This window comes from Podarcis filfolensis, assembly GCF_964270895.1.
Source record: "Podarcis filfolensis genome assembly, chromosome: 9".
Classification (NCBI taxonomy): domain Eukaryota; kingdom Metazoa; phylum Chordata; class Lepidosauria; order Squamata; family Lacertidae; genus Podarcis; species Podarcis filfolensis.
Window position 1 is genome coordinate 44,355,328 of NC_139610.1, and position 144,179 is coordinate 44,499,506.

A 144,179-nucleotide genomic window follows, 5' to 3' on the forward strand; every position below is an offset into this window, starting at 1 on the left:
AAGTCTGGTGGCTCAACTGGATTCATGGATCATTAACTACTGAAGAATATATATATATATATATATATATATATATATATATATATATATCCCTGTATATCAGACTGGGAACAACAAGAGAAGTTATTCTTGTAGTGAAAACATAATGCTGCAAGGATGCTCTTTGGGTGTGCAAAATAGCCTCTCAAAACATTTGTCTAGTTTGCTAGATGAAGGTCCTTGCTTGACAGCTATGTGATATTTGGAGTCTACAAGCAACTGAAATCTGTGTTTGCAGGGTAACATGTACAATGTACTGAACCCCACTGAAGCAAGTGATGAGAAGGAAATATTGTTCCAGTCTAAATGCGGGCAGTGAAAGAAAGGCAGAACAACAGTGTGCATGCTGTCGCTTTTGGGAACTGATGGCGTTTTAAAGAAACATAGTGTCCCTGCTAAGCTTTTCACATTTGCAAATAGACAATGAGGGAAAGTTTGACTGAGTTTGCATTTCAAGGTGAACGCACCTAATTCACAGTTTCTGAAACAAGACAACAATGAAAACACAGCTCAAATTCAAAATTCACAATTCTCTAAATTTTGCAGTGCAGTTTTCCAGACAGGTAATGTGTACAAAAATCCACATATTAGGGCATTATTGTTGTTTTTATTGTTGTTAAAATTTATATAGTACCTTCATCCAAGTATCATAGGAAAGTCTACAATATAAAAACACAAAATACATAAAAAAGTTAAAAAAAAATGCTCTCCACACAAACACATTTTAAAAGGCCATTGATTGTTTAATTAGCCTAAGGCCTAGGAGAAGAGGAACGTTTTTGCCTGGCACCTAAAGATATGTAATGACGGCTCCAAGCAAGGCACATGAAGAAGAGCCTCAGATAATGATCACAGGGGCTTTATCAGTTAATATGGGGAGAAGCAGTCCTTGAGATATTGCATAAAGTGTGCATATAAATGCATATATTGTTGAAAAATGACATACAAAATGAATTGTAATAGGGAATATTGTTCTATAAAAATGTGCATATTAGGCAAAAATTCTTAAAAACTAATAATAATAATAATAATAATAATTCATAACTTGCCCATCTGGCTGGATTTCCCCAGGCACCCTGGGCGGCTTCCAACAAAATATTAAAATACAATAGTCTGTTAAACATTAAAAGCTTCCCTAAACAGGGCTGCCTTCAGATGTCTTCTAAAATTAGCTGGTAGCTGTTCTTCTCTTTGACACCTGATGGGAGGGTGTTGCACAGGGCAGGTGCCACTACTGAGAAGGCCCTCTGCCTGGTTCCCTGTAACTTGGCTTCTCACAGCGAGGGAACCACCAGAGGGCCCTCGGCGCTAGACCTCAGTGTCCGGGCAGAGCGTTGGGGGTGGAGACGCTATAGAATCATAGAACTGTAGAGTTGAAAGGGACCTGGAGGGTCACCTAGTGCCCCCCCCCATAATGCAGAAATCCTGCCCACAGCTGTCTCTGCGTAGGCTTGAACCACCAACCTTCTGGTTAAAAGCCAGACACACCGAGCTATTGCGCCACCTGTAGGAGTTCACACAAAACTGCTGATGAATTTTCATGAGGACTTTTTTAAAACAAAACAATACATGCAGACTGATGCAGAAATATGGAGAACTGAATTTAAGACTGGAAAAATAAGGAACGGAGAGTACTGGCAATTAACAGATTCTGCCATCCATACAAATATATATTATTATTATTTTTAACTCAGAAATCTCTAGCAGTATGTAACTCATACGCAAAATAGCCTGGGGAAATAATGCTTCTGTCTTTCTACACACCCTCCAATATGCCTGGGAAGACATCTTTTCACTGTTACTGTGCTATATAAAAAATTCTTAGCTAACAGAGCTGTTTCTGGGACATAGATGCCAGACAGTAGGCAACCTGGGCTGCACCTGGCCAGAGGCTAAATCCTCTGTTGACATAAGTCAGCCATATTGCAGACAAAAATTGCCCATCGTTTGCTTGACCTGAAGGCAAAAAGTTGACTTCAGACTCAGTGGAGAGATGCCTAATATCCTCCCCAGAGAGACTTACCTGGCACCTACTTCATTAATGCTTTTGGATACTTTTCTATTTACTCAGGCTTTTATAGTGCTTATCATGCTGTGGTTTAACAACATTTTAACACTGTGGTTTTATGTTTTAGCTCTCTATTTTAATTGTTGTAACACTCCTGCTTTTGTTTTAAATTTATTTGTTTGGTATTACAATTCTGTTTTTCCTTCATTTACATGGTATTTTATCTAGTTGTGGTTTTCCCATTGTTATCAGACAGCTTATGAACTGAATTAATTCATTATTCTAGGGTAGCTTATAAATGGAATAATTTTTCAAATCATTGTAGTGTCCCAATAAAAGTTTTCTTGGCATCAGGCATCATCCTCTGCAGGGAGCTCAGCATCCCCCTTCCCTTGGAGCATGATGGTAGAAGGGTTGTGCCATGTAAACTTAAAAGGTGAACTATAATCCATCAATATGTTGGAAGAGAGCTTCCATTAAGGATGCCAACCAGGCATACCTTAGGGAACATACAAAAGGACTCTGTGATAAAGCACAGATGGTTCAAAATCTAGCCCAATAGTAGCTGCAGGAGCTGACAAGCCTTGAAAAACCTCAATAAAAGGAGGAAAAGAGAATTGGCAAAGCTTCACAATAGACTAAAGCATAAAGCATACTGAAAATAACCTCAGGCATCAGTTACCTCATTTATTTACCAAATGCAGAGAGGGGTAAATTGTAATATAAATGGCTAAAATCAGAATCATTTTGCAGCAAACCTCTGAAGATGCTGATAGTTTCAGATTTGTTTTATCCTTTATATTCTTTTAAACAAATGTATCTAGGAAACTTCCAACAAATGAGTTTGAAGAGACTTAATGCAAAGTAAATAGTCATTAAGATATTGCTGAAATGCTAGGGAAGTGAAATAAGAGACAAAGTACCCGAAAGATTGGGAAGGACTAGAGCATGATAGATCAGAAAGGTAAGATAGACAGAATGAGAGAAGTCAGAGGAAGAGTGTTTGTTCTTAGGGATGGAAATGGGGATTCCAAAGAGGACACATTCAATCAGCACCTGCCAGACAGGTGTGGATAGGACAGGGGTCCATTTCTGAATCAACACTGTGCCCGGGTTCCATCATAATGTGGCCAAGTATGCTAGAGTCTATTTCACATAGTATTTATAATGTGACAGAGAGCACTCCTCCTTTTACCATCAGCTAGTGTGTGATCTTTTGCTTGCTATACAGGTTCAGTTCCCCTGGAGTAAGAGGGACGGATGACATCCAATAGCTCTCAAGAAAATTGCAGGTGGGACAAATATGGCATCATGCAAAAGCACATCATCTGGTTTTCTTAGCACTTTGGTGCATATTATTTTTAATGGATTCTAATGTACTTATTTAGCACCTTAAGATGTGTTGAGAGGATATACACATATCTGCAAAGTGTCTTTTGAAACTGATCAGGCCAGAGCTGCTTTGCAACTTGGTTTTGTCAGTTTCATCATTCCACTGACTTATAACATTTTCTCAGGAGAGTGGCAGCACGTAAGAATTAGAAACATGGCGTTAGCAGTCTCGCCAAACACCAAAAAGTCTCTTCATCTCCTCCGTATTTTTCGCTCTATAGGACGCACTTTTTCCCCTCCAAAAATGAAGGGGAAATGTGTGTGCATCCTATGGAGCGAATGCAGGCTTTTGCTGAAGCCTGGAGAGCGAGAGGGGTCGGTGCGCACCGACCCCTCTGGCTCTCCAGGCTTCAGGAAGCTATCCACAAGCCTTCGGAACGCGGTGGGAGTGCCCACCGGGCTCTGAAGGCTTGCGGATAGCAGCCTGCAGCCCAAAGCCCAGGGAGCGCAGCGCTGCGCACCCCGGGCTTTGGGCAGATATCCTCAAGCCTTCAGAGCCCAGCGGGAGTTCCCGCTGAGCTTCCAAGGCTTGCGGACAGTAGCAAGCTTCGGGACCATTCTGGGGGCTGGGGTCGGGGGAAGCCTGAGCTTCCCCCAACCCCAGCCCCGCAGCTAAAAAGGAAGCCAAGACAGCGAGCGGGATCCAAAGCCACACGCAGCCTCTCTTGGCTGGAGAGGTTGTGCGTGGCTAAAGAGGAAGCCAAGACAGCCAGCAGAAAATTTTTCTTTATTTCCCCCCCAAAAAAACTAGGTGCGCCCTATAGAGCAAAAAATATGGTAGGTTTCAAACTACTAATACCGCATCAAGGCTATACCATGGCAGTTTTCAGTAGGAAACTGTTCCAGGAAAAAAGTACTCAGTTGTACCACACAGCTAAGTATCAGTTTAAGGTCATTTGTCTTTTGCAAAAGGCAACAATGTTCATTCTAAAATTTTAGGACTGTATAAAAATATCTGATGTATAAGAAAAAATGTAGGGGCTAGAAACTTGATTTCTTAGGTTTCTAAACTCTGCTTCCCAAAACAAATTCCATACTTGCAAAGCACCATCACTGATGGCTCCTCGTTATATTGCATTTTACATGTATGTGATGGTTGTTTTAGTTGCCATGGCAATAAGTATTCAGAAATGTTATGTAAATAAAACTTTCTGAAATGGAACAGCTTGGTTTACAGCCATTGTTTATTAAAACATATGTATGCTATTTTTTCACTTGGAATAACGAGTCTTGAAATCTACACTCCATGACAGAAACCTTGGGTTATATCCAACAAAGATCTACCCAGAGTAAGCCCATTTAAATCAATGAAGCTAAGATAGTCATAGGCATTAATTTTGATGGATCTACTTTGAGTATGACTAACATCAGATACAACCCCTTGTTGTACAACCCCATCCCCTTTAATGAGCTAATGCAATGCAGAACTTTATACTGATCTGAAAGGCTCGTATTTAGAGAGTTCTTTGGGCATTAGCCAATTGACCCCAACATATAAACTACTAGGTGACCAAATCTAAATGCTGGGTTTCCATTTGGTTTGATGTATAATGTATTTCTGTGCTGCTTTTCATTCAAATTAATCTCCAAGGGGCTTACAAACAATAAATAACAATAACATAACATCAAAAATACAGCATAAATCATATAAAATAATTAACAAATAATCTAATTTATAAAACATTATTAACAAAGCAGCAAATAGGATCCTCTTCAAGTAGGGTCCAGCTTGCGCTTGGGACCTTGAGGCCCCCATGGCACCCGGAGGCAGGGCTTAGCCCGGCGTTGCTGGGGCGGTCTCTCGATCACCCCAGTTCCAGCACCCAATCAGGTTGTTTCACAAGTTGGGGGAGGGGGAGGGTTTATAAACGGCAGCACAACGTGTCAGAGCCACTTGCTTCACGCTGCCGAACACCTGCCCACCTGCCCATTTGGGTTTATGTGCTTTGGCCTTGCTTGGGACTTTGGTTGGTTGCCTGTTTTGTGGCAGGGGCCTGGTAGGAATTTTGTCCACTTGGCAGATTGGCACTGGCCATTTGGTTTTCGCCTACCTCCCAGCAATCATCACCACTTTGTAAGGTTTGGCGGTTAGGCATTGACTTAGTTGTGGTTGGGGGGGTGGCCATCACCTGCTCCTCCTTAAAAAAGGGCATTCCATTAAAGGAATCTGGGGTTTTTGAATCTCGTCCGAAGTCCACTTGAGGGGCTAGGGCCATGCCAGGACCCCGGGAACCCCAGGATGAGCTACAGCCAATTTGCATCAATATAGCTCTCTCATTTGGTTTACCCTTCCTGCGGGGTGGGCAGGGGTCAGTTTTAGTTTGTCAATGCCTAAGCCAATACCACTCACATTGTGTAATCAATAAAGTTGTGTCCTAAAATTTGCCCATTAATTTTAAACTGAAATTTGAGTCTGTGTGAATTTATTTTGGGGGAGTTACTTGAGGTCCTCGAAGCGCAAATAAAAATACAGTGGTACCTCGGGTTACATATGCTTCAGGTTACATATGTGTGATGGGATGATGAGCTGCTTGTGCGTGAAATCCCTAGTCCCTCAGAGTTTGGCTATGTACGCAAACCTCTGTCTGTAACGGAGCTCCTAAGCATGGCTCCGTCAGTCGCTGGTAGAATCCGACAGTGGCCGTTTACGGAATTTCTTCCAGCATAAAAGCTCCTTAACGGAAACCCGCCTTCTGGACTCTCGGCGTGACAGTTTCCGGCGAGGGGTGGGTGTCCCTATAGGAGGTCCTGAAACCTCCCCACTGTTTTAGCTGGAAGTGTCTCTGAGCCATCCCCCCGACTCACTTTCCCTTGGAGCTCCTTCCCTCCCCCTGCTGGTTCCCTCCTCAGCTGATAAGTCTCTCTCAACCTCTGGGAGTCCCTTCACCTCCTGTCCTCCCGATGGCAGTTCCCTGACAATATGCTTCAGGTTACAGACTCCGCTAACCCAGAAATAGTACCTCAGGTTAAGAACTTTGCTTCAGGATGAGAACAGAAATCATGCTCCAGCGACATGGCAGCAGCAGGAGGCCCCATTAGCTAAAGTGGTGCTTCAGGTTAAGAACAGTGTCAGGTTAAGAACGGATAAAACTATAAAACAATATTAACAACGTTAACAAAATAGCAAGTGATAAACAATAAGATAAGCACTGTTGAGTTCACACACCCACATTCCACGCCCCCATGACTCATAATCTTTCACTCTGTTCAGTTCATTAGAATACACACAAAATATACATTGTGCCTTTTGTTAAGCCAGCTTAGCCAAATGGCTCACTGGCTGGAGTCCTCAGGTGGAGATGGTAGGGCTCTTGGGCCCACTGCCAGTAGTAAGGTAGATGTTGACTCTGGGTAGCCTGCCCAGGCACAGTTGGAAGTACTAAGGTATTTGGGATCCAAGGTGTAACTGTATAAACAGTGATGCAGTGATCCAAACCATCATGTCCAATTGCATCTATTGTCATTTACTCTGGCATTATCACTGTTGTTTACACCAGCAGATTTCTGGCTTTTTTTTTTTTTGAGGGATAAATGTCAAAATGCACTTCTTAATGACTTCTCAGATGCCATCTTTTTCATGGTTACTTTTTCAAGAAGCTATACTTTTATAAGAAAGCTATGTACAAAGATCTTATTGTTGGAAAAAGTCTAGATGAATGATAGGTCAATGTAAATTTGAGAGATGTGCTTAGCTCCTGTGCAATTCCAGTACAGCTCCTGAACAAAGAAATAAAAGATTCCTTTTGTAGGATATTGAAAGTAATAGAGAAGCTCTCATGTGCTTGGACTTCAAAAAGGCTCATCTCTGAATGACTTCTCTCTGCCCTTCTATCAGCCATGATGGATTGGGGAGACTTAAATATAGATACCACCCTTTCAGAAGAGATAGGCTGGTGTGCCTTCTTATGAGGGGGCAGAAAACCTTTTTTATTACATTATTTATTGCATTATCCCTTTTTATTACATTGACAGTAATTAAGCAGATAGTGTAGTGATATGACATTTGAAATTAATACACTTTCAGTGCAGTTTGATTTACTCAAAAGTTATACCCATTGAGTTCAAATGGGATATACTTCCTAATAAATGTGTATGGGGTTCAGCCTACATCTAAGTATAAGTTCATCTTGTTTCTGTTTGTAAACGTTGTAATAAAGTTTCAATTGGTTACACTTGATTGCTGCCATACTATTATCAGTAAGAATCTCTCCACAGGAAACATATCTCTAATAAATTCTAGCTTAGGAAAAACAAGAAGGTGCAAATGAAAAATGTACGAGTACAGATGATTCTTGGGAGCCTGCAGTAATTCTGAAATAAAATTTCATGGGAAATTGTAGGAAAATATAGTAGTGAGAAATTTTCTGGAAAGCATCACTGTTTTAGATTCAGTTCTTTCTGTCAATATACTACACAATATTATTTTGAAGATGAAAACATTAAGCATAAATCAATATGCATTTATTGGTTAGCTTTGTATAGTAGTTATTTTTAGGGAAGTTTTTAATGCTTGATGTTTTATTGTGTTTTTAATATTCTGTTGGAAGCCGCCCAGAGTGGCTGGGGAGGTCTGGCGGGGTATAAATAATAAATTGTTGTTGTTGTTGTTGTTATCAAATAAAAAGATACAGAACTACTATGCAGAGTTTTTCACAGCTTTAATGCTTTAAGTGAAAACTATATGGATACATTTCTTTCAATAGATCCTCTATCTATGTAGCTACTTATATGTAATTAAAACTTTATGAATATATTTATTCCAGTTATCTAATTATTTATACAGCTAATTATTTATCTGGAAGGGTCCTGTTTAAATTGGCTCAGAGATGACCTTTCTTACAGAAGCTGAAAACTGAAACAGAGGTAAAAAATAACAGCACTGCTAAGATTGATAACAGCATGGCAGAACTTTCCACAGTACAGGTGTGGCTAACCTGTGGCTGTTCAAATGTTGTTGAACTCCAACTCCCATCAGCCTCAGGCAGCATGGGAAATGGTCAGAGATGAGAGGAGCTGCAATCTAACACTAGTTAGTCAATCCTGGTATAGTTATTGAACACTCCTGGTACACATCAGTGTAGTCTTAAACCCCAGCTCCCCACCCATTGTGGGCTCCATTCAACCATTCAGATAAATTGAATTTTACTGTGGTTTTGTGGACTTCAGAATATGGTGAGATGCCGGTTTTATTTTGCAAGGCAAAGAAATAAAAGTAGCTATCCTCCTTTTACTGGGTCACTTCCCATTTAAAAGCCTTGGGAGATAAGTCCTTCATAACTTGTTTCATTGATTTCAGTGGTTCAACCTATTTAAGATGCCATCTTAGGCACGTTACCCAGAAGTGAGTTCAATGGCACTTACTACCTTGTAAGGACGTATAGGATTGTGTGCAGTCTTGTTCTGGATTCAATCCATAGTATATTGGTCCTGGGTCGTAGAGAAACAGCAAATGGGGCAAATAAAGCATGGCACAGCAGTTTTACTTGAAGCTCCCATTCAAATTGACTTAGAAGGACGCTTTGTCACACAAGTTGAAAACTAGCTTAGAAACCTAAAGTAAAGGTTAATGAAAAACAACAGTGCATTCAGTTTGGTGAGGAACTATCAATTAGAGTGCCGGCAATCAATATTTCAGCATCATCCTTCCTGAATTTAGTGATCTAAGAAGTGGGATAAACAGTCTGTTAATTAAATTTTCAGAGGTGATAGATGGGATGGTTGGGTGGGACTAGAAGATGCCGGGAATACCAGCGATGACGGAAACTCATTCATAACCACGGAGGCTTCTTCCTTAATTATCATCAGACTGCTTCCAAGTTCTGGCTCATCTTGAAACTTTTTAAGATCAGCCAGTCCCACCCTCCACAACACAGAGTCAATATATTTGTTTAAACTCTCTTTTTAAGCCCAATGCAGTGGTTCATCAGAATAACATTGGGGCATTTTTGCTGTTGTTGATGATATCCCTCAGTCTTGCTGAAACTTTATCTGTTTAATTGTAAGTCATGAATGTAACAGTATATTTGTTTCTTTTTGTGGTCATCTCAGATTTGGAGCCAAAAGCAAACCACAGTGTTTCCTAACAAGAAATCTGGCAGCCGTCATGAGTGCAGTGATACGCTTGAGACGAGACACCGTCATCAGTGACACCAAAATGAAAAAGAACCTAAGGAACAAGCAGACTTAGTTGCAGCCACTGATGTCTTGGGAAAGAATCATGATATCGGAGGCTAGTAGCAAATGGTGAGACAATGTCACTTACTTTCTGCTGATCACTTCCAAATGTATGCCTGTGACACACACACCGCCTCACTTAAAACAAGCTCAAGCAGGATTGAAACAATATCTGGGCTAGTTCAAGTGAAATCTACTTGAGCAGAAATAAGGAAATACATTAAAATACAGTAGAAATACTACACACACACACCTAATATATGAGTACTATATAGAATTTTAAAATAAAAATATCTCAAAATATTTTATACAAGTGTGACAAAATGGTTCCATGTATCCATTAAGGATGGAAAAAAAAATGGAAATCACTCTTTTGGTGGAAATTTGTCATAGGGAGTTCCTGAAGTAGGGTGGCGCGGGGTGGGGTAGTTCAGCTGTACAGCCCTATAGGATAGGTTTGCCTTAGTCCCCTATTGCATAGGCTCACCTAGAAAGTAATCTAAGGCTGCTGTAATATTTTATTATCATGGACTTGAATCACACTTTGTAGCCACAATACTGTAGCAGGGAAAAGTAAAAGTATCTTTAAGAACTTCATTTTGAACAAAAATGGATGAATTCAAATTGGCCAAGAAAACTAATTTCTTTTTATAGACAGCTTAATTCTGGTTTCTGCTCCATCTCTCTCTCTCTCTCTCTCTGTGTGTGTGTGTGTGTCTCCCCCTCTCCTTCTTTCCCCTTCTCTTATGATACAGATTATTAGTAGATGGTCTGAGTAGAAGGATTCTGCTTGAAATAAGCTCTGTGGAAAAGTGAATGATTTCAAGTGATAGCTTATGTTCATTCCAGCAACTTGTTGTGGTTCTGTAAAAGATGAGAGCCAGAATCACAGATAAAAGACTCAGAAGTAAAAAAAAAACACCAAAAACACTCAGGATGATATCTAGGCTGGGGTAGTGGTGGAGAGATGGATCAAAACTGCTGAAGGTAATTTTGTGTGCAGGTTGGTTGGTTAAAAAAAACAAACCAGTTTATTGAACTCCCCAATAAAAAGGAATGTATTACACAGAATGTCTGGAAATAATGTTGATGTCAAAACTGAAGTTTCTACTTAGCTTGTGCTTCCAATTGCTAGTGTGTTCAGTGAAGGCAAATGGAGAGAGATTAGCTTCCTATGATTGAAAATACAACTTGTGATACAAAAGATAAAGAAATTGCAAAATTACTGGACCCTCTTGAATTATTTGGCAGTAAAATTATCACTGTAAGGTTATCACTCTGACTGGTAGCAGTTAATGGAAACGACAGGTAAGTGAATTCTGAACCCAACTTTACTGTCTGTAATAACTTGTCTTATAAAAACTGAAGAGTATGAGATCTAAATAACATTCAGTAACTGAGATTCTTTAGACATGGCTAGCACAGTCTCGGTTTATTTCTAAGTGCGTCACAAAAATATGGAAAGTCTGCCTTATTGAAAAAGAGCTGTCAAAGAATCAGACTTTATCTTTGCAAAACTGAAGTGTTCATCAATGGAGATTATTCTGATTTCAGAAGTTCTGATTTCAGAACTACCAATTCTAAGGTCAAAGTCTGCTAATGAGCATTCACACTATATTATGGGTCCCTTTTGCGGGATCGTGTGTGGTGCTACAGTTCCCAGGGAGCTTTCTAGCAGAAGGGGGCTGGCCTGCTTTCTCAGTGTATTATTCAGAGGTTCACGCCTCAGATTTAAGTTTTGTTTCCTGGGATATGGGGCCAGACCCATTATAAATAGAGGAAGAAGTCCGGTTTTAGCCAGGCAGACAGCTGTGGAGATTCACCCTCCCTCCCCTCCCTTTGTTAATGTTTCTTGTTTACAGGTTAAGTTTTTCTTCCTGTTTAGCGGGTGCTGCTACAGGTTTTGACTAGTTGCTGTTGAAGGACCGGGAAGAAATTTTCTTGCATTGGCAGGTTGTATCTTCCCCGTAGCAATTTGTCACAACTTTGGCGGTTATGGCCTTGGGTGGAATCCTTTAGTCTTTTCTTCCCTATAATGGGGGGGGGGAGTGGTGACTGACTCCCCTGCAGCTGCAATTCCAGGGTCCCCTCTTAAAGGGGTTACATAAATGGGTGTCACTGGCCATACACTGAAAGGTTGCCAGTGAACTACCCTGCGTGTGGGGATATGGGCTCGGCTGCCTGCCTACACTTACATCGCACAGAGCACCCCCATATCCCGTTTACCCTGATGTGCCCTAGTTCGCTGGCTGTGGTGCTGGGAGGGATACACGCCCAAGGCCTAAGCCAAGTTCTTCCTACATTCGGAAGTTTAATAAAGTTGTGGCCTAATTTTAATTCCATAACATTATCAGAGTCTTTATTTCCTTTCCCACATTCCCTGGGGGCTGGGGCTGTCATGCCTGGTCACGCAATTCACCCTGTTTCCCATCAGATACTAATCCATGAGGTTGAATGAGGACTGCCCCATTCAGACTGCCCTCAATGAGCATACTTTCCTACCTTCCTCCTTTCAGCAAATTTAGGAGGTGGTCTGCCTCCCAGCTTTCCCCCCTTCTTAGTCTCAGTGTGGCATTTATATTTATAGAACTTAACAGTAACATAAACGAGGGGGAAAAAACTAGATTTAGCTAGAGTTTCCTGGGAAGAGAAGTTTATTGTTAAACTACTCTAGAAACTACAGCACTTTGAGGTGAACAGCTCTCTAATAACTCTCAGCACTCTTAACAAATGTCTGCTTCCAAGGTTCTTGGGGGAGACACCATGACTGTTTGAAGTGATATAATAGTACTTTAAATGTACAGTATGCATGGGGGCTGGTCTTACGTGCCTGATCCCAGTCATTCTGCGCCTCTTGTCATGAAAGCAAGGATGTAGACATTTAGACTCTAACATCACGTACAGATTAGTGTCAGTGATGAAGTGGTACTGGAGCTCATCATGTAGGCACACCTCAATGGAGAGTCCAAAAATGTATGCAGCTGTGCTGATATATTGTACACACACTCACAGAAAGAGACAGACACACCCAGAGAGAGAGAGAGAGAGAGGCAGTACCTAGCAAAATACAAATTCATTAGTATGAGCTGACAGTCATAGAATCGTATTGTAAACCTCCCTGTGATCTTGGGATGAAGGGCACTATAGAAATAAGAATAAGAAGCTGGAAGTAATTTCCTGGTTTTCTCTATACTAATATGTTACAAACAATAATAAGCATTCAGAGATGTATCATTCAGTTGCCAAAACCAGGAGAGACTGTCAGTGACCTTGGCAGTCTGGTCAGTCAGAAAAACGTTCTAGTGTTGTGTTCTGCTGTGTTTTCCCCATGTCCTTGTTCCACTATACAGTGGTACCTCTGGTTATGTACTTAATTCATTTCGGAGGTCCGTTCTTAACCTGAAACTGTTCTTAACCTGAAGCACCACTTTAGCTAATGGCGTCTCCTGCTACTGCCGCACTGCCGCCACGTGATTTTTGTTCTCATCCTGAAGTAAAGTTCTTAACCCGAGGTATTATTTCTGGGTTAGCAGAGTCTGTAACCTGAAGCATACATAACCCGAGGTACCACTGTACCACTAATTAACAAATATGGGAAGAAGTGCTCACCCCCACACCCTGGTATATATGTCATGTGCAGATGGAATATGTGTGGATTGACCACTTCCTAGTCTGATTTACTCTTGTTCTCATCCTTCAGATGTATCCTATTAGTATCTTGCCTTTATCTCCAACTCCCATCAAACATACTTGAAAAACAATGGCATCAAAATGTATCAAGAGTCTTATTTACCTTACTTTTCAAATGTAGAGAGAACGGTAGATGGGTTGGTGCACAGATTTTCAAATTCATTTGCAAAGTTGTTTGAAAAAATATGAACAGGGTCCAGGGGGAATAGGGCTGTCTTCATTTGTCTTGACTGAATGGGAAAAAAGGAGTTGTTGACTTAAACATGTTTCTTAATTGGACCTTAGCAAATTGAGTCAAAGTAAAACAGATGGTGTAGACATTTTCCCTGAAAGGAGGACTTGTGCTGTAATTATCTTGAGCTATGATCTTTCACAGTTACACATACATAAATACCATTTCAATAAATTGGACTTGCAACTCCCGAACTGTGTGAAAAAGGTTGTCCCAGGGGAAGAATGCTTATTTCTCCTGCTCATAATCATTGTTGGACAAATACTTATCAGTAATGGCTACCTAGTAGAATTAACTCTGTTGTGCAGTAGTAGAAAACAGAGGTTTAGTTTCATCTCCCTTCAACTTCTATATTGTAACTGTAATATACGACAAGATTTGTACTGCAGCCTGATCGACACCTTTGTGGTTCCTCAACTGCGCACAGAGAGGTCCTGGATATTTTGGCCTTCTCATTAACAGCAGCTTCAGTAGAAACACTGTATTTATGTTGGAGATATGTGCTCTCGCAAATGAAGTACCCAAGGTATGTCAGTTTTGCAACAGCATCAGGTATGTGCAATGTCACCATATCTTCTCTAACCAGTGCAGGGAAATACATTTATTTAATAAAACAAGTCTATTCTGCCCTTCATCAAGAACTGACAAGAATAGTTAAAACATCTGAGTGAATAAAAAAGTTTCAGTCTTGTGCCTAATATAAAATAATGTTGATGTTATTCATGACTCCTTGGGGATGACCCTCTATAACTAGGATGTTACAACTGAAACTTCTTTGGGAAGGCAGAAAGACAGAAAGAGAGGGGGGGGAGAAAAGAGAAGTGTGTGAGAGAGACCACACTTTTATTCATCTTAAAACTGTTTCTGCTCTCATTTGAAGGTGAACCTACCTAATTTGCACTTTCTGAAATAATATGTGAACTGAAACAGAGTCATTCTTTGAAATTTGCACTTCTCTGAATTTTGCAATGCAGTTCTCCAACCAAGTGACATGTACAGTAATGTATATATCTGGGTAAAGTGTGCACCAAAATGCATATTTTCAAGAGCATAAAATGCATTATGTTAGAAAAAAAATGCTTTGTGAAAAATTTTCTATTAGGGAAAATTGGATACACACTAAAATGTTGCTGAATTATGAGGAGGACTTTAAACAAAACTGATGTAGAAATGCAGAAATCTGAACTAGAAAAATATGGGAACTGAGAGAAAGTGACTTTGACAGTTTTACCCATCCGTACTTACAGTAAAAAAGACACCTTGAGAATGATTCTAGATGGTGACCTTAAAGGCTAATACAGGTGTCTACATTCCTTTAGGTACTTGAACCCTTAATATGCCATTTAGAGCTGCTTATGTAAGCACCAGATTTTGAATTGGTTTTACAAGCAACTTGGCAGCTGGTGAAGTTCTGTTAGAACTGGTGAAATATGGTCTGTACAATCTGCCCCAGTCAGAATTTTGGCAATCCTGTTTCACACTAACTGACACTTCTGGACCTTCTTCAAAAGCAGCCACATGTATAACATATTGCAATCATCCGAACAGGAGATTACCAGAGCTTGGATAACTGTTGGCAAAATATCAAGCCCATTTTCCACCTCTGGCACATTGTGTCCTGTGTGACTATGTGTGGAAGACTGTTGGTAACAGGCAGTTTGGGTCATCTTTTCTGCACTGTCGTTTGTGGCCTCTAGTGTTTGATCACTGGTAAAACTGGCAGATGGGGGACGTCTTGACAATGTCAGCATCATTTCATTTCCTTCATCCTCCACCCATCCCTAACCCACAAATCTGTTGTGTGGTTTTAAAAAAATCCAGGTTGGGGAAAACTCTTTGCCACCACTATCTTCTCATAGACACCCCCCCATTAATTCATTCATGGGCAAGGGCAATCCCCTCCCATGAATACATATGAACTTGCATGTTTATGTGTAAGGGTTTTTAAATCAGTTTATCAGTTGCTTATAAGTCTTCTTGAGAATAACTTGACTGAAAGTGGGGCATAAATTTTTAAAATAAATCAATAAAGTCATATGTTGGCCAAGATCCCAGTGTGCATTGCTCCCCATTCATTTAAACCTGCACATACTTTTTTAAAAAAACAGTAATGGGAGTACATATGCACACGTTCTTCCTTTTAATATTAAAAGACTGCACTAGGAATGCTGGGAATGGGTGTAATTGTGCATGGTACCCCATTTAAAGCCTGACCTGCTTGCTTGCTAGTGCTGATCTATATCTCCATTCTAAGTCTCCTATAGCTTGCTAGTGCTGATTAAGTAAAAGCTCTTTCGCTCTTTCGCTCTTTCGCTCTTTTCTTTCTTTCTTTCTTTCTTTCTTTCTTTCTTTCTTTCTTTCAACAAACCATACAGGAATAAAAGGAAAAGTCCCACTAATGTAAAAGCTAACACATAGGTGTCTAATGTAAGACTGCCTTTTAAACCTAAATTTTGAGCATGCCATTTGCTTCCCTGCCCCCAAAATCTCTCCTTCTACAGTTAACATTGTTAATGCTGTCTTCAACTCAATTTACTTGGATCCTTTACATTAATTGAAGGAATGTGGAACAATGCACAGTTCGATCTGCATGAACATATGAACTAGTGTCAGGACCTTTCTATTAGCTAAAAGGATAATTGATGTAATTGTGAGTATACCATCTTATGTTGATTTTTCCATCTTTAAAGAAGTATTTTAATATTCTTATTAAATGCTCAGTATTTTAATATTCACAGTACAACTAGCAAATGTAAAAGGAAATCTAGCTGAACAAAAGATATGAAAAGCTCTGGCAAACAATTTGTTCAGTGAAGAAGTCCAGAAATCAAAGCATGAAGAAAGTAAATGTGTCCATGCAACTCTAATATGAGGGTAGTTCATCCTGTTTCCCATCAGAAGCTGATCTATTGGAACCTCAACATGTGAAGGGAAAATACAGAGGAGGCAACTGTGAGAGTATCCCTAATATCTGGTCGTAATCTTGCAGCTCCCACCAGTTTCAATAGTCTTACAACCAGAATGGATGCATACTTACTTAAAAGCATGTTTACTTGCTAAATTCCTTCTTACTCTTTTTACTCTGGACTCATCACACACACCTATACATACTTACTATGAGTATAAATGTATATAGGACTGAGGCCTTAGTGAATCCTCTGAACATAGCTCAGTTGGTTAGAGCATGAGGCTGACCATTCCAAGATTCCAGGTTCAATCCCTGTATGGGGTTCCTGCAGATTCCTGCATTGTAGGACAAGATAGTCATCAGTGTCTCTTTCAACTGTATGATTCTTTGTTATGGCAGGTCTCCTCTTTAGATAACAATGTGTGTCACTCTCGGTTAAATCAAAATGTGTTAAGCCAATCTTGAGGTGTTTCAGGATCTCCCAGCCCATTGTGCTCAAGGAGGTCCTCGACTTCTGCTCTGAACTCCTGCCTTGAATGCAGTGGACTTTACTTCCAAGTAAGTGTCTATAGCACTGTAGCCTCAAAAGTGCTTGTCTGTATCTCTACAAGGTGGGCAGTGTGTGGTGATGACGGAAATATGTTCTGCCTCCACTGACTGAGGCATTATGCCTCTAAATGTCAGTTGCTGGGAATCACAAGTGGGCAGAGTGCTCTTGTGCTTAGGTTATGCTTATGGGCTGTTGGCCTGATCCAGCAGGCTCTTTCTTATGTTCTTAAGTAGCTGTGGAGATTTATACAAAATGTAGTTTCTAAGCAGTACAATGGTACCTCTGGTTGCAAACAGGATCCGTTCCGGAGCCCCATTCGCAACCTGAAAGGAACATAACCCGTGGGGTCATGATTTGCCATGTCTGCGCATGTGTGAGTGGCGAAACCCAGAATTAACCCTTTCCGGTACTTCTGTGTCACTGCGGGACGCAACCTGAAAACGCGCAACCTGAAGCAAACGTAACAAGAGGTATGACTGTATATATTTTTAAAAATCCCTACAATTTATGTTCCTGCCAATTAAAAACCACCTCAAGATGTTTGCTCTGTAACTGTTCTGCCATGTAGCCTGAGCTCTTGTTATAGCACACTGTGGTCTAGACTGTATGGGTTAGTTTGTGAGGGGCTGCTGGGTTGATGCCTCACATTATGCCTGTGTTTAATTTATTTCCTGTTCTGTTGAAAGCTAAAAATGCCAAAATAATAGCATCTTAATTTCCTCTGCATGCGCACATACACATACGCGCATGCACACACACACACACATTATTCCCAGGGTGAATATATTCAGCTCACATATTCTGTTCAGATAAACAGCAAAACCATTTAATATTTACCTTTCCACAGGTCATTGAGCTGCTGGTTTGAGGGGCTTTTTTTCCTTTCAAATTTCCCGTTGGCTGATCAAAATACCTCCAGCACTGATGCTGACAGCAGGCCAGACTTCAGAGGTGGAATATGAGGCAATGCACATTCCTTCGCTTTCACTCATCATGGACTGCTTCATGTGCAATGAGAAGCAAAGCAGAGCTAGCCAAGTGAGAACCTGTCTGCTTTTGCTCTCTGCTTCAGTGCTTCTTGTCTCAGTCTCTGAAAGTTATTCCCACTCTTGGCCTATCAAGGCTGAAGTGATCAAATAATAAAAGGTAAACCGTTAATCAAGTGACAGCGCAAAACCAAACAATAAGCCTGAAGGTTTTTTTCCTCCACTCCTCTCTTTCTTCAAATATTTGTTTAATCAGATATTTGTTGAAAAGCTAATTTATTACTCACGCTGGAGACAAATAGCTTCTTCTATGTCTTATCAATTGTTTATTTTCCTGCAGGTCAGATGGCATATAACATAGCCATTTATGGGGAAGGGGTGCTGCTTATATGGAACAGAAAAAATATGCATAGACCTTAATGTCTGGAATTACAAAACAAACAAACAAAAACCATATTTTGAAGAGAATCAGAATACCCCCATAGACATACACACACACAATTGTAGCAGGTTTTCAGAATTGCAGGTACCTTAGCAAACATGACTAACACTATTATTGTTAAAGCCCCCCCCCCCTCAAGAAAAAAACAACCCAGCAACATTTCTTTGTAGTACAACTTAATAAAGCTGACAATGTTTGATAGGTTTCCCTGACCCTCTGAAGAAGATTATTGGTGGTTACAGGAGCTACAGAAGTGGTTAGGACATGAAGGAAAGGATCAGTTCTGCTGGTTGCTATATATTTGTGGGATTTCAAATCACTCAACCAGTCATTTTCCTTTTAAGAAAAGAAAAGACACTTTCCTACGCTGGCTTTCTGGTATCACTTTCCAAATCATTTAGGTTATCTGAAACACACCCATAGGAGATTAAGCACAGAAACATGAGAGTGGGAACTCACTATGCAGAGTGCTTCTGAATCATGTACAGTGGTACATCGGGTTAAGTACTTAATTCGTTCCGGAGGTCTGTACTTAACCTGAAACTGTTCTTAACCTGAAGCACCACTTTAGCTAATGGGGCCTCCTGCTGCCGCCGCACCGCCAGAGCACGATTTCTGTTCTCACCCTGAAGCAAAGTTCTTAACCTGAAGCACTATTTCTGGTTAGCAGAGTCTGTAACCTGAAGCTTATGTAACCTGAAGCGTATGTAACCCGAGGTACCACTGTACTGCTCCTGGCTGCACAAGGAACAGCAGTTGACCAGTGACACCTTTTGGCAGTTTAGTCTTATACGCCAATTGCACCCTTTGCTGGAGAAGGCCAACCTGACTGCAGTCAGATGTGCCCAGATTGAACTGCTGCAATGGGTTGTCCCTTGAAAAATGCTCAGAAACTCCAGTTGGTTCAAAATACAATACATTGCCTGGACTCTCATCTCTATTGGCTGCCAGTCTATTCCCAAGGCCAACCAGAAGTCTTGGTGGTGTCTTTGACCATTAAAATCTGTAACAATCTTGGATATCTGAAGGGATCACACCTTCCTAAATGCACTCAGTCACACGCTCTGCCTCTTATTGAGCAGCAGTGAATGGATGTGGATGGGTGAGCAGTTCTATATAGTCCAAGTGCTGCAGTTATGGAGTGTTCATGCAGTTTTATCACTTTTAAAGATCAGTTTTCCAGCTGATAATATTTTGTGCTATTTCCCCACTAAACTGAGAGATAATTCTGACACTGAGTGTTGGCTCTTAATTAGTGTGTGTGTGTGTGTGTGTGTGTGTACACGCACACACACACACACACGCACACACCGTCAGACGAAAAGATAGATAATATTTTTTTTATTAAAAAATTGTTGGCATTCACCATCAGGGATAAAGTCAAACCATCAGAGAGTTGCAATGTCTGCTGTGCCTATAGAGACCAATATGAGAGAAACATGTTTTAGTGCAGGTGGGACAAAGGCTACTTGTTTTGCTGTTACACATGCACCATTTGTAATACATAAATGAATAAATAAGGAGACTTTATTATGTCAAAAATTATTGCACAAGTTCATCCTTGCATTGCAACCATGAATTTTACAACCAACATGCCAGGTAACCCCAGATGTGTCTGTTTTGTAATCTTCTATTGCTGTGTGAGTTACCCAGAGTAATATTGGTTTAGCGTTTGTTGTTTCGCTGCTAGCATTTCAAAAAATACATTTAGTCCTGCTTTGCATTTCCTTCTTTGAACCTATCATCTGGAATTTGTTAGTTCATTTAACTTAATTTTTCTTTATCTTCCCCATTTGTGTCCTCATCATGGCTCTCATTGCAAATATATCTGGATAATAGTATTGATATTGCTTATACTGTCCACATGGTGCATCTCCAATCTGTAATAGGGAAATCAACATCCACGGAAAGGCAGATGCTTTGCCACAGTTCTTTCATTCCTATGAAACAAAACTAACATTAGAAGGCTGATCACCGAAGAACTGATGATTTTGAATTATGGTGCTGGAGGAGACTCTTGAGAGTCCCATGGACTGCAAGAAGATCAAACCTATCCATTCTTAAGGAAATCAGCCCTGAGTGCTCACTGGAAGGACAGATCCTGAAGCTGAGGCTCCAATACTTTGGCCACCTCATGAGAAGAGAAGACTCCCTGGAAAAGACCCTGATGTTGGGAAAGATGGAGGGCACAAGGAGAAGGGGACAACAGAGGACGAGATGGTTGGACAGTGTTCTCGAAGCTACCAGCATGAGTTTGACCAAACTGCGGGAGGCAGTGGAAGACAGATGTGCCTGGCGTGCTCTGGTCCATGGGGTCACGAAGAGTCGGACACGACTAAACAATGCCAATAGTCACTGAATGCAACCTGGATCACATCCACCATGCATTTAACACACATTTAAATCTCATGGCTTCCCCCTAAGAATCCTGGGAACTAAAGTTTACTTTCACATAGCATTGTAAGAACACCAGAAGAGCCTGCTGGATCAGGCCAATAGCCCATCTAGCCCAGCATCCTGTTCTCACAGTGTTCAACCAGATGCCTGTGGGAAACCCAGAATACAAGCACAAGAGCTCTCTTCCCTCCTGAGGTGTCCAGCAACTGGTGTTGAGAAGCATTATTGCTTCTGACTGTGGAGGCAGAGCATAGCCCTTATGGCTAATAGCTGCCAATAGCCTTCTCCTCCCTGAGCTCCAATTCTAATCCCCTATGGCCCTTCATTTGTCAATAACAGCAAAGCTTAAACCTGGTAGAGGGCCTTTTTATTTGAACTTCCGTATGCATCCCAGCAAAACAGCATAGGTTAGCATGCCTTTGAAACACAGATGTAAGGCTGAATAAAATAAATTGAAAAGCTTGAAAGAGAACACCATTTATTTATTTATGGCATTTATACCTAGCCTTTAGCCGATTATGTTCTAAAAGCAGTTTGAAAAAACTAGAATTAAGATCACTCTTGTTCTCAGGCTGACAATTAGAAAAGACACAACATGTAAGGAAAAAGAGAGGGTAAGGAGGAGGGGAAAACAAGCTCAATGATACTGCAGACTACCCCGTGATCCTTAGATGAAGGGTGGTATCAAAATTTCATAAACAACAACAATACAGTGCCTTGCCTTTTCTTTTTGCATGAAAACCAGATTTCCTTTTTTAAAAAACAAACAAATTGATCATTTCAAATGCTGCTTATTTATTATTATTATTATTATTTAATGCAAAGTTGTTGCCTTAAAGGTAGCAACAAATTGTTCAGAGTAAATACTACTTATGGTGAAATTATAAACAGGAGGGTAAACAGGAATGCAAATGCTGTGAAGTCAGAATGTGTTTGAATAGTGTGCCACAACTCTTAATTTATCCATGACCTCTGATCACATTACACTTTCCAGATTACATTAGAGACAGCGTCCTGGGAAACAAAAGCCATCTTTCATCTTCAAAGGGCAGAATGAGAATACTAATTTGATTGCCTTGGCTACAACTCTCTCTCCCAGTTGGGAAAGTTAACAAATCAAATCAACAACACATAGTTCAGTCAAAGGAAGAGAAGAAGCTGTTTTTGAAACAACAAAAATTCAATACAGCATCCTTGATGGGTCTCTATCTTTATACTTCTGCACTTTGTTGAAATAAGTATATATGCATACCAAGTAATATGTGTTTCCATCTTAGCTGCCTGTAGCTGAAAGATTTTATGATAAGTAGAGTGTTATTTGTGCTGTTTTACGAGATAAATTATGTATGGTTTTGCACTTGCTACTGACACTTCCTATAAACTAGGGGGAGCAGCTTAATGGACTACAGCCCATAAATATTGTACCATTCAAATCCACAATGACAAAAGGTTTACTGCTAAATAGTGTGCTTCTCAAAACGCCGCACTTCAGCTAATAGAATAAATCCAGAGGACATGTCATTTGCACCTGTTTACAATGGGAAAAACTGCTTAATGCAAAGAGTAAGGTTATTTATACTTTACATAACTTAACACTTGTCATTCAAGGGCTGAGCCCAAGATCAGCAGTGGAGGAGCACAAATGGAACCAAGCACTTTGATATATAGTAATTGTTAGGAATTTTTATATGATAGCTTTATAACTATACTTTCCTGGAGTGAGGTAATGATTCTAATACTACAAAATGAATTACTTTTATTTAAACCTAGAATTTGGTTGAAAAGTTGCAGTGTCTGTGTAGGAATACTCATATAAGAAGATGAGGTAGTAATTATTGATCATAGAATCAGAAAATGGTAGAGTTGGAAGGGAGCCCAGGAACAACCCCCTGCAAGGCAAGAATCACAGTTAAAGGATCACTGACAGATGGCCACCCAACCTCTGTTTAAAAATCTCCAGTGAAGGAGAGTCCACTGCCTTCTGAGCTAACAGTTTCAAGCAGCTCTTATTATCTTACTGCATGATCTCTCCTGCAGATATATCTGTATGTATATTGATCTATATCTCCATATGTCTCAATATCAGGGAGAGGGAAATAAAAGACAAACATTTATTTCTCCAAACACAGATGTGTCACTTTTCTTGCTTTCCTTTTTCAGTTAACTGCTCCACTGTAATACTGTGCCCCTCCCCCAGTATCATGGGCACTTATTTATTTTATTTATTAATTAATATAATTTTGATCCTTTATGGTCTTTAGGCACACCATCCACCCAAGACAGCTAACAATAAAACAAACCCTATTGTTAAAACAAATACAGAATTCTCAGTGGAAAACAATACCAACTCATGAAGCGACAGGTGTCTGCTAAAATGGGTTCCAGAAGAGCAATCCACGATCTAAGTTAGCGGTGGGGAAACCTCTGGCTCATATTCCTAATTAGGCCCACCAGGCCAAGCTGTATCCAATTGCTCTACACTTGATGTCATGTATGAGGTCAGGTGTGGGACAGGTAAAGACACAGCTAGGGCAAAGGGGGGTTTAGAGTAGGGATGATGGAGAAAGTCAATTCAGCTTACTTTGAAAGTGAACTTATCTAATTAACCCTTTACAAAACAATATACAACAGAAAACATGTCCATCCTTTAAAATCAGCACTTCTCTGAATTTTGCAATGCAGTTCTTCAGATGAATAATGCATACAAAAATGCATATACCAGGGTAAAGTATGCATCTATTAGTGAAAATAACATTAAAATGCATTGTATCAGGGAACATCACTTCTCAAAATGTGTATATTAGGTAAAATTGCATATAAAAATGTGTACATAAGGAGAAATCCACACTGAAATGATAAATGTTCATTAGGACTTTTTAGTTTTTATTTTAAAAAATGCAGATTGGTGTGAACATGGAGACAACTGAACTTAAGAAATGAGCCTATGATGGACATACATTCTCTTGCACATCACAAACATCTGCTGAGAAGTATGTCTGCAGCCATATACACAGAGGCTTCTATAGGACATGCATGAGTATTTCCCCCCTTTCCTACCCAGAAGATGCCCGACCTAGGGGCAAGAAGCTTGTTCCCTGTGCCTGCCCTCCCTCTGATGGCTTCCTGGCATCAAAGCTATCAGAACCATACGAACAGGCATCAGCAACAGTGTAAAATACAAGCAGCCACAGCCTGAAGCCCAGTCTTGCACCCCTGCACATAAACTGAGCCAATAGGAAAGAAAGGGAATAATGGACATGCATAGATTGAAGGGAAGATACAGAAATAGAGAAAGATATCACAAATTAATGAGATATTATCTGAAAGGGGTAAAGAAATAAGAACAAATTACAAAGAGAGTATTTGAGCAATTGAGAGTGATGACCAAGAGAAGGGAACAAAGCACATAGAGAGAAAATGTGTGTTTGTGCATAGTGTCTCTCCTGTTAAACGTCTCCTTGCAGTTGAAGGTCATTGTTATTGCATACTTGATCTTCAATAGATTGACAGCTGTGAAGCCATGCAATGACAGAGGTCTCATTGATGGATACCACACCCATTATTTGCTGAGACATGAGGGGAGTTTCCTAAGGCATCACAAGTGGGGTGGGGGAAGAGTCTGGAAAAGAGGAGACTGAGGTGATATAAGACAGCCATTTTCAAATAGCTAAAGGGCTTTCACATGCAAGATGGAGCAAACTTGTTTTCTCCTGCTCTGGAGTGTAGGACCTGAACCAATGGCTTCAAGTTAAAAGAAAGGAGATTCGGAACTTTCTGACAGTAATGGGTCTCCCTTAGGAGGTTGTGGACTCTCCTTCCTTAGAGGATTTTAAGCAGAGGTTAGATGGCCATCTGTCATGGATGATTTTGTTGAGATTCCTGAATTGCAGGGGGTTGGGCTGGATGACCCTTGGGAAACCTTCCAACTCAACCATTCTTTGATTCTAGGAAATATATTTTGGCATGGTACATAAATTAAATGTGCATTGGAAGGCTCTTCCACTTGAAACAAAACACTCATTTCTAAGGTTGTGGTTTATAAGAATGCACGTTTCCTTGGAAAGAAAACAATTTCTTTCTTTCCCTTTTAATTTGTTTGTTTTGGATTACAAACTAAGCCTTAAATATGTGAACATTTGATGGAAATAAATTAGTGCCATTCTCTTTAATGCAGTGCTTATGTTTTCAATTTGAAGTGAAAAGTTGAAAAACAAGAGAAACAAATTATACTACTGCCTTATATTTGTGGGAAACTCCTGATGCTTAAAAAAAGAAAAACAGTATTAAGTGACTTCAATAAATTGTGTTGTTTGAAGAAAGCTCATTAGCACCTTGTGTATTTTAGCACTGCCTGCACCGTAACTGCATTTCCAGAAGAATTTATGATAGTATGAACAAATCTGTTGTATAACTGGAAACTCAAAGAGTCCCCAAAGACTTTGAACTAGAAAAGTCTTACATGGCAATGAAGAGTATAGAGAAAATATACCGACATCGGCAGGAAGTTTTGGAGATGGTTTGGATATGCTATGTAATTTCTGAAATTGCATTGCTCATGTATGGGCACTGGTTTTGGGCATCAGATGCCAACATTCTACCAGCCTTAGCTTTCATACCATTTATATCTAGGGATGAGGTAAACTCTGAATCAAGAGAAGTTCATAAGGCAAACTACCCCCATGCCAACTTCAGCCTCTTCCATTAAGTTTCACCTTGAGATAGAGCTCTTTGAGTTTGGGTCCTGCTCAAAATGTTTATCCTAGCCTTTGCCCTAACCCTCTCCTGCTAGTCTCTTCCTTACCAAGCAAGAAAACCTATCATTTGCAAAGAAGCAAGCATTCTCCTGATTTGATTTAGGAAGCAATGTAAGGAGGCCAGCGGAAAACACATGACTTCTAATAGGCTGAGGCCGATGGGATTCAGTTCATGAAAAAGTACAAATTCCACGATGCCCAGAAGAAATTGTATGCTTGACCATGATCACAGGGATGGATACAGAACAAACATTACATATCTTTCAGTTCTGAAGTTTTCTGCAAAAAAAATGCTGATTTATACTACATGGCCTGAGATAGTTTTGTCACATGTGACAACTTCACTACTAAAGAGATTTATGTTGGGCAACTAAAGGCACTGTTTAGTGAAACATGACTCAAATGGCTACTCTACAAAATGAACCTTGCCACCTGCAGAGAAAGCCCTTTCCAAAGGCTTCTGCTCTAAAGACAGCCTTGGATGAAATCCCACCTGTGAGTTATCAGTTTATTGCTGCAAGACAGAAATCCCCATATTTTGTTTTTATGTGCCATGTCTTCAGCTCTCCCTGATGAAAGTCAAAGGAATGGTTTTGATCACAGAAATCTTCCATCACTGCTAGTACTAGAATTATTCTTCTTTATTCAGATGGAGGCTGATGGTGTGAATCCTGTTTTAACCTGTTTGGGAAGTTCAAGGGGTGAAGGTGGGCAAAATAACACCCCTCAGTAAGAAAAAATAATATTTCATGTTAGCTTTCCCAAAGCAGTGATAATGTAGGTAGGGAAATTCTAGATGAAGGGGTATGCTGCAATTGACCAGACTGAAGAGGGATGCTGTCATTGACCACAGAGGATTTTTAGGTATTAATGAACTTCCAATTGTGGCTGGCTGCATGGCTCATGAACCACTCACAAATGCTACTGGACCTCAGCATATGAAAGTAGTAAGTAGTGTAATGATTTTGAATTTGAGCAACTTCAGTTTAAAAACCCTACTCACTCAATCAATGGTCAACACTTTATCTTTAACTAGGCCTTTGCCTGATTGACAACTGATGCCCTTAAAAATAAATGTGTTGGGGTGGAGTTATTCAGTTGCTTTCGTTTTTATTCATGTTTTTATGTTGTAATTTTACCCTGTGAACCTCCCTGAGACCTGTGGGTATTGTTGGAAAAACGCCTGCCCGGGAAAGGTGCCAAGCTTCCCGGGACGCCGGGGCTTCTCTCCGGTGGTCACCCTCTGGCTGGAATCCTCCATCAGTCCAGAGAGACCATTAATAAGTGACCCCTCCCTTCTGAGAGGAGCACACTCACTTCCTCCTGGCATCACATCACAGAAGAAAGAGGCAGTCCGTAGTCTACTGCTACTTTACTAAGACTGTACAAAACATGTCTGCTCTCCTGAGCAGTACAGCACAAGAGTCTCTGACTCGACTCAGCTTCTATCCAGAAGCGGAAGAAACAACACTCAGGAACTCCACCCGGTTACACTGAGAACTGGCTGAGACTTCCTGTCTCACGCTCATAAACATCACATGATGTCAACAATGTAGCTGCTTCCTTGCAGCTGGTGGGAACTGAAATCCCAACAGGTATAGGGTGGTATACAAATTAAATAAATAAATAACTGACAAGAGAATTACAGCTAAGGGCAGAAAAAATAAAAGGCGGTCCTATATCACCATTATTATTTGCTTTAGTAATAGGCTGTGCCCTTAGGTTGCACAATTTGAAGTGATCCACAGATACAGGGAGCAAAAAGAGAAATGGCAAAATTAAGATATTGCTGTATACAGATGATATAATGTGATCTTTGAAAAATCCAAGAATATCTGTGGCCCAGGTATTTCATCTACTAGAATCCCTGGGATGGGACCTAACTGTGTAGATAGATCAAGCAAGTTAAAGTTATAGTGGTTAGCAAGGATTAGCATAAAATGATGGTTTGCCAAGACTTTTGTTTTTGTTCATCATTTTATTCCTGTTTGTGGACTTGAGAGAATTAAAAACCTTGCAGAAAAGCTTGGAAAACTTTCTTTGGGAAGATAAGTGCCCCACTATTGACAGCAATATTATGCAAACATCAAAGCAGAAAGGAGACTTTGTGTTCCTAGCCTAGCTTTGTATTGTGAAACTGCACAGCTAACATGGTTGAAGCTATGGCTATCTCAGAAGGAAGAGGAAGATATCAACTTGAACAGCTATTTACTGACCACCCCCTTGCAAATCTGATGTGGACATCAAAGAGGGAAAGGGGAGAGGTCTTGAAACAAAACTTAATCCCCCTTCAATTGTTAAAAACCTGGGGCAAATATAAAATCAAAACTGAGGCCACAATCACATATGGCATCCCTTATATGGCATCATAGTTGTTGTTTTTTAAATGAGGATTCAGGTATCTCCTGGACTTGCTGTGGATTGGGATGCCGGGTGAGACAGAGAATGTAGATAAGAGCCACATACAGATAGTAAGGAGGGATGAAGTCATCCCATGGTTCAGTGAAGGTCTGCTCCCATGGGGCATTCTAAGCACTTCTAAATCTATCATTCCTTGGGGCGGGGGAAGTCCCTAAGAAATGCCATGTTGCCATCCCGACTCCCATCACCCACACTGTTTGAGAGCTACTCTGTAAAAGAGATTAAGTTGTCTGGGATAGGAGAAAAAAGAAACTGAAACTCTTACTTATAAGCCATTCTCATACAACATAATGGGAGGTACTTCTAAGTAGGCATGCAAAGAATTACACTGCTTGAGAGGTCAAATTCTAACTGGATGACAAAGAATAATGAAGCAGTAAGGAAAGGATTTCAGGTTGTTGGTTCATTTTTCCATATTTCATTTATAAACAACCATCTTGATCTGTTTTGCATTTCATATATTCCTGTCCTGGGTACTCAAAACAAATATAAACAGTGAATATTATTGCATGATTATTTACCCTTGATTGTGTTTTCTAGTAAGCCTCATCTCACTGAATGACAACACGAAGCAGGAATGCTCAGTGCTGCATTCAATTCTTCCTTTTGTCTCTTACAACTGAAGCTGACAGATTCAATATACCGTCAAGTGGTTTTTAGCAATGCTTAAAATTTACAGTGGACCTATGGCAATTTGCACAGATGTCTGGGAGATCTACAGTTAAGGAGGCAACATCAATAAAAGACAGCATTATTTGGTTAGCTAGAGCAAGTATTCATTTTTTTCCTAGATGCTGATTAATAGGTACAGGGATTCCAGAACATTCAGCACATGGAAGATTTAAGACTGAGGCATTGATTCAGTGTCATGATCAAAGCTCTAAAATATGCATAAATTTGGCTCAAAAATCCATTTCAGCATCCTTCTCTTGCATCACCATATTTTCTGATGGCATTCCCAACAGACTATCAACTCTCATCTTTCTTCTCCCCAATATTTCCCTCAAAGAAACTCTATGCTAAACTACTGAGAAAGATTTTTACTGGGATCACAACATGCCAGGAGGTTAACACTTAGCTCCACTCTAGCAATAACAATGTGCTTGCAAGTGACACAGTTAGGGTCACATGCAGTTATGTCATGAGACACATCTGTGATTAAAGTAAAGGAACGGACCAGGAATCAAGAGCAGAGTTTTGAAAATGAGGGCAAATAGCGTATCAAAGTTTTACATTGAAGGAGCAAGAAACATTATGTGGGTAAGGAGGCTGGGTGCTAGGGCTAATTTGGGATTCCCTTGGGGACTATCCTGCACACCTTGGTGAACACTGGACAGTGGGGTTAGACTCCACTTACCCATGGCTCACTTAGCAAGGAGGGAGACCTTCTCCCAATCCATGGCTGGGAAGTAAATAATGGGGTGAGGGATGTGTTCATCATATGCAATCATTAATATCCATCTGCCCACACCTAGTTAATGGTTAATTGGCAGATCCTCTAATTTGTATTATATTTGAAAAAATATAATCTTTTTAAACTATTTAATAAGTTGTTTTGAGTCTTCTTTCTGGAGGTGGGAGAAATAGAGAACCATGACAGTTTAACTGACTCTGCTGCCTGCTAGTCTGCCTTTTAATACAATGTATTCCTCAAGTTCCCACCAAGAAACACTATTCAGTTAATCCACAGTTAACATTCCCATGCATCGTCTCATTCAAAATGATATAACATTCTAATAATGGTGATAAGATCCTGAAGGAGGCCAGGGCAACAAAGAAATGCACATTATTTTTTTTAAAAGGAAAAAAACTGTTAAAACAATTTAAGAACAGAAACATTAAGAATTGTTACTTCGTAGATATAAATTGTCTACAAGGACCCACTATCCTAAAAGCTTGTCATATGACATACAATTATTTTAGAGCATGCTCAGGACCCCTGGGTTATCCTTCCAGGGACCATAGAATTTCATCCTTAATTTGATATGATGATATTTTTTAATTTGTTGGTTGTTCTCTGGATGTAATCATGAAAAATGTACATTTGTCACTAGTATCTTTCCCCTACAAATAAAATGTATACATGACCATATTTTTAAAAGTAAAGTATGCAGACATGCTTCACAACAGAATCAGTAATATTATTACAAGTGCTAGTATACTCCAAATTAAAATAGTTGGAGCTTCTAGATTTCCCCTTTTCATGTGTTCTGGGTTATTTATTTTTTAGCTTTTAAGGTTCAGTATCTGTAAGTTTCAGAATCAATTTTCTTACCGTAGTCTTCTGTAACTGGCTGACATAAAATATGAAATGTATCAAGAGACTGACTCTCATACATATTTGCAAATTTCTTCATGGCAACACATGTTTTAGAATACCTTTTTAAAAAACAAACAAGCAAGCAAACTTCTTGCTGTTCTATTTGTGATACTACTTAGCTTTAAGTGATCTATATTTAAATCTTACGCTGTCATAGAACTGGAAAACTGAGAATAAAAAATGCTAAGGCCATCATATACATTGATTCGCCTTCCAGTAATTAGTGCATATTCCCATGGGTACCTATGCCAATGAATTTTCTGGTACTATTTTTAGTCTTAATATCAAGTTTCACTTAGGAAATGTGCTACACACCAGAACAAGAAATATGCAAACTAAGGTTTTTCATCTTCTTTCTATTAAAATGTGAAATTCTCAAGTACACCAAGGAATATGTCAATTATATAGCTTTGAAAATATTGATTGAAGGTTGTGGTACATTTCCAACACTGAATATAAGATTCATGCAAGATTTCAACAGTCTAGGGGGAAATACTCCCGAACTCTTTTTTTGGTATTTTCTGATGAAAGCAGTAGAAAGGGAAATGACAGGAAGACCGAGATCAATCACTGGGAAGATACATTTGAAAACTCTAGTGAGGAATGTAGTTAGCTGATTTGCTTTCCAGTCGGTGCTCCCAACAGTGTATTCAACGCATCTCATTACATCTCTGCTTCTACAGCCGCAGAAAAGGGTTCCTAGTGTTTCACAATCCCCAATCATATGATAAAATTAGATCAAACTGTTCACAAGAGTTTTGAACTGTGGAGAAGATTCTCCTTTCGTCCCAAAGGGCTTACGCTGTCTTACAAACATAAAAACAGATGTTAGGCTTGCCTTGATTTGCTTCACAGAACCTAGCATATTTTTGTGAGAAACTTGAAGATGTAAACAAAACTAATGAGAAAGGTTGCTATTAGAAGTTGCCGAAATAACTTTACATATGCATATTTGGTCACAAACTGCACACACACACACACACACACACACACACACACAAATGTTCATTAACATTCTAGGAAACATGTTAGGGTTTTTTTCCCATTGCACTATTGAAACCCTCCCAACAGCAAAATAGCTGCATCACAGTCGCCTGAAATGCTGTTCAAGACAAAAACTTTTGCGTGCTGAGGTCCCCCAAAACACCCCTACCCCAATAATTCACATATCACTCATAAATTTTTTGTTTAAGGTTTTTGGCATAATTTTGGCCACAACTTTATTAAACATACAAATTGTGAGTGGTTGCTTAGGCATTGGTTATGACTATCTGTCCCACTGACTCCCGGATTCCAGCGAAAGCCTGTGTGGAGGAACAAGATCAGGGATAACTGGAGCTGCGGCACAGACCCTCAGCTTCTCCCCGCTTGCTCCCAGGGGCTTATGCGGCCCAAACACGATTCCAGGGGTTTGGACGAAAGGATGGTAAGCCCCTGAATTCCTTTAATGGAATTCCCATGCAGCAGCAGCATTGGAGGGGCAGGCACAGCCAATCCATACCCCTCCACCAACCAATTTAAACCAATGCCTAACCGCCAACCTTACAAGTTGTGACGATTTGCTACGCAGTAGGCAAAAACCAATTGGCACACACTAATCAGCCAAATGGAAAAATTCCTACCAGGCCCCCGCACCAAGGCGGACGACCCCATGACAGGCATAGCAAGGTCAAAGCACAAGCCCAAACAAGGGAGGGCAGGCGGGTGATCCGGTGCCCACAGCGAAAGAGAAAGCAGCTTGCTGTGAACCTTGTTTAAATAACCTCTGTTCCCACCCCCAAATTGGCAACATCAAATTTACCCCAGCAACACCAACCACCTATCCAAGCCAGGCCCCTTCAATCTATCCTGCCTGGCAACTACGGGGTGCTTTGCCTGGCCCCATCCGCAACATGTGCTCTCCTTTAGCTATGTCCCAGTGCAAGAAGCACCCAGTTAAACATCTTTCTAAAGGAATTGCTTTTCAGAGATCCTTTGGGGTTAAACAGACATATGTGGGGCAAGTAGTGAAATTCTGGAAGGCCGGCTCCCAATTCCCAATTCACAGATCTTCATGAAAATGTAGCGATACTATTGTGCTGGGTGTATGGGGCTATCTGCAAGTTCTGCATAGATCAGATGTGGCACCATGGCCCTGCAACCAAACGAACGGAAGAAATGCACCTGCGGCTTCTGTCCGTTGAGCAAGAAATATGGGGTGTCACCTACCACTGCATTGTAGCACCTGTTCGTCGTGAAATTGGCTGTTTTTACTGCCTCCCCCCAGAAACTGTGAGGCAACCCAGAGTCACCCAATAGGACTTCTGAAACTTGAACCAGAACCCTACTCCTCAGCTCTGCCACGCCACTTTCCTGAGGCGAAGTCACCTTGTGACGTATCCCCCTCTGGCGAAAGAAACTCTTTAGAGCAGACCCAGTGACCTCTGAACCACGGTCACACTGGAAACCTTGCACCTTGGTGGAGAACCTCTGTTCCACCGCCGCAACCCAATCTTTGATCAGTTGCGTTGCTTCCTCCTGCGATTTCAGCGTAAAAGCCCAGGAGTTCCTAGTATAATCATCAATCAAAATCAGCAGATGCCTGGCTTTGCCCAGACTTGGCTGAGGCATAGGCCCAAACAGGTCTGCGTGCACAAGCTCAAAAGGCTTCGTGGTTACCCTCTCCACCCTGGGATAACTGCATCCCTTGCTCTTGGCTTTCCTGCAAGCCCTGCAATTTAGGGTTTCACCACATTCTCTTACCTTGCACCCTTTGGTGCATTCTGATAACATCTGCAAGTCATCACAAGACCCATGTGCAATCCTCTTGTGCCACACGCATGCACATGAAACATGAGTGTTCCCCACTCCCTTTCCCTCCAGGGGTGATTCCAGAACAAAGAGGTTGTTCTGATTTTTCTCAACACGTACCAGTTGCTTCCCCCCTCTGGAAATTGTACAGACATTGTTCTCAAAACAAACCATGTACCCCTCCTGTAAAAGACACGGTACAGACAAAAGACAACAATTCAGTCCCGGCGCCACGTAGACTTCCAGCTGCGCCTGCAAGAAAGCAAGATAAATATTCCCAGACTTTTTTACAAGCCTTTGTGACCCATCAGCAAAACACACTGTTTTCCCAGCTGAAACAGCTCTGCAGTTTTTTAACTGGACACCAGGTGACTCAGGCACGAGATGTCTATTAGCAGCAGAGTCAATGACCCAACGTAACAAATTGTCCTTCGTTGCCTTAGCAACAGAGTTCCTTCTGCCCCCCTCCTTAGGGCCTTTGCAGGCGTCTTTCAAAACAGCCATTGACGCAAACATCTGATAAGCACCTCCTTCCCCTTCCGGCCGACCCTGGGACTTTCCACGCTGGCCTCTTCTCCCGGGCTGGTTCCCATGGGAAATGTCCTTGGGACTTTCCTGCCCTTTCTCTCTTTGTGGGCAGCTTCGGCGCAGGTGCTCCGGAGAACCGCAAACAAAACAGCGACGAATGGAAAACTTTTCAAACTTGCCTTTGGACTGCAGTGCCCCCCCACTCTTGCCAGCAGCACTCCTAGAGGCTTCTCTTTGAGGCTTGGGGACGTGGCTTTTGGCTTCCAGCTCTGTGGTTTCTCTGCAAACCTTCTCCAGCTCCTGCCAAACAGCCTTGGCACTCTCAAGACCCTTGGACTGGCCTTTCTGGCTTGCACCCCCAAACTTAGGTGCACAGCCTCCAGAGGAACAGCTAACCTCTGCTTTCCTCTTCCCAGCTTTCAGCAGCTTTCCAGCACACGGCTGCCTGTCACTTTGGCGTGTCAAAGCATCGCAGCAGCTTCCTGACACGGCTCCAGCCCACTTTGGGCTTCCAGGGCGTCCCACAGCCCCTCCTTGACTCTCTGGGCGTTCCCCAGCTTCTGTGCAGCTCTTGGCCCCCTCTGGGCATCCCTCAGGCTGGCGTCTAGCCCCCTCTGGTCTGGCTCCCACTTTCTTCAGTGCCTGCCACTCGACCCAGGGCTCCTTCCCGTCTGCCTCTTCAAAAAGGACTGCACAAGACTCATGGCTCTCTGCCATCTTCTCCCCCGGGGCCCAGCTTACTTACGACCAGTAGCTACTCCCGGCACCCGGTACAGCACAGCTCCTCCCAGCGAGCTCCTTGCCTCACGATCAAAGGCACAGCTCCCCAGCTAGCTCCAGCTGGCTTGGCTTGCTTCACAGTGTCAGCTGACACCCATAACCTTTGGGGACCTTTTTCTGGCAGCTTCCTTGCCCCATGGAGTCCACACGCTTCCGTGGCGTGACTCTGTTGAACCCTCCGGGCACCAGCTCCAGTTAGCAGAGATTAACACAGCGTCAGAAGCAAGCAGCCTTGTGTGCAGCAATAATTCAGGCAGACGCTCGGTTTCTTCCTTATCTTACAAGTAGCTTTAATCTCATACAGATCAACAAATCGTAAATCTTCCCGGTGAAACGCAACTCATGTCGCCCCTCTCCGTGTGCGACTAGGCTCACACTGCGTGTGTCTTTTCCTCTCTCTCTCTCAAAGATACTGACCACTCCCAGTGTTCTAAACACGCCTCTGAAGAATGTGAGGCGTCACTCAGAACTTCTTAACCCTGTAAGTTCTGACTCTCTCAACACCTGTCACCATGAGATCACTTCTCCCAACATGTGTTCATTGTACCCCTAGTGGGTGTCCAAAAAGGGCTCCACAGATACTCATAACACAAAATAGCATGTAGGATACCTGAGAGGCATGCTACATGTAGGTGGCTGTGCTTCAAACTATGGGGTGGAGTTGGACACTCATGATTCAAGCATGGTTCTTCATATGTCAGGCAGAACACCAAAGATCACAGCAGGTAACCATAAATTAGTATCTGGGGAATAGGTCAGTTGGTCTCAGCAGTGCTATGAATGTATTTCCATAGAGTATGTCTGAGTAGCATGTAATGGGTATTAATAAAAAGGGATGAAAATTGCCATTTTGATCTACTTGTCATTCTTTAGTATAGTCACTGTTGTGCGTCCAATTGTTTGTAAACAGATCAAAGCTTTTATTTATTTGTTAAATTTCTATGCTGCCCTTCATTTGAGGATCATAGGGTGGTATACAAAATAATAGCACAAAAAATACACAACATAGTAACAAATGGGAAAATAATACTGCCCCATAGTTTAAAAGGTCCTAGATTGTTTAATGTTAAAGCTATGGTTTTCCCAGTAGTGATGTATGGAAGTGAGAGCTGGACCATAAAGAAGGCTGATCGCCGAAGAATTGATGCTTTTGAATTATGGTGCTGGAGGAGACTCTTGAGAGTCCCATGGACTGCAAGAAAATCAAACCTATCCATTCTGAAGGAAATCAGCCCTGAGTGCTCACCGGAAGGACAGATCCTGAAGCTGAGGCTCCTATACTTTGGCCACGTCATGAGAAGAGAAGACTCCCTGGAAAAGACCCTGATGTTGGGAAAGATGGAGGGCACAAGGAGAAGGGGACGACAGAGGATGAGATGGTTGATAGTGTTCTCGAAGCTACCAGCATGAGTTTGACCAAACTGCGGTAGGCAGTGGAAGACAGGAGTGCCTGGCGTGCTCTGGTCCATGGGGTCACGAAGAGGAGGACATGACTAAATGACTAAACAACAACAAAGATTGTTTAATTAGTCAAAGGTCTGGAAGAAAAGGTTTTTTTTTTTTTTTTTGCCTTGCACCTAAAGATAATATGAAGGCATCAGGCCAGTCTCCCTGGGAAGAGCATTTCACAAGTGGGAAGCCTCCACAGATAAGGCCTGATCTCATGTTGCCACCCTCTGGACCCCTCATGAAGGCGGCACAAGAAGAGGGGTCTCAAATGATGATTGCAGGGTTCAGGTTGGTTCCTATGGGGTTCTACTGAGTACTGACTGGCAGCAGTTTTCCTGGGTTTCAGACTGGGGACATTCCCAGTCTTACCTAGAGACAGAGACTTTCTGAATGCAAGCCTGATACTCTACAACTGAGCTGCAGCCCCCTCTTCTGAACAATGCCAACTGAATTGAAGCAAGACTGGAAAAAGGGTGCTCTACTTCCTCAGTGTTTGTGCCAAGGCTTGCCATGTGGTGAAGTTCATTTTCTCTATATATCACAAAGCAAATCATATATGAGCTCCAAACACAATCCTGTCAAATTGGTCATTTTTATCCAGAATGTGTAGCACATTTTAGGAACAGTCAAACACAGAAGAACGTCTAGGATAAGACACATACTATGCAAGTTGATAACAGCAGGTGGTGCGGAAGTAAATGACCGTGCATTAGCACAAACATCTCATACTGACAGAAATCTTTCCAATTATTCTATTTCCAACTTAAGGGGAGAGGAGGGAATTGTTGCATGCTTTAGCTACATTAAATTATCCACAGGGTTTCTAAAACAAACTTTTAAATTCAAAGTGAAACTTTTTATTTAAAAGTTTTGATTTCCTGAACTCAGTTGGATGATGATGCAATGCAGTCTTTTCAAAAACATATATTGCTTGCCAAATGAGTGAATATCTCTTTAGTCGCTCTCATTCGGATTTGCACCTTTTGATTCAATGACACTTGAAGAATAGTGTGGTGATTGGTGCATCAAGTTAGGTGGTCAATCTATGCCTTTTTGGTCATGCCAGTTCACACTCACATGACAGAATGGTCCCCAGTAATGTTGCTGGTGGAACTCTATACAGTGGTACCTCGGGTTAAGTACTTAATTCATTCCGGAGGTCTGTTCTTATCCTGAAGCAAAGTTGTTAACCTGAAGCACTATTTCTGGGTTAGCGGAGTCTGTAACCTGAAGCGTATGTAACCTGAAGTGTATGTAACCCGAGGTACCACTGTGGTAGGAAATTAGAGCATCGGGAAAATAGACAAAATGAAACCATATAGCTGTCAGATGTCAGGGAAATAGCTAGATTTCAGTTTTTAAAACTGACTTTCCTATGTTAATTATGAATCACTGAGGGAAGGATTAAAAAAAAATAAGGAGGAAAATTAAGTCAGGCTGGAGTAGTAGAGACGAGTAAGGGCTTAAGACCAGAGAAATGCTTTTCAAGATAGATTTCTTTTCTTCAGTCAGAATGGAAAACTGCTCCTGTTATTATATTCATAAGCTTTAAATCAGTATAAATGTGCAACGAATTGGGAATGGAATAGATATCCAATGTTAGCCATATTCAGAGTACACCCAAAGAAATCAACGGACTTATCACAAAATGGATACAATCATGTTCTAACTAACAGCAATAACTAATGACAATTAATGACAATAACCAATTGCCATTAATTTTAACAGAGCAAGATTCCAGTCAACGGGCTGCATCTGTCCAAGTTATACTTAGAGTAGACCCTTTGAAATCTATGGATTTTAAGTTAGTAAGGATTAGCAAGACCACCGACTATGACCTAATCTGATACAACCCAATGCATTCCATTTCCTTGTTTATTGAGCATTTACCCCTACCTATAATCAAATTAATATTTGCATTTAAGCAGATTGCATTTAAGCACCTTAGTCATTTCAGTGTTTCAGCCTTCAAAACAACTGATCTTGCACTGTATCTAACTTGGTATTTTGAACAAGCCCATCTGTAGCTCCTTCCACAACAGATGATACAGCCCATCGGATAGCCCAGTCCTAAGGAGCAGTATAAGCTGGAATGGCTCAAATAATGACTTGCACCACTGCAGCTCAACTGCAGCCTTAATCCCAAGGAAAAGGGAGAATCCTCCTGTTCAGTAATTCATGAACTTTACATGAACAGTGCTTCTAGAAGCCGAGGTAATAGTATTTCCAACATCCCTTCCCATTTTCTTCATTTGTTGGTGCCAATAATCTCTATGTTTACATTCTTTTGTTGTTCCTAATATAGCCCACTTTCCATTATGACTCTAAGGATGTCTCTCTGGGGACTCAGCTACATTGGCAAAGAAAAAGTTCTCCTTCTCACAACACTCTGACACCAGATGGCACTGTGGAGTTCTATTTTGCCAACCCGATTTCTCCTACAAAGTTTACAATGTGTTTAACTGAAATGCTTCTTTGATGTGTCTAGATCCAGCCTAAGATGGATAAGCATCTCTCAGTTTCTTATTTTTCCAGTCTTAATTTTTCCGTACAATAAAAAACCTATGAAAATTCAACAGTATTTTAGCATACATATCTCAAAATATATGCTGTATTGTATGCTATTTGTCCCAATATTCACATTTTTACAAAGGATATTCCCCTAATATAAAGTATTTTTCTATTTTTTGCCCCCACAAATAAATGCATATTCATGCATACTTTACCTAGTCTAGGTAATTACAAGTGCCCTGTGCCCAACAAAAGCAATGATTGGCTATTTATGGGCAATCCCACCAATTCTCACAATTGGCTGAGAATCCCACCAACTTCCAATGGCTGTGAGCAGAAAGATTTTCCATGTCTCAGGGAGCTGCACCAGCCAGTTAGGCCAGTTAAGCATCTAGACTAGCATTCTGTTCTTGCAATCAGATGTTGATGGGAAGCCTGCAAGCAAGACAGTGCAAGAACACGTTCCCTTCCTGTGGTTTCTTGTTACTCAGAAGCATGCTGTCTCTGACAATGATGGTAAAAAAATAGCCATTGTGACTACTAGCCATCGATCATGGGCCTAGAAGCAAACAAACATTCACTTCTTTCATGCCCAAAGTGGTGCTGGATTTTTTCATAAAGAGAAGCCTCCTATGCAACTTTTATAGTGGGCCTGTCCAAAGCATTTTGTATTGTGGCACAGGAGTTTGTTATTCAAAGCGGAAAAGTCTACAGATTTCTACTGAGTACAAAAATGTCCTTGAGCACACTCATAAAATAGCTCTTTGGATTCTGGCCATTTACACCAAACTCTGAGTTACCCAATAAAACAGATTTTCAGTAGTTTCAGGACAATTGCAAGAAAGTGCTTCATAAAAACTGATAACTTATGTAATTAATCATTTCAAGGTATTTTACGACTGCGAAAGAACATAATTGGCCACCACTTTATGATCTGTTCTTTGTTGTAAAATTGTTGCTTTTCATTTCAGAAGCTGCTCTGACCAGGAGGTTCAAAAAGTCACAGGTTGATCAAGAGTAAAGCTCAGGAATTTGATTGCTAAGGTGAAAATAAAACACAAAGAATAAAAGAAACCAAATAAATTAAGGAAAATAAAAACTCAAATAGAACCAAGGGAGTCTAATTTAACTTAAGAGGCCAAGAGGTTGAGAGCGGGAGTGGAAATAATGTATATAAGTAAAGCTGTCAAAAAGAGGTTGGAGTGCTGTTAAAAATAGAAGAGTCGTGAAATCAAAAGGGGCTAGAGGGCTACAGCTAATCCAGACACCAGCAATACTTGAAGCTGAACACTGAGGGGGCTGTTTTACATTGAAACTGTTTTCCTGTGACGTATTGGCTTGAATGGGGACATCACCTAGACTAGGCCCATCTGGATACATTTTCCTATGTTATTTTCCTTTGCTTTTACATCAAACTGTTTAAAAATAAGTCCTTCCCCCTCCCCCCAAAAGAGAGAGAGAACAACTTTACAACAAGTGTTTAAATTGCTGCCTTAAAAACATGTAGAAAAAGCTAAAATTGGTTTGGCTTTTAACTTTGTCTGAGGGCTTGCTATTCGTACTGTGCCCTAGACTGCACTAGTCGGTACAGAGATGAATGGGCAGTTTTGTGGAGGCAGCCAGGAAATCAAGTTATGCACTTAATAGAAATCAAGTTATGCACTTAATAGAAGCAAAAAGAAGGTGGGGGCTATTAGCATGCCTCCACTCCTTCTCACAGTGCATGCTATAGCTAGGATGGACTAGGGTGGTCCAACTTTGTAGAGGATCATCCTCTATTAGGAGAAATCCTCAGTTTGAAAGTCTGTCTGGTATAGGTCTGGTTTAAAGATCAATAACTGTTAAGAAGCGATAGGAATTACCTTGAAACTCCTTACAGTTCACACACACACACACACACACACACACACACCATCTTTACAGCAGGCACACACGTCACCTGGTCATAATCTTGTCCACTATGGTAAGATGTATTGCATCTCTATATCAAGATGTAGATTCCTATATCAATTATAGTGCACCCATGTACAGTGGTACCATGGGTTACAAATGCTTCAGGTTACAGACTCCGCTAACCCGGAAGTAGTACCTCGAGTTAAGAACTTTACCTCAGGATGAGAACAGTAATCATGCGGTGGCACTGCGGCGGCAGGCCCCATTAGCTAAGGTCGTACCTCAGGTTAAGAACGGTTTCAGGTTAAGAACAGACCTCCGGAACAAATTAAGTTCTTAATCAGAGGTACCACTGTATATAAATCAGCTGCATAAAATCTGCATTCTTTTTTGTTGATGCGTTTCATGATGCACAAATCGCCACCATAGCTAAAGCGGCTGTTAGCTTAGATAGCTTTAAAAGAGAAGGAAAGTGTGTAAATTACTACTACTACTACTACTACTACTACTACTATCATTATTATTCCCCACCCTCCATGAAAGAGAAAATGGATTCTCAAAAGAAGTACATTTCTGATTACTTGGCACTGGGGACAAACAACAAGGGAACACTGCCATCACCATGTCTTGAAGACGTATGCGGCTGGCAACACACTAGACAGTTTGCTAAACTAACTTAATCTTTAGTATGGGCCAGAAAAACAAGTCTTATCTGGAAATGTGTGCTGTACAGCATACAGTAATGTGAAATCTGTATATGTCACCCCCACTCCCACAACACTCTTCCATATGAATTGGCTGAAAAGGATAATCTGAATATGCAAACATATTATCACATAAAGATTGCTTTGCCATAGCAGGACACATGAATTTAAATGCTCTATTATCGGTCTGCATAAAATAGGTAACTTGTATATTGTGCAAAGCCTGCTTTTTAATACTAATTGTTTACCTTCAGTTTGGTGCTTTTGTTTAGTTTAGAACTTATTCAAATAACAGGAAATAACTTTTCCTCTTTTAACAGTTCACTACAACATATTAATATCTTGGGAATAAAGAATGATTGAAAGCTTCATCCTTCCATTCTCCATATGAACAGTTTTCTTTATGGGCCTGTTAAATAATTTAAATGATATCAGAGCATTAAATTGGATTTTGGATGTGCTAATTTCCTTTAGGCAAACTCAAAAGCAATGATTATTGCAGCATGCATTTTACATGGCCTGATGCCAAGTTCTATGTCAACAATACAAAATGCAAATCTAAAATATTTAAAATACAATTTACTTAATTTTGAAAGTCTAAAACAAGCTGATTCAAGTTGCAGAGGCAAACAGTTTCCTTTTTTTAATTTTCTTCTCAGAAATGGAAGTTTTTGAAACTCAGCCTGTCTCCATATGGATTCAGACAAAATGAAATTAAAGTCAGCCATGAAACATTTATGAAGAGAACAAATTAAAAATCCTCTAGTAATAACTCTGGAGCGATCACTAGTATTTTAAGTCATTTTCACTGTCAAAAAGGCATCTTTCTTTGTCAGCTTGAAGAAGCCTTTTAAAAATTCAGAGCACAACAAAACTTTTCTTTATCTGCTCAGATGAAAAGCAAATTAATTTATGCTGAGCAGCCAGCTGTAATAACGCTATAGTTTGCTCACATACATTATTTAAAGAAGATTTAAAATCTGTTTACCATTGTTGTCATTTTTTTAAAGGTGGGTTTTGCAGGTTTTATTATTAGCTTGGCAGTTCTGCTCTGCCACATATTATGGTGACTTATACTTATTTTGCAGGGTCTACAGTAATTGTTTCCAGTTATGGGCTTCTAAATTGCTGCAAAGCACTCTGAAGTATTATCTTTCTTTGTCATACATGGCTGCATTTTCTTTCTTCTTGCATAACTTGACTGCTTTTTCTCATCTACAAAGGAGTCAGAGCAAAGAGGAGGTGGTCATTTTACACCAAGCTGTTCTCAGCTGTTCAGGACTGTTCCAGGAAGCCCTAGGAACAGAGGAAGGTGCCCTATTACAATTCAGATTATCACCCCATCTTTGTTCAGCACTACCAACACTGATTGGAAGCAACTGTCTGAGTGGTTTACCTTTGCACTCTGGCCATGCAAAAAACCAGATTTTTCTACACTCCCACACCTTGACCTTTCATCCAGGCAACCAAGATGTACTAGCAAAGTTCCGTCAGGGTTGGTTCCCCAAGCGACACGAGGCATGCCTGCTTGATTGGTAGTAGAGTAGATAGTTCCAAAATGACACGTGGTTCCAAAAAGATTCAGACTCTGTAAACTTCATTAGTAAAAGTTTTACTAAGGCAAAAATAAATTTGGTGGAGCAATTCCAGATGCCTGGAACTAAAAACTCTTTAAAATCCAGTTGCAGCAAGATATACCGGTAGTTCTCAAATAAAACTTAAGCGTACTATGTACACGGAGCAAGTAAAAACAGTACAAAGAAAGGAAAGAAAGAGAAGAGAGAATAACATGAGACCCCTTCAGCCTGTAATTATAGACAGCCCGAAGGCAGTTTGTCCTTGAGAAATAGGTAATGCACTGAGCTCATCCCAGCTGCGTTTCTGCTCCCTTGAGAAATTTCCAGCAACACAGAACACAGGAGAAAACTCCTGTTAGATTCTATAAGCTAGTCATGGTTTCTGTACCTTCCGTACCTTAGAAACGCCATCATACGTGACAAGTTCAAGGGCACATTCCAGGTCAGCAAAACCAATCAAAGCTGATGTAGAGGCAGGCTGGTATAGTTTAGGAAAAGGGGATGAGGCCTGGGGAAGAGGTCACAGAGAGTCCTGTGGGCCTGACAGACAGGCCTGGATAGATGTACTTGGCATCTGGACCTGACATTTACAAACCCTGGCCTAGTAGCTCTCAAGGACAACAAGGGCAGTCAACTCCAGCAAAGTAGCCATCCGTGTTCCAACCACTCACTGGCAACCTCCCGCCAACATCTTCTCCCTCTCTCTTATAACCTCCACTTCCCACAGTTGTGACCTTTCACAGATACCTGGAAGCTGCACCTCAGCCTCTTTCTAGCCTCCTCCAGTCCTATAGTCTCTTTGTTTATGGGCTGGGAAGGAGTCAGGAGGCTGCTAAGATGGGACGAGCAACATGCTATCAATGCAAGATAAAATGCTAGAGCTATGATAAAATTCATGAATGGTTTTTGAACATTCTCATAGTTAATCCAGAATTAGGTGGAGCAGAACTGAGGGAAGAATAACTCCATGGAATGATAAATGAAAGGAATGTGGGAAACTTGCTCATCCCTAAATACATATCATTGATATCAAATCTTTTGTGTGAATGGTAATGTACAAATATTTTAAATACATTTCAATGTGAAATAAGCCAGACATATTCAGCATCAATTTGCATAGCTTTGAAAATATTTTTATTCATGCTCTAGTAGCATGTAAAGTGGACTAAATCCTTTTGTTTAATGAAAGGTGTTGCTTTGTTATGGGCTAAAAACTTCTTGCCAAAATGCTTTTATTCATTTTTCAACTCATTTGTGGATACTAACATTAATCCCTTCACATTTAAATCAATACAGAATACCCGTATATTTCAACATGAGTGAATAGTGAATAATATTGTGTTTCGATTATATTTTCACAAAGCCCGCCTTATTCCTTCCAGCAGATATTGATGAAATATTATTATTTCACAGATTGCAGTCATTAAAGTTTATTTAAAATAAATCATGTGCACTGTGTGAGGGAATCAGCATGATCTCAAGTGCAGTAAGGATTCATAGTTTATGCAGGAGCATAAACTGCTTGATTGTTCTTTGCACACAGAGAAATATGACCTCACCTTGCAGTATGTATAAAATACCATGATGACTAATTCACTATTTGCCATTTATTCTGCCATTTATTCTGCTCTTGCCTATATTCCTTGGTCTGCCAAGGGACCAAAGAATATAATTTGACATCAGGCAAATGGTGGTAGATACTTCACACAGCAGTTCCATTTAAGCTAATGGGACACCTTCTATTGAGTCATGTTCTTTGCACACAGCATATTCTGAATGACAACCATACTTCTCTTATTACAGTTAGAATATATCTAAGAATAGTTCCAAGTAACTTCAAACTAGCAACAAAAAAAGCTCAAATGATAGCAAAGAATACTAGCAAATGTAGCTATCTTGTACCCCTTGTGTCTGGATGGCTTTGAACAAGGGAATTCTTATTAATCTATTAGGAGTTGGATGTGTTTTCAGAGCTTGTCCAAATGAGAAGAGTTTGACAGAGAACTAGATGATTAAAAAGGAAACTATGTAATGAAGACTTAAAGAAGAAGCAATAATGAAGCTATCCCCTCCAAGGAAACCAACCAAGCTTTTGAATAGGAGTGCAGTTCTATCAGAAGTATCACACTGTTCTGTTTTATCAGGTAGATGCTTCAGTTGTTACTTAACTGATGGCAGACAGATGTTCAGAGAATTTGTTGAATTTTATGTAGCTGTTAAACTTCAAATGGAAAAAACAGTGCTATTGCTTCCCACTTGCACCACACTAGAAATCATTATTCCTATTATAATTCTTGTTAAGATTATTCAGCACAGCATAGACTGGAGAGTCCATTTATAAATTGCTTAAATAGTTTGGCTTGCAGAAACACACATGCCTTGTACTTTAAATTCCCCACAGTTAAAACAATGTTTCAAGTGGGGCTCTTTAAGAACTCACCCTTGGGGTGTTCTGTAAATTTCAGAGGTTGCCTGAAACTCACAAATCTCATTGTGGGGAAGATTAGGGAGTCCCACTTCAAAGATTACCTAAATTGCAGTGATCACAATTAAGGTAACAGGAGAACGGAGTCTGAGATTCATACTTTGTGTTGTAGAACAAAGAGGAAGAGGGAGAGAAAGGAATACCTCTGGTGAAGCTGGTAAGTTCTTAATAAGTGGCTTGAATTGCATGCACTGTTTTGCATTTCATGCATTGCCTAGAATTCAGTGTACAGTTCATGGAAAGGTTATAGGGAGGGAGAAAGATCAGTGAAATTAATATATGACTGTGTAAAGATTAGCCTATGTGGTTTTTTTAAAAAGGGGTGGTGGTGGTGAAAAGAGTGAACTCAGTACATGAAATGGCTTTTTTTTTAGTTCAGATAGCAATTGGGCTGTGTCTGTATAAATTTAATTGCCTATAAAATGGGAATACTTTATCAGAGCTATCTGGTGTCCACTGGGAAGCAGGAAGCTGGTTCCTCTTAGATCTCCTAGTTGGGCTGGTGGAACAAAAGCTGAGCTGCTCTGTGGGCTTCTGGATGCACAGCACCCCTGTGTGTGTGTGAGAGAGGTCCCCAGTCAGTGCATGGCAGGTGCAGCACTAGGGCACCGGGGCACCTGCACTGTGCCAATTTCCTTGCCAACTTTCTTCCACCCATCTTGGTCACTGGGAGCAACCTCAGTGTCAGGAAGCCAGGTAAGCAGTGTCACTTGACACTGCCCCACCAGCTACTTGTGGAGGACAGAGGCAGCAGGCAGCAAAAGTAATACAGATGAGGGGCCACCAGGGGGCGCATTGGAAGATGGCCGACAATAACATCTCTCTGACCCACACGAGGTAATTAAGAGGCTGATATGGGAGTACGCAGCCTCCCTTGCCCCCACAAGGGAATGGGGGGACTGCCTTGCCAGCTGTGTCCATAATTCACCCCCGGATTCGAAAGAAGGGGGTGCGGACACTTGGCACGAAGCATTCGGGTGAGGTCGGCTCTCCCTGACGCTGTCTCTAATCACGCACTGGTTCGCATTAGCTCGAAATATATAATTGGAAATATATAATTGGAAAGAAGCTAATGCACATACATCAAGTGAAGATCAGGAGTAAAGACTGCTGATTAATGGGATCTCTGTGAGCGGAGCGACGAGCTGGACAGTAAATCAAGTGAAGAATCATCATTAAAAGATTGGTATGTTGGAGTGAAACGGAAAGGCGGGGAGGAAAAAACTTTTTTTTTTTGTCTTATGTGAGTACCAATAACCCTCCCCTCCAGAGAGAAGAATCGTTGCAAATTACTAATCACAAGCAGGAGATCAAGAACTGTGTGGAAATGAATTACTGATCAAAGAGAGGACTGGTGGAAACATCGGGGAATGGAAGGAAAGTTTTATGACGCAGTTACAAATGGAGTTTCGTTAAGACAGGCTTGCCCATAGGAGGACGAGGGGGAGGAGGACCAGGGTCATTGGAATGTGAATGTATGGTTATCGGAATGTGATTTTGACCTGGTAGGGCCCCCTGAGATATAGATTGGCAAGCCTGTGGAAATCAATGGACAGACTGTGGGAATGTTCTTAACGGAGGTGTGGAAATGGCGTCTGTCCTCTATGTGATATGACTCTTGGACAGTGTAAAACCCACACAGGATATGTTTGTTTTCTTTTTTTTGAAAATAATTTTTATTAACAGGCCAATCACATCACATTATTCAAATCACATCGGTTCCAAATTATACAGCCAAATTTTAATTTTTTTTAGGGTACCCATATATCAAGCTCCGCACGAGTCCTAAATTCCGGATAAGTCCAGACATCACTTATTTTACTGCATTAATTAATCAGTTCTATCCAGTTCAATCCAGATAGTCCTTTATTATTTTTCTTCATCTTGTTGTAGTCGTACATTCCTTTCTTTGCGATCTCTGATGATTCTCACAAGCAGACTGAAAGCTGGCTTCTCTGTGTGGGTTTTATACTCTTCAGAAGCTATATCAGCTCAGGACAGCCTCTGTTCGACACCTCCGTAAACAAAATTGATCTTCAATTTGTCCTTTGTTTTTCCAGGCAAGCCAAATAAATTAAATAGATCAGGGGGCTCTGTCAGGTCAAACTTTCAATTCCGTACTCCTTCTCTTTCCGACATTCCTGATTCTCCTCCCCCTTCTCTATTTCTCCGGCAGCCTGTCTTGGCGAGACGCCATTTTTTAACTGCGTCATAAAAATTCCTCACCGTTCATCAATCTTCTCTCCTATTGTTTTCCACCTCCCACACAGTTCTTAAAATCCTGCTTATGTTTCTTTAAAAACGCAATGATCTTGTTTCTTTATGGGGTGGAGGGTTATTTTTGTCACATCATATAAAGAAGAAGAAAGAGTTTTTCCTCCACCCCCCCTTCATTCCAAACATGGTCTCTTGGTGGTGACACATCAAAAGATTTACTTATCCTTCCGTCACTCTTGGTCGCAGAGATCCATTATTCAGCAGCCTCATCGACGAGCTTTACTTGATATATGTGCTTCAACCTAATTTCCAATCATCTGTTTCCAATTATAATTCCGGGCTGAAGCAACCAGCACGCGCTAATTGGAATCGGCGTCAGGAAGAGCTGACTTCACCGAGGGCTCGAGCCAAGTGTTCAGCACCCCCATCTCTCGGATCAGGGGGTGCATTGTGAACACCGCTGGCTAGACAGGGCCCCACCACATCCTGGTGGGGAGGGAAGGCTGCCTACTTCCCATAGCAGCCCTAAACTACCTCGTGTGGGTCAGAGAGATGTTATTGTCGGCCATCTTCCAACGCGCCACCTGGTGGTCCCTCCCAGGAGATGTTTGTTTTCAACCCGCTTGCGAAGATTATCAGAGATCACAAAGAAAGGAATATATGATAACAACAAGAAGATGAGGAAAATAACAAAGAGACTATCTGGACAGAACTGGATAGAACTGTTTAATTAAAGCAGCAGCAAGAGTGATGTTTGGATCCCCTTTCGGAGCTTGAAGTATGGGTACCCCCAACAAAATTTTAAAAATCTGGCTGTATAATTTGGAACTAATGTGATTTGGAATTAATGTGATTTGATTGGCCTGTTAATAAAAATGATATTTTTTTAAAAAAAATAATACAGATGAACAGTAGGGCTGGTTACTACAGGTTCTTGGTAATGTGGGCCTTAGTAGGTAGCCACAATGGTTGTGTGGCAAGTTCCCGCCTCCCCCTCAGAAATAAAGGCATGAGACACAAGAATTCAAGTTAATGGGTCAAATTAGGCCACAACTTTATTGATTACAGGAATTGAGCAGTATTGGTTTAGGCATTGATCCTATCAACTAACCAGCTTCAGCCCGCTTGCTTGAAGACCGGTAAGGGTTAACAACCAGTAGAGGGAGTCCCGCTGATGCACATCAACTAGGAGCTCCCCCGTGGTCACCGCTCGGGGGTGTGCCGTGGGCCCACACCTCCATAGGCTTAGAACAAGGCCACGCCCCCCGGAATCCTTTACTGGACTACCCTTTGTTTTGGGGGAAGGTGATGGCGCTTCCTTCCCCCCCTTCATCAGCATAATAATACCCCTACCAATGCCTAGCCGCCCATCCCGGGAGTTGTGACGGTTTGCTACGAGGTAGGCGAAAACCAAGTGGCTGGTGCCAGTCTGCCAATTGGAAAAATTCCTACCTTGAAGGAGACCAACTGAAGTCCATAGCAACGTCAGAGAGCCTAGCCTAATAGGTGGGAGGGGAGGGAAAACCTGATCAGCTGAGGCGCGGGAAAGAGGAAGATCCTCGGCCGCGCAGGCCCTAAATAGAGCTGGCCACGCCTCCCGGGCCAGCCGATTGGCTGGCCGGGGTGGTGACGCGTCCGAGGATTCCCCTGGTATCACGGGGACTGAAAGCCAGGCCCTGCGTGTGTGGGGAGGGGCGTGAAGCCCGCAACCCCACCTCCTCCCTAGCTCGGAAGTGGCTCAACCACCAATCTTGGCTCTGCAAACAAGTTGAAGCAGCTGTTGGAAGTAGTTGTGTTGCCTGCCTGGCCTGGGATTTAGTTCTTCCAAACATTATCACATGAAGTGTGGCAAAGAGAAGGTATGCTTATGCTAACCACATGGGACCTGAGCTTAGTCTAGAAGTCTTTAACAGTACTTAGTGGAGTATGTTTGCACCTGAAAAGTGTCTCCAGAGTGGCCAAAAGATTGGCTGGTGCACTGGTGGCTGCTTGTCAAACTTGTTGCAGTTTGGACAATGCTAAGTGATACCAATGTGATGTAGCATCAGATCTGTCACAAACAGGAAGATAAAAAAGGTGTTGGGGAAACTCATTACAGTCTTGCCAGCTGCAACCAGTAGCCAGCAACAGACTAAGTTGTCGAGTGGGGAAATGAAACCAAACATTTTTCATAAAAGTTTTATGGCCAAATGAATAAATATGGATGTTTCCTTTGAAAAGAAAATGATGGTTGAGCAGGAGGACCTTTTCTTTCCACTATGGCAGAAGTATGCTGGAGAGGGATTAGACACTTCTGCCAAGCATCTTTCTGACATTATTTCCTCAATTTTCATAATGCGTGCTTGTTTACCGACATTGTATTATTTGCGATTCCAACATGTTCTGGCAATCTAGAATGACATAAAATGAACCGCCAGCAGATCTCTATCAAGTTAAAAATCTGGAAGAAAGCTCGGCATAGTGTGACTTAATCTGTCATTATACTGTGGTGCATTCCTAACAGCCAACTATAACAAAAACAGATGCATAATATTAGCTTTCTGATAAACTAGGTTATGACAGGACTATTCACATTCTTGACGGCTTTGTTTTACACATATCAAATGGATAAATGAAGTGAGATGGGTTGTCCTCCTCACACAAAATGGATTCACACAGCGAAGAGAGGGAGACACCATGGCTGTGCACCAGCCAACTCCACTTTCAATGAAGGAGGTTTATTCACAGCTGCTGCATCTCCCTCTTTCATGATGGAGAGACGCAGCCTCAAGAGAGGCAGCACTGATTTGGGTGCCTTTTCAGTCAGCCATCTCTGTTGAGGCTGAGGCTTCCTCTTCCCAGGGCGTAATGGTGGCACATGGTGGGCAGAGCTGATCTGCCACTCCTGCCAACCGTTCAGAGCCCAGTGCCTTAGGCCTGGGAGGAAGGCCCTTTCTGGACACCTTACTCAAGGTTCTCTCAAAACCTGGAGGTGCCACTGAAGTGAGTGCATTTCATCATGTATTCATTGCATGAAACCAACATGGTAAAATAAGCTCACATTTAACTTGCCAGGTCAAGGTATAACAGCCATTCATTAAGCTGAATTTTATATATTCAGCCAGGGGCATCGATGAAATAGCCTGGAGGAGGGCAGTATTATCCTTTCACAGGAGCATAGGAAACTGCTTTATGATGAGTCAGGCCACTGGTCCATCTAGCTCAGTATTGCCTACACTGATTGGCAGTGGCTCTTCAGATTTTCAGAGACAGATCTCGCCCAGCCTTATCTAGAGCTATTGGAAATTGAACATGGGACCTTCAGCATGCAAGGCACTCTACCACTGAACTGTGGCCCTTCCCCTCTCCTTTCCACCATGCAGATAAATTCCAACCCACACAAGGACTTCCATATTAGTTGCTGCTCCATGAGACTTTGCTGCAAAATGGATGGAATGAAATATATGAACCAGGCCACTGTGCAATCATGTGGTGGACTCCATGCCACAGGACAAAAGCTGTGTGGACGGGAGGATCTCATTACATTTCTCCACCAGACTATTTCAGTGTCATCTCCTGATGAATGTATGAATCAAGATTAGGCAGCAAACCTTGGCACACTTACAAGGAAGTAAGTCCCACTGAGCTCAAGTTAAAGGTAAAGGGACCCCTGACCATTAGGTCCAGTCGTGACTGACTCTGGGGTTGCGGTGCTCATCTCGCTTTATTGGCCAAGGGAGCGGTGTACAGCTTCCGGGTCATGTGGCCAGCATGACTAAGCCGCTTCTGGCAAACCAGAGCAGTGCACGGAAACGCCGTTTACCTTCCCGCTGGAGTGGTACCTATTTATCTACTTACACTTTGACGTGCTTTCGAACTGCTAGGTTGGCAGGAGCAGGGACCAAGCAACAGGAGCTCACCCCATCGCAGGGATTCGAACCGCCGACCTTCTGATCGGCAAGTCCTAGGCTCTGTGGTTTAACCCACAGCGCCACATGCATCCCTTAACTCAAAAAAAGTAACTCAAGTTACTTTAGAGCAAATACGCATAAGATCATGCTATATGTCTTGCTGAGGCACAGCAATGACATGGTCACTGCTCTGTTTGCCCAAACCCTTCCAACCTTTGCTTAGTGCAAATCCTCCTTACTTTAATTATTGTGTAAATAAGTTCTCAGCTGTCCCTTATTGAATTTATTATTATTATTATTATTATTATTATTATTATTATTATTATTTTAATTTTTTGTTACAAACTAATACTAAAACATTTGTGTTTGTCAATGGCTGTTAGGTCTGGAAGGTACAGAAAAAAATCCACAAAGGGTGTTCTGCATGCAGAGCTAGAAATTAGCTCCACGACTCTTAAAACAGGGGACAAATGAAAATTTGCCACTGACAAAATGTATTCAAATATTTATGCCAAACACTACAAAGAAAACAGCTATAAGAAGCCAACAGATTTTGAAGAACTAATATTATTTTGTTATATGAAAGAGAGTTTTAATTTAATAAAAGCCAATTTTTCCCTAACATCATTATGCACAAGCAGAAAATGCTAACAACATGGCCATTTAAAAATAATAAACTGAGCATCCTGCTGCGGAAATGATGTGTGAATTTTAAATGATATTTTAAAAATAAAAAGTGCTTTGTTTTCTTAGCTTGGTAAAGCTAATTAATTTACAACATGCAAAATAGGATCTTCTATATTTGACAAGCTAGTGTTCTTATACCGAATAGAGATTTTCCCTGCTTCTATCAGCCATGACATAAAGCAATTGGAGTCATGCTATGTCATGTTAAGGGAAAGAGAGACTATGGAAAATGTTTCCCCTTTTTGCCAGAGGGGAAAATTTGTCACACAGAATGCTTTAAGAAATGCTGAAAGAGCCAAGTAATACTGTTTGCTATATATCTGATATCTTGTTGAATACTCAGGTCGAGGACATCTTGAGCTAAATCTACAAGAGGCTGTCTGAGAAAAATACACACACACACCGTATTATTTCCTTACTTTTTAAAGCTGACTCTATGACTTTTTACTACAGTCTCTAAAACTTCCTCTATAAGTTTTTACTGACTGCCTGACATTTATAGGAAGTATCAGCCTTTCTAATTCAGATAACAAGCTGTTCGTGAGTTTAGAAATGAAACCATAAGTCTGTTTCGAGGTTGCTGACGACGCTTTGTCCCCCTTAGAGATAATGCCAAAAAAGTCAGGACTCAAGAACACAGGTCAGAGCATTCTTTAGAAAAAACAGCCACAAAAACTATTAATTTGTTGATCCCTCAAGCCAGCTGCACATCTGTACCACTTGCCAGTGGTAAAGGCGATAACGAAACATTGGGTTTCTTCCAGCCCTCTAGAAAATATTGTATGGATGTTATCAAAAAAAAGTCTTGCGCATTTTATATTGTAAATCAATGTCTCATTCTAAAAAAAAAGTATGAATACAAATAATGGCCAAAGGTTGACAAACATTCCTGAAGAGGTTTTTTTTTTGGGGGGGGATACATATATATCATATTTTATAGTTAGCTAATGAGCTGTTTTGTCATGTTCCCATTTCATCCCTGTCAGCAACTGCTGATATACCCAGATCAGACAACAGAGAGCAATTAACAGATATTACCATTATAGCAGTTCTCAGAAATTTTATTGTTTCAAATGTGTCAACAAGGTTAACAGCCTTGTCATGTTCTCATTGGTCCTGAGCCAGGAAACACAGGGACATTGATTTTGTTCTATTTACTGAACACCAGATTTATGAATTTGATGTCAGAGGGCTGTTTGAACAATAGACAAACAACCTGAGATAATCCATCTGTAAATACTTGTGAATATGAGGTGCAATGATGCTGTGGAACTTGACTTTTAAAAAGGGTGGGGGGAGGTGGCCCCTTATTGAACAGCACTGCCCCTGCACAGAAGCAAGTGTCAATATTAATGTAATTACCAATAATAAAATACTACCATTTCTATATTTGCACCTGATAGCTTTAGCAGTTTACAAAGCATGGCTTGTGGATCTAAATATACATGACAAACTGAAGGTACTGAACACCACAAATGTCATTATTATTGATGTGATAATATCGGTAATAACTGTGACATTAAATATGCTACTGAAAAACTTCAGGTGTAACTAAATCCAACTGTTCCTATATTTGTTTTATCCTTCATCACCTCTTAAACACCCAAATACCTCTTTTCACAAGAACAGTAAAGCATAATGAGTCTCTTGATTGAATACTACTACTTACGGTTACACAAAAAAATGTGCAGTCTTCACTATAAACAGCTTCAGGAAAACAAATAAAAATGAGCACTGCAGTGTGAGATCTTTCATTTAAAGTCAATTCTTGACATGTGGAATGTTTATGTGACCTGTGTGGTGTCACCTACCTCCGGCTATTAAACCTGATAAATGCAGCTTTTCTGAAATGGTTTTCCTTCGTTTTTAAGTATATATTCTATTAAAATAATAACCATTCCACCCACTGGGCAGTGGTATTTCAGGATGAATATTATAATCAAATCCATACCTGAAACCCTACCCAAGGCGCAGTATAGGAATTCATTAATGCACTGCTTGTGGTAACTGATGGTGGAAAACATTTAAGAGAGGAAATAACATCTCGATGAAAAGCATAAAAATAGTACCATAACGAAACCTTTCATAATTTAAAATAAGGAGGGAAGCCAGAAAGATTCAGTAAGCATCAGTTTGCAAATGTCATTTTTCCTCCCTGCTACTCAATGACATAAAAATAGCAACAATGGATTTCTTTTTTTTAAAGAATACATCAAGTTTAACTCTATATTTCTTTCACAAAAAAATAGCTTGAAGCAGGAAAGAAGAATGAAAATTGCCATGCCATTTCCTGGTAATCGGATATATTTAGGTCTTCTAAGTCATCATTTATTATAACCACCACACAATAAGTAAGTAAGTCAGTCAGTGAGCAAGCAAGCAAGCAAGTCTGAATTCACACCACTGTATCTGTTTGGGCTGTATTTAAATTTGTCTTTCTATATAAAATCAATTCTGCTTCCCCTTCCTTTTGCATATTTTTTTCTTAATGTTCAGATTTCTTAGCCTGTGCTGTCTTCCAAATGAGTCATAAAAGGATAAATTCATGAAAGTCTCAAACTTTTTGCCCCCCCCCCCCCGGAGCTATTAGTAATAGAGGTATGGAATTCCATTGCCTTAGAATGATGCTTGAGGGATCTTGACTTTAAGGGGAAACCTTTTCTTTTAATCCTCATGAGTAAACTCTCCCCACAAAAAAACTTGGAAAGACCAAAGCGTGCATCTTCTTACTCTCCAAGATCTCCCATTCCCAGTGAAACATAGCATTGCAAAAAGAAATAATTGGTGGTGAGTAAAGCTAGCTGATGAATAATAACTGGATGTCCCTGAATATCCTTAGAAGAAACATTCTCATGTCCTTTCAAGACAGGGTTCACAGGAGTTGTAATTTTGTATGTCTCCCAATTCATTTAATTGTACCAGGATACATAGGAAACTAGAATTTCCATGAAGCATGCTATGAAAAGACTGTTGAACATAACATCAAGATCTTAAGTGCAAGGCCTACAGGTTGTGAACTCACTCACCACACCCTCACCCAACCCCATGGGCAAAGGCAATAATAATAAAATAATAATAATAATAATAATAATAATAATAATTTTATTTATATCCCGCCCTCCCCAGCCGAAGCCGGGCTCAGGGTGGCTAACAACAATAAAACAGTACAACAGTACAACACAACACTCTAAAATCATTCATTATAAAATTAATTCAAATCAAACCAATGGCAATCATTGGGCCGGAGCTCAATGGTGGGTGGAATAAACTCAAAAAGACAACCTTCTGGCTTAGGCACTAAGTATATATCCATTATCAGCCTCCTGATGGAGGTCTGGAGCTTGAGCATGGCTGGAGTATGGACCATGTCAAGATGCAGGTCAACTGAGGTGGCAGAACCCTGGCCTCTGCTGGAAGCTCTATGGTCCATCTGCCCCACACGGCTTCTGGACAGAGACTTCAACTTAGACCCCTCTAACAGGGTACCCTGAGATTGCACCTGCTTGAGGTTGGGATAATGCACCATTTCACGTCAAGCCCAGTATTGGATTAAAGATTGCACTCAATGCCTTACTTGTCACCTGGAACAGCTCCTTTTGGCCTCTTGCCACAATCCAGCCTACAGCTGCAGCCAATCCTCCATGCCCCTATAACACATTGAGTGACCATTACTCATTTAAGCAAGAGATAAATGTACACCATTGGGTATGTAAAAGTCAATTTTGTCAAATTTTATGCACAGGTGTGAAATAACACACTTACCTAGGCGCTCTATTGCTTGCCACAATGTTTTATTAACCTTCTAGAGGGCATGGTTGATGCAGGCAATGTATTGGGGAGTCCAGAAGGACCTGACAACTATGTGTTGCTGTAGGGCCAACCAGTAAAGTATTGCCTAGGTAGTGTGTGACCTGATGCAGCCCTGTCCTGTTCCTCAACTACAGGTTTCCACCTCTAGCAAACTTTCCATGCTTACAAGGTCAACAGCATGCTTGCTCAGAAGACCCATTGACTTCTGTGAGGTTTACTCCCAAGGTGAGTTGGTAACATGTGTTTTGGGGAATAGGGAGATTGGCAGGGTAGGTTGCCAGACTCAAACCCATTATAAAGTGTGCTTTGAGGTGAACTTGGGCTTGGATTGTATGGGGTTGGCCAGCCCAAACTAGAAAAGTGTATTTCTCAATTTTCCCAACTGCAATATTTGCCAAGGTCAATGGTTCTAACTAATGTTATAGGATTTCAAAATTCCAAACAACATACATGTTTTTTAAACATATCAATGAATTTGCTCATGAATATTTTGTGTGTGTTAAAAAACAAATAAACACTGCTCTAAAAGCTTTCATTACTAATAATTGTCCTACTCGTGTGTTTTTTTAAATAAGACTCAATCTGATCATCTGCCTTATTTAACCTTTTTAATTGGCTTGACTTGTTTTTATTCATTTAAACATTCTTGTTTAGAGCCAGTCTAACAATAGCATGAAACTCATATTTGTCCTAATGGCAATTTCCTAATAATGAGCAACGAAAGATCTCTTTTTACAGTGAAGGATATTTGGTATGTATTCAGGCTATTCTGAGTGCCGTTGTTAAAAAATAAAATAGAATCATACCCTACTTAGCCCTCAGGTTTGTTTTCTTTTAAGAGTTCATTGACCTTGTATGTTGTTTAAAAATCTCACAAATTAATTGGTTAGACATTTGAAAAGTATTAATCAGCATGGCTCATGATTCACAGCTTGATGCAGTATATATGCAACTCTTGTTTGAGGGTGCAAGCCAAATAGTGACCAGATGTTTAGAATTCACTGACTCTCTTTGCTGCCATCTAGTTTCTGCTCCTCCAATACCACATGCTCTTGTATGAAATACTGGCAGTTGTGAGGAAAGGAACTTGATTTTTATTGTGTTGAAAATGACGCACATTTAGAAATGTATACACTGGAGATAATAAACATCCTTAAATACAAATGTTCCATATGAACTTTTTATTTTTTTAAAAAAACAGATTGTTGTGAAATGGGATGGACCAGACATATGAACACGCTTTAGTTAAATAGATTAATCTGTCAATCTGCAAACCCCCATCCACTGAAACTGTATTTGGACTTTGTTTCCCAACAACAACCACAACAACCACAACAATAATTTATTATTTATACCCCGCCCATCTGGCTGGGTCCCCCCAGCCACTCTGGGCCGCTTCCAACAAAACACTAAAATACAATAACCTATTAAACATTAAAAGCTTCCCTAAACAGGGCTGCCTTTAGATGTCTTCTAAACGTTTGGTAGTTATTTTTCACTTTGACATCTGGTGGGAGGGCATTGTAGTCTTGTAATCAAACTTGCAAAAGGGTTGCTGGATGGCAAGAGGGCCAGAACTGGGCAAAAACCTCTGACACCATTTCTTACGGCCCTTGCAATTGGAGCTAGAAGGGTTATGTGGGGGGGGGGGGAGGGGAGCAGAGGAAATCCCGGCACCTCAACATTTCAAACAAGAAGATGAAACTGAGATTTGTGTTCTATGGAAAGTGTGTTTGTGTGTGTTGCGCACTCTGCCTGCCACATGTACTTCGGACAGCAAGAGAAACTCCCATTGACAGTCCCGACTGCAGGCTCCTCTCAGTTACGGTAAATCCCTCCCAGACTCACAATTTCAACAACATAAGACATATATTTATTAATTGCAAATAAAATAAGAATTTAAGGGTAAAGGCGCTCAGTTTATAAACAAAACGAAAAGTGTTACATTCAGTGAGGGTTCACATGCTGAGCCTATAATTTGTGAATTTTATCAATATCCATCAAGAGCCAGTACCATGTCAAAAGGAACTGTGACAATTTGATGGAAGTGAAGCAATAAAATTTGAGGTACTTGTGGCCACATTCAAAATCGGGATCTGCACTGTACTTACATTTGCTTCTGGCTTTGAAGTCAGAGAGTTGGCTTGCAGTGCCTAAATGAGAAGAAAGGAAAATAAACAGCACCTGTATCTTTTAGCTTCTTCCTATCTCAAGATCCATATTATAGGAAGAAGGAAATTGGTATCTGGTCCTTATGTAAAATGTCACCCAGAGGCTATGCGCTGCAACATGGCAGGCTTTTGTGATACGGACTCAGTTCAGCTGAAAATAAAAGCAGCATTCATGTATACACTTAAAAATATTTATTCATACATACTTCTCATGGAAGTTACACTCCCAGACACAGGCAATTCCCTGGTGCCGCCTGCTTTGCTGAGCCTGCCACTGGGTCATTCATGCATATCTATGTCAGTCAAAGCAGGTCAAGGACCTAAGTGTGTACTGGGGATTTGCCTTTCCGCACAGTATTGCTTGACAACTGATTTGCAAGGCATATTCCGCCTTGCCTGCTTCTTAAGAATAGATAGTAAGTTAGAAGATGGGCCCCAGAATTATAATGCTATGCAACATATAAATACAAGGGAAGAGAGGGATTTTGTAGGAGGCAAAATATTGGCAAATGTTCAGGGCAGTGACTGCCAGTTTGGACAGTGCCAGTCAGGAGTTGCGGCAAGCGAAGATCTCTGGGTAGAATCCCACAAATCACCTGTTTGTGGGATTCCACCCAGACATCTTAGCATGCCCCAACTCCTGACTGGCACTGTCAAAGCAGTTTGCATCTTTTAGGGAACTCAGATTTGAATCCGATCCCATATGGGACACCATGCATGCTCCGTTAGGGTGTTCCTATTGTTTGCTTGTTTTTAAGTTGACATAGCAAGTATAGACTATAGCATACCACTGGTGGGTTAAAGCTAAGAACTGGGGACAGGTTAGATTCAGTTTGCATTTAAAGGTGACTCTTTCTAATCTGCAGTTTCTGAAACAGCATGAGAAGCAAACCCCAGCCAAAATTCACAGATTTCTGAATGTGTACAAAAATGCATATACAGTGTAAAGAGTGCATCAAAAGGCATATATTAGTGAAAATAACATAAAATGTTAAGGAGAGTTGCATGAAAGCATGTGTTTATTAGGAGAAATTGAAACTAAAATGCTGATGAAGTTTCACAATGGCTTTTTTTTTAAAAAAAATGCAAATTGATGCAGAAATGTGGAGTACTGAATTTAAGATTACAAAAATGGGATCGGAAACTGAAATTGACACCTGCTCCCATCCCTAGTTGAAACCATTGTGTCTCACTCACCCTTTTGTTTAAATCTAAAGTTTAAACCCTTTCCCTGCAGTTTGTTTGCTTTTTAAAAAACCTACAAACCCTGGAAGGTAGACACACCAGTTCATAGTTTGTTTCATTTATAGCTTAAAAGCATAGAAGCAGTTAATGATCACTTATATTTGGCTCTGAGTGATTTCCCTGATTTCGCCTGATTGTGTGATGAACTGATGAATGTTTCAAATAAGCAGCATTGCTGCAACAAAACTTTATATATCTTCATTTTCCCTTCCAGGCTTGCCATCTCAGAAGAAATGTCTTGAAGAAAGCTAAATGCAGGAACAATAAAGACAGAAGGATTCTATTGTTTACATGCCTGATTATATTTTGCTTCTTTCAGGTTTAATTAACTATGATTTTCTTTCAAATTGAATTATAGGAAATCATTAGTATATAAGAGCATGGTGGAGACAGCTGATTTGGCACCATGCATTTTAAATATCCCTTACAGAGACTAAGCCATATTTTAGAGCTAAAATATTTTAAAGTGTTTATTTAACTTTGCCTGACCTTAGTTTTTCCCACAATTTATTTTTTTAAAGGCATATTGGTTAACAAAAAGTATTTCACTTTACCAATGTCAATTCACAGTGCAGACTAAAATTATGATAATGGTTTACACTAAGGGGGGTTTATCTGGAGATGCTATCAGACTGATGAAGGATGCTCTGAATAAAGCTGGGGGCATCAACATTAAATTACCTGAGCAGCCTTTGCTCACCATTATTTTCAATTCAAGCCAGAAGTACTGTCACTGAAATCTCATCCAATCATAACTCATCTCACTATCATTCATTGAACCTCTACTTCATTTATGGAAACCTCAAGGGAGGAATCACTTTTCAGTTAAAGTCCAGGGGAAAGCAAATTTATTCACTTCATCTTCCATGCTGCAAACCATGCAAAGTTTTTCCTTTACTGAAATCTCACATCACTAGGCCTCCCCCCCCCCAACCACCATTACTGACTTAGACAAATCAGTAAAAAAAAAATAATCAATCTGATTAAAATTGCATTTCTTTTGCACAGAAAATATGACCTCAAAGTGAAAAATAGTGCCTCGATTTCTGATAAGGAGAATCTTTTGTGTCTGGTATGGGAAAGCTGAGAGTAGAGAAAGTTTTGGGCAGAGTAGTGGGTGATGCTTTGCTGCTTGAACATACAGTGGTACCTCGGGTTACATACACTTCAGGTTACATACGCTTCAGGTTACAGACCCTTCTAACCCAGAAATAATACCTCGGGTTAATAACTTTGCTTCAGGATGAGAACAGAAATCGTGCTCCGGCGGTGCGATGGCAGCAGGAGGCCCCATTAGCTAAAGTGGTGCTTCAGGTTAAGAACAGTTTCAGGTTAAGAATGGACCTCTGGAACGAATTAAGTACTTAACCTGAGGTACCACTGTATTATCTGCTGGTTCCCAGGTATACCCTCCAGGAAAGGAAAGCGAGTTTGGTCTGAGTAAGAAGGCAAGTAAGTATTAATTCTGGAGTTGATTTTTATGCCAACATGGAAGGGGCTTCCCTAGTTTGTAAAGTTTTTCTCCCTTCCTCCCTGTTTTTCAGACACAACTGTCAGGTTCAGGATAGATTACCTTTTTAAAAAAATCCCCACAGGATGTATAGATTAACCTGTCCCAGCAGAAACCACCTCTGAATGCCAGTTGCTAGAAACCCCAAGTACACAGAGTGCTGTTGCAATCAGGTCCTGATTTTTTAATTTTTCATTTATTTCAATATTACTTTCATAGAAAATATAACCAGGTTGTGTCTAATGCATTGACAAATACTACAATAACAGCATCAGTAAAAACATCAAAAGCATAATAATAAAGTTTCAGAGACTGAACAGTTTAGTTGTTGTTGTTGTTGTTGTTGTTGTTGTTGTTGTTGTTGTTGTTGTTGTTGTTGTTGTTTTAAACAACCTGAAAGAAAGCAGAGATGACTTCCATTGGCAAGGAGTTCCATGAAGCAATATTTCTTCCCTGGTGAAACCAGCCAAAGTGCATGAGCATGGGGGGAACACCCAAAGTGCCCTGTTAGAAGAGCTCATTGACCAAGGTGGAGTATCAGGTGGTGCTTTGGGCATCTGGCTGGCCACTGTGAAAACAGAATGCCGGACTAGATGGGTACAATAAGGATCTTTGCTTGTTATTTGCACGTGCAGAAATGGTAAAATGTGAAGTTGTTTGCACAGCACATTGCTTATGAACAACCAGTCACATATATATTTTGAATATCTAGAATACACACACACACACATATATATAATCCAGACATTCAAAATAAAGCTGGATTGACTCATTTAACTAATTGTTTCCTACTCCTGAAGCTGTAAGGCTGGAAAGTTATTTTGAGTCTTGAGTGCTAACCCTCCCCTGTGCTTCCCTTGTGGATTCTTGATCTAAAATAGCAAGTTTTATCACTTGCGTCTTTTCAGCATCTTCTAGAGATAAGAGACATTTGTCACATCCTGAAGAGGGTCTCACTGACAAAAGCTTCAATCATGCGGAAAGCTGTTTTCAAATTTCCATAAAACAAAGCAGACACCAAAGCAGACACCATTTACGTGATAAATTGTTCTTAAGACAAAATCTTAGCTGACTACTCAACTGCTTGATTTTGTTATCACAGATTTGTCCTTCAGTTTTTAGCAGCATGAGAATGAAGGGCTTACAACTAATTGTGCCAGGAAAACAGAGCTAATTTGTTCAGACTGCCAAAAAAAAAATGTTTTGTAAGTCATTAGACTAGAGTGTAAATCATATCATATATAATAACATAGCATTATTAATGGCTGCATTGACCTACAAGAAGCCTTAGAAAGAAATTCTGTATTAAAGGGAGATTCTAGATCAGAAGGATTTTAAAGGATAGAAATATATCAAATATGTAGCCTAATCGTGGACCCAGCTCTGTCTCCTATCACACTCTAAATACTGTAGTCAAGCTTTAACTTGGTTGGTATAATAATTGCACCTAATACCACAATGCAACATACTATGCATTCTACATACTGTCTTCTATATTTTAGAGTGAACCAGTTTGGACTGCAAGGATTCTGCTGCCCTGGTGTGTGTGTGTGTGTGTGTGTGTGTGTGTGTTTGCTGTAATCCCTTCTTGTCAAAAGAATGGAGTGTCACCCACAATTCAGCCTATCAAAGATCAACTCATGCAAATCAGATTAAATGGTAGGCATCTATGCCACCTTTGCAAAGGTGGCCCATTCTGCTTCACTGCCTGAGGCAAAATGGGAAGGTGTTGCGCCCCTGCCATCCACTTGCTTACTAGGCTCACAAAGCTGTAGCTATGGCTTCCAGGTTGCAGTAAAATCTCATGAGAGATCCATGAGATCTAGGACCCCTTGTCGTCACTTCTTTGGCAAAAGCAGCAGTGAGCGGTGCACCTCCTGCCGAAGGAGGAGGGAGAAGGAGTGGCAGCAGCAAAATCTCACAAAATCTCACCGAAAGCCATCACTTTAATTCACTTCCCTGATGGCAGCAGCAGGGGCAGGCAGGTACATGTGAGGGTGCCAGCCCTTGGGATTCCACTGCCTGAGGTGAAAAAGTCCTGAGTTTGACAAGGGAAAGGTGGATATATGAGGAATCTTTCAGTTTGATGGATAGGTCTAGTTTTAATTGCAGTGAATCATTTCCCCAGGATACTCCACTTATAATGAATTGAGGGAGGGGTTGAAAATTGTTTTCTTTTCACATGGATCTATTAGACAACTTAACGAAAGGTGAAACATATTTTCCTATACTACATGTGTTATAAGGGACGCGGGTGGCGCTGTGGTCTAAACCACTGAGCCTCTTGGGCCTGCCGATCAGAAGGTCAGCAGTTCGAATCCCCACGACAGAGTGAACTCCTGTTGCTCGGTCCCAGCTCCTGCCAACCTAGCAGTTTGAAAGCACGCCAAAAAGTGCAAGCAGATAAATAGGTACCGCTCCTGCGGGAAGGTAAACGGTGTTTTCATGCACTGCTCTGGTTTTGGTGTTCCGTTGCACCAGAAGCGGCTTAGGCATGCTGGCCACATGACCTGGAAAACTGTCTGTGGACAAATGCCAGCTCCCTTAGCCTGTAATGCGAGATAAGACCTGCAACCCCAGAGTCGTCTGTGGCTGGACTTAACTGTCAGGGGTCCTTTACCTTTTTTTACATGTGCTATATGCATTCCACAGTGAATATTGTGGAATGCATATATATTGAAATTCCACAGTGAATAATATCCGGGAAGGTATATTCTGTGACAAGCCTCCATGCCACCTATCTCTGGAAATGTTTTGCTAAAAGACCAAGAACTGCTGTGTTATACAAACATAAAGAGCTATGCAGCTTGAGACCAATTGTGATGATTCACTAACCAAAAATCCATATAGACATTAAAGTTTCTTCCTTAAGACTTCTTTGTGAACACTGGCTCCCAAAGTTTGTTCCACTAAAGTTTACACATATTTCACAGCTGGCTAATAAAATGTAGCCCTAAATACATTTTGGTGTTCTCCCCTCCCCCTTTTAAACTGACAACAACTTTTATTATATATTTCAGAAAGGTGTTCCAGAAACCACACCTATAGCCCAGTCAGATGGGTGTTAATTGGGAAGGGAGCCCCACTTCCTTTAAAAAGGCTTACTCATCTCAAGTGATTGGGAATAGGCTTGCATGACAATTTTTCCTCTCTCTCCTTTTAAGATTTCAATTTGCAATGCAAAATCAAATGAGCAGCCTGACCAAGCTTCAACACAAAGGAATTATCAAATCATTCTTCAGTAACTGACTGAACTAATGGCTTCCTGCTGAGCTTTCCAGCTGCTATTGAGTAGATAAGACACTGCTGTTGTCCATTGAAAGAGAAGCTGGCTGGTCAACAAAAATAAGTTTTCCCTCCTCTTGCAATTATTGCCTAATGTTCATCAATCTGAAAATTCCTCCACCAGAGCAAACCATAGCCCACCGATTCAATTTTGTTGTTGTTTTTATTTTTGTAATTATGTATCCACAGGTCTCCAGCCAGGACCTCTGCAGCTTTTGCTTTCTCCCTCTCCTCCTTTCTCCCTGGATCCCCCAATACTGTCTATGGTAGGAATGAGAAACCTTTATTCAGCTGAGGACCACATTCCTCCATTGGCAACCCTTCTGGGTCCAGAGGTAAAAGAGCAACAGTTGTGACTCTTAGCTTTGCACAGAGGGTGACATTTCAGCCACACAAAAGTCAGATACATGGTTTTCATACACAAACCATATATCCAGGCAAGCAAGAAGCATTTTCACATTTCAAGGACATGTTTCAGCCAGGCAAAGAGCATCTGGAGAGGGAAGAGAGTAGGGCCAGTCAGAGATGAAGTCTGGGGATATTCCTTGGGGTTGGATAAAGAAATCTCAAAGACATATTCAAATTCCTAGACCAGAGGTTCCCTCCCGCTAGGCTTTGGAAATAAACAAATGAGTGAGCAAGCATCCTCAAGATCCTCAAATTTATTCAAGCATTATATCCCGCCCCCTCTCTCCTTCCAGTGGTCCAGAGTTCTTATCCATTCTCCTCCTTGCACAATGTTAATCATATGAAATGGGGGGACAGAGGGACGACGACAATGACAAAACAACTGAATAGGGCTAATGCCTAGAACAGTGCAATGGTAGTGCTGCTGTCCATGGTCCTGAAGGCAGAGTTTAAACTCCAGGGTTTTACGACTTCCGGAGGCGGCGCGACCGGTAATGGCTGCCTTCTCCGAGTAAGGAGAAGGGAGCTCCGCTGTAAACGGGTCGTCCGCTACGGCGAAGCGGAGACCCATCCAGGAAAACCACAGGTGGCAGAAGCCTGTGGTCTCGGGACCCGGCGGGCGCCAGAAGCAGCCCCCAAAACGTTGAAGGGACCCCGTAAGGGGCTCCGGATCGCGGAGGGGGTAGCGGCGCTGTGGGTCGTTGCGCAAACAGCGAAGTGAAGCCGCATTGCTGTTGCCGGTCAGCGCTGTCCTTTCTTCCTGCAACTTTTCTGAACTTTGGAAACTACAACCCGTGAGTAAATTTGGACATTGAAAACTTTCTGAAACTTTCGTCAACTTTCTGAAACTTTTTGAGAACTTTATGGAACTTTTAAAACTTTTTAAAAAAAAGTTGAAATTTGGCTGAAAACGGAGTGAGAATAAGCAGGAAGCCCATCTCCCGCGATACTGAACTTTAAGCAAAGAGCAGGAGGAGTGGAGACAAAAAGTTATGCTTTAACTAAATGCTGGCACCCTGTTAAAGCAGTTTTCTGAGTGAAAGACTTTGAGCTATTGACTTTTGCTGGTCATATGTGGGATGCACTGATATTCTTCTTCTGTGGTACCAGTGGATTATAAAATAAATAAGAATCTCTGGTGCTGGAGCTGCCTGAATGAGCACCAGTTTGCAACTTTGGATATATTGAATTCAGGTTTTGAAACATTCTGAGCTGGAACTGGATACTTTGAAACTGTTGCAGTCAAGGCACTGTAAGAAACACTGTTTTGCTTTAAGTTTTACTCTGCTAAAAATAACACACTGTGGAGGCGATAGACATGGATTTAAATTTATAAGTTTAACTTGGATTTGATCTTTTCCCTGAAGACGTATTAAGCTCCCTCTAGAGGATTTTGGGCTTACAGCAGTGACTTTGTTTTACTTTCCCTTTCCCGGCCTCTGTTTGACTATTGCATCTGGGACTCTGCTTTCTCATGGGAACAACTTGGATTGACCTTGGATTACAGATAACTTTGGAATGAGTGGCGCAAGGAGAAGAGGAAGGACTAAACAAACAACTTTAACTTTATCTGCAGCCTCACAGCGTAGATCTTCTGTGCCGGCCTTGCCTTCCACTTTGCCTCCAGACATAGAGGCGGCCTCCCTAATACAGGCAGGGGAGGGTGAGACAGAGGAGCTGCACCTGGGAGATATGGCTTCAGGGACAAGTAGCTCTGTCTTGGAGAAAATTTTGGAGAAACTGGAGGCTCTGGACAAGAAGGCTGATTTGCATACAGCTAAAATTGAACAGAACACAGAAAGTTTGAATAAGCTGACTGGACAAGTTGCACAGAATGCCCAATCCATTGGAGAATTAAAGGAGGCTGTAGGTGAAAATCGTAAACTGGCTGAAGATACTAGTCAAAGATTGGAAGAACTTGAGAAAGAAGTAAGACCACTCAGCAAACAAGTTGGAGAACATCAGATTTACTTTTTGATGACAGAACTGCGAAACAGGGAGACCAACTTGAGGATACGGTCAATACCAGAGGTGGAAGAAGATAATCTTATTGAATTTCTAACTAAGGAATTTGCCAAGTTTTGGGAGTTAGAGGAAAAAGACTTTAAAATTGCATCTGCTTTCAGGCTTGGCAGAGTCAGAAGGACAGAGAAGCCCAGAGATTGTTTGATAACATTGAGATCAAAGGAGGAAAGGGACAAGATTTTGGGCCTGCACTACGAAAAGTCACTAGACATCTTGGGCAAGAGAATTGAAATCTACAAGGACATTCCTAAGCAGTTGCTGGACCTTAGATCTAATTATACGGAATTGGCAAGACTGTTGAGAAGCAACGCAATTATCTTCAGGTGGGAGTTTCCACAAGGATTATCCTTTACCTACAGAGGGAGAAAGATCAAAATCAAAACAGTGGAAGATAGAGACAAGTTTTTGGGAGTACACGGAGAAGACCTCCACAAAGGACTTGGATTGCCAGCGCCAGAACCTCCAGGGGAGCCCGCCCCCTCGGATCCTCAAGGACCGGAGAACAAGGTACCACCCCAGAAAGAATAACCAGATCTATCCAGGATGTCTCTGCAGCTTTTGAGTTGGAACATAAATGGCTGTAACAGTCCCGAAAAAAGGTCTAAAATTTTTCATATTTTAAAAAAGGAACAATTGGACATTATATGCTTACAAGAAACGCATGTGATTAGGCTCCATAGAAAGGTGTTAATAAATAAAAGGCTTGGTCAAGAATTTATATCATCGGATACAGTTAAAAAGAGAGGTGTAGTGATCTATGCAAAAGAGAGCCTTTCACCAAAATTTCTCTTTAAAGACGAAAGTGGAAGAATCCTCGCAATAGAAATACAGTATCAAGGAGAAAAAATTTTGATATTAGGAATTTATGCTCCAAATGAAGGAAAATCGGATTTTTATAAGAAGTTGCACGAGATCATGCTGGACTATCTGGATTACAACAACGTCATCATGATGGGGGACATGAATGGGGTCGTATCAACAAATATGGATAAGTCACAGAACCAGAACATTACTAAAGAGGGAAGACTACCTAAGACCTTTTTTGAAATGACTGACAATATGGACTGGGTTGACATCTGGAGAGTTAGAAACCCCTTGGGAAGAGAAGGAACATTCTTTTCTGAAGCTCAACTGACTTGGACACGAATCGACCAAATATGGATAACTAGAAGTCTGGCACCTAAGGTGAGGAAGGTGGAAATCTGCCCCAAAACATGCTCCGACCATAACGCCTTGAGAATGGATATGACATTGATCCCAATCGGCTCCTTTAGATGGAAGATGAATGATGGCCTGTTTAGAGATCAAAGAATTGTAAAGAAGGCCCAAAAAACCTTAAAGGACTATTTTGAGATTAATTTGAACACTACGGTGGAAAAAAGAACTATCTGGGATGCAAGTAAAGCTGTGATGAGAGGGTTCTTGATCCAACAGAATTCCTTAAAGAAAAGACTGCAAAATGAAAAGAAAGATAAAATTCTGGAAAGTATCAAAGAGTTGGAGAAGAAGTTAAGATCTAACCCGAAGTCCCAACCGATTCTGAGAGAAATTAAACTTTATCAGGCGCAATATTCCAAGCTGATAAATCAGGAAATAGAATGGAAGATTAAAACAATGAAACAAAAAACTTTTGAATCGGCAAATAAATGTGGGAAACTGCTAGCTTGGCAGTTGAAAAGGAGACAAAGATTAAATACAGTAACAAACTTAGAGGTTGAAGGAAGGAACATTCAGAACCCGGGAGAGATTAGAAAGTGCTTCCAGAGGTATTTTAAAAAGTTATATACTCAAGGGCCACAAGATGAAATAGAGATTACACAATTTTTGGAGAGAAATGGATTAGCAAAGCTGTCAGAAGAAAACAGAACAATTTTAAATGGCAAAATAACACAACAAGAGATTGAACAGGCCATCCTGAGTCTGAAACAGGGCAAATCACCAGGGCCAGATGGACTGACCTCTAACTACTATAAGACATTGAAGGATTATTTGATACAACCTTTGTTGGAGGTCAGTAATGAAATAATGGAGGGGAAGAAGGCGCCTGAATCGTGGAAAGAAGCATTTATCACATTGATTCCAAAGTCAGAAACTGAAAAGACACAACTTAAGAATTACCGTCCCATCTCCCTTTTAAATGTGGATTACAAAATATTTGCAGATGTTTTGGCACGAAGATTTAAGAAAGTTTTAAGTGAGATAATCCATAAAGACCAGGCAGGCTTTCTCCCGGGCAGACATATGTTTACTAACACAAGGAACATTATAGACATATTGGAACTTTTACAAATAAACATAAACACCAAAGCAGCTTTAATTTTTATAGACGCGGAGAAAGCCTTTGACAACATTTCTTGGAAATTTATGAAGGGGAACTTAAAAGAAATGGGAGTGGGACGGGGGTTTGAGAACGGGATTGAGGCAATATATTCAGAACAAAAGGCTAAACTGATAGTTAACAATGTGGTTACAGAAGAGTTTAAAATTGAAAAAGGTACACGACAAGGCTGCCCGATTTCCCCATTACTGTTTATTTCGGTTCTGGAAGTGCTCCTGAATATGATTAGGGGGGACCGGTTGGTGGAAGGGATTCAGGTCGGAGCGAAACAATATAAACTTAAAGCTTTTGCAGATGACCTAGTTCTGACATTACAGGAGCCGGAGTCTAGTTTGAAAAGAGTACTACAACTGATTCAAAACTTTGGTCGAGTGGCAGGATTTAAGTTAAATAAGCAAAAAACTAAAGTTCTGGGGAAAAACATGACAGATATTGAGTTGGAACAGCTTCAGAAAGAGACAGAACTAAATGTGGTTAAAAAAGTTAAATACCTAGGGGTAAACATAACAGCAAAAAATCTGAGTTTATTTAAAGATAATTATGAAAAATGTTGGTCAGAGATTAAGAGAGACTTGGATAGTTGGTCAAGATTAAAACTTTCATTGCTAGGCCGAATAGCTGCCATCAAGATGAATGTATTGCCAAAAATGTTATTTTTGTTTCAGACACTGCAGATTGTAGACAAGACAGAGTGCTTCCGGAAGTGGCAGAAAGATATCTCTAAATTTGTCTGGCAGGGCAAAAAGCCCAGAATCAAATTTAAAATATTAACAGATGCGAAAGAAAGAGGGGGCTTTGCCCTGCCAGACTTAAAGTTGTATTATGAAGCTGCAGCTTTCTGCTGGTTAAAAGATTGGTTACTTCTTGAAGATACGGATGTCTTGGATTTGGAAGGTTTTAATAATGCGTTTGGATGGCATGCATATTTATGGTATGATAAAGCTAAGATAAACAAGGCCTTCAAGAACCATATTGTCAGAAAATCAGTTTTTAATGTCTGGACAAAATATAAAGACTTACTGGAGAATAAAACTCCGAGGTGGCTGTCACCCCTGGAGGCTAAGGCTCGGAAAAGAGCCAATATGGAGGCCAATTGGCCAAAATATTGGGAGATAATAGAAAAGGATGGTGACAACTGGAAATTGCAGAGTTTAGAAAAGATGAGAGACAAAGTGCGAGACTGGTTACACTATGCTCAGATTAAAGAAGTGTTTAAAAACGACAAAAAGTTAGGATTCCAAGTGGAAAAGTCAAAGTTAGAAACTGAACTGTTAGAACCTAAGACTAAGGTACTTTCAAGAATGTATAACTTGCTGCTGAAATGGAACACACATGACGAAATGGTAAAATCAACAATGATAAAATGGGCGCAGGATATTGGGTATAATATTATGTTTGAAGATTGGGAAAGGTTGTGGACCTCTGGGCTGAACTTCACTGCATGTAATGCGTTGAAGGAAAATGTGATGAAAATGATGTATAGATGGTACATGACCCCTGTCAAACTGGCTAAAATATACCATTCGTCTGATAGCAAATGTTGGAAGTGTAAGGAAAATGAAGGAACATTTTTTCACCTCTGGTGGACCTGCCCTAGAGTGAAGGCCTTTTGGGAGAAAATATATAATGAATTAAAAAAGGTGTTTAAATACACCTTTACTAAGAAAGCAGAGGCCTTTCTCCTGGGTATTGTCGGCCAGAGTGTGTTAAAAGAGGACAGAACATTCTTTTTGTACGCAACAACAGCAGCAAGAATATTAATTGCCAAGAATTGGAAAACTCAGGAGCTACCCACTGTGGAAGAATGGCAGATGCAACTGATGGACTATATGCAACTAGCCGAGATGACCGGCAGAATTCGAGACCAGGGAGAAGAAAGGATGGAAGAAGACTGGAGGAAATTTAAGACTTATTTACAAAAATATTGTAATCTGGCTGAGTGCTGAATAGGATGCCAGTGCAGACAATTGTCTACCATTAAAATAGATTTAAAGTCGAATTATATGTCAAACCAAATTAAGATTATTAATTAAGATGAGTTAAATGATAATTTGCTTGAAAATAATTTAATAAAGATGTAAGTGTATGCGGGAGGTGTGGGGGAGTCCCATGTAACAATTGAAAGATGTTAAATGGACAACGATAAGTGCTTATTTGATATATGTTTTATTTGAAAACTTTAATAAATATATTATAAAAAAAAAAAAAATAAACTCCAGGGTTTTACATGACAGTTTTACAGCCGCTCCATGCAAGATATGTAGTTTAGGACTGAATTTAGTAGTGATAGATGAGTCATTGCTGTTGACTATTTATGCCCCCCACCACACTGTTCTTATGCAATGCATGTTTCCAATAGTCTTTCAGTTAGAATGTTTAATACCAGCTATGGATGCATGGCTCTCACTTACCTTCTCCATCACATGGTAAGGCAGATAAAGCCAAGTGGAATGCATTCATTCAAAACTACCATTTATTTTCTCATGGTCAGATCTAATCATGTAGGAGAGACTTACCAAGAAATGTAAATGTCACCTCCCATAATATTGTAAGGGGGCATCATACTGTGCCATAAAAGTAAGACTACTGTCTTAATCTCTGGTAAGACCATTTTTCTTTTTATGTGGGTGAAGGTTGTCAAGACAGAATTAAACATTTCAGGCACATCAATTTTCCCACCCTGAAAACTAAAAAATTATTAAAGTGACTGAGGTAAAGGAGGTGGGAGGGAAAGGGAGGTAACATGAAGCTCCTCAAACAATTGGAGAGATGGATATTTTAAAAATGCTTCAGGAACTGAAGGGTGACTAGTGAATGATTGATGAAATATTCACAGAATGAATGTAAGGACCAACATTATCAGTCTTTCCTCAAATGAATGCTGCCACTTCCATCCCCCATCTGCAGTGAAACATTTCACTCTTTAAGTCAAATTTTCACATTTCCCCACATAGGCTTCTCCCCCCCACCCCTTTCAAAATTCAACTCATTTTCATCTCAAATAATTATGTTGCCATATTAATTCATAACATTTTAGGGACATGTTGTTTTCTCTTTCTCCACCTGTCTTTTCCAAAGCAGTCAATGAAAATGCTAAACTAATGATAAATAAAAATGTGCAAGAGCCATGAATAAAGTGACCACCTCTTTCAGAGCTTCCTTCTTTTTCTTTAAAAAGGTAAGTTGTATAGCAGCTACTAAAGAAAAATATTGTGCTGTCCATCTGTTTGCTTTGTACTTTAAAAACAGTTGCATAGACATGTATTTGTATTCACTCATATTTCCTCTTTTAATCATCTATGTACAAAGCCTGTTTCATTACGTGTTCTGCCTTGGTAGAAATATCCACCTTTAGGGGGGAAGCTATTGTACAGAAAGTTAATAAATAATAAATAAAATAAACCAACATCTATACAGATGCAGTGATGGCTTCTAACTTCAATTACTTTAATGGAATATTAGACAAATTTATGGAAACTAAGCTATCAATCCATACTAGTCTTGATTGGTATGTTCTGCGTTAACTGTTGGAGGCAGATGGGACTTTCTTCTTATCAAGCCGAGTTCTTCTTATGCTCTTCATCTTGCCCCAAATAATCAAGCAGTGAGATTGTTTCCAGTTGTGTTGATATTTGATTAATTTCAGACCCTTATCACCAGGGGCTCTTACTTTGATAGGAGTAGTGACACTTGTAGAAGATCTTGCAGTGATTTTTTGAATCTAAAGCTACTTATGTGCTGCATGTTTTTTCTAGCACAGTTAGGCTTGGTCTAATAAGAGCAGTGTGTGTGAGTGTGTGTGTTTTAGATCATGAAAGAAAGAAGCTCCCACAATGCTGCTCCAGTATCCAATGGAAATTGAGTCCCCTATGGTGGCTTAAAGATAGCATTGACAGGTCTCATTACAGGTTTCCTGTGTTGCATCTATTTTGTCCCTAAAGCTCTAGATAAAGGCAAGAGACGTATGAAAGCCACACCTTATCTGCAACACACACACTGCTCCCCTAGCTTCTAAAAATGCAATCAGTGTTTTAAATATAGCAACTTTCCCACTGATGCCAAATAAGGTTTCACTAACACCCACATTTCCCCTCTCAGAGGATATGAATCACCACTGTATAATAATCTACTACTCAGGTTTACACTCAAAGGTGTAAGGATAGCTGAGAAACATTTTCATGATTTACACAACCATGTAACAGTGACTGGGAAGAGAAAGCACTGTAGAAAGAATGTTTTACCATCATTAAAGCTGTGCTGCCTGACTTGTCAAAGCTTTCCTATAGTAGTAAATATTACATTCCCCAAGGGTAATATTACTTTCCCTAATTGTTCAGTATAAAAATAAATGTTTTATTTTAATGACCCTTTACTCATTTTATGGCAAATCTGTGTTATAAAAGACCAAAGTTTAAAGAGCTGGATTTTGTAGGACTGTAGGAAATGTAAAGGGATATTCTTACATAACAAACGGGTGACTCTGTTTCAAAAGTGATTTATGTTAAGTGTTGGTATATTTCACAATTATAACTCAGGTGCCTGCTTTATAAGGTCTACCTCTGCTTTTAGACAGCTAATATAATATTTTCTCCATGAAAATGATTCCACACAGATAATGCATTTAACCATAATGGGTAACACTCAGCAAAATAGTTATGCTGTCACACATTTCTCTGCTTGCTCAATTGAACTTCCCCTCTCTCCTTTCTTCATTCACTCTCCCCAAATCTTCGCTTCAGGGTTTGGGTCAGGGGGACCAAGAAAAGACTTAGAGGGTGCATAGTGGGACACATGGGGATAGGAATTGGAAGGGAAAGTTCCGCTGTGGAGCCAGAAGGCCTTGAGCTAATAGGACTGCTTTGTTAGATATTGTCTAAGAAGAACAATAGCTACTACGACTACAACTACAACTATGTGCTTGGAACATAGAAGAAAGTCTCCAATCCCAAGGAGTTTATACTGTTTCAACATAAGGGAGTCAAACATAAGAAAGATAGAGTAACTGTGGCAGGATTGAATAGAATAAATGTATATTTCACCTACACATACTTAGGCTGAATTAAAATAAAACATAGAGCCAAAGTTCTCTTTAAAAATGTGGCTTTTCATCACACAGGTCTTTTAAGAAAGACACTTAGGCAAAAGAGACAGCAATGGTAAAAGAGCAGAGGCATTTGAGGCAGCTGGTATACTGTGGACTGTTATGGGCATTAGGAGAACCCTGCTGGATCAGACCAAAGTCCTATATAATCCAACATCTTGTTCTCAGTGGAATCAACCAGATGGCCCTGGGGAGCCCAGAAGAAAGACATCAGCAGGATAGGATAGCTGGTGGAATGAGAAGTGTGTCAGTCACAAACATGGATGTATTTGAATGGAAGAGGAGAGAGAGATAACTATGTCTTGGAAGGCTTTGAAAGGAAGGCTACAGTACTGGTACAAGTTGTGGGTGCAGATGCAAAGTCACTTTAGGGATTTCTGGGGCAAATACATTGCCAATGTTGGGATAAAAGAAAAATATAGACAAAATCTATTTTTGATTCTTTGTCGTTTTGAAATTCCAGATGGTAGTTAAAATTGTTTATAGTCAAGATGTTAAGGACCATTTTGTTAAGGTTAGACACGGATTGGGTAAAGCCCTAGTTATGGTTGGAAGGGTGGTTGTAAGCCTTTGCCTGCCCCTCTGAGAAAACACAGTATCCTGTTAAAGGAATCCAGGAGGAGGTGCTTCTGTCTACATGTCCAGGTAGTGCCATAGCACCTCAAGGCATAGGTGCCATCTCATCCCAGAGATTGTGGGTGCTTGCAATGAAGGACTGCAACTTTGGGGCCCAGCCCAACAAATATATTATTGTGGGTGCCATGCCCCCTAGAGTTGGCTCCAGTGCCTTAAGGTGGCAATCTAGGCAAGGAGGCACCACTTGATTTATGTCATAGGGCCTCCCCACCCCTGAAGAGACCCCCATGAAACAACTGAATGTTGTCATGTGTGATTCTTTGATCTCGGGTGCAGCGGCAGGTTTTTTTGTGCTTTGGCAAGCAATATGTAAAATGTTGAGACAAAGTTTGAACAAAGTTAGAGAGATCTCCATTGCAAACAGCTTGATCTCAATTAGGAAAAGCTAGTAAAATTTTCCACACAGAAAGACACCACAAACACAATATTCAAGTAGTCACTATACGGGTTGAATGCAGATTTGCACTGCATGTCAGAAGAACTGTAGTGAAAGCAGAAGGAAGGGGAGAAAGAGAACAGAATTCTTTTGTTGATTTTTTTTTTTAGTATGTTTACAGCAGTTTCTTAAGTGGATCAGTTGCCTGTCAAAGATAACACTTAAGATTATTCATGACTGCAAACCTCAGCATATTTGTGCATTAACATGTTGAAAAATAGCTATGCAGTTTTACCAGGAAGCATGTTGATAAAATAATTGTGGGACCCTCATTCCACGAACAGGGCACCACAGGGTGATGCTCCTTTCTTCTTCCAGCATCTGTCATAATCTGACTACAGATGCATGTCCCCCTTATGTAATTTCAAATAACGAAAGTTTACTTTCCAACTGGCAGAGCAACAGGTAGCAGAGCAACTTGGTTCACTGAAATGAATGCCCGCCAAGGCACCATTGGAAAGCTTTCAGTACATTATGCAAGATACAGTGTGGCAGATACAATACTGCTACATGGTTGAGAAGGGACTTACTAACTGCTGTAATGGACCCAAACAATTAGAAATGGATGAGCTCTCCAAAGTTCAGCTTGGTTTAACTTGGAATATCTGAGTTCCTCCACCACAAAAAATCCAATGCATATCTGGATCCCCACCACTGTCCGCAAGGCAGGAGTTCAACAAATGCTCCTGCCAATCCCCATTATCTTCACTGTCTCCAAAAACCACCCTGCCAACTCCCACTCCTCTCAGAACACACTCTCACTTCCATTCACTAGTTGCCTGGAAAGTTGTAGGTGGCAATAACAGAAGCATCAGGCATATGTGAAAAGGAGAAGACAGATGCTTATCCCTTTGCTTCATCTCACATGCTGAAGAACAGCAAAGCCCAGGGGACCGTGGGAGATGTAGTTCTCTTGAGAAATGCAGCTACTTGCAAAAGGAGGAGGACAGAACTGACAACATATCAGGCTTGCCAATAGAACTGTTTATTCTCTCGCTCTTAATACTAGAAGCTGGGAATATCAAATAAAGCTAAACTTTGAAAGATTCAGGACAGACAAATGAAAGTACTTCACACAGCCCGTAAATCTATGTCCCTACTGTGGAAGGATGTGTGGATCCAGAATTGGCTTCCAGAGTCACTTACAGACTCACTGCTAAGACCATGTTTATGGAAGACATCTTACTCGGCTACAAGTGATCGCCAAAGAATAAGAAGATACTACCTTGAATATTAAGGGACGCGGGTGGTGCTGTGGGTTAAACCAGAAGGTCGTCGGTTCGTATCCCCACAACCGGGTGAGCTCCCGTTGCTTGGTCCCTGCTCCTGCCAACCTAGCAGTTTGAAAGCACGTCTAAGTCCAAGTAGATGAATAGGTACCGCTCCAGCGGGAAGGTAAACGGCGTTTGCGTGCGCTGCTCTGGTTCGCCAGAAGCGGCTTAGTCATGCTGACCACATGACCCGGAAGCTGTACGCCGGCTCCCTCGGCCAATAAAGCGAGATGAGCGCCGCAACCCCAGAGTCCGCCACGACTGGACCTAATGGTCAGAGGTCCCTTTACCTTTACCTTGAGTATTAGAGGTGGTGCACCTCTGAATGACAGTAGCTGGGAATCAGAAGTGAGGAGAGGGTTATTGTGCTCATTAACATTTTCCAGCTTGTTCCTTCCTAGTATCATAGAATCATAGAATTGTGGAGTTGGAAGCAATCCCAATGGTCCTCTAGTTCAACACCCTTTCTTATGTACACATGCATAGAACTCTGCAGCAAACACTGGATTTAAAATCTGTATAATAAAGCTGTGGATAATAAAGAACCCTTTTTGTGTGTGGCAAGCTTTAAATGTTTGATCCATCTAAATCACTGAGTGAAAGAGAGAGAGAGAGAGCGCAAGGGGGCTTTGCTTCTTCTTCTTTCTTTTTTTTTTTTTTGGAAGCATTACAGTGCAACATGTGCCAAGGAACTCCACTCCAGCAATCCTCTCCAAAATGGTGACCTCCCAGCTGCTCATCTTTTGGCTCCTGTTGAAGAGCACATTGATAATCATGTCACTGAGTGGTGTAACTCTTAAAAGCATTTCCAGCAAACCATTCTGTTCTGTTCAATGTGGATTCATTCAGGAAGCAGGAGGCAGATTTAGGTGGAGCCCAACCGGTTTAGTCACACTGGGTGTGGAGCCTCAGGGGCACCGTAGGTGGAGCCGCAACTATGATGTAGAATGGAAGGTGAGATATGGGGTTGGGATTGCCAAATTTTGGCATCACACAGGGCATCACTGAAATTTGAGACCCCAAGGTCGACCAATAAGAAAGCATGGCTTGCTCTCCCCATTTCCCTCAGAATTATTATTATTAGTAGTAGTGTTGTTGTTGTTTAGTCGTTTAGTCATGTCCGACTCTTTGTGACCCCATGGACCAGAGCACGCCAGGCACTCCTGTCTTCCACTGCCTCCCGCAGTTTGGTCAGACTCATGTTGGTAGCTTCGAGAACACTGTCCAACCATCTCGTCCTCTGTCATCCCCTTCTCCTTGTGCCCTCCATCTTTCCCAACATCAGGGTCTTTTCCAGGGAGTCTCCTCTTCTCATGAGGTGGCCAAAGTATTGGAGCCTCAGCTTCAGGATCTGTCCTTCCAGTGAGCACTCAGGGCTGATTTCCTTCAGAATGGATAGGTTTGATCTTCTTGCAGTCCATGGGACTCTCAAGAGTCTCCTCCAGCACCATAATTCAAAAGCATCAATTCTTCGGCGATCAGCCTTCTTTATGGTCCAGCTCTCACTTCCATACATCACTACTGGGAAAACCATGGCTTTAACGATACGGACCTTTAGTAGTATTAGTAGTAGTAGTAATAGTAGTATAGTATACTAGCCCATACCTGTAGAACTCAGGGTGATTCACAACATAAAAATTAGCATGTAATATCATGCATATCATCATGCACTGGCATGAAATGAAGGGGGAGTTTAATATTTGTTTTTACCTTCATCCATTACTCATCTCTCTCAAAAACAAACAAACAAACAAACAAACAAACAAACAAAAACACATCAAATTGAAACAAATTGAGGATTCCTGCAGCTCATTGCTTCTGCCCATGCTTATTCCTTGCATTTATCAGTCAGCCTTTGTATCTCTTCCAGTGACTGCTGCCATTTTGTGAATTGTATTGCACATTTTTGAAAGCAACAACTCTCCCAAGTTCATGGGTTCCAATGTAAGATTTGGAGCAAATATCACTGGTTTTTAAGTGCATAGTCTTACTGTATAAAATCTCATTGGGAGAGTAAAAGATAATGAGGAAAGCCCAGTGTAGTTTTCTATGGGGTTCTGAGCTTTACTAGACTTTCTTCAGTGGCAAAATAGCTTTCTTGGTAGTAGCTTGTCTCAAAAGGCTCCTTGACTACTAGATAGCAATGAAGTATCACTGAGGTTTAAGCAGCAGATTCCATCATAATCTCGCTTTAGAGAGGTAAATTATTTCTTTCTACAACATAGAAGTCATACAAGTTGTCTGGGGAAATAAAGATGTGGCTAGGGTACATGCTTAAATGTCACAAAGTGTGTCAGTTACACAGAGAATCACAAGGTATCTTTTACCATGACAATGTGGTTTTTTGTTTTAGCTAAGAAGAAAAACAAAGAGGATTACTTCATGATAATTGGAAGTGGCATTTGCTAGCATTTTAATCTAAAGATTATTAATCAAAAAGCTGCAAGGAACTGTAAACCCTTCAGGAAATGTGTGAAATGCTGACACATCTTAAGATATGTCAGAAGATTTTTAACCTACACAAACAAAGAAAAGGTATGCTACCCCAAACCTACAAAACTAGATACAAAGATTAAGTTGGCAATAATAAAAATAAGGAAATGTGTTTCTAAAAATAAGGAAAATAAAGTACAACATTAATGAGATGTAAAAGTATGCAAATAATGGTCAAAATATATAAAATTACAAAATAATATAATAGCACCACATCCTGATCTTGATATAATTTCACTGGGGGGGGGCACACATTTAAAAAGATAAAGTAAAAAGATAAAGGGACCCTTGACCGTTAGGTCCAGTCGCAGACGACTCTGGGGTTGCGGCGCTCATCTCGCTTTACTGGCTGAGGGAGCCGGCGTTTGTCCGCAGGCAGCTTCCAGGTCATGCGGCCAGCATGACTAAGGTGCTTCTGGCGAACCAGAGCAGCGCACGGAAACGCCGTTTACCTTCCCGCCTATTTATCTACTTGGACTTTGATATGCTTTCTTTCCCCCAAATTTTTTTCCCCATTTTATAACAGTAATAAACAACACAAACAGAAAAACAAACAATACAAACAAATTGTTGTCTTATCCTTATTTTTTCTAAACATTGTTAGGTGAGTCCCCCCATGTGATTTCCATTTTACCTCATCTTTAGCAGTTTACATATATCATAATTTTAACCATTTTTTTAATCACACTTACTTTAACCATTAAAATCTTCACATATTATCCCTTACAAATAATACTATTTTAAAATACACTATCTTTTACTTCTAACCCTACAGCCTATATCCACTTCCAAAGCTATTCTAAGATTTAAATATTAACATATTTTTTCAAATATTCTTTAAACTTCTTCCAATCTTCTTCCACCGTCTCTTCTCTCTGGTCCCAGAGTCTCCCAGTCAGTTTGGCAAGTTCCATATAGTCCATCACCTTCATCTGCCATTCTTCCCTAACCCATGCTTCTCTGCAGGGAACAGCTGAACAGTGAGAGAAAAGGCGCTGTGTTCCCTGTTGATCAGCTGAGCTTGCCCACCTCAGCAGAAGAAAAGGCACGTTTCATGGAGAATGTGCACATGGCCTAGAGACTGTACAAAATGCAGTTGGGATTTGCACATTGCCCAGGGCCTCTTAGAGAATATTTATACTGACCAGAAAATACGCACAAAGCCCTTTTCATAGACAGATTGTGTGCATGTTTTCTGTGATATGTGGTGGCCTACTGTTATGCACAACTCACATTACTCCAGATATACACAGAAACACATACACACCCCAGGTAAAAGAAGATACTGTGGAACTGTTAAGAAGATATATGCTACAATGCAACAAATTAGTTATCTTCACAGCCTCTCTAGTCAATTCTGTGCACTACAACACAGGCTGCTATAAATCAGGACTCCAAGCTGTGCATGGTGGGTAAAATGATCCCCTGCGCAGAAGGTCAAGACAAAGCCTATTGTTGCTGGCATGATATTTGCAGTCATCCAACTATAACCCCATGCTGTTATTTTGTGTCTTGTTTTTTAATCTCCCTGGGTCTACTCATATGATTTATCTGTCCTCATAAATTACTATCATATGCAAATGCCATTAGCCTGCTGTTTATCCCTTCTAGCTCATTAATGAAAACAGCAAATAAGCACAGGCCTTACACTGATCTGTATATTAATGCAGGAAACCTCCCCACTATTCAGTGTGTTCATATTTATCAACAGTGTTTTTCTACTGTCCATCAGCCACTTTTTGGTCCATCAAAAAGTAAAAGCCAATGAGCTTATGTCTGCATTTTAAAATATTTTTGCCTATCAGACCTAAGGATTTCATTTATTTTCAAGCATGCGTAAGCATGGGGAAAGTATGTAAACATGTAAAATCTGGGCATTGCTTATCAAGCTGTCTAGATGTGCACATTGGCAAGTCAGATTGCCTGAGTGAAAAACTGTGAGGAATAACTGCAGAACCGCTGTGTGAGAAAATTTCCACCTTCACAGAACACATGTATGCCACTTCTTTCAATAGTACAGATGACAAATGGTGTCAGCTGAACTCTACATGATTCTAAGTTGCTTACAGATGGCTGGATCTGTCATGTAAAACATTGCAAACACTAAGCAAATAAACCAGTATGATGCAGGAGCAGAGTATGGTTTCACACAAGCAGACAGGGAGCAGGGAGTGATAAGTTCATTGATCATTCTGTTGCTATTTTCGGGGGGCGGGGGGAGAGACATCCGTGCTGGGTAAGTTTCCCTATTGCTAGTTCAATTTTTGGTGTTCTCATTTAGACCCCAAGGTTAGACGGTATAATCAATTTCCCACATTTTGAAGTGGTAACATTTGAGAAGGCTTGGTTGGCATGTTATCACTTGACAGCATTTTAAAAAAGATAATTGAGAGTCCATTGTAATTCATGTACTTTGTTAATTTTTCCTTATAAATGATATTTATTTCATGTAAAGTTTGTAATGTAAATTGATGTATTTTTCACCTAGTCTGATAATGCTACACCATTCTGTAACTGTGCAAGGTAAAGGTACCCCTGACCGTTAGGTCCAGTCACGAATGACTCTGGGGTTGCAGTGCTCATCTTGCTCTATAAGCCGAGGGAGCCGACGTTTGTGCACAGACAGCTTCCGGGTCATGTGGCCAGCATGACTAAGCTGCTTCTGGCAAACCAGAGCAGTGCACAGAAATGCCGCTTACCTTCCCACTGAAGCGGTATCTATTTATCTACTTGCACTTTTGACGTCCTTTCGAACTGCTAGGAGGGCAGGAGCTGGGACTGAACAATGGGAACTCACCCTGTCACGGGGATTTGAACCACCAACCTTCTGACTGGCAAGCCCTAGGCTCTGTGGTTTAGACCACAGTGCTACCCACGTCTCATATTGTGCAAGGTTTGCCTGTTGCAAAATGCTGACCAAAGTTTCTGGTACAGTTATGCAGTTGCATGTATTCCTGTAGTCAACTGGATATATGAGAAGTCTTATGCTCTGCTTTGGATTTGGCTTCGCATTATGTGTGAACATGGCTATCATTTGTCTGTTCAGGATCTCATTTCACTACACAGTGAAATTCAATGACTAGTGAATAGAGCTTCCCACTTCCTGCATGTTTCCCCCCCCTACCCTGCCAAACCAGCGTATTCTTCAAATAGTTATAGATTTCTAATGATCCATCTCCAACTCAGTGATGAATAATAGTAGAGTCACCATGAATGTAGCAAAATTTATCAGTGAAGTGAGAGTACACTTCTGGCTGTTGAATGCTAGCACCTCTGATTTTTTGCTAAAGCTCTCCTCCCCCTGCCTCCACTTTTCACTGAAGTTACTATTTGTTACTGACTGTGGAAGGCTTGCTGCACGTTCAGTTCTACTGCACAGACTCCATGAAAATGGGTTTATTATTGAAATGATTATGCAGCTGCCTGTGAGTTCAAGAGCATAATATTTTGTTTGTTCAGTTCCCCAAAAGGCTGCCATTACAGTCACAAAGGCACCTATGCCATGTATTGCAAGGTGGGAAAGCAGAAATAAGAATTTCAGGCAGCAAAAGGAAGTGACCTTTTATGATGTGTTCTTAAAGATACATAAGCTATAGGTCACAATGCAGTGGAGAAAAACAGCACTATTGAAGAAGAGGAGGAGGAGGAGGAGGAGTTTGGATTTGATATCCCGCTTTATCACTACCCGAAGGAGTCTCAAAGCAGCTAACATTCTCCTTTCCCTTCCTCCCCCACAACAAACACTCTGTGAGGTGACTGAGGCTGAGAGAATTCAAAGAAGTGTGACTAGCCCAAGGTCACCCAGCAGCTGCATGTGGAAGAGCAGAGACACAAACCCGGTTCACCAGATTACTAGTCCACTGCTCTTAATCACTACACCACACTGGCTCTCTTTTGCAAATATCTTGCAAAAGGCTTTTAAAACAAAACAAAACTCATGGATCCTGTGACTAAAGCAGTAAAAATAAATTTGAATAGCTTCTGATAAAGTCTATTTACTACTTCTCCAAGATGTGTAAAGATCACTGTCAAAGAAATTGTGAGAAATGGTTAACCACAGAATAAGAACAACAAAAAAAGTGTTGATGTTGTAAGACCTATAACACCTGAAAAAAAATGTACAGCTGTGCTGCCAAGGCTTGAAAAGGAGCTGCAATCACAGCTGTCACTGGTCCATTCATATGAAACATGTACAGGTCAATTCATTTAATGCTTTTCTAGTATATGAGAAAAACATCACATCACACTTCCCAGAGATGAAATATTGCGAGTCAAATATTTAGCATGAGCACTCATGTAGCGATAGTTATGACACACATGTCTTTAAAAAGGGTAGAAACAGCAAATTATTGTTGTTTTCTGAAATGATGGTAGGGAAATAAAAGCTACTCGTTTAACAGTTAAGGAAAGTTAAAAGCCAAATGGAGGCTGTTGTATGAGAATAGTGAAAGGTTTGTATTATTTTCAGGATGGACGTTTTGAAAGCACTATCCAGCAGGCAAACCTAAACCTAGGGAAAGCCTATTGGATCCATCCAAAGGTCCATTTAGTCCAGAATTCCCTTCTCACAGGGGCCAAGCAAATGCCTGTAAGAAGCCCTGTAAGAAGCAGGACCTGATTACAAGAGCACTCTTCCCTTTTATGATTCCTTGCAAGTGCTCTTTAGAGGCATACAACCTCCAGCAGTAGAGGGAGAATATAACCCTTGTGGCCAACAGTCATTGATAGCCTTATGTTCCATGAATTTGTCAAATCCTCTTTTAAAGTGACCTATGTCTGTGGACTTTAGGATACATCTGGGACAGTATACTGAAGGCAATTTTGTAAAGTGTAGACTCCTTGGCTGCCTGAAACACAACCCTTTTTGGAAATTAGGAGCTGCGGTAGGAGACTCAGAAAGAATCCACAACTCTCAGATTTGGAGTGTCATGCTCTACCATCTGAGCTATGTCAACAAGTTATAAACAGAGAAGATCGTGGTGGTGAGGGGCATCTCTGCATCAGGAAGCTCCAAACAGAGAATAACAAAATCATATCTAGGAACATATTGGTTTACAAGACAGACTACAAAGACATAAAAGAGGCATTCATTTTCATCTACATACATTTCTTTCCAAAACCACCTACCCACAATGATGCCTATGTTTGAAAATCTGGATATAATTCTCAAGATGCTTCCAGATTAGGGCTCAAATTTGAAAACAGATCATGCAGCTATAATAAAGGCTGTGGTCAACAGTTTGCTTTTGTCTTAAAAATCAGGTCTCCCATGGAAATGGTAAATCTGGATTAAATGAGTGTGAAGGTTTAAGGGTTGGCATTTTAATGCCAACGATGTCATGTAGACCCTGCAAAGAAATTTAGTCTCCACAACAAACACGCAGCTGGAAACACCCCCACAAGAACATAATGCTATACAAAAACGGGATGAAGAGTGTGAAAGAAAAAGTCACAACAAAAACACCATTTCAGAATTCCAACCTTTGTGATTAGTCCAAATGAAAGAGTTCTGTGTGTGATTTATTCTTTACACTACACAGCGAAAAATCACTGGTGCCCTCGGGGTGCTACTGTTTGTATTACAGGACATTCCATTCACAGTTCAGGCAGGATAGAATTTTGCAGCTTCTCTTTGTAGTCTCATGGCTACCTGTAATAGTACAAATAGAAGTAGCCTTGGGGCACTATATACAATGCATTTATAAAGGCAAGCAATTCTTTTGGGCATAAAGAAATTGTAAAAGAGGAAATAATTTTTTTTTTTCTCTCTCCCATGGTAAATAAGAACAAGGTAGCTGGCAATTTATATTGGTGGAGCTGATATTGTCGTTTTTCTAACAAGTTGAGACTTTGTATTATCTTTTCATTCCAACAGCCAAATGATTAGTCACAGCTTGAGAGATGTAGGCTATTCCTGGGGAGGTTTGTCTGCTCCTGTACACAAAGACTATTTTTTTTTTTTTTGTGCGTGAGCAATTTGCATTTTCTTTAATAAGAAAACAAGAACTTCAAAATAAGAGGCTGAGAAACACCATATAGATTCATTGGCTGTGCACTGCACCTCTGAGATAGGCATTAGAAAATTAGACTTAATAAATATTTAGCATTCCTTTCCATTAAAACTGGTTCAAACTTTGAAAGGAAGCTGCATTCTTTGCAGCCTTTAAAAAATGGAAGCCTGTGAACACAAGCAGCTTTGTCTGGTGATAAGCATTCCACCCCCTGCAACTTTGAAAACCTAGAATAACCTTGATAGTTCGGATATGATGCAATAAAGGTTATTTGATACAGAAGCAGAGATCTGTTGCCAGCAGTTCTAAAACTGTGCCGTTATTTTTTACCACAGAAGTTGAAGAAGGTGCCTTTTCTACTACTGGATGTGAAACTATGAATGATGACATTTTCTTAATACAGGAGTGCCCTTCTAAAAACAAAGGGAGTGTTTTATGCTTCTAATAACTGCAAGAGAGTGCTTTATAATCTGAGTAAGTGTTGTTTTATGAGGCTCTATGAAACTTGTTTCTGGCTTATTTTTTTAATCCTTTAGTACTGCTTTATAGGCTTTTTTTATCAAGGTTATCAGTGTTGAACTCATTTCCTATATTCCACAGTCCCATGCTGCATAATTGATCCTGCAACTGTTAGATGTCCTGGACAGCATAACCTGTTGCCAAGAAGACAATGTGCTATTACAGTTCTGCATTTCTGAAAATCTACAAGAAAAGGTTTGCACATTTCCATACAGTCCATACCAAGGTCTAGGATAGACCCTTTCTAACAGCTATGCTAATTATACATAGTTTTGTGGATTGCTCTTTTAAACCATGAGAACCATTCAAGACTAACACTCCCAACCTGGAATCCCTCCACATTTTAAAGCAGTGCTGGTGCAATACATTCTATTGCCTTTCCTCCTCTATTTCCTGCATGTGTACATCACCAGACATGACCTACACATGGGCAGAAGATGTAGATATTACTTCAAGCATCAGGAGAGTAAAAAAGGTGAAGCTTTTTCCATTTATATTCTCACCACGGCTACAAGCTTAGAGATCACGTGAAAAAGTCTATGTTGAATCACTTTATCAATTCATAAAGTAAAGTAAGGATCCAGTCTGAAAGGGTGTGTGTGTATGCATGCAAACCCAGAGACAAATGAATATGCAAATATGCACATCCACATTCCCACAATACTTTGCAATTTCATTTTTAAGAGATCTTCATGAAAATTGCATCAGTTTTTAAGAAGACCAAATTGGCCTCTACAGCCACAGTTGGTGATGGTGCACTTTTCCACTGTTGTTCGTGACAGACAGATGCCAACAACAACCATTTTAAAACAAATTTCCTCTAATATACAAATATTTGCATGCAATTTCCTCAAATATACACAATTTTGCAAAGCAATTGTCCCTAATATGGTACATTTTTGTATCCTCTTTTCATGAACATATGGATCTTAAGGCACATTTTATCATAATATATGCATTTCTGGATTGTTGGCTGAAGAAGTGCATTGCAAAATTCAGAGAAGTGCAAATTTGGAAGAGTGGCTATGTTTCCAGCTGACCACCAAGTCCAGTATGTACAAAACACAAGTCCTATATTGTCAGTGCCGTAGTACATTATTTTCTTCATCTTCTCTTGTATTTTTCTGTCAGTCATATTGCTTAGAAGAGTGGCATGAAATAATCTCCTAAGTGTCTAATGAAGATGATTGGGTTGGCAGACAAAAGAACGTGCCACTGATGGATGCTGGCACAGGCAGACAAGGGGGGGTAAGACATAAATAAATTCTACCTGTTGAATAGTCATTGTGATCTCTACTTAGTTTTTTCCTTTTCAAATTAGAGAAGTTCTTAATGTCTTGTTCTATCTTTTGCATGAGTTTGTCATAATCGAGCTTGTTCAGCTTAGCTTTAGTACATTCTTTTGCTTCCTCTATAAAGTGGTACCTTGGGTTACAGACGCTTCAGGTTACAGACTCCGCTAACCCAGAAATAGTACCTTGGGTTAAGAACTTTGCTCCAGGATGAGAACAGAAATCGCGTGGTGGCGGTGCGGCGGCAGTGGGAGGCCCTATTAGCTAAAGTGGTACCTAAGGTTAAGAACAGTTTCAGGTTAAGAACAAACCTCCAGAATGAATTAAGTTCTTAACCCGAGGTACCACTGTATCCTTATTAATCTTAACTAAACTGACTATAGATTGTTCTATTATTAACAACATTAAATTATTGGAACATTTGTTGAGAATAGACACCCATTTTTCCATGAATCCTTTCTCCTCTTTGAATAAAGTAGGTGCCTTCAGGATGCGTAACCTTCTAGAAATCAAATTATTCTTAACATACTCTGAAAGTGAGGTGGTCAACTGGAAAGCTACATTTTAATATATTATGTCACAATGTTGATTTTGGCTCATAACACACACACACACACACACACACACACAATTTTGAAAAGTAGTTTCGAGTAAATAGATTTGCAATTGTTACTATATGGCCTATTACGTTTACGTGTTTTTTCAATTGGATTTGCGTAATATAGGCATTCTGGTGGTTTTTTGTTTCATATTATTTCAGCAAGTGCAAACAAAGTAAACTTCCCTTTAAATGCAAACCTAATTGAATTCATCCCCTATCCCCAAACTGTGGTTTCCAAAACACATACAAGGGCAAAATAGAGAGCGAACCCTTTGATTCATCTAACTCTAACTTCAATAGGTGCATCACTATTTCATCACAAAAGAAGAAATACAAAACCAAAGCAAACCAATGTCAGAGAGGAGAATCTGACGAGAAGTTCAGAATCTAAATAAGGAGAGGCGAGAAAGGGTTGCATGAAAGCAGAACATTTGATGAAAACAGCATCCTCCATATTTGGATGGGAGGCAAATAAATGTGTTTCCTCTACAGGAAAGGAAAGTGAGAGCATGACATGAAAGAATGATCAGGACTCCCCCAGAGCTACTGTGATTCAGTTGAGAAAACGATAATAGTAGTGAAAAGTTTTATGAGAGGAAAAAACTATAAAGATCACAAAGCTTTTAAAGAGCATTGAATATGTTGCTTTATAGTTTTTTCTCTTTTTGATTTTGAAGAAAGCAAAAGGCAGATCCATTATAGGCTAAAGAAAGCAAAAGACTGATCCATTATAGGCTTTCTGATCATCCACTTACTAGAGAGTAGTTTTTTAAATGGATGTTAGTAAACAGAAGAGCTTCCAAGTGAGAATGTCTACTTTCTTTTACAGGCCGCAAGGACAAACAACACAGAGCCAGTCATCAAGATATTGCTTTTAATGCTTAAAATAGTCTTAAAGACTTTATCTGCAGCATATTGTTGCCTTGCTCTGTACAAACCAGCAGCAAGAGTTTGTTGTTGCACTGTATCAGAAGAGTTTGTAATTGTGCAAGTATACCTAAATCATAGCTTTTTTATGGGAAAAAACTCTGATACTTTGATGAATATAAATGCTTTTTTTTAAAAAAAAAAAACTTTAAAGGTGACCCAAGGTAAAAAGATACTTGCTTCCAGAATGTGGTAACATCTGCAGAATACCATCTTAAGGTCTTAGTTCATTCTTTGAAAGGGTTTCCTTTTTTGGATCCTAAAAGCTTTTTTATATATAGTTCCAAAAATTGATTCAATATGATAGACTGGTTTAACAAATGTCACTTGCAAGGTGTATGAAGTCATAATACTGTTAGTGGGGGAAAGGTGAGGTGCAGGGCTGGTGTTTGTTTCCTAAGTTCATTTTTATGTCTGCATATTACAGGTATATATGCAACCTTGGTGTATGTGTCTTTAAGTTACAGGTGGAAGAAGCAGTTGTTGACTGCAGCTGCTGGTTATATAATACAGTGGTACCTCGGGTTACATACGCTTCAGGTTACATACACTTCAGGTTACAGACTCTGCTAACCCAGAAATATTGCTTCAGGTTAAGCACTTTGCTGCAGGATGAGAACAGAAATCGTGCTCCAGCGGCACGGCAGCAGCAGGAGGCCCCAATTAGCTAAAGTGGTGCTTCATGTTAAGAACAGTTTCAGGTTAAGTGCGGACCTCCGGAATGAATTAAGTACTTAACCTGAGGTACCACTGTAATAAGAATTTTATTATTTATACCCCACCCATCTGGCTAGGTTGCCCTAGCCACTCTGGGCAGCTTCCAAAACATATAAAAACATAATAAAACACCAAACATTAAAAACTTCCTAATACAGGGCTGCCTTCTAAAAGTTATTATTTATCTCTTTGACATCTGATGGGAAGGTGTTCCACATGGGGGTGTCACTGCCAAGGATGTCCTCTGCCTGGTTCCCTGTAACTTCACTTCTCGCAGTGAGGTAACCACCAGAAGGCCCTCGGAATTGGACCTCGGTATCTGGACTGGACGATGGGAGTGGAGACACTCCTTCAGGATCTACTTCTGCCACAGCTATTATCATCCTTGACCGTTGGCTTTACTGGCTGAAGCTGATGGGAGCTGGAATCGACATTTGGAGAACACCATGTTTGCTATCCAGAAAAGTAAAGAAGAATTGGATCATATCTGTTCATGGTCATTGACCATCCTGAATCATGTGTACATGTGTAGGCTCTTTTCACACCTCAATATTGTGTAAGAGACAAGGCCAGAATCCACAGATGTTTGTGGCACTATTCACCTGCACACGTGCACATACATTCTATTTGTGAAAAGGCTTTTGCTGAGTTTATCACAATAGAAAGCTTCACACATTGGCAAGGACTGATGCAACAGTCATCATAAGAATAATAACAATTGGGAGACCTTGAACAATCTTGGAATGTTAGAATAAGGCAATGTAGATTGAGAAACATGGTGAAGTTTTCATTATTTAAAAAATGCAGGGGAAAAGGATAATTTATTAAATTGTATGGAAGTAGAAAAGGGAACAAAAGGAGCAAAATATTAGTGTTGAGTGGTCTATTAAAGATTTGCATTAACAGAATTGAATTATTTGATATATCTCCCATCGTGTTTTGTAAGAGGGATTATTCACATGTAGTATAAAAATCATGAGCAGGAACTAAAAGGGTCTTATGACTGAGCAGAAGGCACTTCTGCATGTAAAAAGAAAGTCTCTGGATTTGTACTTATTCCTTTCAAGCTGAAGTCACCCCCAAACTCCCCACTTATATACCAATCCATGGAGTTCCCCATTTATCACTTGTGACTTTGGGATAAAACAGTGAAAGGGAAATAGAAAATCTCCACTGGTGAAATGAACTATGCTTTGGGTCTGCTTTGGGTCACCCAAATTCATGGATGAGAAGGCCATCAGTGGCTACTAACACTGGTCAATATATTCTACCTCCACCATCAAAGACAGTCTCTGACTACCACTTTCTGGGAGTCACAAGTTGGGAGAGTGCTGTTATATATCTGGGTGGCCATTGCGGGAATAGGATGCTGGACTAGATGGGCCAATGGCCTGATTCAGCAGACTTTTCTGTATGTTCTATATGTTGGGATACACTGATAAGAAAAAGTGATTATAGGGCAGGGGTGGATAATCTCCATTCCCCCAGATAATTATGGACTCAACTCCTATCCTGACAAATGGTCAAGTATGATGGGAGCTGGAGTCCAGCAACATTTGGAACGTCATGGGTTCCCCATGGATGTTATGAGAAAATTTGCTGAAGGGGAGTGCAAGCTTCCTTGAAAAGCCTTCCCTCTAGATAGGTATAGGTGGAGGTTCCATGGAGTATTCATTCCTCTTAAGCCACTTCAGCGTCGCAAGGTAGAAAAATAAATTCAAAAGTTACTTTAAACTCTTTAGAGCATTACAAAACTGTTATTTCTGACATCTGATCGCTTGAGTTCAGTGCTGAACCTGCTTTGGCTTATCGAAATTACAATCTTCTCTGGACTGTTCTCCGGTAGGCTGCAGCAGCTCGGAGGTGAAACATAGCAGTGACCACTGTCAGGCTTAGCAATTTGCCGTGCTATAGAAATGTCTATCATGGGAATGTTTTTCTATATCTCTTTTACTCTTTTCCTCCGTTCGGTCCTGCTCCATCTCTGACAGCTCTGTTGTCATGGGCGCTGTGGGAACATCACCATTCTGTGGTTCTTTTTTATCACTGTCAATGCTGTCACATTTGAAGATCAGAAGCTCTGTAACCATATCTTCTATGGCAGTTTTACTAGATGAGATATCTTTCAGAGAGGAGGGGGCTGCCTCAGAATTATTGGATTCTTCTTTTGTAGATTCTTTAAGAAAATGGTGAGCTCAGTGTTCTACTGGAACCTTTGTGTTTGTCTACTTCCTAAATTCTGATATACTTTTAATGCATTATATTAAGGTTCTTGTCAGTGGGAGTTTTAATGTTCCCTATTGGACATTTAGATTTTCCAGTTAGGTTTTTCTTCAAGTTGGCATAATGCTTACCCCCTGTTTTCTATTCATTTTCTATACCTTTCAACAATAGGAGCTGAAATCACTAGGAGATAATCCTGCCAGGTTTCTATTACATATTCTATTTGGTACTTCTCACTTGCATTTACAAATGACAGCGTCTTGGGTAGTAGGATGGAGAAAATATACACATTTGAATTGCGTATGTCTCTTTCAAGATGTGTGTATTTGTGTGTTCATTGTATATTGAGAATTCAAGAGTGAGGTATTTCAGCTCCTGTTCTTTTTAAAGAGAAGTGTCCTTTGTTCTAATCTTTATAGTTCAGATCCCATGGAGATGATCACTTTTGTTCAGGAGCCCATTGCTAAACTTTTATTTTGTAACTTTATCTATTCTTCTCTGAAAGAATTTCTCTCTTCAACTTTGCTCATTTTGTGTTGTCTTTTCTTCCCCTAGTGTCCCAGCCTCCCTCTAATCTGGGCTGGTACAGAATTTTCTTTTCTTTTCCAGCAGCAAACATCATTTTCTTAATATTTACTTATTTGTCAGAAATCATATTTGCCTTTTCAGTGAGAGAACAGTACAACTTGCATTTCCCTTGCAGCCCCTTCATTACTCACTTCTTATTCTGTGCCCATGGTTATGAATCTATGGATGATGATGATGATTTCTTCAATTTATATACTGCCCCCCCATCCAAAGTTTCCAGGGTGGTATATAACATTGAGAACATAATTTATGTAGCATAAACACACACACTAATAATAATAATAATAATAATAATAATAATAATAATAATAATAATAGAATCACAATAGCAGTTCCCTCACTCCATTTAACGTGCCATGCCCACTGCCCTGTGTTGACATCAATGCATTGTGTGTCAAGGCCCCCAAGCCAGCCCCCATTAGAATTAAAATTCATGCTGACACAGATTTTGGTTTAAGGTTGATGGGCAAAAATTTAGGCCACAACATTATTGATTACAGCAAATATGAGCGGTATTGGCTTAGGCATTGGCAAAGGACTATATCAGACTCCTGCCCCCTTTGCAGGGAGTCAATAAGGGTAAGCCACCAAAAGAGGAAGCCACATCGGGGGAACCCGCCTGTAGCTTTCCTCGGTGTCCCCAGAGGCCTGGCATGGCCCTAGCCCCTCAAGCGGACTTCGGACAGGATCCAGGCCCCAGATTCCTTTAACGGAATACCCTTGGTCAATGGAGGGGCAGGCGATGGTCAACCTCCCCTCCCCCACAAATCAATGAGCCAATGCCTAACTGTCAAACCTTACAAAGTTGTGACGATTGCTAAGAGGTAGGCGAAAACCAAGTTGCCAATGCCAATTGGAAAAATTCCTACCTGGCCCCCGGCCCAAGAAAGGTGACCAACCAAAGTCCAAAGCAAGGCAAGAGGACACCTAAATTAAAGGGCGCGTGGGTGGGTGTTCAGCAGCGTGAAGCAGATGCCAGACACGCATCGCGCTGCCACTTTTATACCCCCCCCCCATGATCACCCTACACAAAAGTGATTGGCCAAGAAGCCTGGGTGAATGTGGTGCCACCCTGGTGTGAAGGTATTACTTCGCCCACGCTGGGGGAGGAGGAACTGGGTTGAGGGCCTGCCAGCAACCAGGACCATCCTTTCAGATGATCCCATTTAACAGGAAGGTCAGAACAGAGGCTACGTGCATACATATGTGTGTGTGTAAAGTAAAGTTACCAGATTTTTTTTCAATGAATCCAGGGACACTTTTCAACTTCAATAGATTTTGTATGGGGACTGATTTGTAAATCTGGGGACTGTCCCCGCGAAACAGGGATGACTGGTAACCTTAGTGTAAAGACCTCTACAAGCAGTCAGGGACTACACATATTGCATGATTGCAAATTGTGCCTACTTTCCAGTAAATTAATAATTGAATGATCAGGACTAGGGATGGAAGGATTGGTTAATTTCAATTCTCTTCATTTCTTCTTTCAGTTCTCTCAGTTTCTTATTTTTCCCCAACTGTAAATTCAGTTCTCTGCATAATAAAGCAATTTGCAATTTGTCGGAGGAGGAGGAGAAAGTATTTCACCCATGCCACCACTACCTCCTTCTGTTGGATGGGGAGTGGGGAGTTCAGGGGAAACTATGGGGGTGGGGGACAGCTTTGGCTGAACTTGAAAAACATGCCCATTTTGTGCATGCAGTAAAGTAAGGGTAGCCAACATAGTGCCCTCCAGATATTGCTGAAGTACAACTCCCATTAGCCCAAACAAGCGTGACTATTTTTTTTTTTAAAAAAGGCTTATATTTCATACCCTCCAACATTTCTCAAATGAAAATAGGAGCACACTATTCTACATCAGTATCACTGCTTGAGAATTTCCTCCTGGTCAAGTACAAAAGTTATTAGAGGAAACACACAGAACTGCAGTATTTTAAGCACAGAAGTCTTTGAATTTATGTATAGCATTTAGGGAAGCCTGGGGGGGGGGAGAAAACTCCAGATCAATAAGTGTGTGTGTGTGTGTGAGAGAGAGAGAGAGAGAGAGAGAGAGAGACTATATGATGTCATAATGTTTTTATGGGTATTTTGGAAGCATGGTAAATTTGAACAACCATTATTGTTGTAATTGTGCAGGTACATGATATGAGGTATCCCAATGTTTATATAGGAGACTTTGACATATAAACTTTTGAGTTCAGGGAAACATGAACTTCCCCTTTTTGGTCTTTCAAGCTTCTGAGCAAATTAGGAACGTGTAAACAACTGCAGCACCCCAGTGGTGAATCCTGGATGGTTCAGCTGCACAGACACTCCCCCACCCAGGCATCCCCTCCACACAGCTGCCCTGGGACTCTGATTCACCCAAATGCACAAAATGGTGAGACTCATCAGATTTCAGAAATGTATAAAATGGGGAGATTTCATCAGATTTCAGAAGGCGCCACCAATTCTGCACATGGGAGAAATCAGTGTCTTTTTCCTGTCCACGTGACAAGCCAAGCAGGAAGAAGAACCCTTCCCCATTTTTTCAAATCCCCCTTCCTATCTAGGAATCTAGTCTGGTTCATTTGAAGCTACAGGGGCAAGATCAGATATCTCTGTATCTCTCTCAAAGCAGGAGCCAGAGAGGAAATGCCCACAATACACACACAGGTGACAGTGACTCAGTGACACTTCAGTTCCCAAATGAAACTAGCAATGAAACGCAGTGCAGCAATGCAAAGAATCTGGGCAGGGACCTAAGAGGTTTGGATACAGAGCAGTCCCTCCCTGTTGTGTGTGATGTTGCTGAGCAGTTCATAAGAGCATGCAAATGAGGGTCCAAAGGCCAGAAAATGGAAGGAGCAAAGAATGGAAAGGCAGAAAGAAATTTGAATATTTTTGAGGTGGGGGAAGGAAAGGCTTGCATTTGGCAATTCAGGAATATTCATGAGAAAGTGAGACGCCATGATGGCTTAAGAGTTTTTGTGAAGGTGCTGGCGTGTTCATGGCTATTGGAGACTATGATATTCATAATTATGCCTTAAGAAAACTTACAGAAGCCTATTCTTCTGCGACATAGTAATACCACAGACTGTACCTAGTTATTTTTAGCCACCAACATCTTCTTTTATTTACTATGTCAACAGGATTTTATGCAAGATGATGGAGCTGATGGGACTTGTAATAACCTCTAGAGGGCGCCACATTGGCTGCCCCTGCACTGAAGAAACCACAAGCATTAAGAACAGTTAACAAAACCTTTGGGTATATAAAAAAAAAAAATCAAGAAATTAATGTGCCATGTATTCAGGCAAACTATCTCTGAGAAATAAAATGAGGGTTATGCGGATTTCATTATTTTGGCAATTGACACAAAGACAGCAATCCCCGGGAAACACTAGCTAGTGCAGATTTCCAGCCATTTTGGCCTGTTTCAAACTAAGATGCAATAATTCCCTTTTCTTCAAAAAAAAAAAAAAATCCCTTCACTGATTTTATAATTGATTATATGAGTCCCTCTGAAAATGAAGAGATGCAATTTACTCTAAAGTGGCACATATCATCTTGAAATATTTTTTCTTGGAAGATTGGCTTCAGCCAGTTACTATCACTTCAGACTATTATGTATTTTACCCCCAAAATTATTTTAAACTGGCACTTTCAATATTCAAAATCAGTGAAGCAGGAAGCTAACATGGTTCTTAGTCAACATGTTTCACTTCTGATGTTCACCATCACAAATATAATAGGACCGTTAATGAGGGAATGCTTCAGCTCTGCCACTTTTGTGGCTTTGAGATAAATCACCTGAAGTTTACCTCTAGGAAGCTTTTGGACTGCATTTAATCTCTAGGTTCCCTTGGAGACCATTTTCCGGTCTATATTGCCTCTTTTATTTAAGAGAATAAGAAGAATAAAAAAAGTATGATTTCGGTTTGGAAGCAGGGATCCTCTTCACTATACTTGTTCAAAAGCATCGCAGCACCTTAGGCAATACCATGACTTGCCCAACGTTTAAGGCTGGCACCTAATTCTCCAAAATTTGTTTTTGTAACCTTGTGCCAAAGTATATGTGGTATTTAATGACTCTTTGCATTTAAGTTCTTGTGATTTTCTTCTTCTTTTTAAATGCAAATAGCATTAGTGAAGGTGGTGATAATTATGGGAATAGAAGCAGGGATGGAACATGAAATGTAACCCTTTCATTCTCAGCTTTGATGCTGACTCTAAATGTAGTATGTGCTTTGGGTTACAAAGAGCGGTTTGAGGATTCTTGGAGTTGTGTGTACATCTGTGTGCGTGAGAGAGAAATAGGATAAATAGATATGTTATTTTATTTCTTTTTTCTGTTTATTACATTTATATCTCATTAATCCTCCTTCTTGTTGTTTAGTTGTTTAGTCGTGTCCGACTCTTCGTGACCCCATGGACCAGAGCATGCCAGGCACTCCTGTCTTCCACTGCCTCCCACAGCTTGGGCAAACTCATGTTGGTAGCTTCGAGAACACTGTCCAACCACTGTCGTCCCCTTCTCCTTGTGCCCTCCATCTTTCCCAACATCAGGGTCTTTTCCAGGGAGTCTTCTCTTCTCATGATGTGGCCAAAGTATTGGAGGCTCAGCTTCAGGATCTGTCCTTCCAGTGAGCACTCAGGGCTGATTTCCTTAAGAATGGATAGGTTTGATCTTCTTACAGTCCATGGGACTCTCAAGAGTCTCCTCCAGCACCATAATTCAAAAGCATCAATTCTTTGGCGATCAGCCTTCTTTATGGTCCACCTCTCACTTCCATTAATCCTCCTAAAGGAGGCTAAGTGATAGAATCATGGAACTGTGAGTTGGAGTGGACCCAAAGGATCATCTCATTTAACCCCCTGCAATGCAGGAATCACAGCTAAAGAATGACTGACAAATTGCCATCTATCCACTGCTGAAAAACCTCCAGTGAAGGAGAGTCTACCACCTTCTGAGGTAAGAAAAGGCACAAACAATGAAACAACGAAAACATCTAAAAACATTTCCATACAGATGCAGGCTGGGAAGCATCTCTACTTAAGGCTTGTTGGAAGAGAGAGGTCTTTAGTAGGTACCAAAAAGACAACAGAGATGGCACCTAATATTTCACAGGAGGGAATTCCAAAGGATAGTTACCACAACAGTAAGGGGCCCAGTTTATATACTGTACATTGCACACATCCTGATAATATGGGTATGAGCAGGAGACCCTCACACACCTACTCTGTATCTCATCTACCTTAAGTTGAGTTAGGAACTACAGGACAAAAGAACCTACAGGAAACAGGTACTTTTAAATATCCTCTATTTTCCCCTGAATTTTGTCAGCTACGTGATAGAGAACACAATTCACGAATAATTCTAAATGTTAGTTTAAAACAAGCAGAAACTCGACCAGCATTTTGATGAAGGCATGAATATACTACCACTTCAAGATGAAAGGAGCCAGAAGACAAATTTTGTTGCAGAACCAAATTTTACATCATTAAGAATTCACTACCGTGGAACCTCGGGTTACGTACCATCCTCCTTACGAACACTTCGTGTTACGAACTCCGCTAACCTGGAAGCAGGTGTTCCGGGTAGTGAACTTTGCCCCAGGATGTTAGTGGAAGTCGCGCTGCGGAGGCAAGGAGGCAGTGGGAGGCCCCATTAGCAAAAGAGCACCTCAGGTTAAGAACGGTTTCGGGTTAAGAACAGACCTCCAGAACGAATTAAGTTCGTAAATGGAGGTACCACTGTAGTTGCTTACAAGGATCATTTATCTTTGAAGATTACGTTATCTGCATGTCATTGCATTTCTTTGGAGATCTTTGTAGATATTACAGAATCAGCCACCGTTCTAATTTTTACACGATTACTTATTCTGGAATAAATGAAGAAATGCAAAGGGTATAATGTAACATTGATTTACCCTCCCCCCTTCCCATTTCCAAAAGTTAAAAAAGCATGTCATGGTTTGTGTTTGGAAGACTGTAGTGGGAAGAGCCATTTTAAATTCTACATAACCACGATTAAGAGGACTTTTATTAAATTTTCATCTTTTATTTCTTTATAAAACAAATGCATACAAGACACATAATTAATATCAAGAGACCTACAGTATATGCTGTCACCAATAAGTCCAAATCATAATTGGAATCAAGTCTACATGACTACACAACATTAAAAAGGAGATAAAATATTTTTTTCAAATGTGTTCCATGAGGGGTAATAGATGAGTCTATGAATGTGATGGGTCTTCAAACATCTCCAGACTTTAATAGATAAGTAACATTCTTGCTCAAATAGTACTTCTAATTATCCTTTAAACAGTTCACATCTATGACTAATTTGCCTGTAATACATCTCTGCCAATCAAATTGTAGGCTTTCTGATCACAGCTTGAGAACCTGTCAAATGTTTGAGGATCCACCCACGTAGATTTCTAGAGCCACATTAATTATTTTACTACCTTCCCACATATTGCCAATGACTTTGCAACTGATTGGCATTAAGGAAAGTGATTATAATTGTTTTGTTTTTATATATTTTGTATAAACAAATTGAACACTATTTAGCATTGATTATAGAGAGTGCCTTATATTATTTGGAAAAGAAGCACAAGTGATATTAGAGAGAGAGAGAGAGTCTTTTCTTTCAACCTGGGGTCAGGCACAGGATTCCTCCACAAGGAATGTGTGGCCGGTGGGTGGCATGTGAAGCACATGCACTGAGGTTGGGGTGAGACAACAAGGCCCCTGGGAAATGATTCCCCACCACCACCACCACCTGATTCAAAAGCTAGAATCTGGCTGGGACATGCATTTGTGCTCCAACAATTGTGCTCTGATTCTAGGTTATACATTTCCAAGAACTTCCCTGACCCGTCACTCAAAATGAATAGGCATTTTAAACACTAAAATACTTCTTATTTGGTTACTTTTGCAAATTCAGAATTTTATGTTGACATACAGGGCTGTCTTTAGCATATATACTGCCGGGGTGCAAAGATCCACCCAGCGCCCCCCTGTGGGGGGGGGGGGGCAGGTCAAAGTTGTTGAGCTTTTTCTAGGGGCGCAAGTCTAAGTTGTAGAGCTTTTAAGGAGGGGAACAGCGGAAACCGCTAACGTGAACAAATCTACAGTGGCAGCAGTAACTCCGCCTTCCGTTTTTGAGATAATGCGAAAATGAAAGACACCACTAGGGGGTGGCACCAGATATATTGATTCTGCAGTTCTTCCGCAAAAGAGAACAGAGATGGCCTAGCGATAGACCGCGATTGACAGCATTCACTCGCGGTGAACCAGTTAGACATCCTTGAGGTAGATACTTAAGAGCTTAGGCGGCTTCAGCGGTGGGTGCCTGGTGCCCCCCAGAATTTGGCGCCCAGGTGCCCTGCACCCCCAGGTAAAGATGGCCTTGTAGACATATGATGTTTCTTTATAATCTGCTCTTTTGTTGCGAGTTTTTTTCAACTTGCATTCCATGATGCTTCCAGATTTTGACATTTGTCTTGTGTATTGTAAACTACAGGCTCAGTTCTGCCCCTCGTTCCAGAGGTTTCCTGCCCAATATTTTAAATAAGAGATATGACTAAGTAAGTGAAGACAAAAACTGCACCTTGGAGTCCAAAATTCCCTTTTAGGCTGTTTTGATCCTGGTTTCTATTGTGCTAAATGGAGCAGGAAGCATCGTACTGCAGAGACACAACACTAATGATGCTCTCCCTTTAGCTTCTTTCCCTAATTTATGCAGTATTTTGCTTTCTTTTCTAGCAGCAGATGTTTTTACAATTTTATGAGCCTTGACTTCAATGAAACAACAGATATTTACATTGAGCCTCTGCACTGATTTTATATTTTATATTGTATTTATTTATCTGTCTTAACTAGGGCTGCAAACTTAATCTGCTTAATTAGTAGAATAACTAACTAAGGGTTTAGTTGATTAACTGATGGATGGGATCAGTGATAGCAGTTTTAATGGACAGAGTGATGGGTTAAAGCATACATGTTCATATTTTAGGATCCTCAGTTGCAATGCGATAGTCTAATTGGGAATGAAAAGCAATATATTAAAGATGGTGTTTCCTGCTAACGAGTGGATTTGTTTTGCTAGACTTGAGTTGAAAGTTCTTTGTTGAACCTTTTTGGCTCAGGTCTATGTAACTGGGACTAGGAGCTGGCCCAAAACATTTTTCTGCCTGAAGTGAAACAGAAAATGGTACCCTTTTCCCTGCCTTGCCATCTGACTAGGACACTGAACAGTCATCAGGTAGATGAGTGGGTTTCTGTGAAGGCATTCTACAGCTATTCTTTTGAACTCTTATAGAAGAGACACCTTTCTCCATAGCACAAGTGGCCAGATTTCAGATGCAGCACTGCTTCATTCAGCCCCTCTGATCCTGGCTGAGAGTTAGGATTGCTTCCTTGGTGACTTGTTCCCAGATGTTCATAGACTCCAGCTCCCATCAGCCCCAACCAGCAAAGCCAATGCTCAGGGATGATGAGGTTTGTAGTCCAGTAACATCTGGAGGCATCACATTGGTTGCCCCAGGCTAATCTAATGCATGCCTCACCTTGGCTTTCAAGCCAGCTTCCAGTCAAGTTAAAAACTTTAAAATGCATCAATAATTAAACCATTTTGATGATGATTGTTACCTTCAGGGATTTATATGTGATGTGGCAGTGCTCATTGTAGTGGCAACTCTATGCCTCAGTCTCTCTCTCTGCTCTTCATGGCCAGGGGCGTATAAGGGGGAGGCAGAGCGGCGGGCCACCCCGGCACCACTCTGGGGTGTGTGTGACAAGATGGCCCGCTGCCCCCCCAGCTGTAGAGCGGCCAAAGGCACGCATGCAGTTAGTATGGGCGCTGCTCGCATGGCGTCCGTATGGGCTGCTGCTCTTGCACGCCGTCCATACAGCATCCATATGGGCTGCCTCTTGCACAGCGACCATATGGGCTGCCGCACATGTGCAGTCTGTATGGGATGCTGCGCATGCACAGTCCATATGGACATCATGCGTGCACTGCTAGATGGTTCACCCCACCCCTCGGCGTCCCACCCCGGGTGCTGGAGAAGATTCCTCCACCACTGTTCATGGCAGCCATTTTGTGCTGACGCCAATGACACTTTTATCAATATATGAATAGCAGCACCTCAATATATTAGTTCCAGCCCCCCAAAAGCACTGATAATCACAACAAGAATACTAGAGGAGCAATGTAAATTTCTCTTTAAAAAGGAGTTTGTATTCTTCCTTCTTCTCTTTAACTGTTCTCTCAGTGAGAACAGAACTGTAAACAAAGCATGTTCACATTTTATTTGACAGAAGTAAGTGTGTAAACATGGCCTCAGGTTCTATTTTTTGCATGCTTGTTATTCTCCTTCAAAAGAAAGGGAGAATAATTTGGGGGAAAGGGTAAAAAGATCTGAATGAAACAAAGCTTTGCCCATATTAAAGGATGTATAAAAGATGAGTAAATGCAGGGCATGTGTGCATAAAAAGACGAACTAAACCTGACTGTAAACAGAATGAGAAGGTAATCTGAAGAATGCAGAAAATATCTGAGTCATGTGGAGAAGAATTGTGATACTGTAACCCCCCCCCCCAGTACCTCAGTACCTCAAAGTGATGACAAATGTAGACAACATCTAAAAAAGCAGAGACATCACTTTGCCAACAAAGGTCCATATAGTTAAAGCTATGGTTTTCCCAGTAGTGATGTACGGAAGTGAGAGCTGGACCATAAAGAAGACTGATCGCTGAAGAATTGATGCTTTTGAATTATGGTGTTGGAGGAGATTCTTGAGAATCCAATGGACTGCAAGAAGATCAAACCTATCCATTCTTAAGGAAATCAGCCCTGAGTGCTCACTGGAAGGACAGATCCTGAAGCTGAGGCTCCAATACTTTGGCCACCTCATGAGAAGAGAAGACTCCCTGGAAAAGACCCTGTTGTTGGGAAAGACTGAGGGCACAAGAAGAAGGGGACGACAGAGGACGAGATGGTTGGACAGTGTTCTTGAAGCTACCTACATGAGTTTGACCAAGCTGCGGGAGGCAGTGGAAGACAGGAGTGCCTGGCGTGCTGTGGTCCATGGGGTCACGAAGAGTCAGACACGACTAAACAATGAAACAACAACAACAACACAGTGTTGGATTTAAGTTATGTCTTGGACTGGCTGGATGTGGAGGAGTAATGGGAGGTACCACCTGGTGAACCCCCAAAACACTCCCCAGGAGAAGAAGTGTTAGAGCCAGGGAATTTGAGGTGGGATGACAATTTGTGGTCAGAGGGAGAAGAGGGGGAGGCCAAGTTGTCAGAAGATGAAGAAGCCACAGGGATTTATCTGTATGATTATTACTAGTTGCCCTGGTTTCCTTCAGGAGGAAAGGCAGGATATCATTAACTACGACTATTATTTGTTAGTCGAGAATGAACAGGAATGGAGGCAATTAGGAAGACCAAGACAAAAGATAGGCACAAGGGGGCATTTCTGCCAAGGCTAGCATGGGAAGGTTTCTAAGCAGATACAGTCTTTGCTTATAGGGCTGCTGCATATTCAGTGTCATGAATATCATCTTTTGAACTGTTTAGAGGGCACAAAGTCAATGCTAGTCTTCCTGTCAGTCTGGCGTTCACCCAAGTATACAAATCTTCTGATATGGCACTTCATAAACACATTTAAGACAAACAAAACTAATATGAATAGCATGTAGAACATAAAAAAAACAACTATAATTCATGAATTATTTTGAATCTTAGATTGATTTTATTTAAAATTATTCCATCTCATTTGAACGTATCCTACAAATCAGTAAAAGGCTTTCTAGGATTTTGTATTATTTACAAAATGTAGACATCCTGAGGGATCAGTTATCCTCAAGAATGGAACACCTCACTAAGGACCAGCAAAAAGCAGATTAAGAGGCTGCTTGCCTTTATTTTGGAGCAGAAAGCCGAGGGCCCTGACAACACTGATGAAGAAGGACAAGACAAAGTTCCAGAAACGATGCTGGCTTCCAGTTCTTCAAATGATTATCTGACCAGGAGGAAGAAGAATACAACAAAAGTGGCAGAGATATGAGGCTGTTGTAACTAACTATTGATCCCAGTTTACTACCCTTTTGTTCTTGATTTGAAAAAGGGAGGTGCTTTGAATCTTCAAAGCTGTAGTTTATTCAGTTCTATCTAGTTCTTTTCAGATGGCTCTCACTAGTAGACCATGGTAGAATGGAGAAACAGGAAAGCCAAGGAAAGAAAATGGAACAGAGATGGAGACACACATTGTATATGAATAAAGAAACAGTTGATTTCCATTACTTGCCTATTGTGTCCTCCTTACCAGTCAGAAGAAAACCTGTAAATATTGAGCTAATTGCAAATATACCAGTGAGAATTTCCCAATTTCTAGTTTTAATGTTATTCAAGGAACTAACATTACAAGCTTGGAGCCTAGAGTTTATATTAACGCTACTGCATTTGCCTCGTAGAGATGCATGTAGTTTGAGGATGAGGAGGATACATGAAACTGAATGTATTAAAAATGTATTTTAATTTCTATGTGATGCTTATTACAAGTAATCTGATGTCACTGACAGTTCCCAGGAGACTGCTTTCCAAGATCCCCAATTGACAGGCCAATGAGCTTTGGTAAACAGCAATAATAAAAAACAAATAATTTGCACTAGGATAGCAATTATAAAGCATTTAAAAACTGCATTAACTTTTTATCACTTGAAAATGTGATGGTAGCATGGTATCAATAGGGGGCTTTGTTTGTTTTTAGTTTTGTTTGTTTTGCTCAGGGGATGAATTTCTTCCTAAATCAGACAGACAATATTAGCAAACTAATATCTTCCCAGTATGGTGGAAATTGAGTGAAAATTAATGAAGATAATAAGCTTTACTCATATTGTTTCATTACTGTCATAGTAGTATCTGCCATAGACCTTCTTTAGCTTATCATCTGTCAGAGCCATGCTGGGGCAATAGTTTGCTATGCCTGTATTTTGACCCAGAGGGTACTATCTGTTTCAGGGATCCTGGGGTCACTGGTTTCAGCTTGGAAAGCAGCAGAGCAATGAGCAGAAATAATTGCTTTGTTGACCAGGCAAATGTGTAAGGCCTGGCTACTTCAATTTAACAGAAGCGGGCCATTTTTTTAGTGTTAGTTTTCAGCAATTCAAAGCAGCGGGGGGAGTAGGGAGAAAAGAAACTGGACACAGAATGAATGTGGAGAAATATTGCAGATTGGAGGTACTGAAGAAAGTTTCAATTACCTTGCTGCAGGAATCACCAACATGGTGCCCATTGGCATGAATGCGCCCACCAGCACTTCTTATGGTGCCGACAAAGGTCTCATTAAATATATCTTAAAAACCACAATACATGATAAAATGCTCTTCCTGTTCAGTTTCTGTTATCATTAGCTTAACTGCTCCTACATTGAAAAAATCCTCTTCAACACACACACATTTCACTGGATGCCAGGATTGGACACCCACCCTCTAACCCATTCTGAACAGAGGAAAAATGCAAAGACCTTCTGCCTGTGAGTACAACTGCTAGTGTTTAATGGAACAACTCATGGGAGGCATGCTTGCACACCCTACCCCGCCTCATCTGTGGCAGCCATTTTGTGTTATTCCAGATGCTCCCTTGGCAGCCATTTTGTGACAGCAGTTTTGAAACACAGCAGTTTTGGAAAAGCTTTGCATTGCTACTTGCAGTAGATGTGAGACACATAAGAATCTTCTAGCCTTGTTGGATTTCATGCCGGGGACAGAACATGCAAAAGTTCCCAGGATAAGGCTACAAGGCATCATGGTTACGCTTTGCCTATGTCAAAGGCAGTAATGCTTCTGAATACTAGTTGTGGTAAACCACAAGAGGGCAGAAGACTCTTGTGCTAAGGTCAGACTTGCAGGTATATTTGCAAGAATACTTGCCTTGCCCTGGACACTTGCAACCCACGCTATGCCACTGCTTTCAGTAACCATGTTTAGCAAGTGTATGAGAGCAGAAACCAAATGTACCAGCTCCTGCTTCTAACGGGGAGCTCCTTGTGAATGAAACAACTGATTATTTGGGGTGTGTGACCAAGACGCCCAATTATCATTTGACATTGCAAGGAAATGCACCTCCTTACAAAAAAATTAATAATAAATCCTTCTGATTTCCTTGAATGTTCTTCTTTCCAAATGTGATATACTGTACGTTCTTGGCTTTTGAAATCTGTTTTGTGCTGTCCATTTATTAAAAAGAAAGATCAGGAAATGAAGAAATTCCTTCTAAGACATTGCATTATATGTTTAATGCATCAGTTTGAATATTGTGGCAGAACAGCAGCATTTTTTGACTTCATTGGCTTTCCCCCCAGGATGCTTTGAAATGCTGTTTACTATTGGCATTGGCAGAAGAGCTATTCTGCTAAGTAATGCCCTGCTTTATCCAGAATTGCCAGACAGTCTGTTTCCTTCTACTAGCTACACTGTGCTGTCATTCATACCCTTCTCATAATATGCCAGTCTTTCCTCATTTTCAGTCTTGGGTTTTTTTGTGTGTGTTTTTTTAACCCATGACAACATTGTGCTGAATTTTCTGTTCCTTGCACTATGGCCTCCCCAAATGTCTGTATTCCCTGTGTGAACAATTCAAGTGTAAGTGATATTACCAACTTCTTCTTCAGCCTTCAATGAATGCTTTCAAGCCTAATGCTGATGGCTCTAGTCTTCCTCATAGCAATTTTCTTGAGAGCCAGGGGTTAGTCTGTCAGCACACACACACACACACACACACACACACACCACTCTTTATTTTAAAGCCAAGTCCACAATGAAAGGTATATTTTTTTACCCACACTCTCCCTCAAAACAGAGAGCAAACGTGGAGAATGCCCTCCAAATATTCTCTCCGATTTAACAAAAAGGGAGGAAAATGGGTGACAGCTCACAATGTCCTGGAACTATGCTGGAAAATGAGTGAAAAGGAATGGAATATAGGAACTTGCATTATATTGAGTCAGATCACTGGTCCATCTAGCTCAGTATTATCTACATTGCCTGGCAGTGGCTCTACAGAAGACTCAAGGAATTGATGCTGGGACATTTTGCATGTTGGAAGTAGTACAACAGCAGGGATCATTCCGATTGCAGCTTACGTGTTAATTCTGTTGCCATTGAGTCAGCTAGCAAAGAAGGTGGGGTGGAGGCATCACTTAGCAATTGGTGAAGGTAGCATTATATTTAGTGAGTTTGCACATGCTCTGATTAGCTGTATTTATTCTGCTTCCTTACTAAAGTGTTATCAGGATTTATTCTTCTCTCTGGACAACGTCTGCATTATTTGGGTGACTTTGCTGACACTGTGTGCCAGCCAAATGCTCCACCTCTGAGCTATGGCCCTTCCCAGAGAGGATGGGAGGGATATTGTGCATGAACTAGGGAAGCAGACAGATGTGAAACTAGCTGTTTGATGACAATAACTATTGCTTTGGGGCCATACTTCTGTCATTGGCCCCATCTGCCAATAAATGTATATAAGGGGGGGTTTCTTATTGAAAATATTGCAATGTTCCTGGATGCCAGTTTTAGGCATTCCACTACCCAGTCATTCAGCAACTGTTAGAGAGTTAGATTCCCAAGCCTGTAAAATCAGTTGCTTAGCAACTCACACCACACATCATATCCAGAAAGCTAGTTCGGATATTCAGTAGTTTTCAGAACTGTAAAAGATACTTCAGATGTGAAGGAGTAGAAGTGCAGGTTTAATGTTTGTGTGTCTTTTCCACGGTTGTCCGGGAATGGCAGATGCTGAACTTAAGTGTTTAAGGGATATGTTTCTGATATTGTATGTCAGGAAATGGCAACTCGTGTGTATGGAGAGATAAAAGGGGGGGGGTGCAGACTTCACTTATACAAAACTTTATTTGTACTTGAACGTTGTGCACTTCATGTTTTGAACTTACTCCCCCCTTCTATATATTGCCTGAAATATAGCTCACTTGTCATTTTTCTAACTTTGCTTCTCTAGGATGTCCAAAGGAATCTGATTGGCTTATATTTTGTGGTGAATGATATCCCGAAAAGTGGTTTTACATTTTTTGTCTGAATTATTGTTTTTGGGAAGGAAATAAAACAAAGGAATATGGACTTGAGGAAAGTCAGTCTGGATTTCAGGTTATTGATTATCACATTTTCTAATACTGGACCTTAATGTTCTCTGATAAGGTTTGATGATACACGACTATGTATTCATTGGAAATGGAATATAATGTACTAAATATGGTGAAATAGCTTGAACTTATTTCAGAATTTATTTGCAAATATGTTACTTGATAATTAAAACAAACACAAAGTTATTAAAAATAACTTTTATGTAAATAAACCCCTATAAGTTCTGTAAGCCCTCTGTTATCATAGATGGGCCAAAGTTAGGTCCAGCTTTACCACTAGACAAAATGAGGCAGCCACCTCAGGCGGCAAATGTGAGATGGGCAGAAGACAATGGTGATGAGGTGATGGAGAACAGAGCTGCTGCTGTGGAGTTAGGCACTGTTCATTTACTTGTGTTGAAGTAAGATTCAACTACAAATCTGGTCAGCTTTCATTATCCATCTCAGGAATCAAAGTATGTTGGGGAAGCCTTAGCTGAAATTCAATTCAGTGTTTGCATAGCATCTGGCTGCTCTAGGGAACCTGGGGTTTGAATTTCCCTCCATCACCACCCCATGCTCAAACAGTTATGTTGTGTTATTGCCAATAATTTCACTGGCAGTATTCATCCACAGCAGTGCACAGCTGGATGTAGGCAGAAACTGAGCACATAACACCGGTTTACTCACAGATTTCATCATCTAGCTTGGGATATGCATGCAGATGCCTATTTTAACACCTGTGTGCCCTTACCTGGAGGGTATCCTTATCAGTAGATTCTTTAATATTTTCACTTTAATATATTTTCATTAAGCAGCACTTCCATAGTCAGTGGCAATCTGAGAATAAAAAAGAAATACTTTTGTCTAAATTGTAAATGGAGCCATTTCCCTCTGTTGCTTTCTCTCTCTCTCTCCCCACCCCTTCTCGTTTTCTGTAGGAAAAAATAAGTCTTGAGAGTTTTAATACTGAAATGAATAAATTATTCACTTGACATCAAATTTTTGTGGGCCACTGAGTTCAGTATTATTATCCGCTTTAAAGCAAAACAAAAAACCCACCATAGTATTTAGAGCAAGGAGTTTGGCAGCACAATTAACATGTGGCAGAAACAAAGCATCATGAATTTAGATATAACATGTCAAAAGAAATGCCAAAAAATAAAATGAACTTAGTTTCTAATTCTTCTAAAAACAAGTAATGATAGTTGTCAGCCAATGTATTTCCTTTGTATCAGAAATCTAGATTTGTTTAGAAAGTTTACTGTGTGGGGTTTTTTCTATACAGATATGTACCACTAGAGGCCATCCTACTCCTCCTTAAATAGGTAAATATGCAAATACCAAATTTTACAGTTGATGTGATTATCTTATAAATGTGAAGCATAAAAAGCTACACCTAGACTACTGTCAAGGTGCATAATATGTGCCTTTTGTCAAAATCTTTTTGTGGATACACCACCATAGCAACTATCAACTTTAAACATTGCTTTCAGGATTATTGTCTTAAGGTGTTTCCTTCTGAGGAAGTTCCTGCCTGCATTCCGACAGTTTTCCACTGAAGAATGTACACTGGGTGTGAGTTTTCCAATGAATTGAAATACAAACAGCAGGTCTTGTTCTCTAGGAAGAGATGCAAGGCAATCAAGACAGGAAATATATTCATTTGTCAATGGGATATAAAATTCCTTCTCCTTATTTACATCTTGTAAATCTTTCATTTTAATGACAGCACTATCCCCATTCCACTTTCGTCTAGCTTTCTTCATACCTGAATTTAGTCCTGAAATTATAGTTGCGTTCTGAGGTGCCAACTTGAATGAAATCGGGGGGGGGGGGGACAACCAAGTAAGCAGACCCCTCAAATATTTTAGGGGGGTAGGGTGAAAGGACTTTGGCCCCAATGAGTTGGCTCCTATTGTTGTGTTTATGTTGGGAACACCACATTGCATAGGTGTAATTCAATGTAAGAGAAGACCCATTGTTTCAATAGATCTGTTCTGAGCATGGGTAATAATGGCTCTTAGTTTTAAAATGCTGGGGTTTTTTTTACATCAGTACTTATACAATAGGGACGCGGGTGGCGCTGTGGGTTAAACCACAGAGCCTAGGACTTGCCGATCAGAAGGTCGGCGGTTCGAATCCCCGCGGCAGGGTGAGCTCCCGTTGCTCGGTCTCTGCTCCTGCCAACCTAGCAGTTCGAAAGCACGTCAAAGTCGTTTACATTTTCTGCTCTACCCACTTTTGCCCTTTGCTCCACCCACCATGGGCATGTGGTCCTCAGGAGGGTTGATCAGAAGAGGATGTAGTCCTTAGGCTGAAGAAAGTTCCTCAACCCTGTTACCACAGCCTTTTTTACTGCAACAAGGGTAAAAATTGGATCCAGCAGCTGTGTGCCAAATCCTTGGAGGCCACTTTGACAGATGGACAGGCACCAAGCACCTGCCAATCACCTGAAATCACTATGATGCTAAATGACTTTACAGCCATGCTACCAAGGAAAACCAAGCTAAGTGAAACCTGATGTGTTACCAACCATCAGGTAATGGGTAGTCACTACAAGACCTACTTTCTTCATGGGTCAACTCCACTGTCCAGTTCCCCATGGGAAGCTCAGTAGTGCAGCCAAGCCACTGCTGACACGCAGTGATTACAAACTCCACTTTGGGCAAGGATTGGCTGTAGTATCGAGTTCCTAATGAGGATCCCAGTGGGCTTGTTCTATCAGCAGATTTACAGTGACAGCAAGCCAACGAACAATCAGGAACACACTTGAATGTTCCTGCCTTTTCATTGACAGTGGTGAATCTCCTTCCTCCACACTTCACCTAAGGAGCTGGTGGACATGTGCAGCAGGTGAACATGATTTTGCGGAAACAGCTTCATGAGCCAGACTAGGACAAATGATGGACCTAATTAGGCCTGTAGGCGAGAGGCTCCAGTACTATGGATGTGCATCCTCTCCCACCCAAGTCAACGTTACTGTCCTTCATTCTTTGGTATCCAGGAAAAGGAAGGGTCTTTCTAGGATGACGTCCAACCTACATGTGTGATATCTTCTTCAATAACCCTTTCCCTGCTCTCCTGATTAGCCACTATGACTCTCCCAAGACACAGGCTTCCCCAGGGTCTCACTTTACTCTCAGTCATTGCATGGGATCTGTCTCCAGGTCAGATCTTTGTCTTATGTTGCTACCATGGTTAGTCACCCTCCCCCATCACTTCCAGGGTTTCACTGGCCTTCAGGATGCTGGTGACACTGATCCCACACCATTTCCAGTCCAGCAATACTCACATCCATTTGGGCCCATTCTGTGTAGAGTCACCAAAGAGCCCCTAACAAACCCCTTGAGGATCTGGTGCATGCGTGAGAGAGAATCCTTACTCTGAAACCATGATGCTGCCCAGGACAGCTTATTGTTTCCACGTCTCACTGCTTTCCTAGGCAGCTAAGAAGTAAACCGTCTTAAGAGACAAATAAGTGAATAGGTATTTCACTCCTAGACTGTCTGAAAGCTTAATACCAGCTATAAGAATTGTTTGCTCTAGAATAGTTTTCCCACAGGAATTCGCCTTTTCAGGAGTCTTTTTGAGTACTGCTAGCTGACTCAGGATGGGAAAGCAATTTGACTGAGTTTACATTTAAAGGAGAATCTTCCTAATTCACAGTTTCTGAAATGCTATGCAGACTGAAACACAGCCATCTTTTGTAATTTCTATGTCTCTGAATTTTTGCAATACAGTTCTTCAGCCAAGTAGTGTGTACAAAGTTGCATATTTAAATTATAGAATTTCAACCATACAAGTCTGAAGGCAGGCTGGTTAAAACTGTGCAAGTTTAATCCAACCAAGGAGCGGTCTTAAAAGTTCTTTACACACCGGGTCCACTTGGGTTTACCCCATGCATCAAGAGCTATTAAGCTCTCCGCCTTGCAAAACTCCCAAGATGTTCAAGATTAATGGGGCTTCAAACATATATTTTTTTCTTGAAACAATTAACACAGAAATGAGTGCTAAACTTCTGCTAGATTTCCAGAAGTGGCTTTTGTATTGTGTGAAAGATCACATAAAATGTGAAAATTATCAGGTAAGGAACATTGGGGAAATTGAATGAAGTGCTGCGTGAATGCAGCCATAGTTAACAAACTGATTTACAGTTTCTTATATTGCTATTACTGATGTCTAACACTCATCCTAATTGAATTATATATTTCCTCCATTATCACAGCCCAGCATCAGCCTAAGTAGATTGGATGCAGTTATATATGTAATTATGCCATTTCCCCCATTTATGGAGAAGATGGTGAACTGCCACACCCCTCCTCCCCTGGGAAACAAGGTGGAAATGCCTTAGCAGAGAAAGTTTACAGCCCAAGGATGAATTTCCCAGTGCGGTGGGGTGGTGACAAGCTGTTTAATCCTGCTCTATCCCACACTCTCACTTCTTATTTATTTAGCAATTGGGGAGAGTGCAACCATTGTCCACCTATTTTAGGCCAAAGCTGAAGCCTTCCCCGGGTAACCAAAATTTGTACTGTTACAGCATAGCTAGTGAGGTGGGGGGCAGCACTTTTAAGTGATTTCACTGCCTGGAGAGTTGAGGCTTGGGCATTTGGGAGCCAGAAAAGTTCACCTGTGGGGCTTCCCCCCTTTCTCCTGGCTGCCCATTATTCTCTGTAGGAGTGTGGAGTGTCCTGGGGTCAGGTGGGGGACTCACCCTTGTTTCCTTTAATTTAATTTCTGTTTTCACTGACCTCTCCTGAGCCACACACAAAGGGGTTTTTCTTTGGGGATTTGGGTCCCCCCTCTTTCCTGTTTGTCTTTAATCACTGCAGAAGGTGGCTACATCTGCCATTCAGATGGGCACCCCCTTGCCTTTTCTAGCTGCTGTGGGGGTGTCACTTTGCTCTGTAAGGGGGCACAAACACTTCAGAATGGGTTCTCCCCCTATATATTTGTGGGGTACATGATTCTGCCCCTGTCTGGTATCTTTCTAAGGAAGAGTCTTTCCAAGTGCACAATTTATTGAGTGAAGCACTGAGATTAATATTCAAGAAGGGGAGTTGTGTATGAAGGGACAGAATTAATTATTGTTTAATATGAGCCTGGGTTGGGGGAGTGTTAGTTTGTTCATGGAGGGGTCTGCGCTGTGAATCTCTTCCAAGTGTAGATTGGATGGAGTTATATATGTAACTAATGCATTTACAATGAGTGTGGCTCTTTGTTGGCCCTCTATCAATACCAATATTTCCGGTGTGTATAAAATCTCTTTTGACACATCTTCTAAGCCTATTGCTTTTTCTTCACACTGATTTCAGCTGACTGCTTAAGTCAAATCACAGCTAGATAACACACCAGGAGATTGTGAATTCCCTGCTTCTTTCAATAGGAAACTTGCAAATTTGCTTTCCAACCCCTAAGGAATCGTAATAGTTGTTTGTCTTGTCAGGCCTCACATCCCCTTCTGTGGGGCCTTTATGATTACCATACACTATGTTGGGGGAAAGGATACTCAGACTAGCCACTGGACAGTTATATCAGAGCAAACTAAATTTATCTTTAGTGACCCTATTTTGGTCATTCATGTGACTACATCTATATTCAGTGTTTCAGTTTCTGGTATAGCCATGCATATGTTTCAAATGTGAGCACAGGGCACTTGGAGAGCTCCTTTTCTCTGCTGGTTGAAAGGCTTGTTTGAGAAAGTAACCTATTGCTGTGAAGCCTGCCCTCAGTTTTTAAAAATGCACACACATATCCCACAGTGACATCTCTATCCATAAAGAAAGAGTTAAATTATTAAGTGACACTCCAGCTAGGTCATTTCTCTTTCCAGCAACCAGAACATTTGACAAAGGGTTCCTTTCAGTTTTCAGCTTCAAAGTAAAAAAATGCTCCCAGTCGTTCATTTACAAACAACAACACAAGCCTACCATGTAGCAGTTGGGGGCTTCAAAGTTCTGGTTTATTATATGCAGGAGAGGACTGGACAGATCTTCACCTGTGTTGCTCTTCCTTGGAAGGGAATGGTTGAGGTATGCATAGCATTGGGTGGATGGACTCAGCTCCCCTGACCACCAGTTGCTCGTCTCACTAGCATGACCAGATACAAAGGAAGAGAAGGTTTCTGTACATTTAATAATTGGGCAGTAGATGGGATTTTGGCATTTGGAGCTTATGATATGAGAATTCCACTACACAGTGGTCATGTTTGGAAGGGCACATAGGAATCTGCTATGCACCAATGAGACCAAAGTTCCATCAAGTTCAATATGCAAGGCAGCACTGAATGGTTTCAGGTGGTTGTCTTTTCCAATCCTACCTGGGAGATAGCAGGGACCTTCTAGGACTCCTGGGACCTTCTTCATGAAAATTATGTCTTCTAACACTGTGCTATGGCCATTCATTTTCCAAAGACCTCTTTCTACATTTTAATTTAATACTTATTGGTATATATCTAACTGACAATATAGGCAACTCCTCATTTGCACACATTTAGCACAAATGTGACTGCTGACACACACACCATTTTTGGCCCTAGAAGTGGGTGGAACGGGGTGGGGCAGAATGGGGCAGGCTTATGAATTCCCCACCAACACAGTGCCTTGGAATTCAACCCCTGCACAAGCGGGGAGTTGCCTGTATAACCAACATAATGTTGTTGTTGTTGTTTAGTCGTTTAGTCGTGTCCGACTCTTCATGACCCCATGGACCAGAGCACGCCAGGCACTTCTGTCTTCCACTGCCTCCCGCAGTTTGGTCAAACTCATGCTGGCAGCTTCACGAACACATAATAGCTATTCTCTAAACTAGGCTTTCCTATTCTGGTGCCCTCCAGATATTCAACTCCCATCATCGCTGACCATTGCCCACATTGCCTGGGGCAGAAGGCAGCTGGTGCTCAACAACACTTGAAGAACATCAGTTTGGGGAAGGCTGTTCTAAAATGTCCATTGCCATCTCTTTAAAAAACAAAAAACAAAATCCCCATACCTTGTCTTAGTAATTGGATTTATACCTGTAGACCAAAGAAACATGCACTGCTCACAACTTGGTATCCAAAAACATATGGGCATTTCTGTAAGAGACTCCAAGAAATTGGAGGGATGTGTCTAGGTCTTTGCTCTTAACTGCACCTCACAGACAGAGCTGACACACAACCTGCCCCAATGAAAAGGAGATCACAGCAGGTGTGTTTCCTCTGTGCCCCAGAGGCATTTTGTATGTCTTAAACACAATGCCTCAGGGATTGCCTGCTGAGATAGATTGCCAGCAAAATGCCCCCAATTCAGCTTTGGAAACCAGGAATTGTCCTTTTTTAAATAGATGTGTTCTTTCTTATTTTACAATGTGTTTTCTCATTCAATTTTATTCCATTCTCTAGCTCCTGAAAAAAGAAAAAGAAAAGTCATCCAGGGAGCTAACTGACACTACTAAGCCATAGCCAGAAGCCTAATAAGTCATGAACCAGAAGGCTTATCTTTCTTCCTTTCAAGTAAATGGGAACATTTTACTGCCCTCTGTGAAAGGGGGGGGGGAGCTAAAAAACACAATTTTTATTATTGCCTGTGCATAATTTGGTCTCCATTTTATATGCAGATTGACAGAATATTAGGAATTCTCTGCATAAAATCTGAATAATGCTATGCAGGCAGCACTGCTTTTTAGGAGATTTGTTTAATTCTACCCAGAAAGTCTGGGTCAAAGAAATTGACAGATATAAGAAGCAATGAATGGCATTCACATTTAAGAAAAGTTATGGGTATAGAACAGCAGTGCTACTTTATCTTTAAAAGCTTTGTTGAGGCAGAAGTTCGATGGACAATTTCTAATCACCAAATCTCCTTCCTGGGAAAGGCACCTGTTAAATTTCCGCCTGTCATTACATGCATGGTTAAACTTATAGAGGCTGACAGGAAAGAAAGATGTGAAGCCCTATTTGTATGGTGAATAGTTTTTGATTTAATTACTAATGCTATAATCAAATCTAGACACAGTTAACTATTTTTAAGTCCCACTGATGGTTGTGGGAGAATTAGACATGCACTTAACCTTGTCTTATTAACACCAGTGATGTTTTAATATGCAAACTCTGTTTGGAATATAGTATAAGAACCAAAGAACCAGATTCACACACAAACTTGAGTTTACACAACACTTCTAAGTGAAGGACCCATAAAAACATAAGAGCCTGCTAGATCAGGCCAATGATCCGTGTAGTAGTGCATCCTGTTTTCATGGTGGCCAACCCCCAAGTTGGACTCAAGCACAAGAGCACTCCTGCCTCCAGAGATTTTCAGAAGCTGGTATTCCAAAATATTACTGCTTCCAACCATGGAAGTAGAGCATAGTCATCATGGCTAGTAACCACTGATAGCCTTATCATCATTGATAGCCTTATCATCAATGGTCTAATGCTCTTTAAACACCACCCAAGTTGGTTGCCATCAATACCTCCTGTAGGAGGGAGTTCCATAGTTTAACTATATGCTGCATGAAAAAATACTTTTATCTGTTCTGAATTTCCAACATTCAGCTTCATTGGTTGTCTATGCAGAGCCAAATTTAGGTGAGCATGAATGGTTTGGTCACACCGGACGATAAGCCATAGGGGGCACCACAGCTACGCTATAGAATAGAAGGCGAGAGGTCGGGGTGCTGACTTTTGGTATCACATAGGGCACCACTGAAATTTGAGACCCTCAAGATCCACCAATGATCTATGAGTTCTAGTTTTACAAAAACATTTCTCTATCCATTTTCTCCATGCCATGCATAATTTTTTAAACTACTATCATGTTGTCTCTTCCTTACCATTTATCTAAACTAAAAGGTCCCAGATGTTACAACCTTTCTTCATAGGACATTGATCATGGCATTTCGTGGCTTGAGATCTTTAGAGGATGATCTCCAGCACTGAAGGAAACTCAGTATGTAATCACATAAGGTCAAATGTTCTTTGTGGTATCACCCTATCTGTGGAACACCCTGCACTTACAAGTAAATCTGGCAACAATGCTTTTGCCTTTATGGTACCAGGTTAACAATTTATTTGCCCAAGCATTTTAATTTTTGTTAAGCTAGTGATTAAAAAAACAACAACTTGCTCTGTTGTTTTTAGCTGCTTTGTTTCTTTTGGTTTGTCCTTCCAAATGCATTTTTGTTTGGTTTAGTTGATTGCTTTTATTTTATGTTTTGTACTCTGCCATGGTAACTATTGATGATGAAAAACAAATCACAAAAAGTTAATATTAGCACTTCAAAGATCCAGTTTTCCCCCCCTCAGTATACACCTAAATCTACTCCAGAGGGTTGGACAGATGGCCCAGGAAGACTGTAGGTGAGAAGGAAATTGACAAAATTCACCTCTGTCTTTCATTCATTGATGATAGTTGTGTCAAAAGTCCTCATATCAGCACAATGGACCCTATTAGATACCTTCCCTTATCAGAAAGGTTGTGTTCTTCCTGTTTCCCATTTAAATATTTTCATCCATCTTAAATGGTGTGTGTAACATAAAACCTTCCTTTTCTGGTCTCTTCGTAGTAGCCATAGCTAGCTTTAAGCAAGAGGCACTGAATAATAAATTGAAATGGATGTGGGTTTTTCTTTTTCTTTCTTTCTTTTTCAGTCTCAGAGATTGCACATGGAATTCGTAAAGAAAATCCTTTCAGTTGTCCATGTAATATAAAGTGATTTGCATCACTGAGAGAAATAAGCTGTTCAGTTTAATGTATGAACAAACAAGATGGAAAATGTTCAGATAATAACAATGCCCTGATGTTACCCAAGGGGGGGAAAAATTAAGGCTAAATATCTGCAGAATATTGACCTACTTATGTTTAAGTAGTTCAATGCATAATATACTTATTTTTACCCTACAGTTTGGAACCACTGGAACATTGAGTTGATTATAATTACAAACTTTATATTTCTCTGCTATCATTCCAAAATGTGTACCCACTATCACCATCTGAAAGTTTTTAATATGGCTAATGTCCTCTTTCTAGTTAAAATATTTAATATTCGAAGTGGAGAACAGACAGCCTAATGACGTCAAAACACACAGTATGTTGGACTGGTCATCTGCAGTAAGTAGACATTTGACATCAGTCTGAGTTTCTGTAATGTATATTTCTGCTGAGTGTGCACACAGATCATATATGTAAGGAAAGGTACTTTGGGGCTGTTCAATTCTTCTGCCTTCTACAAGTACAGCTAATCTTTGACTGAAATATAATTGAGGAAAACACATTGTCTTACAAAAAAGTTTTATGGATGTTTACTCAGAAGTAAGTCCCACCATGCTCAGTGGGGCATATTCCCTAATAAATATGCATAGGAAGCTGCAGCTATCCACATGGGGTTGAGCCACTATGATAGATTCCTGGAAGGTGGGGCACTGTTGCATAATGCAAGCACAGCAGCAGGAAAACTGGTTTTACTCTGCTGAGGTGTCTGCACTTCGCCAAACTCCCCATTGCCTCTCCTCTCCCTTTCCCAGTAATTAATGGTGGCCCACCTGCCAGGAAGTCACCACAGTGTTTTTGCCAAACCAAGCAATTTCCTTCTGCCCATAGGTTTGCAGCCTTCACTTTCATATGTATTCAGTTCTGATTTTGTTCATGCCTTCAGATACGGTTTCCTTCTGAGTGCACCTAGATTGGCTATCACTGTGTGACATGCAGTTCCTGTCAATAACTCTTAGCAACACTGGAAAATCTAATCTATATTCCTCTTCCTCCAACTAAAGCATGGCCTCTGGTTTGGAAATGTGCAAGAATGTGAGGTTTCCCACTCTTGACTAGGCTAGTATTTGATTTAGTCCAAAATGATCTCTCATGCTGTGGCTAGTGTCAGCTGCTCCAGGAAAAACAACCCATAAACCATCCATAATGGACAAGTGTGCATAACTTTGTGGCAGCTGCTAACCTTAAGCAGCTGGCAGTTTGTTCATGCTCTAAAGAATATAGGTCAGTCTCTTTTCTATACTGTATCCCATGTATCTTCACTACTATTTATTCATATATTCAGTGTCCAAAGGGATCGCAAGATGCGCTGAAGGTTACAGAAAGAGGCCTCAGGGCAGCGGCTGACTACATTATACATCTTGCACCTCACCAAGAACAGTGTCAACACTTCACAAGCATTAAATAAGAGGATCTAGAGATTTACAGTTGAAAGTCCTCATCCCCCCACTGTTTACCAGCAGTGCTGCAAGAGGCTATAGAATTCTAAGATTTCTTCAATATTACAAATTCAAAGACATTTGTATACATTTAAAAAACTACAGTGGTTTACAAAGAAGGGACAGATACATTTCAGTTGCCATTTTGGAAAGAATTCATATTAAAGACAAAAACTATTTTGTGTTTTTTTTTATAATAATATTTATTAAAATTTCAGAGGAAATACAAAAATATAAAAAAGAGAAAAAAAAGAAGACAAAAAGAAGACAAAAAGATACAAAATACAGAAAAATAAAAATAAAAATAATTAAAAACAAATCAGTCATTCCATATCCTATCTTTCATCTGCCTATTTCCCTGACTTCCTCACACCTCCTTTTTTTTGTATCCTGATTCAGTCATTGTTTCAGCAAATCCTTTCTATATTTTATCTTATAACCAATTAATTAACTCTATAGATCCTATCCATCTTTCACCATATTCTGATGTTCAATTTACCTTACTTTATTTAACCTTATCTTACCATAAAATACCTTAACCTTATCTTAGCTTAAAATACCGTAAAATACCTTAAAACTTAAAAACTTAATACTTATTTATCCTTATATCATTTCTGCTAAAGCCAGACAATTTCATTCCAACATTCTCCCTAATATTCATTAATTTTACACTAATTCCCAAAATAAATTTTTTTCTTTATAGACTCTTCCAGTTTTCATCCAACGTCCCTTCTTCCTGGTCTCGGGTTGTGTCAGTCCTTATTATCCAATTCCATCTAGTCCATCAACCTGGTAGTCTGATATCCGAGGCTCTTCCAGGCCCCTTCTGCAGATCTTCTTCTTCTTGTTTATGCTTGCACTTTTCCTTGTCTTTTGTTGGTAAGACAAAAACTATTTTGGTTGCACTGAGATTAGCTAAGAAAACCATGTCAGTCGCTAACAGTGCAAGGGAAGGACGTCAGTTTTGGTTCCTCTTGCTTTATGTTTCAGTCTGTGACACTAGAAGTAGGTGAGAAATTGATTTGGTTTGCATTTTGAAGCAAACCTACTTAACATACTTTCCAAATGCAAATGAAGACACAGGAATCCTTAAAAAAAACCCCACACTTCCCTGAATTTCTGTGACAATTGTCCAACAACAAAAAATGCATGCATGCAAGTATATATTAAAGAAACATGTACATTATAATGTATGCATTGGGGCAAAACCCCTTCAAAATGCATTCTATTAGGGGAAACTGCTTGCAAAAATGTGTACATTAGGCAAACATATGTATACAAATGCATATACAATGAGAAGTCTGCACAGAAGTATGTACACATTTTTAAATGGACTTGTGTTTTGAAATATTACAAACTGATGAAATAATGGTGCTAACTGAACTTACATTTGGAAAAATAAGAACTTGAAAGAAACTGAAATCAACAAATTTATATCCATCCGTAATTGAGATGATTCACTGTGAGACAATGGAACACTTTCTTATTGCACCTGCTATAGGCTTACCAACACTAACATTCAACAAGACTAAGATGCTGACGGCCAAACTGAGCAAAACAAGGCCCACTGCAGCACCAGACCCACTGGGTATGGCAGAAAGCACAACAGAGCTGCATTTGAAGCAGCACAACTTGTAGCAGAGGGTGCACATGCTGCCTGAATGCAGAGGAAGATTGTGCCTGCTCGATCCCTCTCCATCTAGGCACTTACAACTTAGAATGAACCAAACCACCATGAAGTTGCTTATTTGCCTGAATAAGGATACCCTTATTTGTGGCTGAGGTGAAATGGTTCTGGGTTATTCACCTGGGTAGGATCTAACACTTTGCTTTGTATGCCAGTGGTGACACCGCTGGTTCACCACCCGCCCTCTCCTTAACTATGGAAAAAGCTGCTTTCTGATAAGGCATGCCACTCCTTTCACATGCTAAAATAAAACATTTGTAAAAGCCATTTGGCTATAGCGCCATTTTGCATGGTCATCCTTGGGGGTGATGGGAGGGGGGAATACAGCAGTTCTCTTGGAACTGGTCTGCCTATGAATAATCTGGTCTCCAATAATAATTTGCTTGGCTTTGTATCCATGAGTAACACTCATCCTATTTTTTTTGCTATATTTCTTTTTCCTGAGCAGGGCATTCATTTGGAAGCCTGTGAAGAATGCAGAGCAGCTGTCTGCACCTGCTAATTCAACTCTAAAGCACCATTGCCTTCTATAATCTCTTACGCCCTATTTAACAATGCACAGGTTTCAGCCCCAAGTCAGAAGAATCTCACTTGACATGATATCTTCTGAGAATGACAAGAATTTTCCAACTGACTGGAGGTTTTCTTGGTCACTGCGATAAAAGGAGGAGGAGGAGAAAGCTGTCAACAGGGAGCAATCTCTAGCCCCGCAGGAAGTCATTGCTTGTATCAGTGAATGAATTGAGACACTGCAAACAGGACTGACTCACTCTGAGTGTGTATATGGAGTAGGATTAAGAGGGACTGAGAAAGGCAGGCAGAACTGTTTGTTTGCTTTTTTAAAATCAAAATGTATATTTAAATTTATCATGGTCTGGAAATGCATCTGTATAATACAGACACACGTCTCCTGAACCTGTTTCTGTGCATAGCAAAATAACATGCTTGCTTGGAGGCTGCTGCTAAGGGCGCTTTCATGTTGTTAGCATGATCTTTTCCCCTTTTGATGCTAGTTTAATGTGCGCAAGAATAATTGCTCAGGCCAGCTTTTCATCAGCCTATAGGGTTTTATGCTGACTATTTATGCCACACTGTCTCTTTTATGGCTTTCATCTTACTGCTTTTTGTATTTGACTTGCATTAATGCAAATATTGTCAGCCACCAGGAGGGCTATATTTTCCAGCAGAAAGATTGGATGCAATATTTACAATTACAGTACATGTGATTTCTCTGTTTCCAATGGCTTGGATTCTAACCAGCTCTCCATGGATGGAAGGGATCCTCCTGTTTTGAGAGGAAACTGGGTTCCAATATACGCTTCCCTGGAGTGCAGGTGTCATGTGTGGTCATGTTTTTGCCATTGAAGCATTCTGTACCACCTCTCATTCTTTAACCATCCGGAACAGATCTGTAAGAAGCTAAAAGGGAAAGAGGGATGTAACGCTTGGTGAAAGTCACCTCTTTCCTTCCTCTTGCAGGAATGTCCTGTAAAAAGGGGGCAGAGGAGAACTTTGATTCAGTTTGCATTTAAAGGCAAACTTTCAGAAATAATATGGCAAGCCAAGATACAGCCACGCTTTGAAATTTGCACATCTCCACATTTCACAATGCAGTTCTCCAGTCATGTGTACAAAAAAATCACACGTGCCCATATTAGTGAAAATATCAAAAAAAAACCCAGCATTATTTTAGGTAAAGTTGGTCTGTGAAAATGTGTCTATCAGGGAAAATATTGTATTAGGATAAACTTGCACTATATTGTGATGAATTTTCATTAGGACTTTAAATATAAATAAGTAAATAAATCAGAAACTGATGTGGAAATGTGGAGAACCAATCTTAAAATGGGAAGTAAATGAGAAATTGAGAGAAATCCAAATTGCACTTATGGGTCTCTCCAATGGCAAAAGTGTAATTAGGATCTTAACTACTGTGGCTAAATAACCTTTATAAAGGCAGCTAGAGTGCTGAATTGCTGCACATTTCATTCAAATACTGACGAACACTAAATTGTACATATGTGACACACAAGACCCACATTGTACCTCTAAATGAGATGTTAAACCTTGCTTTTGAATATGGAACGTGATGCATAATTAATCCAATTCAGGGTAAGAATATGCATGCAATGTGCAGCAATAATTTCAATTTATTTATTAATAAATCCTAATGGTACAAAATATGCACTTAAACTTGATGTTTAACGTATTAACTACAGGAGGCCAGATGTCAATTAGCACACTTATCAAATGTCAGTAAATAATTTTTTAATCCTATTTTATTGCTGTGAAATTGACTTTGTCATGGGTGTTTTTTACAATGTTAAAGCATTGCTTTCCCTCAAAAAGTCACCATAATAAATTTATCAAATGCAAATGTATTACTTATGCCGTTTTGACAAAACCATACAAAAATGTGACATACGTCAGCAGCAATTCCTTTACGCCATCTTTACTGTCTGGAAAACACCAGAATAGTATAATACTTTGAATGACTGTATCTCACACATCAGGGTGGTCCCAGTTTTCCCAACTTTGGGAAAGAGGTGGAGGGGGCTCTAGGATCCTGCCAGAGCCCTCAGGCCTTCTTACCAAAGCTGGGCGCCTCCTTACTTGCCTTTAGGAAGGCAGTGTGAGGCTTGCGGGGGGGGGGGGACACACACCAAATTTGGGGCTTGCTTCCCCGTTCCACATGACGTGAGACCTGTAGATTCCATGCTGAAATACTCCTGTGGCCCACTTAGTATGAAAAGTTGGACTACCATGCTATAGAGAATTTACATCATTTCTCTTTGTGTTAGCTTTAACAATGGACTACTGTTAGCAGCCACCCCAACACTCATGTAAAACGGTGCTCATACAAGTTTTAAAAATAGAAATCGGTCCATGAAAATACAAACACATACAAATAGCAAGTAGTTACAGGTAGGTAGCCGTGTTGGTCTGCTGTAGTCAAAACAAGATTTAAAAAAATCATTCCAGTAGCACCTTAGAGACCAACTAAGTTGGTTATTGGTATGAGCTTTCGTGTGCATGCAAGTAGCAAGTAGTTATTCCCAACTTTGCATGCAAGAAGGTTCCATATCATGTTATTAAGTTAAGGGTGCACTCACTGAAAATGTTTAGGAATTCGCTTGGAAATCAGGGTTCAGTTATGTGGCCTGACCCTACAGCGTCAATGTCTATAGTAACAGATGTTTTAAGGATCCGCTCTTATGCACATTAATTTGGGAGAAACCTCAATTGAACATAGTAGGAGTACGTGAGTAAGTATGCATGGGGCTAAGCTGTAGGTCTCTGTTGCCAGAGATTTCCAGAGGATCTTCAACTGACTCATGCTCTGAACTGAAGAACAGGAGTACCAGTCAGAATTTTGGCTTGATAAACTGGAGAATTTGGTTGAAAATGTATTGATTGTTTTTCATTGCCATCTTCTATTAACCCAAAGCAACTAGAATACAGTCATGTTTTATTTATTTGGAAAAGTTGCATTTTGCCTTTTGGCTATAAGAATATCCAAAGTGGCATACATAAACATTAATGTTGTGTTTGCACATGGGGTACTAGGTGCAAAACATAAGATTAATGGCATAATTATGTACGTGACTACTCAGGAATAAGTCCTACTGAGTTCTACAGTACTTATTCCCGGGTAAGCGAACAAAGGATTATTGCCTTTCAGCAGGAGTGCGCAGCCTGCAGTTCTCCAAATGTTTCTGGACTACAACTCCCATCAGCCCCAGTCAGCATAGCCAGTGGTCAGGGATGATGGGAGTTGTAGTCCGACAACATCTGGAGGGCTACAGGTTGTACATATGGGATCCTCCTAAATTGAGGGTCCTGGTTGCGCTGGGGACCCTTAAGCCACCCCCAAAGGGAGTGTTGTTGCTAGGCGTGGCCCAACCTTTGTCTGTTGGCCCCTGGATCGTGCTTGGCTGTTTGGGCGAATTGGGGCAAGTGGCGTGATCCTGGGGACCTATAAATGCGGCAGCATGATGGGGGTGGGGCACTTGCTTTGCGCTGCCAAACACCCGCCCTCCCTCCCTATTTTAGGTGTTGCTGCTTTGGCCTTGCTTTGGATTGGGTCACCTGCTTTGGAGCAGGGGCTGGGTAGGATTTTTTCCATTTGGCAGATTGGCTTTAGCCACTTGGTTTTTGCCTACCCCCTTAGTAATCGTCACAACTTTGTAAGGTTTGGTCGTTAGGCATTGGTTTATAGAAATGTGCAGGAGGGGAGGTGTGGCCATCACCTGCCCCTCCAGAAATAGAGTATTCCGGTAAAGGAATCTGTGGGTTCTGGATCTGATCCGAAGTCCGCTTGAGGGGCTAGGGCCATGCCAGGACCACAGGAACCCCGGGGTGAGCTTCAATCGATCTTCACCGATGTTGCTCCCTCGTTTGGTGTTTACCCTTTCAGTCTGCCAGCCAGAGAGGCAGGAGTCAGTTATAGTCCCTGACCAATGCCTAGGCCAATATCGCTCAATTTGTTTTGTAATCAATAAAATTGTGGCCTAAAATTTTGCCCAAAAATTTAAACTAAAATTATGTGTCCATTTGAAGTTATTTAGTAACTGTTGCCTAGCCATTTTTATTTTCATTTTCAGCTTCTTCAACCCTTCCAACTGTACTCCATGGGACAAACTTAATAACAACAGGCTCAGGGCTGGCATGTTTCTGTAGACATATCAAAGAACTGAAGGCACTTTGGACTTGGTATCTCCATGACCACCACTGACACCCTCTTGTGTTATGCCCTATTCCCTTCCTCTGTGCTAGGGGAACAATGCTAGTGGAGTGTATGTCCTACAGGAGGTTTATGCCAATATGTTCCAGGACTTTTACCAGCAAAGTGTCATCTTACTGTCATACCTCCTCTTCCACCAGCAGAGCAGTACTTATGCCAGCTTTTGCCCAAGATTAATAACATAACAGGAGCCCTACTGGATAACACTAAAGGCATATCTAGTTAAGCATTCTGTTCTCACAGTGGCCACTGAGAGCCGATAGGAAACTCTCCATTGAAAACGATATCCTCCATGAGGATAAAGTGCTTCTTTGTCTTTTTATGTTGATGAAAGCCTGGGACATGATTGAAAAGAGGTTGGTGTGTCTGTGTTTGGGTTCCTTTTTGTGTGTTTCGTACAATGAGTCAAAATAGAGAACAAACTGATTTCTTCAGGATCTTGGTCCACATGTTTTGTACTTTTTAAAGTGTTCTACTCTTTACTTTTTTATTTGACCACTGACAGCCAACAAGTCTATATATGAAACCAACATTATTCTTTGCATGATCTCCATGTGACTTTGGGAGTAGACTTGTTGAACAGTAGGCATGACTCAAGGCTGCACAACTGCCAATCTCTCATAAGTGGATAGCTGTGCTGAGTTCTATGATACATTTTTTTCAATTCTCCCACACTTAGATGCTCCGCATCCTAGATCCAAACTCCTTTTGGGACTTCAGAAGAGCAATGTAATGAATTAATGAAACAATGATCTCCAAATTCATCTAACTTCCCCCGCCCTCCAATATCAAGGGTCTCCAGGTACTAGTAGAGTTTCATTACCTCTATTAGTTTACTGTAGCCGTTTGATTGTTATTACACTATCAAGTATACTTCATTGGGAAAAATATCCCCTGACTGATGTAAAGCCAGAAGATAATATCAGCACCACAATATTCCTGTGTTTCTCATTATTGAGAGACATATTTCATATGTGATCCTTAGTAAATTTAGAAGTGGAGATCATCTGACTAACAACAATGGATACATTTAATTACAAGCTGCCCAAACAAAGCTTTTAGAAACTGCAATATTTTATCAGTTATTGCTGTTTACAAACAATAACCGGGAAATGAAAACTGTAACATGCAATGCTGAATCCAGTGCTGTGGCTTAGAAAAAAATTAGCTGGCTCTCAGGTACAATACATCACCTCTCTGTCCCTGTACAATGTTAGAGAAAACATATTTAAAAGGTGAACTGAAACTTTTGTTCTTGTTTAAAATCATATGACAAACCGGGGGGGGGGGGCTGCCTAAACTCCTTTGCCCACTGATACTAGTCAGAAAGGAAAATGCTCAGCATAGCATGTTGAAACCAGACTAACAATGCAACTCTAACCGTCAGCACAAAACAGTAAGTCCTATTGAATTTACAGGTGCTTATTCCCTAGTGGGGTTAAGATTGCAGCCCTGGCCCTACTTAGAGTACCACTGAAGTTCTCAATGGGACTTCAGTCCCACCGATTTAAGTAGGTCTGTTTTAAGCATGATTAAGTCTGGAGCCAACCCAACGACACTGTGAGTCAAGCTGTATTACGTATGCATTATATAGGGGAGGACTTGGCATAGGGTTTTATATTTTAGGCAGCAGACATGTGTCATGGGATTGCTGGCATCCGTCTGTATTGGGAGACAATGCAGGAGTATGCCTTATATAACACATAAATATGTCCCAAATTTTCTTCATAAGAATACTTGTCAAGGAAAGTAAGACATTACAATGGAGGTGTGCAAATAGAACCCCAGTTTCACTATTTCCCCACCCAAATAGCAGCTACGTGGGTGATAACCTTGCTCTGTCCTCAGCCACCCCATCTGCCTTCCTTCTTACTTACAACTAGTCTAGAGGGGGTAGCTGCCTGCTAGCTTCCTACACCTTACTCTCATTGTTGCCATGTAGAACTCAGCAGGGAGAAAGATGGGAACACATCTAGAATTAGTTGTCTCTGCCTGCTCTTGACTCTGACTCCAGCTGCTGTTGGTCTCCCTACTTCCTGCTGTACCATTCCCAATGGGCCCTAGCCACCCCTGCTTGAGAGAGGAAAGTCAATGGGAAAGCAGCATAGAAGGAAGGGGCGACTGTCTCCCACAACCTCTGCACTGCAATCCAAGGAACTATCTGTAAAAGTTCAAAGGGGTCAAAAAGCTGTCCATGTTACATCTTCACGTCTAGTTTGGTATTCAGCTGCATTTATAGGAACATTCCTTTTCCCTGGTCATGTCCCATAACATATAGAGTTTCAGAAGTTCTTTCCTGAACAGTACACCAGAACAGTAATTCTACCCATACCGCTGAAGCATTTTTAATGGATCCAATAAAGAAGAGTACATAAATTTCCTTTTATTGTGGAGTTGATCATAGTTATAAAAGTTTACTACTGAAACCAGTAGTAAACTTCAAAATGCTGAAAATACAAAAAGCTTAAAACAATACACAAAAGGTAAAGCCCACTCATTATGCATTAAATAATTTCACTTAAACACTTTTGAGTGGCAGAATGAAAAATGGTTGACAGATTGGAGTAAAGATTATTAGGAAGGTGACAGTATTTTTTTTTAATTTCACATGGAAGAAAGGGGGGGGGGAGTAATACAAATAAAAGCTTTAACATGTGTCACTTTAAAAGCTCTACTTCACATTTCAATAAGCCTAATTTGTTAACTGCCCAAGTGGTATGCATGATACAAATTCATTACAGTCATTCTACAACAGTGATGTGTCGTAAGTGGTAATAATGTGAAAGTTATAGAGCTTCTGGTTCCCATTATATCTTAAGAAATTAGTTGGAAAATGTGTAATTGTTTTAGTAAGAGCATAATCTCTAATTGTACAAAAGTGTTATAGATTTCTATTAATGATGAATTCCCAGTATCTTTTTTTTCTAATTTCCATTACTTTGATTGTCCTGCCTTGATCCTTTCCCCCTTTGATCCCAGAATATAAATATTTTCACGAAACTATGTATTGCACCACTTCTGAAATTAATTCTAGTTTACTGTAAAATTCTGGTTTCATGCCTTCGAGAATATAATATAAGAAGATCCCCAATAGGCCCATAGGCCCATCTAGCAGGTTATAGGCCCATCTAGTTCAGCATTCTATTTCCAGCATGTCTGACTAGGTGCCCCTAGGAATCCCATAAGCAGGTTCCAAATTCAGTTGCACTTTCTAGCATTTAACCCACGTGGCTACTTGCAATTGATATAATTTGACAAATCCCCTTTTAAAGCTGTCAAAGTTGGTGGCCATCACTACATTTTCTGGTAGCTAATTTTAAATTAACTACTCACAGTATGCAGAACCATGTCTGTTCAGAATCTCAACATGACCCAGCTTTGTTGGATGACTCCAGTTCAAGAATTATGAGAGAAAGGGAAAGGAGCAGCAGTAAGTAGCAGAAGATAACCTATGGCATTGTAGTACAGCAGTGAGCAGAGGATGAGAGCTACTTGTGTTCTAGATTCATGATCGAAGGATGAGAGCATGAAAAGTTCAGAAGCGTGTGCCTTACTGTAGCAGTGAAGTATTGTGCAAGTATGGTAAGGCCACAAATAAAAAGAGTGATGCTCAGAATTGCCCAAATCATAGCTGAGCTCCTGCAGGCATCTGGGCTTTGCTGATTCCTCTGCGTGGTAAGAAGCTGAGCTGCTAGAGGTTTGCAAGAAAACTCCTAAGAGAACCTGCAGCTTCTGCAAAGAACAATGCTTCTCCTCTCCACCACACACATCTACCATGTTTACTAATAGTTATTCATTTATGGCCCTTCCTAGTAGTACCCTCATAGGGACGCAGGTGGCGCTGTGGGTTAAACCACAGAGCCTAGGACTTGCTGATCAGAAGGTCAGCGGTTCGAATCCCCGCAACGGGGTGAGCTCCCATTGCTCGGTCCCTGCTCCTGCCAACCTAGCAGTTCGAAAGCACGTCAAAGTGCAAGTAGATAAATAGGTACCTGTCAGGGCTGCTATGAATTATAATACCTAAAAGCACCCATGCCTATTAATATATTCATGATAAGAGTCACCTAATATTCTTTGAGCCACGTTGTTTCCCCCCCCCACTTCAATAGCAAAACGTGTTGATCACATTAACTATTATCCACATGTTGACAGTTGCCTCATAGGTTTTTTAGAAGGATGGTCACAGTAGAAAACTAGTATTTGAAGTGATACAGATTTTTCTACTTTTCTATCATATTTTCATTTGTAACTTACACAAGCATGTTCTTTTTAGATGCATCCATGATATATTTGTCTCATTGTACCATGAAAAATAGTGTTATTTTCCCATCCATCCCAAACATACATTCCCTAATTTTTATTTGGTGAAATATGTACAGCTTACAGCCACTCCATTCCTCGAAGGGGTTTCCATTGATGGAAAGGGAATTTCATTCATGGAAGCGGTCCTATATTTCTCCTTCATTGCTTAGTTTCTTTAGACTTCTCCACTCTCTGTACATAGTTAGCACGGATAATCAATGGCTTAATTGATTTAATTCCCTCAGCTACAAAAAATACAAGTCTTTCCTACAGCCAGAAAATAAGCACTTTTGTTTTCTTTAAGAACTCTTATGACTTTATTGTTTGCTCCTGTGTTTTCAATATAGTTTCTATTAGAAAAACTCACATTATATTACAATTATCACCAAGAATGGGTCGAGAGAAATAATAACCATCAATATTATCCCCGAGAAGCAACCTATCAAATCACAATCTATCTGTAATTCATAAGCACATTATATATCAATATGAGCAACAATTAATGGGTTACCAGGCATAAATAACACATAAGGTAAAATACAACTTAGGCGAACATTCACAACCTGAGTTTTCCTGGTATTTAAAGTATTTGGTTAAAAATGCATTGCCAGAGAAAATTCATTACTTAGCAATCTTTTAGATTGAATTTTCTTAACCTAATTTTAAAGCAGCAGCCCTAATAGGTTTCAGATAATGTTAGTCACACCTAAGGCCTTATGTGTGAAGTCAAGTTGATCAGTAATTAAGACATCTTGGTACTAAGCAGGAAAAGGTAACCTGAATGGAACACAGGCATGCAGTCGCACACATACATTTATCCTTGAAGAATAAATGGTTTAGCTGAGGGCACTATAAAGAAGGACATCTCTTAGCCATAAACTCACTAAACAAACCCCTAAAAGCTTAAATTTACAGCACTATTTTAAAATGTATATATTTGATCTAATGTGACAAATATTGTACATGTTATGTATATGGAAATATGAAACAACCTGAGTCAGAACATTGGTCAGTTCATGCAGTATTGTCTATACCAAGGCATACAATAGGCCCTTCCGATGTTGTGTGACTCCATCATCCCCCAACACCATGACAAGAATAATGGAAGCTCTACAATATCTGGAGGGCCAAAGTTTCCCAGCCTTAGTTTGTGCTGGCATCAGTTCTTCACACTTTCATATGATAATCTTCCCCATCTCTTTCCTGAGAAGCCAGGGGAAATTGGGACCATCTATATTCAAAGCATGTCCTTTACCACTGAGCTACCGTCCTTCCCCACTGTTTGGATATGCCAAACGCCCTGCAATGCAGGAACAAAAGCACGACCAATTACTTTTGTCCAACATGGGACTCAAATGCACGACCCTGAGATTAAGAGTCTCATGCTCTACTGACTGAACTATAGCTCCCTATTGGATGTAAGAAAAGGGCTAGAGGAAAGAGAGAGCAGTAGCTAAGATAGCGGCACAAGTGACAACCCTTCCAAAAGGAGCTCTGAAACTAACACCGCCAGAAACTCAGAGGTAGCAGAGAAAATCTGGACAAGATAGACTTAAATACAACTTCATAAAATAGAGGACAGTTCATGAAGTTATGGCACAGCTCTGGAGAAATGATGCTGACTGGTGAAGAGGGGGGAATGGATATGTAAAGCAGGTTTGAAGCCATAACTGAGTTGGATCCAGGCTACATTACTTGAGCCCTGAGCCTCGCAGGAACCTGCATTATAAGAAGAGACTGGGCCATTGTGTGTGTGTGTGTGTGTGTGTGTGTGTGTGTGTGTGTGATTTCTCATTTCTTTTACTCAAATTACTAAAACAGCCAATATGTTCATGTGAACACAGGCAAATATTTAGAAAAAGTCATAGTCCATGGAACATCTGGTTTTAAAATAAGGTTACCAGATTTTTTTTCAAACAATCCAGGGACACTTTTTCTTTCCTTTTGAAAAGAGAAAAAAAAAGTTATTAAAAGAAAAGTTATTTAAAAAAAATAATTAAGAAGTAATATTTTCTCTTCTGTGGTCTCCTCTGTCGCACAGTCTTCCTCTGGGTCCCAGCCTGCTCTCTTGAAGTGCTAGCCACCACGGAGAAGGCTCAGGTCGGGCCTGGGCCCGGCCACGTGTCCTTGCCTTCCCAGTGCTCTCCTACCTCTCGTCGGCAGTGGCAGTAGCGTGGCAAGGTCGGGGCTTCCATCTTTTTTCTCCTTCCTCTTTGTCTTCCTTCTCCTTCTCCTCTCCTCCTTCTCCTTGTGTTGGCTCCGGGGTTTTCCTGGCTGCAGAGTGCCATTGGGCAGTCAGCCAGGTGGCTGGGTGCTTTTGCTACCAGCTCGATTTGGGTAGTGGGGTGTGTGTGTCAGCGGTTCCCCCAGTTGATGCACCGGGCATCCCCGGTTCCCCCTTAGCAGTGGCGCTGGCAGCTGCAGTCTCAGCAGCCCAGAGCTGGCCTGGTAGCGCAGTTGGCTCTGGCTGGCTTCAGGAGCTGCTCGCTGCTGTGGCGCCTGCCATTTTGCCTCACCAGAAGTCCCCATATGACGTGTCTTGTGCCATTGAACCAATCACACAACATTCATTCCCTACTAATAAATCTACAACACTTAAAATATAAATCCAGGGACATTAAAGGAAATCTGGGGACATTCCGGGGACGGATTTTGTCTGGGGACATATTTGTAAATCTGGGGACTGTCCCCGGGAAATGGGGACCTCTGGTAGCCATATTTTAAAAGCAATATTCCCTCTGATGATTCCTTCTGCCCAGTTCTATAACCCGCCTTACAAAATTTTCAAGATTCAGTAACACAACACCCAAGGGCAAAATCTTGCTTCTTGTTAACTAAGCTAGCTAACAAAGAAGCAGCAAGGCAGGTATGTGTCGGGTGTTATGGATGTAGCAAGAGAAGCTGCTTGCAGTGTATTTCGGTGGGGGACAGGGCATCGCAGCTTTGGCACACTATGGTTCAGTAACATAAGGCTACAGTCAATAGGGTCTACTTCTGAGTGGACACAGAGGTGGAGCTAGCTGCTGTGCTGTGCACCTGGGGTATGTGTGTGTAGGATGTACATGAAGGAAGTACATTATGATATCATATACAAATACATTCAGGGGTTTTTTCAATTCAGTTATAAAATATGTTTCCCAACCAAATTCTTTAACAGCCATATTCCAAAAACCATTTCTAGCCACCTGGGAGTATCTTTGTAAACCAACAAGAAGAGCCCAGAAATGTATTCTTGTGTTGAATTATTGACTTTTAGATGTCACTGCTGCTTCAGAAGAAAACAAAGAAGCATATTTAATACAGGAAGCCCCAAGACATAAAATATATAGATGGTGATAAAATGTTAGCATTCAAGCAAAAAAAAATGGCACTTAAAACATCAAGTAAGTCAGGAATATTAAACCTCATCCCCTGAAATCCATAAATAACTACTTACCTTTCTACAATTAGGCTTTCTACAATTTAGCTCTCATTCTCCCCCCACCAGCTTCTTGCTGTATCTTAGTACATGCTTTTCATTGCTGATCTTGTATCATCTTAACACATTTCCTATGTCTATGTCATCAATATTTAAAGTAAGAGTGCTATTTTATATTTCTGTGGTGATGGTGGCAACATGGTAGAGTATCTGCCTTGCAAGCTGAATGTCTCAGGTTCAGTCCCCAGAATCTGTGGAAGACTGATTGTTTGGAACACTAGAAAGCCACTACCAGTCAGTGTAGACAATGCTGTGGCTTGATGCAACAGTGAAGAAGAAGAAGAAGAAGAAGAAGAAGAAGAAGAAGAAGAAGAAGAAGAAGAGGAGGAGGAGGAGGAGGAGGAGGAGGAGGAGTTTGGATTTGATATCCTGCTTTATCACTACCCGAAGGAGTCTCAAAGCAGCTAACATTCTCCTTTCCCTTCCTCCCCCACAACAAACACTCTGTGAGGTGAGTGGGGCTGAGAGACTTCAAAGAAGTGTGACTAGCCCAAGGTCACCCAGCAGCTGCAGGTGGAGGAGCGGAGGTGCGAACCCAGTTCACCAGATCACGAGTCCACCGCTCTTAACCACTACACCACACTGGCTCTGAAGTGGTCTGACTCAATATAAAGCAGCTTCCTAGGAACATCCAGAAGCACTGGCAAAATATGGGCTTGATTTTTGGAGAGATGAGGGTTGGAGTCTCACCAGAACAGCCTATATTCTAGGATTGCCTGATCATTTGCATCTTTTCTGGATACAATTGTATTTTGCTCACTCACATCCAGTCCATTAACAACCTTAAAGTTTTATATACATATTAGGAAAAATGATACAACATGTTGCAACAAACCACTTGATATGCAGAACTGCAATGTCTCAGGACCACCTTCCCAGACCTCTACTCCAGAGACAGAGATATTCAGTTATAATGTGCCCTCAGCATCATCGCACTAAGGCACCCTGGGAGGATACCATGGTTTACGGTATTAGGTCCAGGAGATTTAGGATGGTTGCACAGGAGAATTAGGATGGTTGTACAGTGGTACCTCGGGTTAAGTACTTAATTTGTTCCGGAGGTCCGTTCTTAACCTGAAACTGCACCACTTTAGCTAATGGGGCCTCCTGCTGCTGCCGCCACGCCGCCGGAGCACGATTTCTGTTCTCATCCTGAAGCAAAGTTCTTAACCTGAAGCACTATTTCTGAGTTAGTGGAGTCTGTAACCTGAAGCGTATGTAACCCAAGGTACCACTGTATATGTTTGTGTTTGTGTGTTGTGTCACAGATAATCTACTAGGGTGACAAACAAATAATAATTCCATCCTCAAACCAAGCCATAAGACAGATATATGTGGAACAAACCATCTTCAGGGGGTGGGTGGGTGTAATGCACAAATGTCCCTTTCATAGCATAAGAAGGTGGAAATTGAACCACAAGTACTTTTGCATCTACTTGAATTGCATGAAGTTGCCTTTTTGTCTAATCTCTACAGGATATTCTATAGTTGTGGAGCAGCATATGTTGAGGATGGTTTTTGCAATGTGTACTTATTGCACAGAGGCCAAAACCAAATGTTGTCCTTCTAGATAACAGAATGGAAAATTGACGTAGTGTTGATGGGATCCTAATTATAGACTTCAAACTTTTGTGTACAGAAAATAAAACACCTTTCATATATATATAGAGAGAGAGAGAGAGAGAAGCATTCCTCCACTAAAGATATCGCCACAAAGCTGACTTGTCTTAAAAACTAAATTGCATCTTTTAAATAACTTTGTGTATAAAAGAAACTAAAAGGAAAAAGAATGAGAGGAGGGAAGCAGCAGGGACACAATAGGAACTATTGTATCTCAGGTCTCACAACCGAAAGATTCTTTCAGAAAGCCATAAGCCTGTAAAAGTAGTCAGCTCAGAGACAGGCACAAATGATATGCAATTTATCCCCCCAATACTCCATTTCCTCAAGCCTCTTTGGACTTTATTACAAAAGAACATTTCTTTTAAACAATGTTTTCAAAGGTCATTCAGCTTACCTTTGTGGCAGGTTCTCTTTTCAGCCTCTGACAACAATACAATCACTGCTGGACACAGATTAAACTAATTTGTTAAGATGAAAAATAAAAGAGAAAATGCTTTCTTTCATCATTTGCCATTCACTGAATGTTCTTTTCCACCTTTCTTTCTTTCCAGTTTTTCTGTCTGATTTAAAGCTCTCTTTTGCTATCAGTTTCAATACCGTTTGTCTTTTAAAAATATCAACAAATCTGTATTTTATGCACAGAAATAGGCAGCATATTGTCACATTTCTCCTTTAAACATGGATACAGAAAAAAAAGATATGAGATACTAATTATTGGATGAATAAGGGCCACAGATTTCTCAAACATTGAAAGGATTTGCAGTGAGGTTGTCTGAGTGCTTGAGGTTGGCGGTCATTAATTTGCTAAAGTCACCCAACTATCTGCTGACACTTCATCCTGGCAAGACAGACGGAGTTCAGTCAAGGAGGAAAACTGATCTGGTGTTGGTTAAGTTTTCACTTTCCTTGAAGTAAGTTCACTTTTTGTTTGTGTGTTTGTAGACCTAGCATTGTTTCTGGATGTCCAAATTACATGTGACCAGGAGCGTTTTCATCCAACTTAGGGTGGTGTGGAATGTGTGGAGCCTAATCAGTGACAGGGTTGTCTGGAGTAGTCTAATATGTGATGACTCTGCAGCCAACTGAACATGCCAAAGTTTCATGGTTGGCTAAGAAAAAAATTAATTGTGTGTACTTAATGTACCTTAATTCCACTTGACTGTTTCTACTTAGCCAAGTAACCTCCAGTTGAGCTGGTTTGTTTTTAATTTTTATCATCTCTTCTTGTTTGTACATTGACAGTATTTGTTTTGTTTTGTTATTGTTTGGTTTGTTATTATGTATTATTGTGTTTTTGTACTGTAAAAAGCCCTGTGATCCTCAGATGAAGGGTGGTATAGAAATTTAATCAACAACAACAAATTATTTGGAAGATGTATAGTAAGCCAAGTGTGAGGAACCTGTGGCCCAGCAGTTGTTAGACTCCCAACTCCTATCAGTCCCAGCCAACATGGCCAAAGGTCAGTAATGATGGAAGCTGACAATGACATTGTTTCATGGTGCCTTTCTTCCCAATGACTTAATGTAAGTGTGGGTATAGCTGATGGCCAGCAATGATAGGAGTTGTAGTCCCACAACGTCTGAATGACCACATGTATGGATGATTCCAGAAGTTTTGCCAAGTCTTTGGAAAAGGATTACAGAAGGCACATCAATACTGAGAGATGTACGAGGCATGCCTTTCTTGAGAGATCAAGGCAATTGCTGGGGGATAGGAAGCTGCTTCCTGTCTCCTGCCAATACGTGTCTACATTCAGCCAGCCGACTATGTCAGTTGGTGCATGACAGGAAATTCTCTGCCTGAGTTGGTCACTAATGCTTTAAAAGCACCCCTATTAAAACCATATAGGCTAGCTCCAGCCCCAACACTGATTCCCCCATCAACCACAGAACCTATGATTGTGTGGGTAACGGGGGGGGAGGGGGTGTCTTATGTGCATACCACAACAACACACATAAATCTCCCCTGTGTCATGTGAGTTTCTGAATGGCCAAGATCCCCTACACACGGAAAAGGTCTATGCAACTATGATGGGTGCATGTGTAAAGTCTCTTCCAATGGTTATGAAACATGTGGGCATGGAGCAGAAGATGCATCAGAAGCAGGCATCTGGGGTAGTCCATGTGGTCCTGTGACATACCCATGCATGTTTCTAACCCTTTTTAAACAACTGCATTTCTTGTAAAGTTTCTTTTCTCTGAAATGTTGTTGGGGTCTTTTCTAATTTATCCATCTGTCCCTGTCTGTCCCTTTTCCTTTAATCCAGTTATCCAGGGGGTTAATAAGAGGAAGAAAGTAATTCCAGGAAGAAGAAGAAAACATGCTTTCCTTTTTCCTTGTTACACTCCAGAAGATTCAAACATATTCCATTGACTTCGGAACTTTCCCCCTGACAAAGTTTTGAGAATCCCTCCCTGAGATAAAGATTCCTTCAGTCATTTGCTGCTGACAGCATGCAGGAAGCTTTCTTTGACAATTCCTTTTTTAAAAAAGCAAACACATTTGAATGACATGAATACCAACCAATTCAGCCTTCTTTATCTGTGCCAGTCACATTTTTTAGATGAATGTCTGGAAGAATATAGAAGCTTACCATCACGAGTCCCTTGTCTACTCAGCTGCCTTTGTAGCCTGCTTTGCTGTAAATTGAGTGATGCTGTTAGGCAAACTTCAGAAAAGGCAACATTTCCCTCATATAATAGTTGAATGTCAGATCTTCCTTTAAACTTGGGAGGGGAAATATGCTGCTTTATCTACCACAGTGATGGGAACAACACTAACCCAAAACTGTTTGAGGGGGTGGGGAGAGAATGCAAATAGGCATCTGAAACTGTGCATAGAACTTTTCCATATGTTTTCCAAACACAAGGACCCCCCCCCAAACACACAGTCTTCAACCCCTAAGCTCCATGGAGTATAAAAAGGGATGAAGGAAAAACTAGGGATGCCATATTTCAAAAAGTTAAATTCCGAGTTGTTGAGCTGTTTTTTTAGGGGTTTGAGCTTTTGAAGCTGTTTCCGCTGCTTTTTCCATCGCATTGAGGCTTTCCCCTGACGTTTCCCCCCAAATCCCCCTGGGAAACCAGGACATATCCGGAATTTTCCTGACATATGGCAAGCCTATTAAAAAACTGTTGTTTGGGAGAATAGGAGAAAAGACTTCTGGAGTGCATAAATACATGTATTCCAGCTTATGGTATTTATGTGTGTAGAAATGCATACAGATAGGATAGAGCAGAATTTCATTTGGACCACATTTTAAGGCAAATTGATACATTTTGTACTAGCCGTATTAATGCATGAATCTGAACACAGTTACCCTTAGAACTGCATACATCTCTAAATTTTGTGATACAGTTCTGGGCTCCAGAAATGCACATGTGAATGCATATTTTTTGGGGGGGGGGTGCATAAGGATATGTATATTTTAGGGGAAAATGTGTACAGAAATTAATATAAAATGTGTATTTCAGGGGGGAATGTGTACAATTTAAAGGTGATTTTTGGTGCAGTTTCTATTTAATAGATTTACATAAAACAAGATGGAATGGATTTAAGATGGAACACATTCAAAACTTACATGCATCAGAAGCAAGACTCAGCTCACTTGTAGTTAGAAAGGTTAAAGCTGAGAGGTGAGTTGTGTACAATTTTTTCAGGTGCAGAAGTATTGTGTGGCAAAGACAGTATAAAACTGCAATGTTCTGGTATGCAAATATTCTTCATTCATGACCACTGAGTGATATTTCAGGTCAGAAAACCAAGAACATGATAGGGTACCACTGAACTACAATTAAGTTGATAAGCTCTGCGTTCAAAGACTCTTCTTCAGATCATCAAAATGAAGGCCTTAGCTGCAGTTCAGACCATGCTCACAGAGCAGAGACCTCAGAGCAGATGCTTAGAAGCCCTCTTCCCACATAGAAATCTCCATTAAGGCCTTCCCATTCCATGTGGGAAGGCTGAGGAAGCAAATGCAAGACAGAGTGATTGGGGCAGCACATGCTCTTCATCCTTTCCACCCTCTTCACACACATATTGCTTGAAGACCCAGATAGGGCATATGTGTCTAGAAAATGCATGCATGCTCTGGGACCCTTTAAATACAGTGTCTCTGATTATCTATACATGGAACAATCTGGATGTGGAGAGCACATCCAGAGCACATGTGGAGAGCAAACGTGATCTTACCCTCCATGCATTTATTATACACAGATTAAGAATATGTGAAAAGAACTAGAGTTAACCTATATTAGTATAGGCAACATGGAAAAGAATCACTTTACTTTCAAGTACTTCTATTTGTGGCCTTCATTAGACAACTGCTATATAAACCATGAGGTTTACAGGGACTCTAAACCATCATTGCTATGAAATATCATTTAAAGTCATATTTCAGCAATACTTGTGAAAAATTATTCATAGTATTTGTTCTTACTTCTGCCTTGGTGTAAACACAAAATTTGCTTGGCCCCGGGAGTGCTGACTTTGATTAAAAGAGCAATATTAAGAGTTGAGGCTATTCTCATGCCATTGGAGCTATATAAAGTTCTGGATGCAATAGCTCCCCCAGCAACAGCAGCAATTTCTCAAATCCAAATAACATATTTTTCAGATGGCGTGTTCTCCTTCATGGAGAGCACGTGTTGCAGTGGGGTCTGCTGAGCCACCCCTCTGTTACCAGGCAGGGTCTCTAAAGATGGCCTGGGGCAGTGTTTGGTTCACTGGGTTGCTGGGGTAAAAGTTATGTTGCAATTTTGGTGGGAGGGGTAAAATGTTTAAATACTCTGCACGCAGCCTGGAGCTTTCTCTTTGCTGCGTGCAATGGATCACCCGCCCACCTGCCCTTGAGTAAGGGGTTGTTGCATTGACCTTGCTATGCCTGTCATGGGGTCGTCTGCCGTTGGGGCAGGGGCCTGGTAGGAATTTTGTCCATCTGGCTGATTGGCTGGGCCATTTGGTTTTTGCCTACTGCGTAGCAAATCGTCACAACTTGTAAGGTTGCGGTTAGGCATTGGTTATAAATTGGTGGAGGAGGGGTTAGGATAGGCTGGGCCTGCCCCTCCATGGTTGCTGCGGAAAGGGAATTCCGTTAAAGGAATCCTGGGGCTTGCCATCTTTTCGTCCAATCCCTGGAATGGGACTAGGGCCGGCAAGCCTTCGGGGAGCATGCAGATGAGAATTGAGGCTCTGTGACTCAGCTCCATTTCTCCCCAACTTGCTTTCCCCCGCACTGTCTTTCGGTGGTGCCCGGAAGTCAGTTCTGTCCCCATGCCTAAACAACCACTCACAGTTTTGTATTTAAATAAAGTTGTGGCCAAAATTATGCCAAAAACCTTAAACAAAAATTAAGTGTGCATTGTGAGTTATTTGGGGGGTGGCTTGGGGACCTCGACACGACACGCAAAAGCTTAAAATAAAACCAATTAAAAAAATTACAATATGCCTTACAATATTGTAAAGAGTGATGGAGTCCAGGAGTTCTGCTTTGGCATGTGGTTGATGCACATTTGCTTTAGAGTCAAGGACCACAAAGATTTTGTAGCACAGTTATCCTACCCTTAGAATATCCCAGCTAGATACAACCATCATAACTATTCATGGCCTTATTTTGGTCTAATTTGGTGGCCAAAGGCACAGCATATGCTAGTGAATGCCATACTTTCATTAAGTGCTTTGTGAAGTTCTCTCACAGCATTCATTCATGTTATTATCTATCGTGTTATTTATATATCCATATTATTTTTACATCTCTATCTTTTATGACATTATTGAGGCTCAGGATGGGTAATAACATGTTATGGAAACATGGCTATAGCATCAAGTGAAATAAACCTCACATTTCGACCCCAGTAGCAGTCAGTGCGGTGCTACCAGTATTTTCGACTGTGCTCACTTGCCTTTTGAACACCAAGCATTGCTTACAGTTCCTGAGAGAGTGATGGGCAAGTCATGGGCAGCTCAGAGTGGTATGGCCTGGCAGCAGAGCCAATCCAAAGCTTTTTTGCTATTGCATCTTCACCATGTTGTGCTCCTGCTGCCTGCCATCTCTCCCCAGGAACCTGCAGCAATGCTTAACATTTGGAAGGCAAGTGAGCAAATGAACAAGGTGTGTTAAAAGGCAGTTGCCATAAACTAAATGCTATGCTCTTTTCTTTTCTTTGCTGTGACTGTATTGTATAGTAAAATTTATTTTATTTGAAATAATAAAAAGGCAGTTGGCATATATGGATGTTCTCTTCAGCTGCAGTATTTAGAGCTTTGTGAAAACACACAAATCCTCAGTCTGCCTTTGCTAGCTACCCTCCTCGTAACATGAGGTAAGTTTATTATGTAAACTCACATGTAAGTTTATTATGTAAGTTTCTTTCCTCCAATCCCTCAATTAGCCCTGCTGCTGAATTTTGCATAAAAATAATCTAGTCTGGAAAAGTATGTCTACCATTCCAATATCTACCTGTCCACTTTATACTCTGTGTGTTCTTCTGACAATGTTTTCCCTCCACCCTTCACTGTGTTATTGCTCTTTACCTCACTAATGCTACTTCTCCCACTTCAGATTTTCGGTGAGGGTTGGGTTGACAAAACGATGGGAAGTTTTCACATGACATCTGCTTTCTGTATTGATTGCTGTCCTTGAGTTGTAAATTATGGCTTAGCTAGTAACGGACTGAGCTTCTCCAGCTGCTGCCGTTTTACCTCAAGGAAAGGGAATTGTGAATTAAAGTTGTCTGCCTCTGAAAACATCTCTCTGCATCAATGGCAGAGAGACCGCTGGGGCCCATTGCTAGCAAGGATACATCCAGCTCAGCACTGAGGCAGCTTTACTGTTATTGTGTTAACTTCATGTTTGGATGACCCAGGTCTGCCACCAGTGAGGGCCTGGGGAATTTTAGTTCCACCACATCCTTGCATGTTTATCTAAGATAACAGCTAACCTGAATTTACTGCAGAGAATCCGAGAGAATCCCTCATTTTATTATACAGCTCTGAAAGCCACATTTAAAAACATTTTGGAATGTTTCCTGATCAAAATTTATTAATTGTTGCTTTTTTGTTGTTGTCACTGAAATTTCTAGGAGCTTCTTTTATGAACACATACTTTCAAGCATTCAATCTCTTTGTGAATTTTCAGACGCCAAGGATTGCAAATCAAATCTTCTTCCCAAATTAATGCCTTTCTATATTTATTGTTTATAGTGGTGTAGTTACTGGGAGGAGGTAATTTTATTTTGGGGTGTGCTCCCTCACAACATCATCATTATTCTGCCTGCATTTTAGAACAATGTACCAAATAAACAAAATCAAAATACATTTTCTTCTACTGCAAAAATAAAAACCAGGCTTTTGTGTAAGATGCCAAATGGATTTTTAATATCTTCATTTGTATGGCATGTGTATAAGCACTGACACTTTTTCTGTGAGGAGGGGTTGGGGCTGGGAGGCATGGCCTGGGAGACAACTCTGTCACCATCATTGTTCACCGCAATATTAACACGATTACAGTATCTGAGCAGTATTTGACTAAGCTACATCACAAACACCAAGATTCTTGTTTATACTTCACTGTCCCTGTCCATGGTGTGCTTCCTCCATCCACACTTTGAATTCTTTTCTACATAGCAATCACATGGAGACATCACAGGTTGCCATTTTCCTCTGTTAATCATAAAATGCGGGGTAAGCCAGGATGTGGTTTGCTGAGTACTCATCAATTCCCTGTGATTTGATAGAGCATTCGGGAAGGATCACTGCCAAAATCCTTCCCAAAACAAAATCAAAACCCTCCTTCCCCCATTGGTCTTATAACATCAATCACTGCTTCAGCAGAGCAAGTTTTGTTTCTAAGGAAATTGTTTGCAGAAACACTAAAATAAAATGTTTGTGATTCATGTATATTATATATTATATTATATTATATTATATTATATTATATTATATTATATTATATTATATTATATTATATTATATTATATATTACACATACACATATATAATCTCCCTTCATATAGAATTATTGAAGTCTCACATCAATCTCAGAGACACAGTGCCTAGATTACTGTTATTTTCATTTCATGTAGTATAACAGAAATAAAAAGAAAGCAATACATCTTTTTTTAACTGACTTGGTATCAAGCTTATTTGATTTGTATTCTCTACATAAATAATTTCATAAGATACAGTTTTGAAGATAAGTTTTGAATGCATGGCAAATCAACTTTAAATTCAAGATTTACTACAAAGAGAGAGAGAGAGAGATGAGCCATCTAGATTACATTTAGTAATCTTCTTTTAAAATTAATTTTATCAGTACTGTTACAGTCATTGCAAATTTCTACCTTCATTTCACAAAATGCACAAAGACGACATGCATGATGGTGTACTCAGATTCTTGGATAGAAGAACTTCAACACAAACAAATATTTATATATAGAATAAGGTAGAGAAGTTATGGTGGGGGAAGGTGGGGCAGGCTGGGTTAGTGACTGTGCCACACTCGCTTCCAACCTGGGGAATTGTACCAGCCCTTAGATTTGCTGCTGCTGTTGCTGCTGCATGCCATGTTGGTTCTGAATAAGGCCTCCCTTATCCATGATCTGATTGTAGATGAGGAGGCTGGTCTGGTCTGCATCACTGAGACCTGGGTTGGTCAGTTGCTCTCACCCAGTTGTGCCGATATGGGCACTCAATGCAGCCAGTGGCGGAGCTGCATGCTCCGGCATCAGGAGCAGAGAGCAGGCAGGGGCATGGCTAGCACATGTCCCAGGGATGTGGCACTCTGCCCGCGGGGGCGTGGCCCATGTCCTGGGGCATGGCTCACCGCCAGCAGGGGCGTGACCTGCATCTGGGGGTGTGGCACCCAGCGTGGTTGGGGGGTGCGTGGCACACATCCAGGGGCGGCTGCAATGGCACCCCCCTCCCCGGTGGTGCCGGGGTCAGTGCGCTCCCCCGCCCCCCATTCCTCCGCCAGTGTGTGCAGCATTGCACACTTGAGGATCAGGCAGGGTGTACAGAAATTCCCTCTCTCTCCTGGCTTTCCTTCCAGCTTGGCCAGGGGGTGGGGAAGTCTAGAGTATATGTTCTTGCTGTTATATAATACAGAGTATTCTAGTGTAAGACAGGGTAGTATCTGAAGTAGCACTCCATGAACATTCTATCTGTGCAAGGATTTCTGCTTGTGAAATGGAACATGCAGAAACAGAAATCATTGCACTGACAGGATGCATTACTTAAATGCCACCCACAATGCACACTTGCAAAATGGTTACTTAAAGACCTCTGATTTAATTCTGCAAATGGTTGGAATATTGAACATTTTGCTAAGACATAGCAAGCACTCAAGAAATAATAGGAAATATCGTGGGAGTTAAGGCTATCATGGGAACTATCATGGAGGCTACACCTCCATTCACCTTCGAAATTTGCATCAACTCACATAATTATTTCTGGACACTATGAATTCCCACTCTGTTTCCAACTGCTGTACTCCACAGGAGATCAAAGATAGACTGCAGCCTACAAACTGTAGCTTTGTTATTGATCTGGAGACGGGAGGGAGTCCAAACTCAGAAATATAGTTAGTCTTCTGGAAAGAGGTAGAATCCAGGAATTCTCCCACCTTTATTTTTTCATAGTCTACAATCTTGTCTGCAACTATCAAACTGTCAGAGTCAAACTGGGCTTAAGTATTAAGTGCTTAGAAACAACCTATTGGCAACTATTGTAATTTCCAACACAACTAATTATTATGAAAGGACTGTATACTAGTCTGCAATAAAAGGAAACTATGCATCCCTCTATGTAATCAAAAAGCTTTTAGTGCATTGGGGGGGGGGGGGAGAGACAACTGCCTGCCTATCTGCTAACAGTTCACTATTCGCACCATGATAACATAGTATCAGAAAACATGTGTTGAATGTCGGAGAGAAATGAAAGTAATATCTGCAGTTGGTATTTTTTCTCTGCAACTGATTTCTCCTTCAGGATCATTCATGGATTCTCCCTCCACCTTAAGACTTTTTGGTTTGATGATTCTACAATTTAGCCCAGTTATTTTGGGCCCAAGTAATCCTAATAGACTAGTCACAGAACAGCAAAAGAGAGTGATAATCTAGATTAGCTGCTCAGATCTGGAAACAGAAAATGTTGTGTGTATAGTTGCCACAATATTTACCAATCTTCCACTGGGGAGTTTGAGAGTAGTTTGACACACACAAACTAAGCCAGTCAACCTTATCATGTGTGTTCCTTAGATACTTAGTCTGATATGGTTATGGGAGAGACAATAGACTTTGTTTTCCCTTTCCATGATGTTATTTTGTCATTAAGTCTAGAAAAGTTTGGTCTCAGGATTCACCTAAATTCCTACCCTCTGCCATATTCGTAATGACTCACATTTTCATCTTTCTAACTGTGCTTTTCACTTTTACTTCAGTAAGCATGTACTTGTATAACTAAAAGGAGAATATGACTCCATGGCTCACAGCTTTGAAGTTGGTACTGTAGCAGATGAAATGGCTTTTGAGTGTGTGAGATCAATACCAGATCAACAGCTGTATAAGAGGCATAAGGTGAGGGACAGCTT

The 144,179-nt window shown here is 40.7% G+C and overlaps 1 long non-coding RNA gene across 1 annotated transcript; it reads right to left on the bottom strand.

The window, feature by feature from the left end:
- Nucleotides 1-13,417: 13,417 nt before the first annotated feature.
- Nucleotides 13,418-107,410, bottom strand: LOC310742587. The gene is made up of 5 exons (XR_014538586.1): nt 107,326-107,410; nt 57,746-57,787; nt 55,399-55,471; nt 17,831-18,116; nt 13,418-13,533 (listed from the first exon to the last, which is right to left on the bottom strand). It is a non-coding gene; the product is annotated as an uncharacterized lncRNA (long non-coding RNA).
- Nucleotides 107,411-144,179: the final 36,769 nt, after the last annotated feature.